Consider the following 123,184-nt stretch of genomic DNA (forward strand, 5'->3'; position numbering starts at 1 on the left):
CTGGGACATTCATGTGGGCTTGGACTGGTTGAAGGGCTCTGTCAGAGCTGTCAGGCTCAGTTCTGCCCCTCCTTGACTTGTACTGTATGTTGGTAACAGATGTGGTGTGCAGGCTGCTGCTTCCTCAGCAACCCTGGTGGGGTGAATGCATGGCAATTACACTGAAGTCCAGCTGTGTAAGAGATCCAGAGCAGCTCATAACAGATTTTCTCTGTTAAAAAAATAAGGGGGGTACTGTGACATTAGCCAGATGTGAAACCCTTTGGGGCAACTTTTGCAGACTGGTTCACAAATATGTGGTAATAGAGAAGATTCAACCTATTTTCCTTCCTTATACAAGAGCAAGGGAAAACCAGTATCCTACCAATGCCAGTGAGGAGAGCCAGATGGTTAGCTCTTCTTGGTCATGCACCTTTCACAGTGCTGTGCTGCCCTTCTTGCTTTGTTCCCATCTGTATTTGCAGCACTGCATTCCATGTTGAAGTGGTGCTGAAGCATCTAGGAAACATGGGAATGCAGCAGAAGAAAAAAAACTGCTTTGTCCAAATTATCAGACTCAGAATGAGGGCTGACGATCATTTATAACCTTGGTGATACCTTGGAGGTAAAAGTATCTGGGTGGGTTAGGGATTTCCATTATCACTGGCAGTAAGGTCCTCCTAGAGAGGCCACCAAACTTCTAGGCTTTGACAAAGGGTAATGGAATATGCAAGAAGGGTTCATCCAAACAAATTTGTTTGAGAAGAGAGGCTGACAAAAGCTTTTCAAGTAAAATCTTGGGAAGAACAACTTAGGAAGCATCTTATTCTCTCCAATTAATCTGTCTGGTCTCCAGTTCAGGTAGAGGGATGCTACATTACTGATGAGCAGGAATGTCTGATTCCACTTTCACTTCTTAGTTTCTGTGAAATAGGAAAGTAGTCAGCTCTGTTTGCAGGCTGGGAGGGCAAGCATGTTAGAGCCTTATTTGTGATCAACCCCAAACTTTCCCATCTTGACAGAATCTGAGATCAGTGACTGCACAAATAATCTATGACAGGCGACATGACTTGCAGAGTGTATGGCATGTGTGTGGGATGATGATTTTAAGTAGTAGTTTGCTCTTTACACGTCTTTTCAATCTGAGATACAGATGTGTGTGTAATTCATAACTTACCTTATTAATAATTTGCATTTCAGACTGCTAAGCACATACAGTAGCATGCATACACCCCAGATGGGGAACTCTGGTTGGTGTTTGACAAAACCACAACTCCTTTACAGTTTTTGCAGTTACTTGAGAGGATGTTTGAAGGCTGGAGTAGTGTGGCAATCCCAGCTAGGGCTGACAGTGTATGAGGAGAACTTGTGCATTTCATCTTTTTTTCCTTCCTGATGCTACTGACTCATCCCCACTTTTTACTGTCTGTTTATGCTCATTTATATGCACTAATTCCAGTGACTGCTGAAGTTCCACCATCCACTTAAAACTCCAGTGAATAATGTTTAAGGCCCAGCATCTCACAAGTGCAGGCCCCTCACACATCAATGTCATTATTGGTATTGCTTTCGCTGATAGCAGCCACGTGGCAGGTGTACAGAGAGCAGCCTGCAGAACCAGCAGCATGAAGGGCATCATTCATCAGGTTTGCTTACAAAAACTTGTCTCTTAGCATGAGAAACTTGCGGTCCCCTGCCTCCATTCTTTTCCTTCTGCTGCCTGTGATGACAATGTGTGCTTTTTATCACTGTCTTGACTTTTCACATTGTGGTTTCGAGTGAGGAGTTCAGATAGGATCAGGTTGTGTCTTAGTGTTGCATAGAAAACTTTGAAAAAGATTCAAGAAATCTCCTGTGCTTTTGGAGGATGCAGGAAGGTTCATTACTACCACATGCACCAGAGCAGTTTGATTAGTAAAATATGTACTTGTCTCAAATACTTCAAGTGAGTGGCTCAGATTAGGCCATTGCTTAAATTTAAACACATGCTTTAAACATAAGTTCTTCCTGAGCTGGATCCATGAAAGACCCTCACAGGGACAGACTGCAACAGGTTTCTGGCACCATCTCTGCAGGGCTACTTGTGGGAGGAACAGTCCTCGCCTAGTTCTTCTGGCTATTTTTGATTTATTTGAGCTTTTAAGTTAACAAAGTGTCTCTGCTTGCTTGTTATAATCACCACAATGAATTCAGTAAGCTTTCATGACCTTAAGAAGGGTAACTTAATATTGGCATTAGATTTTAAAAGGGGGGGTCGTCATGATTGTTCTTAATTGAATCTGAAAGACAAAAAAGACTGTAAAGATCTCAGCTGGCATTTGAAAGAATGCCCTCTTCTTGTTCTAGGGTGTATTTTCTCATTAAAATGCCCTCTTTCCTGTAATCACTATTTCACAGTTCAGCCATCTCCAGATACTGTGAAACAGCTGTGCAAAGGTCAAGTACAAGAGGGCAATAGGAGAAGAAAATGACACCACAGCTCCCAGGGTTTCCAACCATCCTGTTAACAAATTTACTGACACAGGGCATAATTTTCACTGACGCTGCCCATTTTTTACTGACACTGACTCTTAAGACTCCATAGGGAGCAGATGCTGACATCTCTCTTGACTTTGAAAAGCTCATTGCTGAAACAAAAGGGGTTTATGCAAAGATTTACATAAAGTGTCTAAACATTAAGTGGGGGATCAATAGTTCTTCAAGTCTGAGTGATGATCCCACATGGCAAAGCTACATTTTAATTAATAAGAATGCATCCATACTTTATCTTTGTATTTCCACACACAGAGACCCACCTCCCTCCCCTCCCTGCCCCGGCCCATCTTGGGGTTTTTTCAAGCATATGCTGTTTCTTATCACATCCTAGTTGGAGTCTCTTTGGGCTCTGATTCTATTTGAGGCTTGTGCAGACAGACCCAACACCTTTATGGCTTTTTAGTGAGGTCAACAGAGCTTGGTGCACCTGTACAACCTTGCAGATAACACTGTAAGATCAAGCCCTTGGTTGAGAGATAAAGGTAGCTGGGTAGATCTCAAAGAGCTTATTCCCTCCTGGGTAGCTTTGATTTAAACTAGACCTTGCTGTTCAGAAACAAGAGTTGTCTGCTTTAGTACCATGCTTGGGTTTTGCCTTCTTGGTCTCCCTAGCTATTTGCTGTTGACTTTTCAGTCCCACATAAACATGGTTTTGTCTAGTTCATCTCTTAAACCTGACTGCTAAACTGTGCTCTGTGTGGTGCACTTGTAGCTCCTTCTCCTTTGCTGCTGTGTTCCCTCAGTTGTTGACTGTGACTGGAAAATAGGCGTACAAAGCATTTTGCATTCTCTGAATGTACCACACAGTAATTCTGCTGTCTGAAAACTCTGTAATGTCAATAATTGATGCACTTGAGAAGTGGTAATTAAATTAGTTAATTATGCTGGTAAAATTACATGCAATTATGTGACTGCAGGGTATGTTTAGTAAATTAGGCTTTCCCATACTCACTACATATTGTGGTGCCAATTTTGTTCCTTGATGATTAGGTAGCTTTTGATACTTCTTAATTGATTTAATACCTGGATCTTCATTAGCCCTCGATTGCTATGCAATGTATGTCTGACATTTTTCTCTCTGATATTTCACAGAATATCATTCATCAAAAAAAAAAAAAAAAAGAAAAAGAAAAAAGAAAAAAAAAAATCAATCCATACATATACACACATTCCTGTCAGATGTTAAAGCACCAATACTTCAGGGAAAATGCTGTCTTCTACAAGTGTCTTGCAGTGACTTGCCCACTAGTAAGAGATGCCAATCAACTAACTGTCCCTGGGAACCCTCTAATATAGAATGACTGATTTCATTTATGTTTCTCTTGAAAGATCCAAATAAATAGGTGTCTCAGGGAAGATTGGCACGGTGACAGCTGTTTTAATGACACCTGTTATCTTTGCAGAGAGCAGTGAAAGGTTATTAAAAGGTAACATTAACTCAAATAAAAATTTCGAGAGGGTCAGATTTGATTGCGTCTGGTGCTCAGGTGGGGTTTGCCGTATTTCATTCATGCTTGCTCAGTATTTTGTGTGTTAGAATAACCTCCCAGCAGATGGTCACCTTCATGCTGGCTCTGTTTACTATTGCACACCTCTCCCAGATCTGCCTGTCTCCACAGCCTGTGTTTCCCCCCACCAGCACATACTCTATTGCTGTCAAAAAATGATGCTTCAGAGTATGATCCCTGTTTAGGGCTGCTAGTGACAAACTGCACTAAAGGCTAAGAGCCAGATATTTTATTTTTAGAGCAGAATCTCTGCAGGGGAAAGGAAAGGGTGGGGTGGAACTTGTTCTTTGATTATGGAGTCATGAAGCATATAACGTGGTCTCTACCTGAGCCCAGTCCAGCAGTGGGGTCTGAGTGACAGAGCAGTTAAATAACTGGGCTGAACTGACCTGGAAAGAAAAGGCTGAATGAACAATCTCCTGTTCATATTATATTTCCAGGGATTTGATACACATAGAGGCGGGCCAGACCCTTGGTGTGTCAGTCAACTCTTTTGTGAGACACACCTTCCTCTGATTCCGTCCCTTCATGGTGCCATTTGAGAGGTGGCTGGGGAGCATGGACTGAGCACTTGTGGAAGAGCACAAAGGATGCCCACACTCATTAAATCTTTACTCACCAGTAAACTCAGAATGTACTGCTCAGAGAAATAACCCCTGAGGAAAGACCTTTGGAGGTGTACAGGCAGCTTTGTCTGAGCTTTGCTTCTTAAAGGAAAACCCACTTTTCTGTAATTTTCTGTGGCTGCTGGAGCATCTTTATGATGGATTGAATATTAACCTGGGGGGGAGCAGTTCACGTTGCTTCTGTTTGCTTTGTGTAGGCCTTTACTGTCTTTTCCATTTCCCTACTTCTTTTTAACAATGTTTATTACCTAAATCTCTTTTCTTCCTCACCCCAGCTCAAATTTTGGCCAACTCTCTTTAAATGGCCAATACACAGCTTAGGCGTAAAACTTTCCAGAAGAGGATTTCCAGTACTTCCAGAGTGCTCAGTCATGGCTAGAGCTGGCAAACTGTCTGGCTTCTTATACCCTGCCTATTGTGGCTCTTCAGGCTTCCTGGTCTTGTGGAACTGAGGCTGTGTGGTTCACAAGCACAAAGGAATTTCCAAAGGGAGAGAGTCTTCAGTCCTCCAGACCCCTAAATTAGTGAATTTCTATGAATTTCTACCACTACTTCTATGAATACAACAATATCACAGATTCTTGTGATGTTTTTGTAATTTTCAAGCTCCCATTGAAACTGAAGCTAAAGGAGTACAACTAGATGTGAAGGCTTTCCTATATACTTACCAACAGCAAGAACTCTGGCTCTATTTGAGAGGTTAATCAGTGCTTGAAAAATCAGTTTTGTTCAATGAAAAGAGGTGCTCTTAAGATATGAAGGAGTAGAATCAATTAGAAAGAAAACAGTGAAGAAATGTGCAGATTTAGATGGGAAAGCTCTTTCCTAAGGATTTTAGTGGGGTGTTTAGATCCGGGGAGAGGACCTCCTGCAGGCATGCAATGGCCTTACCAGTGAGTCTGTTAAAATACTGCCTGCTTTGCCTGGCAATTTAACAACTCTGTTAAGGCTTCCATGTTGCTAAGGTGCTTGAATATTGAAAACAAAAGGGAGATTGAACCTAAAATAACTTTAGTTATGCTGGGGATACGTGGAAGCTTCTTGCTATTTATCTTTAGTGGGAACGTGGCTCTTGATGTCTTCTGAAAGCAGTGCATTCAACAGAACCTATCTTTATTTGGCACATTTGTGCTAGTGAGGCTGGCGTGCTACCTTGTTAGCTGGCGCCATGCCATCCCAACAGATGGACAGGAGTATAGACAGCCAGGAGACCATGTACAAGCATCAGTATGTGTGTTGAGGGCAAGATCCCCTAGCCAGAAGTGTTGAAATGCTTGTCTGTTCTGTGTTTCTGCGCTTGTGGCTAAGTAAGTTGATGTACCAGCCCTGAGTGGAAGCAGCTGCGCTGGGATAAGCCAATCCTTCACCTCCCAGGCAGGAGGTGCTCACGCAGAAGTTGGGTCGGTGTTCCTGCGGGAGGTCTGGGGCTTCCTGAAAAACACTAGTGCTTTCTATATAGCACATAGTTCAAAGTGTGGTGAGGCCAACTTTTAAAGTCATGTGTTCAGTGGGTCATACTCAAAGAACAAGCAGAGCTCCATCGAGGATGATGAAGCCAGAGGTGTAAATGACTGAGTCCAAGCCTGACCGATTTACTGAGCCAAGGATTCTGCTAAGCTTGGAGAGTGGAGAGAGCTTGTCTGTAGATTGCCACAGAAATTCGTTGTTAGACTTCTCTGGACATCTGTCATGCTGTTTGTCTTTGACTCCAGAGGCAGAATTTTTCTGGTGAGACACACAAACCCAAACCTGTTAACATTAAGTGCTTTTGTAAATTCAAGTAGTAACTTGACTGAATTTATGGAATCAAACATGAGGAAGAATGGATTCATCTAACGTGTAGTTTAAGAGGTAGAAGGAAAGCCATGCTTCCATAAGACTATGACATTAGTTGAATTCTAATCAGCTTTAAATTTGAAGTTCTGATAGCGGATGTTTACTTTGGGAATGGTCACTTTTGTATAAGTTCAAAATTGCTTCAAGGTGTTGTAGAGTACAGTGAAAAAAATCCCTGTTCATAATTGAATTAGCACTTATTTGCAATTGTCTTGCTAACAAAAATGGTTTAAATTTACTGGAGTTAAACTGTAATCAAACTCCAAATACAGACACCTTTCAGGCTTCTGCTGAGTCTACTTCATTCAAAGAACTGGAAATCATTTCAGAAGAGTTGTGGGGTATTTCTAAGACCTTTCAGAAGGCACTGATAGAATGCTATGAAGCAGCACACAAGGGGTTGAGATCTGTGGTTCAGAGGCCTGCACAATTCTGAGGAAAGGCAGGCAGCAACATTAGCAATGATTCATGAAACCGATATTGGGAAAATTATCTTTGCAACTTAAGGGCTGTATACTTATATTTTCACTTCCACTAACAAAATATTAGATTCAGCTATGAGCCGAAATATTTTCACTTGGAAATCTCCATCTTGCCATAGGTGTCTAGGTAGACATTTTGGTCCCAGGCTCAAGGCCTTTAGTATGTACTTTATCATGCAATACCTTTTCCATACCATGTACTAACAGGTTTTAGGATAACTTTGTGTGAAAGACAAGTATTTATATTTTGCTAATTTTAGGAAATGGAACTAGCTGAAGTGGCAATATTCACATTTGCACATAAGCAATCTAACAGATGAATTAGTGCCCTGTAAGAATATTTAAACATAAAACCCAGTAGCTACCTGGTCTGAATTGCAAAGAGCCTCAAAGATAAGTTGAAGTCCCCAGTATGGGTCATGGTCATGTCCATTGGACAAAATACTAAATTAATTGGTCCTGGTTTACTTCCAAATACGTATATGTGTGTAGGTAGCAGAAATGTGTGCTGGCTTACACCCAGCTTTAAGAAAGATTGTTGAGATGTCTGTTCGATCGGAAAAGGGAAGGCTTGGGGATCACAATCAAAGTATAAAAACACCTGAAGTAAGGGAGGGAAGAGGATAGAGCCAGACTGTTTTCAGTGGTGCCCAGTGACAGGATCAGAGGCAATGGGTACAAACTGCAACACCAGAGGTTCCCTCTGAACACCAGGAAACACTTTTATTACTGTGGGGGTGATTGAGCAGTCACACAGGTTGCCCTGGGGGGTCTCTCTCCTTAGAGATATTTAGAAGCAATCTGGATATGGACCTGAGCAGCTGGCTCTAGGTGACCCTGCTTGAGTAGGGGTTTGGACAAGATGATATCCAGAGCTCCCTTCCAACCTCCACATGGAAACTAATTGCTGTTGTGATTGAGTTCAGATCATATGTGCCAGACCTCTCAGCCAAAGGGAATTTGGTTCTCTTTTTTTTTTACTTTTCTCTCTCTTTTTTTTATGCCACTTGGTTATGTGCAGAGGGTAGTGAGATGTATTCATCTTATCAGCATACTTCCTCCTTTTGTCTGCAGGAAGTGCTCGGCATCAAAGCGCTGAAGAGCAGTTAAAATGGTCTCAGCAGGTCCTTGATTCTCTATTAGTGCTGTTAGCCATTTTTTGTAAAGCAGGTCCTTATGTGAAGGCACAGGAGAAAGCTGCTCCTGTGATCTCTCTGATCACTCTTTCCAAGTGTTACAGCTCCCAGTATGGGGCTAGTTGGGTGTATCCCAGTGAGAGGTTCGGATCTTTATGTGATAATGGCCTCTGTTCCAGCCTTTCACCATGGCATGCTGATGAACTAGGTAGGAATACTCTTTGCCTGCAGAATTCTCTACATCATTACTTGCAGTGATAATATCATCACTTGTATATCCTTAAACCAAAAAGAGAAACCACTTAAGTATAATCTCCTCTAGAAACCTGTGGGTAACCAATTTGATTTCACAGAGTCATTCCAGGACCACTTAGATTCATAAAGGCCCACATACAGTGTGACCAAACATGCAGTGGAGTACTAGTGCATGTCAGTTTGCACAAATATGCCTGCACTAGCTATTAAATCGTCACAGTAGACTTTGTACCAATATATCCTTGTCCTTTTCATTTTATATTTGAAATTATAATTAGTAACAACAGGTGCAGACTAGATTCTCCCTGCAGAAAAGTAAAATGCTATTGGAGAGCTAGCAAGGAGAAGGAATGCAGATTTCAGAATGGTACATGGAGCAGCTACACTACAATTGTATGCTGGATTGGCTGTGGCTCTTCTGAGCCATCACAGCTTGTCTACTATTTGTATCAAGTTCAAAGTTGTCTCCATAAGAAACATTCCATTTCCACACAAACCAAAGATGCTTGTTTACTCTTGCAGCTCTCCTTTCATCTTTGTTACTTAATGATTCTTGGCTTTTCTCTCTTTGCTGTCTTCACTGTCATGTTGATGCAGCTGATAGTGAATGCTGTCCTTATTTTAACCCCAGTCATTTTATGTTTGGCTTTTCAAGCATCCAACCCACAGTGAGTCCAGAATCTGACATTTAGCTGCATTAATTGCAATGTGGGTGCATTGCAGTAGCTTTCATACACTGGCTGGCTGTTTCATCACTTAGAGAAATTTCCTCTACTTGCCACTGCCTAATATGCACGTTTAGACTGCTGGGCAGCAGTAAATATGCTTCATTGCCCTTTTAATTTTTTTTTTATTAAGTCTGAAATCAGCTACAACTAGTTTTCTGTCACACAGATTCCTTTTGCATGTCCTGTCTACTTTATTGGTTGCTGATGGGAAATATAGGAAGGAAGTCAAGGCAGAGGGTTTAGAGAGGGTTGAGACAGTAGAGTTACTCAGTAACTCTACTGTCATAGTTTACCACTACAGTTGGATAAATGACAGGACTGTTAGTATGCACCTAGAGCCACTACATATTTGAAACTTAATCTAGTCCTGTCCCAGAGGCCCTGGAAGCTCAAATTTGGATGATACTGTTGTCCTATTATATTAGCAACATCTATACAAAATGGTGCCTCAGCTCACCAAGACCTTGGGTTCTGCTGACTTTGACAGAGGGAGAGAAGAGATGGAAATTGTGCAGGGTGAGATAGAATCATTTAATGTCTTGTCTGTGTTCTGGTATCACCAGTCTCAAATATTTAAATGGTCTTAAGGTAATTCTCCAAAGGGTTTATGTTGTGAGATGCAGGTCACTAAAGCAAATTATCAAGTGATAAAGCAGCTGTATATTTTTTTTAATAGCATTTTCTCATTTTTGAGTTCCAAGGCGCCAGTTTGGTCATGATTTGAAATGATTGTGTTGTTTTGAATGTTGTGTTGTTTGTTTGTTTGTGTTTCCTTTTGTGTTCTTTGTTTTTTGGGTGTTTTTACACCACTGTGAGTTTAATAGAGAAACTTTAGATCTCACATAACTGCTAACATTTGGGAACTGGAACTTTAACCAGAACATCAAAGACTGTAACACTTTTGATTGAAATTGTTGGAGCTGGCAAAACTCAGCTTTCTGATTGCCAGTTTATTTTATAGGCATGATCAATTGCAGTAGGTCACCTAAAATAACACCTAAAATAGCTGTAAAGAACTCAAAACCTAAAATGATGTATTCCTTCAGTCTGGTACAAAGTAATTGAGAACATCAAACTTGTCCATCCAAACCCCTAAATGTGTTATACATGTTCATCTGTACTTACAGGTTACAGTGCACATATAAAGGATATTAGATTGCATGCTTTATCTGCATATTTGCAAAGGTTTTGTATCTTTGCATAAAGAACACTTTTATTTTACAGTGCATCAAAAGTAACCCTAACTAAGCCATATAAAGGCATATCACATCCTTTGGCTTTGTGACTCACTTCATTATATGCCAAACACAAATTCCAGCTCCCTGTGTTTTACTTACAATAACATTAGTGTTTAATTCCACAAACTCAATCAAAGCTACACTTAATATAAAGAAAACAGAGTCCTTATTTTATAGCTGCATTAAATACTTTCCCCTAAAATGGTTTTAGGGGTGGCTTTTTTTTTTTTTTAAATTTATGGATTTTTTCACAAAGCTAGAGACTTTGTTTTGTTTTTAGTACTTGTATTTATAGTTGTGGAATGATCATTTTCTGGTTGATTTCACACTGAGCTCTCTCAAAACTAGTTTTAATAGTTCCATGCCCTTTAAATCTTTTTCTTTCTATCACTGCTGTTGCAATATATTATACTTTATATTCTTAAGCTATTAACTTGGTGCTCAGTTAATGATTTGTTGGTGGTTTAAGGGAGTGTATCTGGGTTGTTTGTATGGGTACTAGCTCTTTTTTTTTTTTTTTTTTTTTAAGATTGGCAAATAATAAAAATAATTCCAATAGGAAAAAATAAACCAGCAAGGAGTTTGTATCATGAGGCTTAGATAAGATGAGCCAACACATAATATATCAATCAACCTATTTTTGGCTAAAAGCTTGCATGGTGTTTGGTAGTTAATGATGATGTGCTTTTCTTGGAGAGATGCAAAGGACAAAAGGGATTTTTCTTTTCTTGATGCCTCACCTCAAATGTTTAAGGAAATTTCTGAATTACTTCTGGGCTGTTTTCATTAATCTACAGTGCCTGTTGGGTTTCTGCTGTGGGATGATCTCAAAGCAGAAGATGGAGAGGGAGTGAAACAAAGCAGAAAAGGGGAATTTAGGGAATGGAAAGAGAACTGCTTCCCCACTCTCATATTGTGCCTGTTGATGAAGCTTCACTTTGTAAGGAGCAATCTCTTTGCTTTTCCTAGACTTTCAGAATTAGATGGTTCTGTATGACAGCACCACACCTGAAATGATGCAGGACACAATGCCCTCCAAGGACCCTGGGTTTCCACTGTGTCCTAGGTTAGGGCAGTGCAGGGATGCTTCCCTGAGGCTCCCTGAAGTTTGCTGTCACTTGACTATGGATAGTAGCCAAGTGCCTCATACGGAGTTTCTTTGTCAAGTGAGGACCTGAATGTTCTCCTGTGCCCAGTGTCTCGTTTACCAGGTGCTATTTGTGTTCCTCTAAGCTCCACTTTCCCTACAGGACAAAATGCCATCTGTCTTTCTTGCTCTGGGACTGACTGCTGTTTTAATTCCTTAACTAAGTGCTGGCCTTCCTTGTCTTTTGACAGGGCTGCTGCTTCCTAATGTCCAGTTTCTTCTTTCTCTTTAGTAGCTGCATGTGCACAGAGTAGTGTCATAGCTTTGGAATGACAAAAAAGATATTTTGGACAGACCAAACTCATGGCAGAGCTGTGCTTGACCACAGACTTATTTTTTCCCTCTTAAGAAGTTGGACAGATATGGAAGATCCTTTTCAGGCTTGTGATAATTGGTACTTGATCAATATGTGTTTCCATGCAACAAAATAACCCTTATGATTATATTTATTGGCTATTTGTATTTTATTATGCTTACTCTGAAAAGGTTTGCATATAAGTCATATATACATATACATATATATACATATAAATCATATAATAGCACAGATGACCAAATGAAAGGTTTTACTCCTTGAGGCTGAGAATATATTTTGAGAAGTGTGGTCTGAAGGACAGGACCTCTGAGTTGTGGCACAAACTGGAGAAGGTTTTACAGTGAAACGTCAGAAAAGCACACCATGAAAAGGTGAAGTGAGAGGGGAGAATGGGCCACTGAAAGGTCTGATTTTTCAGCTGTTGTATTTACAATCAAGCAGAGAAAATGAGTAAAAATGCACAGAGCAAGAAAAAGTAGTCAGTGCAACCTGTGTTTTGGCACTCTTTGTCTTCATTACATGAATAATAATTCCATGAAATGCAGTTTTTCTGCTGAATTTCTTTAGGGTCTGGATCTAAGTGCATATGGGTAGGATTCTTATCACTGCCTATCATGTCCTGCATCTTTTGAAGAAATGTTCTTCCTCTCCATCTGATTCAAATATCTGATACGTGGTGAACATGCACCTGGAGTTACTCTCTATTGGCTTCCCACTGTAAGCAGCCCAAGGAAAGGCTGCAGCTTTTTACCTATATGGTGGTTTTTCCATCCTCCAGGTAGCTACAGAGATGATGCTGTTGCAGGTCTTCCTTTGAGTCAAAATCTGACAACCCACATCTAAATGTAAATCATTCCCCTAGTGCTGTCATAAATGTACCTTTGCATGGAACGTTTTAAATTGAGAAATATGTGAAATACCTGGCCTTGTCTTCCAAAATCAATAAAGTTTATAAGTAATTTGCAAGTTATGTATGTGTAGATATGCATCTAGTCCTTGTTGTGCTGTTCCAGGGCTGTGTTAAACTGCTAAACATAAATGTGCTCAGGGAGGATTTAAAGTCTAATGCTCTTTCTGAAGCAGAGTCACCAAGGGTTTACTGTTCTCGCACAGAAATGTTGCTGTAGGTGATGTTTTGTCAATGGGAGAAGATATTACCATGCTGTTTCTGGGAAGCACTAAAATCTATCTATTTTATAACTGTACTTTTTCCTACCTTAGCAGTCTCTAGTCTGAGCATTGTGCTTTTTTGGACTTTTTTGTGGGTTTTGGTGTTTGGTTTTTGTTTTGGTTTTTTGTTTTTTTTTCCCAATCCTAATATTAAACCCGGATGATACATTTTCACATAGTATCCACCATCACTCCAGGGATAAATAGGATGGCTTATGCCATCTGGTAGGGGTATAAAGGTGATTATATTGAGTAAGGTAAGGAATGTGGAAGTGAGGTGCCTCAACTTTCTTTGTCTGAGAGAAGCCTTTTGCAGTCAGGACATCAGCAGAGGTACCAAAGGAAATGGTGAACTGTAGTGGAAGGGGAGAGAAACCAAGGGGAAAATAAGGTGGCAAAAAAAGTCTTTGTGGGAGTAGGAGCTTGCTTTTTTGCTGCTGCTGCTGAGTTTTGTGTTGGGTAGATTGGTGAATCACAAAGCAGATGCAGGGAGTTAGGGGAGAGAAAGGCAAGCATGAGTGAAAGGACAGAAAGAAAGCCAGTACTTGTTGAATACAGGGGGCACAGTTCACTGGTTGGCCAGATTAAACCTGTGAAGGATTTTGGCAACAAGGAGATTGATTTTGATCTGAATCCCATAATGATGTGAAAACCAGTGGAATTGTCCATGGCAGCCAAATCCAAGTATTAAAAGCTTGTGAGTTTTCTCTCTGTGTTCTCTCAAGTTATCTTGAAATTGGTCAAAATGTCACACGACTTTAAAAGATGATCCAAAGTGGTTTTATTTATTTTTTAAAAAACTTCATTCTTTTCATCCAGATTTATCAATTTTCAGCCTTTTTTGAGACCTTGCAGAGCACCAAAACACCAGAAATATTTATGCTGGCATAGTCTAAGGTGTCTTAATTCTGTCTGGGAGATTCACCTCAGATATTACACTGATGACTTTCTAAATACGTCATGTCACAAAATATTTGCTAAATGTATTACTTTTGTTTCTCTCTTCAATTCATGTAGAATGTCTCCTTCATAAAGGGAAGTTTTTTGCTTTGTTGAGGGTTTGTTGTTGTTTTGGTTTGTTTTTTAAATATATTGAGAGAATAATCTACAACATGAATTTGCTCATGGACTACTTTTAATAGTCAGCCTCTGCAGATTCCAAGTGAGATCCTGGCATTGTGCAGAAGGCTGACAAGTTCCTAGGCTATCATAAGTAATATTGATCTATGCTTAGTTTACTTTTGAAAATAATTTTAAAGCAGCCATCTTACTGCCAGAATACAGAACCTCTCACAAGCTACCCAGGTAGTGAGTCTTTTTATAAGTGGTAGTGGCATATGGTTGTAGGGTTCTGTAGTAGTCCACCTGGGGAGATTCAAATGCAAAGCAATTCTGACTTTTTTTCCAACAGAGGTGTGTCTATTCACTGCATTGGGCTCTCTGCAGCAAGTTTTTAACTGGCACATCAAAGCTAACTTGCTGCTTTTAATTGTCCCTGAACAGTGGACAGTAGTGATAGCAAATCATAATAAGGATGAACCTTTGTGCGTGTCACATCGTGTCTGCAGTCCCTAGTTTGCAATTTTCACCTCCTATTTTGATAGAAAGCATCCCAAGGACCATGCACAAATTCCTGGCTGTAGTTGTACTTCTTTGGGGCAAGCTGTGTGCACCTTTCACTGGTCCTGCAGTGACTACAGGAAGGACTGCATGAATTCCAAATGCAGGTTTGGCACAGGTGCAAAACTTTGGATTTTGAAAAGAAGTTAAAATCTTAACTCCATTTGAAATACAGGGATATGGAAAAAAAAGATTAAATTTTCTATGGCAAGTCAAAAGTGAAGTACCTTTCTCTTGGTCTGTTTTGATTTGACTTTGAAATAAAGCCTTAGAGCCCAACCTGTAAGCTTACTGCTTCAGCAGTAGCTCTGTTTCTCAAGTACAGGCTGCTTGCCAGCCATCCTAACTAAGGAGGAGTTTGGAACCCAGAAGTCGTGGGTCATCCGTGAGTGTTGGGAGATGTCACAGAGCTTTGGGTTCTGCTCTAGGTGCCAGGAATGGGGACAGGACTATACTGAAATAGACACCTCAGGCAGACAGCAAAATTGCTCTGAGGTAATTTGGGGGCCAGAAGACAACCTCTGCCTTGGTTTTTGCACCTTGCTTCCCAGCAGGAATGGAATGGCATTGCTCTAGGTATTTCATTGTGTCCTGTAGGCAGAGTCCCAGTGAGTGCTGAGCCTCCTCAGGCCTGCAGGAAGGCTGTGTTAACCAACTCCATGGCAGCAAGCCTGCAAGCTCTGGAGTCCCTGACCATGGATGTGATTTCGCTGTGGAAATGGTTGCCATAAGGCACTGCTGAGGCCAGAGGATTTAGCAGGATTGAGCAAGGGATCGAACAGTTTTTTATAAATAACCAGAATACCCAGAATTATAGCTGTTAATGTTAACAAACTTTTCAGGTGTAAATACTACCTCAAGCTTTAGAGTTTAAAATCTAGTGATCATCACAAAAAAACCCCAGAACAAACAAACAAACAAACCACCAAAACAAACACAGCAAAAAACCTTCCAAGGAGTGGCATGTCTGAAACCTTACCTCTAACAGATTTTCTTGTTTCTTTTTCTAAGACACTCAGTGCACGGCTCAGGCCAGAGGCAGGATGTTAGAATAGAAGGGTGACAAGTAAGATTCCATGTGCTGGTGTTTATGTCTCCAGTGGCTTCCTCTGGTCTTATTCACCATGAAGACTCAGTGGTTTTGGTACATTTATTTATTTACAAAGCATTTTCCAGCATTACTAAGGAGAAGTGCCTGTAAGTAAAGTGTATGTTGGCATGAGCTCCTCTCGATAGTTGGACAGCAACAGCAGATGCTCCCTGGCTGTACTTGTTCCAATAACTGGGCATCTTCACAGAAACATGTCAAAGGGTGGCAAGGAAAAAGAATCTCACTTTTCATTAGGTTTGCTTTTGTGGGCTGAAGCTATGACTCATTTTTCAGGCATGAAAAACACCCACAGTACCACACCTCCCTGGCAAAGCCAGGTGCGTGTATGCTCCAGAGGCTAATTCTTGAGGGAAACCCTGGAAAGGTACTTGTTCTCCATGCCTGAATAACATCTACTGTTGTTTCCTCGGGCATTTTTCTGTCCAGCCCTGTTAGTAAAAGAGCATCATACAAAATGTTGCTTTGCTTGGAATAGCCTTGCAGTACAATAAAATAAAGGTCAGTAGCTGTGACCCAAAGAGCTTAACAAGAGAATGCATGGATTTTGAAAGCAAATGGGCTTTAGTCAGTGGTGCCTGGTTCTAATATCTTTGGTCCAACTGAAAAATTTCCATCTTTCCTTTTCCACTTTATAGGTGGAAAACTGAACAAGCACAGGAAGAGAAAATGCTGGAGACCAGCACTAAATTCTGAGTAGTCTCAAAGTGGAGCTGCTAGCAGGGCTGTGCCTGTAATGACCTGCTGCCCTTAAAAGAAACAAACCATGTTCTTCAGGATTTCATACATGCACATGAACTCCAAGTCTTATTTCTTAATGTCTTGTTTGTTTCTGATTATCTTCTTCTGAGCTAGTGTTCATTGTGGAAGTACTAAAAATATCACAAACACATAGGCTTACCAGATTTTGTGCTTTTAATCAGTTAAATATTTAGTTCTTTGGGAGGTTGTTCTCTAGCTCCTGTACTGTGAACATGGGCCAAATGTCCTCAAACTAGATAGAAAAAGACTCATAAAAGGCAGAACTAATGAGATTCTGAGCAAGGCTAGTTGACTTGCCAGATCCTATATAACTAATGATTTAAGCAGCATGAGTTACAGAGGCATTATCAGTGTAGGTTACAACTTTATTCTGCCTATAAGTTGCTGCATTTCTCCATTTAATGAAGGATGCTTTGGGGTTGGAAAGTGCTCAGCATGTGAAATGCTATGATTCCTGCTAAGAAGCAGACTTTGGACAAAGCTTCTTCTGTAAAAAGAGAAGTCAGACTTTTTTTTTCTTTTTCATCTTTTTTCTTCCTCTTCTGTCCTTGTGAACGAGTAAGTAAGGATGTTGCAGTGTTTAAATGCACATGCAAGAGTTCTACCTGCCTGTAAGATCAGGAAGATGAGTTAGGCTGCAGATTGTTCTGCTGCACCACAACTGCAGATGTCATGTTCCTTTCTTTTCCTTTTGTCCTCTGAGATGTGTGGCTAGGTGTCCACAACAGTCACACAGTTAAGCGACACTCAGATAAAAAACTTCAAAGCAAAACCTTCTTTTATTGTAATTCCTTAATCTATTCTGGCTCACAGCAAAGGCTTGGGGAACTTGAGCAAGGTTTTTATTTTTTCCTTTCTTTATTTTGCCACAGTGTGTGCTACCATACATTAAAATATATCTTCAGTGCCAAAAGGGACATCCATTGAGATCTAAGCATATTTCCTTTAAAGTGGCTCTTTGTAAGCATACCTACTTATGCAGAGAGAGCAGATAAAGATGACAGGAATGAGAAGGGAATCCAGACTTCCCTCCTTTTACAGGTCAGGAATTTTAAACCCTGTGGGACAGCACACAAATGTACCCTCTGGGATAGCTAATGACTTTGTTCTGTTCCTCACATGAAAAGCTATTTTGCCTTGATTTCAGCCTTTTTTTCTCAAAGATGCTTCTTCTAGTAAAAATGGCAAATAATGGAAATATTTTTCTTTTGTGCACATGCATTAATGGATCCAGGCCTCCCAGCTAACAGCATTGCTGGAAGTAAGGGGAGTATCCCACTTGCAAAATGATGCTGGAATTAGTCGTGTAAAGATTACTCCCAAGTGGGCAGTTTCTTCAGTCCAGTTCTACTACTGAAATAGGAAATCAAGAGTTGAACTACTTCTGAAGTAGGAAATCAAGAGTTGATTTTTTTTTCATATGCAAACAAGGCTAGGAGGATTCTAGCTGGAGCACATTTTGTGCACATTTTCTAGTTTTCTGTGTAGTTGGTGGAGGGATGTTAGCCAATAGAAGGGTACAAATAGTTTCCTAATTGGACAGTTGGACTCTATTGCATGAGTCATCTTTTGTCCTTACTGCTATTGTCCAGTGCCATCCCCACTTTCACATTCACTTCAGATTTCACAGGCTGTAGCTTTCTGAAAACCTCTTTCATCCTCATCCAGAAGTGTCTATGAGAACTCTGCCAATGCCTTCATTTGCTGGATCCAGGTCACACTGATGTGACATGACGTCCAGGAGAAGACCTCCGGTGAGGTGATGCAGTCAGCTAAAAGTGAGAGCAGCAGCTCCTTAGGCCTTTCTCTTGCATGAATTGGCCTGTCTAGTGCAGGTGTGTTTCAGTGAGACCTGGCTGTGACTATTCCAGTTTCAGAACTCATTTATCCACAAGGATTTCTTTCCTGTGCAGTGTAGCCAAAAGGCCAACATCTCTTTTATGATAGAAAATTATATAAGGTACAGTGGGTAATTTTATGCATTTACAACCACAATTCAGATTATATAATAAGTAAAAAAGTTCCTGCTCAATTGAATACATAAGCAGGTACGTTCTCTGGTAGTTTATGATACTAAAATTGCCAGCCAGTTTCATGAGCCTGGTGTTACAGCATTGGAGTTCTCTGGATATCGCTGTAGTTCAGACAGAACACTGTAACTGGTAAGTATGTTATTTCAAGGTGTAAGAGCTGGTACCAATTGTTTTCTTTTCTCTGATGAAATTCTGAAAATATATGCACAGCTATGATGTATTTGAGCACTCTTGCTAAGTGAGACTCCCTCACATACTTGTGTGGGATACTGCCAGCAGTAGAGCAGGAACTCTGAAAGCTGGACCCATGGTTGTGGTGGTGTGTTCCAATTCAAAATATCTTAAATTATGTTGGGACTAAGGCAGATAAAAACTGAACTGAGTCTTTGAAAGATTGGAAGCAGTAATTATAACCAGACAAATATTTAATTATTTGAAACAAAACAATGCATGCGTATTTCTTTAGTTTGTGATATATTAAATTTTCTGCTATGTTAAGCCAGTTCAGAATAGACATTTTTGTTTAAGGTTTCCAAAAACCTCCTTTTCATGATCTGTCCTGTGAAGTTTATGAGGATAAATAGAACTTTGTAATTGATTCTTCTTCCGTTAATATGCAAATTCATGGGACTATAGGCAGGGAAACTGGGAACTTGCTGCTGTCATGCTTCCTTGAGAACCTGCTAGGGGCATGATGTGCTTTCCAACATCCCTATGTTACCATGATTTCTAATCTAGAGAGTGAAAAAGGAATAGGAGGAAGGATGTGTTTAGCCAGAAAGTCATCAGAACTCATTGCTTGAGGTGGATAAGAAAGCTGACAAAGTAACTGCTGTGAGAACTTCTCTTCTGAGCTTCTTGGCCAAGGCAGACTTGTTGGCTGGGCTGAGGTCAGTACACTGTGTTAACTAGGTACAGGAAAAAAGGTTAAAAACCTGACCCCTGACTGCCAGGCAAGACAGGCAGGGCAGGATGGGGGCAAACTGGGCATGTTAGGAAGTGGAGAGGGATCCCAGGAAGAGCATAGCCACAGACAGGGTAAACTCGCCATTGCGAAATCCAAGGGAATGGCAGCGTTCATCCCCAGTGGCTGCTGCTTTGGCTCCTCTCTTGCCTGGGCTCCCAGTGCTAGAGGAAGGGAATGAAGAGGAAGAGTGTAGCTGTCACCTTCCATTTGTTGGTGTGCCTAAAGGTTGTAGAGGTGAGTGCCTGGAGGCTGGACAGCTGGGGATTCAAGAAGAGACAATTTTGGCATTGCTGCTGCCCTTGGGGCATGTCTCCTTGTGCAGGTCTGTGTCTCAGACACAGGCTTTATTTTTTTGCTGTACCTGCCTTACAGAAGTCTGCAACAGAGACATGCCACTTTATAGCATGTCTTAATTGATAGCTTGGTGAGCCAGGACAAGTTGGAGGCTGAAAATTTGTTCTTTCTTTTGGGGCCCTACACTCTGAGGGATACCTTGTGTTTTGGCTCTTGCTTGTGTTTGCCATAAATATTCCTCTTCAATATTCTTCTTCATTTCTCAGGATCATTTTCCAGATGTGGTCCTGAAACACTGCTCTCCAAGTATTTCTTTGTATCAATACCTTATTTATTACTTTTTAGTTCCCAAGGAACGTATCTAAGTGGGGGATTTAGCTCTGGTCCCTCCTATTTGTACCATCCATCCATTAGTCATGATGCTGAAAAATATGAGGAGCTTTGCAGAAATGATAGGTTTAAATACTAAGGGTTTGTCCTGATATATTTTTTTAATGTTTCAGCCATATACCCAGAAGATATTATAATTTAACTAAGAACTGAGTATCTGAAGTTTGTCTAAAACTCATACTTGTAAAAAGATGGAAAAGGGTGAATGCTTCCAATGAAGAATTAGAGGTCTGATAAGACATAGAGATGGTAATATAGGAGGTGAATTTGCATATTGGAACATTGTTTTTATTGACTATGTTTCTCATGCTCACATCTTTCAAGTATTTTGTAGAAATTTTTAGTATTTTTAACATGAGTGTTTTCTTCAAAGGTGGTTTAAAATATAGTATATTTGATACTTTTAAGCCTAATTTTCATGTGTTTAAATGATATCTGAACAGTGTAGGGTTTTCATGATTTTTCATCACCGAAATTGTCTTGATCTGTAGATTGTTCTCAAGCAACTTGTTGTGACTACATGGGATAAAAAAAATGTGTTGATTACTTTGATTGCATTATTCAATCAGGATTTGGGTGCAGATACTTAAAATTTTAAGTCCCAGATTTGATTTCCACAAACATTTCCTACCATTCAGATTGTTCCTGCTTAATGGCTTTGCTTGGTTAACTCCTCACAGAAGCAGCTGAAAGCATTAGCTAGTTGTAACTGCTGTAGTTATTTTGGATATGTTGCACTGTTTCATTTAATCACAGTCCTATTTTTACATGAATAATTAGAAAAAAAGGAAGCAGGAATTATACCTGATCCAGTGTCTGTGAAGCACATTGAGAATCTTCCTCCCAAAGAAGGAAAATTAAACAGCAAGTGGAAAACAGCACTTTTGTAGTGACATTGCAGCAAACATTCATTTCTATGAGCAGGGATTTCTAGAAAAAATAATCTTATACATAAGGTGATTAAGACAAGTAAACCCAGCATTGCTTCTTTGTTGTTAAACAAAGATGTTATTCTCGCTCTTGTAAGATTTAGTAAGACATTAAGCATGTGTGCATGATGTCAAGATATTGGCTCTAGCATGTGTTCTTACAGCCTTTATAGTTTGTGATGACATAATTAGGTACATTTTGTGAAAGTAACTTAAAATTTTACTGTCTGTTCCAGTGAATTGAATGTGTTTGGTCCGGGATATCTTGCTGGAACATTTGCAGGGCCTTTTTTCTGGAGGCTTGAGGAGTTCAGAAGTGAAACCATCTTTCTTTTGTTCAGTGCAGTCATGTGCCTGCAGGTTTCCATGTGTTTCCAGTGCCCAGAGATGCTGTCACCACTCAGTGCCTCATAAAACCCCAAGATCCCTGGCGAGAATCCTCCTTTGGATTTCTTGGCCTGATGAACAGCTGTACCTCATTGCAGTTTGCAGGCAATGGTGTTCAGCCTGGAACTGAAACTGCTGGCTTAGATGTTCAGAGGTACAGATCACCAAGCAGCGCTGAGCTTGGTAAGCCCAAGCTGTCTTTTTGTATTTCCTGCTTGTCCTCTCTCTCTCTCTCCCCATCCTCCAAAAAAAAAAAAAAAAAAAAAAAAAAAAATCTGTGCAACATTGCAACTGGTTTGCCCTTCTGTTTCTGGTTCTCAGTTATTAAATACTTTATACTTGGAATGTTGCCATCCTTTGCAGGATCTCAAAGCAGTTGGAGACCTTGTTCACAACATCCTCTGAAACAGGTACCTAGTGCATCTATTATAGAAGTAGCTCAGCTGAGGGCAGCAGGTTACCTCACCCAAGCATGTCTGCACACATCCAAGAACAGGCTGCAAGTGTCCAGGCTCCAACTTCTGCTATGTACTCATTGTTTTTGTAGTAATATATACAACAAATGTATTGTAACTTAAACAAAAAAATAGTAAAAAAATAGTAAGCATACAGTCAATGGGCTGTTGTTAAATTTCTGGTGTTCACTGCAGGAAAAAAAAGGTAACTTGTTGGGATATGTTTTGAAAACCAACTCTTATGTCTGTTAAATCACACTAAGAATATATATAAGAACAAGAAATGCTGTTGCCCTAACCCAAGCTGTCTCTACAAGAGCTACATTTTTGGAAACTAGCAGCTTTTAAGACAGAGTGGACAAAACAGTAGTAATTTGCAGCTGAGGTCCTTCATCAGTGTGGAATTATTCTAGCTGCACCAACTCCTTGGTTTCTGTAAATCAGGTCTCTGTGGTTGAGCTCCAAATGAGCAAGACTAGTTGTAAATGTTCTTTTTTTAAAATTTCAGACTTGGGACTCAGCAGGATCTTGACACTGCAGTATTTTATAAAAGAGTAATTGTGGTTAGATTTCGTAATATAAGAGCTTGTGCTGGGAGGGGACCCAAAAGGAGCTATGTGTGTGTGGTGCTCCCTGGATCCCCGAACAACGTCTGGTTCGAGCTGCTTTTTCAAGTATGTTGCCATTCTGCTGTGAATGGAAAAAAACCCAAAACATGCTCCAGTCTGCACTTGGCCATGGTGTTTCTCTCCCTCAGGAACTCAGCTGGCCTTGCACGTGTCCCGAGGGTGGAGACTAACAGCCTCGGGTGGACTCTCCAAAAAGCTGCACAGGTTGCACTTGTGGATTTTTAAAAGCTGTGGTTGTTGTACCAAAACAGCTGGGCCCTGCACAGAGAATTTTCCATTTTAAGTCCTCAGCTGGTCTGTTCAGAGCTCTGTGGGTGAACCACTCGCTGCTGGGTAGGGGATGGACTTAGAGTGTTGAACCTGAGTCATCCAAGATGGGTGATCACACCTGGGGGAGTTTCTCTATAGGTTGTGGTGAGAAGCCGTAAATCAGGCTTTGACATCAAATCATCTCTCGGAGAAAATGCCCTCTCTCTCGAGAACCTAAAGTATCTTATATTCCTTGAGAATATCTGATGTGGAGTTCCCAGGGTTGCAGGTCTAGACAACACAGTCCTGAACGCAGACCTCTGCATCAACAGCCTGGTTGTGCTACTGTGGATTGTTTTGGGAATGGTTTTCCCGACTGCTTCATGGTTACTTGCATGTGGAATGTCGTTTGCACATAAAGGAAAGCTGTGGAATGCTATGATTTTGATGCCATGCTATTTCAAAATAGCATGGCATCAAATTCTGGTTTTCTAAAAGTCAGGTAGAGAGAAGAGATAAAGGGTAGGTGTGGCATCGTGGAAGCAATGACATGCATGCAGGTGGTGTGTTTGTATTTCTGCAAGCAGCTATTCCCTGAGGTGCCTGCCTTGTCTGACTGTATGTCTAATATAATTCCCTAAAGGCTGACATCCACTTGCAGCACAGAACATTGCAGGATTACTACTGCAGCTGAAATATTCCTTGCATCTAAGTGTCCTGCTTGCAGAGAAATTTGCTAAGTCTGTTCTCACTGTGGGAACGTTCCCAACTCTTTCAATTATTAAAAAGATATATTGCTTTCCTCATCCTTAGATCATCCTTTGGCCCATGTTGGACTGCTATTACTTGACTTTCTAAATTTAGCAATACTATGCACCTCAAAAATTACTTTAGTGCCCTACAAAACTGACATTCAAAAGGAGAAAATATTATTTTTCTCTTCTTCATAATAGTTTATGTTCAAAGTGCTTCCATTTGATGAAAAATGTTTTCTTTTAAACCATTAAAAGGAATGGAAAATATGCCAGACAGCCTCACTAAAACACGTTGGCACAGAAAACGACATGAAGAGAGAGGAGGGGGGGAAAAACCCAAATACGTGGAGCATTGCTACTACTGGACTGAGAAACAGCACCAGTTCACACCAAGAAATTTACTGGACCTTGACAAAGGGCACAGAAAATTGGCAGCATTTTAGGTCTTAATGCAGTACTGGTGCTTTAATGATGGCTGAAGGAAAACTGAGCATTGGTGTAGAGGGGATATATGAGCAGGGCTTTTTTGGGTCTACTTTTAATTTTGAAATAACATGGCTTTAAATCCAAACCCAAGTACAAAACACAATGGAAATTGGGTATATATATTTAAGCTGACATCTTCTGCTTTGTAACTGGCAGGTGGTGTGATAAGTGAGATCCTTTTAATCTGTGTATATGTAAACAAACTTAATGTATTTTTGGTTAATAAATATTGCACGTGTGTGTTGCAATGACATTGCTTCATGGGCTCTCACGTCTATTCTTTGGTTTATGAATTTACAGCACAATATCCCCACAGGATAAATATGGGGTTATCTCTTTTTCTACTCTGGTACCCACCTGTGTTGTGTCTGCTAGGCCCTTGGAATGCCCTGGAAACCTTCTGTCATGAAAAATCTAGTAGGATAAACATGAATCACTTCCTCTTTGCTGGTTTCCTGGTACTTTGTTGTTAGTCCCCAGGCACTAGTTTTGAAACCTTCCTGGAAGATATTGTTATTTCTGAATCAGTTTTGGTCTGGCTGTACTCTTTGTCCTGGGAGACAGCCCCAGACTTTTTTCTTGATCTGCTGGTTAACCACACAGTGCATGAGCTGGTAGGTGCCAGGGCTGCCATTTGAAGCACGGGTTCTGCCTCCACCTGAAATCCTGGGCATTGAGGGCAGGGGACCTGCATGTGCTGGCCACACTCTTCCCTGCATTTTGGGTGAACAGTTGTTGCTGGCAGGTCTGTCCTCTGTATAACATAAATGTAGCTGGATCATGCCCTCAGGCTTGGGAACTGATGTGTGTTGTGAGCTCATCCCTGTGCCAAAAAATTCTTCTCTCCTGGAAAGATAGCCACTTTTTCTGAACATGTACCTTTTTCCCCTCTAATTACCCTCAGCCCTTACAACAATACTGCTGGGAGTCTTTCCTTGCCTTTGGACCTGCACTTAGTAGGGAAGCAATTTAAACCATCCAAGCATGAGATGTAGCATAATCAGCATCTGCTCTCTCCCAATTTGACACCTGCAGTGTATCTGCAGTAGCCCAAGGGGCTGTGTTCACACTGTCATGCTGTGGGAGGGGAAGACCAGCTCTTCCAGGCTCAAGGACTGGGTTCTTGTCCACATGCTCCTCATGTTCTTGTCCCAGTGGTGATGTTCCACTGCAACTTGAAGCTACCCTCTCCCCTCTTTCTGCATAGTTCCTCGGAATTTATTTGGCTCCTTTACCCCGTTTCCAGTCATGGAATTGAGTCTTCAAATGATGGTATTTCAGTTTCCTGTGTGGCCTGGAATTTCCTCCTACTTTTCCCAAGTTTGCCTACTAGGGCTTTGCAATTAGCGTCAAAATAAGGTGGCTTTTACAATGCTTTCCATGTTTTGGGGTCCAAGCATGTTAGGGAAGATGGTAACACTTTGGTAGCACACTGAGTGTGAGCTGCTAGGAATAGCTAATAAATAGGTCCATAATGCTTAGCTGTGGTTAAATAACCAGCTTGCAGGTGATCCCTCAAAAGATCAAGTGATGAATGCTGGAGTTTAGGAGGCACCCTGAGATGGTGGAGTCCAAGGCAGCTCTTTAATGTCTCTGTGGAGAAGCAAATGGTTAATTCCTCAATGCCAGTAGATGGCTCCCAAGAGCATTGTCTATAGGCTATTTCCCAACACACACGAAGCAGAATTTTGGCGCACAGATAGCCAGCCTCCTGCGCTCCATGACACAGCAGCTGAAATTTGCACAGCGCCAGGACATCTGTCTCCAGGCTGGTGGCATTGTCCTGTGGCCACAAGGCAACACAGAGGCCTCATGCTTCATGGGGAAATGTCAGATTTCCTGGTGACTTGGGGATGGTGGTGAGGAAGAACGGCCCACAAGTGAGGCAATAGGTTGAGATCCTGCAATAACAGTTGTGCTGTGGAATAACTCAGCTGGTTATACGTCAATGATGCTGGCTGAGTGGAGGTGATCAGAGCAGGTGGAAATCCTTCAGAGTCTTCCTGTGCTGGCCAGCAGGACCTGACTTCTTGTTACTTTTGTTGAATGCCTCCCAAAATGAGGCCCCTGATTTCTCTTCCAAAAAGAGATAAATAATTGTTATAACTGCCTCCTTTTTATAATTACCTCCAAATGGATTTTTTTTTTCACAGAGATTCTAATTAAGTTTTACATTAATTCTGATCATGCAGAATCCTTTTACCAGCAGAAGAGCCTTCTGGGAATTTCTGCTCTGTTGCAGCTTTGAAGGCCTGGTTCTAGTCCATTTTCTGAGACCGGTACACCTTGGGACTGCTATTCTGTTTGACTCCCCCATTAAATGTCATGAGAACTCTTTCACTTTCCAGTACTTGAAATCCTTAATAAGATTTGTGTTTTTGAAGGCAAATGTGGTTCCCAGGGAAATCTGGGGAGACAGTCTCTTTTGGCACTAGGGGAATTCTCCATCAGCTGAAGTCAATCAGGAATACTGTCACAAAGGGCTTCCTTTGTGCATGGGAAATCTGAGGGCAGAGCTATGCTGATATTCATGAACTGGATAGCAGTTTCCTAATGGGTGGCTGTCTTTCAGTCTAGCTCCTGTGTCCAAAACTGCTCAGGAGATGCCAGCTCAGAGCACAGGACTTCTTGGTCAGAATGAACAAGGGAACAAGGGACAGAGTTCAGGCTGAAGCACAGGGAGTTAAAGGGAAGAGGGCTGTGTCTGCCAGGTCTGTAGAGAAGGATTTTTCTGTTTTTCTCTGAAAATGATGGGAAGATTGGTGTGGATAAACTTCCTGGGGCAGTTTTAGTTCTGAGGCTGTACAGTGCTTGAAACACAAGGCTCCTTCTCTTTACCTGTGTTTCCTAAACATTATTGTAATATCCTGTAAACCTGAAAAGAGTATGGAGAAGAGGAAGAGTGCCAGAAGCAAACTGTTCTTGGAGGAAAACTCCAGGCACTTATTAGAACAATTCTCTCTTAGGAGGTGTCATAGCTGTGCTGATGTCCCCGTATTGCTGATTTTTTTTTCTGCAGCATCATTGTCATGGCTGATGATAGGTTGCCAGCAAGGAGCACCATGAAGCCATGCCACATTGCACATACATCTTTGGTATGGTGTCAAAAGACACACACCTTTCTCTGGCACTTGGGCAATGCTGGATTAGCTGAGCAAACATCTGGAATGGATTGGTGCCATATAACTGTGTACAACTAAAGTCGGAGTATGATGCGCATGGGTGAAAATCAGTCAGCACTGTGTGTTATGGAGGCTGTGAGGTTAGAAACGCTCAGATGGTGCTCTGGCCTTCCAAGTGAGGAATTTCCCAAGCCTTCATGTGTACTTGGAGGGCATGTTTACATCTTTTTGTTCTTATATATGCATTTGTATGTACATATGTTTTGGGTGTTTAACACAGACAGTGTACCCAGAATGAAGAGGCATGATCTCCTGTTACAATGCAGATAGTGCATTGAATAAAAGGCATTATTTACCTTTGTTTAGTGGTAACTAATGGCTGGAAATCTGACAAGTTTATGTGATGGTTTAATGAGTTTTTTTGTGTAATGTGTTAGCCTTCAGCAGAAGTTTGGCTGCTGCTGCCTGACAGGACTGCAGCTCAACGTATGGTTTAGGTACATTATTTCTGAAACAAACCAGCCACCTGAGGGCAATTATCTTGTGTGCAGTGTCTTTTATACATAAAGGTTTTTTAACTGCAGTGTGGGGACTGAAACTGAAGATAGGAGTTAAAGGGAAACACAAAGCACTAGGTAAACCAGCACCTAATTAGCCTTCCTCGTGTAGGTTTACTTGCTTTTCAGTATGTCTGCATGACCTTCTGGTGGTTGTAACTTCCCTTTGCTAAGTAGTGTGGTCCCAAGGAGTGAAATAGTCCTGAGGTTTTCTGTCACTTCTATCACTGCCACATTTTGTGGGGTAGAGCCCATGAACTCTGCTGTTCTGGGATCCACAGGAAGGCTGAGAAACTCACTGTCCAGCAATTTCTCTCTCTCTTGCTACCTAATACATCTTCCTTCAGGAAATACAGGATCAAGGGAGCTAGCTGGATTGCTCTGGGTGCTTTGCAGTCAGCTTTATTATTTCATTCTCAGTTTTGATGGTGGCCTGTCAAAAAAGAGTCCTGTTTCTCAAACAGTATTAAAGTGGTGAGAGCATAACTGAAGTTCTTGCCACAATCCTCAGATGCCTGCAGTAGAGCGTGGTGCATGGAAACTCAGCCAGTTCTGTGCTGAAAGCCCTTCCTGTTTGGAGGCAGTATACAGTAGCTGAGAACACTGCCAAAAGTGACCAAAGATTTTTGGAAGAAAACAAATAGAATAAGTTGGCAGGGGAACAGGGGCATTTGTTTGGGTTTTTTTTTTGCGTTTGTTTTACTTACACATTTAAGTATGTCATTGATACCTCTGCTCGTGTAAATAAATAACCCCACCCCATGCTATACTCACTTGTTAATAGAACATCTCATCACAAAAATCTGACCTGCAATGGCAGGGATTTACAGTAATACATAAGTTCAGTGGCCGTCTTGGAGATGTGTGCAAGTAAGTTGGTTGTGATCATTGTGGTTCATTGGTTTAGTAAGCACAGTGTGTTCAGCCATGCTGTGTTCAGTTCTTTTGGCCTTGGTGTAAGCTGCTTTTAAATTTCTTCTTTACAGATAGGGAGGTGGCACACAAGAAATGAATATTTCAATTATTTATCTGCCATGAAGACAAACTGTAAATGTTGCTTATATCTGCCTTACCATATCTGAAATCAACTCTAAACAAAAATAGAACAAGTCTAGATCTCTGAGAAACTGTCTTGATGAATAGCTCAATACAATCATAAACCCATCAGACTTGATGTACTACTCTTGGTTATATAAATCTTCTAGTTGCTATAGTGAAAATGTTACAGATGATTGCTAGCTCTTGCAGATCAGTGGATTAATAACTTACATCCAAGTCCACCTTACAAGTTGAGATCTAAGATTATAAAAATGCAGTTCAGCCCTATATTTGTTACCATATATGAATCTGGTGCATTAATGACAGATCAAGCCTACTGAGTAGAAGTCAGTGCTAATTTAGCCAAGGTGAGAACTTCAAACCTAGTGATGGTGTTCTTGCTACAGTAAAAGAATAAATGCCTAATTTTGAAGTATTTGTATATGTTGAACTGCTTTGATTAAACTATTTGGTTGAAGTCTTGCATAGGAACAGATATGTATGTGCGTACGAAATTCCTGACCTATTGTGTGTCTCAAAAGGATAATTCCTCCTGTTTTGTGGTTCTGCAAGTCTGGGATTTGTTGTCAGAGGAAATTGTTGCAGGGGGAGGCACCACCCAGTGTAGGGCTGGGCCAAGGATAGATCTGAAGAGCAGGCAGTGAGCTGGAACAAGTTACCCTTCATTTGGGATGCATGAATTTCTGAGAATGACCCTGACTGGGAAGAGTAACCTGCCAGTCTATGCACACGTGCACAACTCCCAGAGGAGATGGTAGCAGTGACAGGAGACCCTGTTAGAGGAAAATGATCATAAGCCTTTTCCACACAGCATTGATGCAAGTTATCAGTGGCATATTAATGAATAAGCACTCTGAACTTGGTTACAGGCATTATTTTTATAGAGCTGATATTTTCCCTCAGTTGTGTTTGCTTGGGTATCCCCATTAGGTGAAGTGACAAACTAAGCAGAAAATAACTCGCAAAACACATTGTTCTGATGCTATGCTTTCTGTAGGTTATGGGATTCAGTAATCTCTGAAGATTGCTAGGATGAACTAGGGCTGTTAAGCATTTTTAAATTTGTAGATCTCCATTGTTTTAGCAGAAATTATTTTTGTAATGCAGGAATAAAAAACTAAGTTATCATAATTACCCTGAGTGACCTTAGGACAGAAAAGATCTTCCTAAATCTGATTCTTATTCATTAATACCAAGTCACTAAGCAGCACAAATACGATCTGGATCAAGTGTCAAATTAAGCAGAACAGAGTGGAATTTATGTTGGGATTGTGCCAGCTGTGGGAGGAAAGACAATGCCTAATCTGGTGTAAGTATGTTAGAAATGAGACCCCCTTCAGTTTTTAAGTTTTTCTTTTTTTTTTTTTTTTTTCTTTTAGAATGTGCTTGCATGGAATGAGTTTTCCATAGCTCAGCACTTTGCTTATGGATTTGATCCAATAGAAATTGCCTTAAAACCAAATGCTCTGCTATACAGAAGAGTGGCCTTGGTCAGAAGCTCTGATCAAGATTTTTTAGTCATAGGAATGTCCTTGTGAGAAGAGCTGTGCTGTCTTCAGCTTTCAGAGCAATTTTCAGCTTCTCTTGCCAGTTGTGGAAGTGCAGGAAGTCAGGGGGTTTGCCAGAAGGGTTGCACCACTTGTATTCTTTAACTGGGTTTCTCACAATTAGTGATGACAGGTTCCTCTCCCTGCCTAAGGCTGTTGGGCAGGCATTGCCCATGGCTTATTTTGCTTACAGTGGTAGTTCTAGCCTGTGGTCTTGTGGGCACATCAAAGTGCTTGCAGGAGCTGTGGATACAGTTTGGTTGTTTCTCCCTCAAATGTATGTAGCTAAACTTAATTAATGCAATTAAATGTTAGCCTTCCAAACTCGGAATTGGAGAGCAGGGTGGGCTGAAAGAGAGCAAAGTGGTTTTGGGAGTACTTGGCACCACCAGGAGCTCTGAGCTTCTGTGTGAACATAAAGCTGAAAGCCACTGCTCCATACTGCTGGCCTTATCCTAATGAGTTGTGCTGCTGGAGTAGATCCTGAACTGCTCTTGCTGCTTGTACAGAAAACATGGAATCACATGGCTAAGCCTGCCTCTTCCCTTGCAATGGCAAGCTTGCCACTCAGGGACAAAAGTCCTCTCAAATCAACGATTTCTTCAGAAAGTGGATTGAGCACCCTGGTGAGTTTGTGCTGTCACATCCCCCAATTCCCAAAACCTTCCCTGGTGTTATAGAAAAGTATTTTTGATATGCCAGAGGCATGGATCAACTTCTCCAAGATACAAACACTATGAAAGCAAGCTGCTCTCATTTGTCTGTGAGGTGTATTTATAAAGTAGGTATGAGAAGTTGAATTTGCTTTTTTTTGGGGTGACAAAAAAACGCCTCTATGACAAGTCATTTATATGGGGGACAGCTTCTGCATCCTAATGTCTGCAAGGTTAAAATTATTGCTCTTTTTAGTTGTGAAGGAAAACTGTAAAACTAATGATTCAAGGGCATTTTATGTTGGTTTCGTTTCTCAAAAAATCTTGTCCTTTTCCAAATAGCGCAAATACATATATTGCAGAAGTTCAGTTTCCAAAATAGGCTCTTGTCTTAGATTGGAGAGATGAGGTTGGGCTGGGAGCAGGGAGAAAGAGCATCTATATGTTGTTTCTGTGGGATGTATTTATAGCTGTTTGTGAATTCAACTGCATTCCAATAGTTTAAAAAAGGCATGCAGAACAGGATATACAGTGTATCTCCTTATTTGAACGAGCTTTGAAAAAACTACTGCCATACTCCTTTTTTTAGCTGGTTTTCGTCAGGAAACATGGCTTAAGAGATTATGCTCTATGCTTGTCTGCACATCTGCACACATCTCCTTTTACTCTTCTCAGTGCTTTCACTGTTTTAAACCAAATTTGACAGAAGTTCTAAAGATAATTAGTTCTTCTGAGCCTATAAAACTGCATGACTCATGGAAGTAAGTAGAGGGGATATATTGTTCACGTCCACATTGACATACAGGCAGCAACTTAACTGTGTTACTGGGCAGAGGAGAGTGATGTTATGAATGTCCTGAAAGCAGAGGGAAATCTGTGCCTTGAGCATAGACAGCGTCAGACAGAGTGTCTGTGGAATCCTGATTGATAGGAAACCAACCAGTTTTCATTAGTTTTGCTTCTCAAGGAACTTCTGTGCTGCTGAGAGTTAGTAGTAACAATATGTCAACAGATCCCATAACCATCTATTCAGCAAATTAATGTTTTTATGTCTGCATAGATCTGGAAAAATTAGCACTGTATCTAAAATAAATTTAAATCTTTACCTCATGTTTTCTGATGAAGTTTCTTGTGTTTGTCCTCAAAAGAGCTATATAGTGCCCTACGTGAAGACACAGTATATATGAATTTCCAGACTAATTGCACCCTAAAGAAATTCAGTTTAGCTAAAAAAAAAAAAAAAACAACCAGATAATTTTTATGAAAAGTATAATTTATTTTTCCTCTGGAAAATGAGTTTAATGAAAAAAAATCTGGATTGGTTTTAATCATCACAGTGTAATTCCATATTGAGAAGAGATACATATGGAACTTCACAGTAGGTTTCCATGACCCAGGGACTTGCTTCTTCCCTTGCCTGAGAAGAGTCAACTGCAACTCCTCAAATAAAACCAAGCATCACCTCCAAGAAGTAGATCTAAAGAGCAGGTTTTTGAATACCAACAGATACCCTAACAGAGACCAGGGATAAGATTGCAAGAACTGGTGAGGCTGTATGGCAAACAATCCAGTCTCTACTCCCCTCCTGTGATTTGGCATAGCCAGCACAGAGATTTAAAAATATGGATTGTTCTCCCAGTATTCCTTCCAGTGCTGTAACTGAAATTGCAGTTACCTACTGCTAATTTGAGCAATACGGAGTTTAATCGCTTTTTGTTGCCTGACCAAAAAAATCTAGGAAGATGAATTTCACTACTTTTGAAGATTTACTGGGACACCAATGAGCTGCTCATAGTTTCTCATTTTGAAAGCAAAAAGGTAAAAACTTGTTCCAGAAATAGAAACCTGACAGTGCCCAAATCTACCTCCAACTGAACTCCCCAGCCCCTTCTGTTTTCATTTCCTGAAATTCCTTTGATATGAAAGTGTTTGCCTTCTTTGCACAAAGAAAGGCATCCCATTTTCATCTTGCTGGGTGCTGACACTGCATTCCTGTCTGTCTGCTGAATTATTGTCTGGATTAATATTCATTAATTATGTTGCCTCAATGAGGCTGTGCTTGGTAAACAGCTTCTTGAGGACATGACACATTTTCCTGTGGATGGTGCTTAGCATCCAGAAGATTAAAATGTTAGACTATGGGTATAATCCAGATCCAACAAATGCTAACTTTCTTAGATGTTTTAGAGGCTGGAGAGGAGGAAGGGAAGAGGAAGGAACTATAGAATTGCTCTCACATCTATAGCAGGGTCTGCCCTGTTGTGCTGAATGGCCAGTGCAGAGCAGCCCACGGCATCTGGTACTGATTGGCTGTGGATAAAGGGAAGCACACCAAAACAACCTGCTCCTACTACAACTCAAAATACCAAGATATGTTTTTTAATGCTATTCATGTTCATTTGCATAATCAGTTTTTCTGAAAATGATTCAGGCATTAAGATGCATCTGAACAGGCCTCTTTCCTCCCTGCAAAGGTAAATCCCTCTGGTGAACTGAGCATTATAAATTTAAATCCAGGATGTGGGCTTGGTTGACGCATTGTACTTAGCAAGACAGGTACAAATAGATTGAGAAGAAAAACTTGCTCTGAATCTCTCTATGTTCCTATACCCAAAGGGGTTTGCTTTAAAGAAGATTATGAATGTTTTAAGATTATCTTAAGGTAATATGTAAGCAATTAAGAAACCATGAGCAGAGGAAAGTTGGAGGGTTTTTTTTTTAGCAAAAATGGTGATTGACAGTAATCTTTTAAAAGAATAAAAGGTCTTGAGGATGATGAAAGTTCAAGCCAAACTTTCCTTCTCAAGTGAAAGATAACTCAGTAGCACCTGTTCGTATGACTTCTTGCATGACAGTAAAAGTTTACTTTGTAGCACGTGGAATCCAGGGATTTTAATGTCTACATATAATTTAATGACTGTTAAAGGTACAGTATTTACATTTTTTTGTGGAGAGAAAATGCTGCCTAGATCTTGCCTGGTTAAATTAGCTTTGTCCATTCAGCAGGCAGAGCTGGTTTTGTTCCATTTTTTTTTTATTTTGCAAAATATATTTCTCTATAAGTTTAAAACAAAGCCCAGATATAAGCTTATAGTTGTACTTCTAAGTCTTCTTTTAAAGTGTTCAAAACTGCTAACAGTAGTAAAAAATAGCAGTACTTGTAAAGGTACTTTTATTTTCCTCTTCTTCAAATGTATCTCTTAAAAGATAGCTACTGCTGGGAGGTTGCAACCAAACTCTTGGAAAAGTTAATTCCTTGCTCCATATTTGAAATTGTTGGTGCATTGCTTGATCCTGTGCCAGCTAGCCTCCTTCCAAATAGTAGTCATAACTGTGTAAAATTCACTGTAAAATTCACTCAAAATCAGGCAAGCACTTCGAGCTGTGCTCAAGGATTCTGTATTGTCATTAGCTGCATTTGACTTTTCACGTGTACTAAAAGCAGGACTACTCACAGAACAAACCTTTTGGCAGTAGCTGGCCTGGGAAAATGAGTTTCTGTAAGAAAAAGGACCTGAACAGGCCACCTCCCATTTCTTCATGCACCTCCATTCTTTCGTTCTTTCAGCTCTGAGTAAGAAAAGATTGATGTCAAGAAAGCTCTCTGCTTACCCTGAAGAAGAAAGGGCAGCAGCTAACTACTGACAATCTTCATTTTCATACAGTATATACATACAATATTATTTATATCCAGCATGCATACGATGCAGCATCTTATTTGAGCTCTGTCCCATGGAGTGGTGTATGTTGTGTTGTGTAACCTTCCTTTGTGCTCTGGTTTTAGGAAAAGGCAGCAACTTCTTCCACTTCAACCATGAAAGAGATGCTCAGCAGAATGCTGGATAGCCTGGATTTACAGTCAATGTGTTTGTGTTAGTAAGGGTTTGAGAAAACAAGGTTAGACAGGCAGGAGGGTGAGTGTTTCTTGCTCTGGAGAGGCAGCTTGTGGGGCAGGCAAGCATCGATTCTGAGCGGCTGCAACTGGGCAAAGCCTGCTCTGGTGAATTAGCCTGTATGTGTAAGAAATTAGGTTTTTCATTGGACTTGGTTTCACTGTACATTTTTCTATGGTTGCTGAAATTGCTTCACCAGTCTGGCATCACTTCAGTTTTTAAAAAAAAAGAGGTGACCTTGCTGTTCCATAGCTTTAGTCAGCCATCATGCTGCTTAAATGAGAAAGTGATATCTTATGTTGTTATTTACTATTCCCTAAATATTTTCTTTTACTTCAGTTCAAAAACCCTTCCATATTTGTAATATCTCTTGTGAACCTTAATGACTGAGGAAGAGTAAATGGGGAAAAAGCCCAGAAAGTTTCACATTTGCATTTTTTGGGCCTGGAAGTGAGCAGTGTTTCAGGTGTAACTTTGCAGGTGGAGGTAACTTGACAAGGGACTTACTCAATTCACCCACTTAAGAGACCACAGGACTTGGCCTGTAGAACTTAGCATGTTTATTGCTATTGATGTCAGGAGTATGCTTCACAGATATTTTAAAGCCTAGCAGAAATGTTCAATCTAAGCTTTCCTTAAGGACAGGGTAAACTTAATGTTCATTTTATGTTAACAATTAAATTTCTTAGGTAATTGTGTCAATTGTTGACCTTTTTTTAATGTCCTTTTTTTCATTAGCAGCAAAAGAGCGAATTTTTCAATTATTTCTTGATCAAACTGAAATGAATGGAAATACATAAACAGAGTAAAAATATATCAGAGACCTATGATGGATTACTGTTCTGAGAAGCCAGTTGGGAAATAGCAGCAGGAACCTAAGGTACAGTTAGTTCTGCTGAAACTAGTGCTCTGATGCCCTTTTAAAAAAAAAAGACCAAAAAACAAAAACCCAAACCAAAATAAACCTCTAAACAAAACAACAACAAAAACCCAAAAGAAAACAAACAAAAAAGGATAATAAGAGCACAAAAAACCCCAAAACAAAAACCAAAACCCCCCAGGAAAACAAAACCAAAACTCTGCTCCATTTATGAGCTCATTAGGACAAGGACTTGTTATCCATGTGTTAATCTCCTTCAGAAGTAGTTTACATAGCTAAGATGCTTCCTAGTTTAGGCCCACTATGCCAAGGACCTTTTGTGGCTACAGTTTAGGATATAACAACTCTTCAGTTTGTGTTTGAAGTGGCTGAAGCTATTTAGCTTTTGTGGGCAGATCCATTCACCCACACACCATTTTTCCCAAGTAACAATAACTGAAAATTTAACTTTCTTCTGACAATGAAGATCTTTTGTCTAATGCAAACAAAACAAACCTTTTTATGGATAAACTGAGTGGAACCCAAGTTGTGTGTATTCTGTACAGTAGTGCATACACTTGAGCATAAACCCTACAGAAAATTAACAAACATTCTACCAATGCCATTTGGTTGCAAACAAAATTGTGCTGGCAACCCAGTTTGCTGTTTTTCAGAAAGCTAGATCTCAGTTCAGTTAGACTATCAGGATAAGAGTCTATCTGCATGATCTCATCTTCTCAAAATAATACGAAGGAAAAACTTAAGTAATGGTGAGGGTGGGGATATGTATCCGCTGGGATCCTTTCCAGAATAAAATATTAGTTACTTTTTGCTTTGAACAGAGTTTCAGAAATGAACAGCAGTCTTCAGTAATAGGGTGAGTGCCTGCATAGATTAAGCATCATAGATAACTGATTCTGTGGCTGGAGCAGATGGAACCTTTTATAGCAGCAGCTGAGACAAGGTGGGAGCTGAGGGTAACACTGCTTTTGCAAGCCTGCAAAGAAGGAAAGCACTCTTCTTTTGCTTCTGTAGAAGAGGCACTATTGTGTTCTCTATCATGTCCCTCTCAGGCTCCACTTGAACTCCCAAAGGACTGTTTGGCAGTGCAGAAGCTTTGGTTTTTTTAATACAGAAGGACCTTTCTTCTTCACCAATAATGTTTTGATCTTAGCTGGGATTGAGAAGTGCTTGATTCATTACGACTGCTTGGCAGTGACATAAAGACATCCAGTGTTTGCAGGTCTTCTGAATGTACATTGCTGGGAAAGAAAGCTGTGCTTCTTCATGTATAAACATCTCTCAGTCCTGTGATGCCTGGATGGCTGTGTGTGTTCAAGCTTCATCCCTTAATGTGCCTCTTCACAAAACTCAAATTGTACCACTTAGGAAGGGTGGAATTGCTTTTCTTTGACCATGCCACTTGGATCTTGCACTCAGTTTTGTTCCATTGTTTATTTTTTTGATGATGTTGGGAGCTGTAAACAGCACTAAGAATGGGTGAGGAACATGTCTACTGTGGATCCTATTTTTATGTCTGAGCTCAAGGGAGCAGGCTATTCTTGATAGATCCATAAAATATTTAGTCTATTTGTGTCACTGTCAGAAGTTGATTAAAAAAAAAAGTAATAAAGTGTTTGTACATGTTTTGTTTTCATGTGGAGAGAGACAGATCTATAAGAGGTACTGTTTGCTCTTGCCAGTCCAGGCAGTTACTTTGTGCACTGTGCCATGGTCACTTAGAAGTCATCTCTAGAAACAGATATTAAATAGCCCAAATGTAATTAGTATGGTTCCATTTTTGGAAAGCTTTTTCTAATCCTCGTTCAAGGCTTGCTGGAGGTGAAAGTTATTGTCTCGGCAAGTGACATTAAGTGGCTGTGTCACCTTTTGAGAAGCTGCAGTTGGTCATTGCAGTCAAGAGGTGCATCGTATCAACATGTGTCCTCCTCCTTCCTTCTTCTTGTTCTACTGGCAGCTCTCAAATGTCCTAAACATCAGGGATTCATTTGAGCCTACTACCTTGAGGGGATTACAAAAAAGAGAGTATTGTCCATGTCCTCCCTGCACTTAGGGGCACCTCTCTATGTATCATACCAGCCATTTGTGATTTATAAATGAGGGAAAATACATAATTTGTCATTTCTTCATACTTTTTCCAAGGCTGCATTTAATTCTGTATAGAATTGCAGATCTGTCTTGAGGGAGGGAATAGGATACAGTGTCTTTTCTGAGACAATTACATGGAATTACCTGGAGGCTGCCTGCACAAGTACCTGCATGCAGCACTGCTGTCTGTTTCCTGGCAAGGGCATGCAATTCTGAGGCACGGTGCTCCACTTGCCATGTGCCTGATCCATAAAGGATCCACTCCTGCTGGACTGGACTTCTCAAACATTTTAGGGATCATTTCTAGACCATGTTGGCAATTGTGAGCACCTGAGGCAGAGGGTACTGAAAACCTGTGTGATTTTTGACAGGTGCCGTGCTTCATGGAGCAGTGCTTGTTTGTGGGTGCTAAAAAATGACATGAGTATCATGTATGCCAAGGGTCTGTTGACTTCTGGATTTTGGCTAAATGTTCTCTGCAATTTTGCAGCTTTTCAGACCATACTAATGCCAACTCTGAAGAATGCTCCAAAGTTTCTCTCTTCCTGCCTCTCACCCTTGGTGTGAGATTTTATTTTGGAACAATTTTGGATTAAGTGACATTTCCTTGTAAATTCTGAAATAATAGTCATTTCCTTTGAAGGAATGATGTCAGGATGTTTGACAGAAATTGGTAAATCTAATGACCTTAGATTGAAGCCTGCAGCTGTATGATAATACAGGCAAAGACAACTTTGAAGATGGACTCAGAAGCCAGGCATTTAGAAACCATTTTCAACATTTCAGCCTACACAGATTACTAAATAGAGGATTTCAACAAGTGAGACAATGTTTTTGTTTGTAAAAGTGGGCGCTTAGTACAGTGGGGTGATGAATTAAGGACAGCCGGAATACATCAGAGTAGACTTTCCCACACATCCAGTACGGTTGAGCATTAATACATTTCCATCCCTTTGTAATTATTTTCTCTTTGCAGCTATTTCTAGATTGTTACCATCTGCAACTGTGACACTTTTACAAGAAAATAAATTTAGTCAATTCAGTTTCTCTGATTTTTATTCTTGTTGTCATTGCTTCAAATCCAGAACCTTCTAACTTGGCTTGAATTAGATTGTGCAACCAATAAACAACTTTTTTTTTTCCAGAAACCTGAATTTTTGTTTGTTTGCTCTTGTGACTTTAGATAGATAGGCTCACTAACAGACAATGGTCAAGTCCTCTGGTGATATTCCAACAAAGAGATGAGCAGTTTTGCAAATTAAAGAGATTGGGGACCAAGGAGGCAGCCATTTCATAGCTGTTTTTGAAAGTTGTGCGCTGGACAATGGGAGAAACAGCTGGATTGTAAACATGTATTGTATGACTGAGACAGGCTTCGGGGCTGACTAAATTGAATTCTTTCAAGACAAAGGTAGTTTGAGAAACTGTCCTTTGAAAATCCAGTCATGTTGTTGTAGCTGCCTCCTTATGAGATGCTAAAGTGTGTCACTTCCATTGAATTCAAGGGAATTGGAATCCATTAGCACATTCAGGGCTCTTGATAGAAATTATCTAGACAACCAGGAAGTACAGATTTTTTTAAAAAACAATATAATACACACCATTTGAAATGGGTCTATTTCCAATGAATTTTTCTATGCTGTGTTACACTAAAAACTAGACTCCAAATAATTTTTGAATAATTGTAAAAGCAACTTTTGAAAATGCCAATTCACAGAAAACAGTAGGGGTTACATTCTTTTTTAGTGAAGGCTAAGAAAAGACTGCTTCTAATGAAATAAAAATGTCAGTGATTTTGAAAATTGCTTCAAAATGATGTGAACATTTAAAATAAAATAATGGGGAAACATTTCTTGTGAAAGATGAAAAAAGAATTAGTGACAATTTTCCAGTAATGCTGTTTCGGTGACAAAAATAGTGTGGGGACTATTTAAAAGACAAATGTGTATTGGGTGTGTGGGGAGGGAAAACCTTCTCTGTGATGCAGAGTTGAGTTGTGTGATGGCCCTGCTTGCTGGTGCATGTAGCATAATGCCTTCAGAGATGTATTATTAAATATCTGAGTTAAACTGATCTAGCTGCCTGCTGTACAGTTGTTTTCTAAGCCTGTCTAAGCCACTATGCTGAAGGAGGAGCTCACGTGCAAGATCTGGATTGCAAAGAATCCCAGATTTCTGTGAACTTCCATGTTTGGGCTGGATGCACATCCTTGCAGATTTGCTATTTCCCACAAGAGCTCTCCTGTACGTGCTGGTTTCTGTTGGGGAGGTAAAAATGGGTTGACACTTATTCCTGAAGTACAGTATGAAGGTTTTCAGCCACTGCAATCAGTAGTCTGATGGGTAAAGCAAAACAAGACATTGTCTCACATAAAGATATGACATAGCAGATGTCATCTGCTCTGACTTTATGTATTGCGTACGATGCACCATCCTCCTGCCAAGCAGCCTTCCTGCTAGGAGTGTGTGTTGGTTTTGCCCCATGGTGGTATTCAAAGTAATGGTTTCAGTGGCAGGTGAGCATTATTCAGGTCATAAATATTCAGGTGTTATATTGGTAGTGGCTGTACATGTCAAAGTAAAACACAAGAGCAGAGAGTGAAGTGATTTACAGAGAGGGCCTCGTGATGTTCTCAGCAGCTTCAGTGATGAAGTCATCATGGTAGGTTAAAACAGTTGCTACAATTAAGGGCGTCATCAGATGTCATCCTGAAGAAGAATTAAGACAAAAGAAGTGCCTAGGAGGCATTCTATTAGGAAAAGGAAGAAAGACAAGCAGGTGACTCTTTGGCTGCCATGAAGGGGAAAAAGGGGAAAAATGCATGCTTGTAAAAGTCAGTGAAAGTTGTCTTGTTGATTTCAGTGGGAAGGAAGATCATCCCCGAGATCAGGCAATTAACATTGGCACCAAAAATGGTTTGAATAATGAGCTTTCCTGTCAGTGGTGAATGTAGAATGGCTGGCTGGCTAATGATTAATGCATATTTCATATTAATAAATCATATTAATTGTTCTCTTCTTCTCTCCCTTTGTGTTTTATTTCTCCCTGTATGTAAAAAGCACTCTATATGGGTCTGAAACCAAAACAATATCTGAGAAGAGGCTATTATGCTTACGTCCAAAAAGCATTACAGGAGATTTAGACAAAAATTTCATATTCCTTGTAAAACTACTAATCTGAATTAGGTAGATATTTGAGATTATTGAGAGTGTTGGACTACAAGCTGGAAGTTCACCAGTCTGGTTTTGTAAGGTGTGGCTTTCATATTTCATATTGTTACGTGACATTGAGTTATTTATGGCTATTAATTGCTATGGATATGACTCATGTATTCCAAGGGGACATAAAATGGAGGTAAATATGAAAAATATGAATCCTAAATAAGTAAAATAAATAAAAACATGAGGATATTTTCCACAATTCTTCTGAAACTGTAAAAAAAATTAACAGAAAAAGCGAGGACGAAAGTAGAAGAGGTATTTACAAACAGATAATATGAAGTTGAACAGAGTTATAAGATACCTGATTATAGTCTCAAGATTTGTCTATTCATCCAGTCTCTGAATCAGGGACATGCTTTGGCATGTCCTTGTCCCTTAAACTGTGAGAGTGGAATTTGTGCAAACCCTTCATATAATCCTTTGTTTTGGAAGTTCAGCATCTGCTGAGTACTCCAAAACTCATAAAAGCACGAGGGATACCTTTTGGGAGAAAGGATGGTGAGGTAATTGCCATGTTAGCCTGCTGTGAATTCAGATTTGTTCCTGTTTGTCCTCAGCCTCCTAAGGGAAACAGTGCAAAGTGATTACACTCTTTCCTGCTTGCACCAACAGTGGGTAAATAGCCCTGTCTTTGTCCCTCAAGTATTTTGAAGATGATTGTTGGGCATCGGGCAGTTGACTTTTATGCTTTTGAAAATTATTTCCTTATATCAACCAGCATTGTGACACTCAAAAGATAACTTGAAAAAAAAAACTGGTTTTCATCAGAAAACATTCCAGAGTACTGCAAAATGTTCACAAAGTCTCCAAGCTGGTCCTTGTGTCCAATTTTACACAAAGTTCAGATGCTCACATTATTAAGACTCACTTACCTGAGTAGGATGTTGCAGGATTAAGTCTTTAGTCCACTCCTAACATTTGCAGCTGCTTTTTTTAAAAGTTTTGTACAGCTCCCTTTAGTGGTTATCTCCAACTGCCTTTGAGGTTCAGGCATGAAGTCTAGAAAAATTTGTAAACTGAGATACTATTAAACAAGAAAGAGGCAGATTAGAGTGTCTGATGTAGAATATATTTTCACCACATTTTCCCACTCCTTTATTAAGGAGAAGTGTTGCTGTGGAACCTGAAGCCTGGGACACATTATAGGTTTTAAAGTGGGTCTCTCTGGTTTTGGTGGGGTTTTTTTGTTTTGTTTTTGTTTGTTTGTTTTTGTTTTGCTGTTTCTGTGATGGAAAATCTGGAGATTCTCTCTCCAGCAATCCTATGAATTCTAATTCTATAAAAAATTAGGAAAGCTTTTTTAGAAGGTACTTAATGATAAAAGTGATGAAAATAAGCAAACTGTGGCCATTTCCTAGACATCTGATTCATTAAAGGAATATCCAGATTTGGAAGTTCAAGAGGAAAATGTCAAAGGGTAATAAGAATTCCATGGAAAAAATAATGTGTAATGTCTGAATAGTTTTCCTTGTGTCCTTTAGGCTCTCTTCTCACAAGGAGTCTCCCATTCAAGGCCAAATAACACTTCATTCTTATTAATCTTTGGCCTTTGGGAAGATTACAACTGGAGGCAGCAAAATGATGTCTTTAAAACAGTGAAGACCTATTTAATTCATAGTGGTGAAGCATTATTAGATGAAGTAATTTAGATTTTTCACTACTGACTTTTCCCTGATACTGCCTCTTGATAATACGTTGACTGCTGAAATGAACTTCCTGAGGGTGGTACTGAGGTGGTCTAGTGCATGTAGCAAAGTGCCACCTTCAGTGGTGCACAATCATGTCTTGAGGCTGATAGAGAGTGGTGGGATACTTTTTCTAGCAATGGTGCTGGTGATCTCAGCAAATTTTTGAGTTTACTGACACTGTAAATATCACTTCTATATCATCCAGAAGAAGGAGCACTACATAATCAATAAGTAGACTTTTCTTTTTGTTCATCTTACTCTTTTTACTTGTTGGCTCTAAAGTCAACCTTCAAGTTCTTAGAATCAATTAATCTAATTCATTTGTGTTATTTACCTTTATAGGGTTATACTACTTTCAAAATAGATGTTATTGTAAATGTGTTCTGGGAAAGAAATCAGCACCCTGAATTATTTGTTGCAAATGAATTATACAATAAACAACCTACTTTCTATTGTTTGCAGACCATGTCTGTCATCTCTGTGTTGGTTCTAAGCAATAGGTGCATCTGTTTTGGTCCATGGATTATTCATGACTGGTTCACTTCAGCAAGACAATGCTTGTGATACATAATAGATTATCCAGTTCATATTCATTCTTTCCCTGTTTCCTCGTTGGGTGACTGAAACTTTTCTTTAAGAAATTAATATTTGTGAAATAATCATGAGCCAGAAATATTTTGCAAATGACCTGGCAATTGGCTGTACGCAATGAATAATGCAACTTGGTGAATAATATCAGAGCTAACTTGTTTAATGACCTAGTTCTGAATTAGTTCACTGTTTGACCAGATCTACTTTATCCTACTAGTAAGGAATGCAGATTGGTACTCTTTTCTCCCTCATGGACGCTGCTGGTGCTGACAGAAGTCTAATTGCCTGATCAGAGATGTAAATGATGAGAAGCATGTTCTCTGCATGCGACTGACAAGCGAGTGTGACCACACTCCATAATGGATATTGCATCTTTGCTCCTCTAGTGCAGCAATGACAGGTGAGACTGGCTCAAATCTTGCCCTAATACCCCAGTGCTATCCCAGAGGTCAGTTATGTAGACTAGTTTGCATGCAATGGTAATTTAAAAGGACATGAACAAACATCCCAAAGGGTTTTGGTCTGTTAGGTATTAGTTCTTATTGACTAAAGTGCTGACATGGCACACGGATGACCCACCAGATTCTATCTGACCCACCAGTTAACACTTGAGAGTTGAAGAATTTGAAGTTGTCTACTTTCTTGGCAGTTACCCCACAAGACTGAGATTTTAGAAAGCTTCTTGGTGAGAAAAACGTAAGCAATGGTTATATGAGAAGTGCCTGTCATGAAAAGTCTTCAAGATTTTGGCTCGGTGGTCAGAAAACAAACCCGTTTCCTGTGAGTTTAGCAACTCTGTCATGAATTATCTCAGTTTGTTTAACACAGTTTTCAAAGGTGTGTTTTTTGTTAATACTGTGTATGATAAGTGCTACAATGTTCCTGACAGCTTGGATAAGAAGTGATGAACACAGTGAATGAGCTCCATCAAGTAAGGCCAGGAATTATATCTGTTCTAGTAATGTCAGCTTGTTTTAATGCTACATTACTTGGCACTATACCTATATCACATTTCATAGCTTTCTTTGCCTCTTCAATCCCTGCCCCCAGTTAGATTGTCTTCTGACACCTACATTTCTGTCACATTTCTGTATTTCTCTCAGTAGAATCCAAGGGAATAGCAGACCTGTTGAGGTATGAGATAGATGATCAAGTTACAGCATTTCTCAAGTTTGTTCCTTGTCAAAGCTTCATCTTTTGGAGATTTGCAATAGATCTGCTTCTCTTTATGCTCTCCTTTTTTTTTATTTTATTCATCATTTCTTGGCAAGTCACTTGTTTTCCAGTGAAAGCTGTTGCCTTTACTGTAAATGACCATTCAGAACTTTGAGCACTGCAAGAATAATGTGTCTGTTTGGCTAGAAGACATGAGCTTGGGGATAATCTTCTACCTCTTCTTGTACAAAAAGATCTGTTAATGAGCCAGCACATTACTCAAGTGCTGGCAGCAGACAGCCTGCATTTTAGAATGAGATCTAACTTTAAAAATATCCATCAACTCAACAGTGTGTCAGGTAACTGTGCCTAATGGCAAATGAAAGTCCAATTTGCTAGGTCATGAAGAATTAATTCTTTTAACACGGATTGTTCTTTAATTTCTATAGAGCTTTTTTAAACACAAAATAAAATCTCTTGCAGCTTTCCTGCATTACTCTTCAAAATACTATTGGTAGAAAGGAAAAATTTAGTTTTGTTCTATCTTTTGTGAACTATGATAGAATTTTTTTATCTCCCAAATGGACTAGTTCTGAATATTAGCAGAATCAAATATGGTCTCAGCCTGATCTCACTGCTTATTTTTTTCATGTGTGTATGGCAGGAACACAGGCTGTGATATAAAACTGCAGAAACTTTCCACAATTTATGTGCTCCCCTGGCTGTGAGCTAATTTCACTTTCTAGATCTTAGCTGCTGATACTGGGCTGTTTTAAGGTCCTTGTCAGTGCAGGGAGCTATTTAAATCAATGCATCTCTTGGTTTAGGCAAATCACAGGACAGAAGCAGCCTGTAGAGTTTGGTATATATTTCAGAAGTAGTGTGTTCATTTGATTCATATCCACAGAAGCACATGACCATCTCTATATGATTGTCCCTACTGACTGGGACAAGGACAGTAGAAAATCCACTAGAACTACAGTAGTTGTCTTTTGGAATTTGGGGAATCTTTTAATTAATTTAAGTAAACTGTCTTGATTTTTGCTATTTTTAATAATGGGTGTCATATTTCAGATAAATTGACTAGCTCAGCTCCATGCACATTCTACATCAAAAAGGCAAGAACACTTTCCTTTTGTAAAGAGCCGCATGAGGGGCAGAAGTCATGGAGGAATCCTCATGGAATTACTCTAAATTTTCCAAATTTCTAAATTACACCACATTTTCATTTTCAGATACAACTGAATGAGGCAGTGCTCCCATTCAGGTACCAAATGAGATGGTGATTCAAACAAGGCTGAGAGATGCAGTCCCAGAAATCAGGAGGACATTTTAATGGCATGTTAAGCCGCTTTTCCTTCACAGTTTAGCCCATCTCCTTCTGCTATGAAGGTAAAGCCAGAGGTGCTCCTGTAACTGAAATGGAGATCCTCTTCCCCTATGACTGAGCTATGTCATTCATACACAGCCATGTAGCACAGGTTCTGCCACCCCAGAAAGATTAAACAATTGTGTTAGCAGCCAGAAAGAGTCCAGGCTTCCACTGACAATTCAAATGGATCTTCTAGTTGGAGAACCTCCCAACGCAGCTGAAAGAGTTATCTTTTATCTGAGCTGAAATCCTCTTCTCTTTGAATACAACTGTTCTCTGACTGTTGCAAAGTCCTTGCTGTTTTGGCATTTTTCCTGGTGTTTTTATGATACTTGTTTTAACATACTGCCCATTTTTCATTCTGGGACAGTGCTCAAAAATTTTCCCATAAATGCCACTTTAACTGAGTGAATGCTGCTTTTTATCACTGAATTGCTAAAGGCATTTCTGGTGTTTTTCCAGACCATTGCTTTAGTTTGTTGATGTTGAAACCAATTTGAGCACAGGCACAATGGGTTAACATTTTCCTGCTTGTTTGTGTAGTGATTGATTGTTTGTCCAGGTTGTGAGACCAACCTGTAGCAGGCAACAGAATACAGACATTTTATAAGAGAAACACATAAAGATTTGCTCATGTTTATGAGAGGAGAATTCTAGGGGACAGAGAGAGGAAAGAGACAGGAAAACAGAAAAACTATGGATGTTATCTGATGAAATACAATGGAGCAGGATTAACATTCATTCTCCCATTTCATGCCCTCCACAATTTTTCACTGTGCAGCTTCTTGTTATATGGGAAAGGCCTCTGTTTCAACGTGCCTTGATAAGGGGTGCCCAACTTTCAGTGCCCTCAGCTGGCATACAGAGCTCAGGAGCCTTGAGAAGGGGGCAGTAGGAAAGGAGGCAGTGCACACCCATGTTGTGCCATGAACAGAGTAGCACTGAACCATTGAATGACTCACTGCTATTCCTGCTTTTAAAAATGAGAACTAAATGGCAACAGTCTTCTCTTTGGTCCCTATAATTTCATCTCCTTTCCAGATTAGCTGGACTGAACAGCTATAGAGTCACAGAATGGTTCGGGTTGGAAGAAATCTTAAAGATCACCCAGTTCCAACCCCCTGCCATGACAGTGACAGGCAGTGACACCTTCTATCAGACTAGGTGGACAAAATGATGCAACATTCTCTCCTCTGACCCTCCATTAGAGGTGCCTGGGTAGCACAGGAGACTCAATCCCCTTGCTTCACAGTGGGAGCCTGTCAGTGAGATTAGTCCAGTGAGATTAGGAACAGCAAGACTGGTCCCTGACAGCTGTAGCTCACGCCCGGGTTGCTTTCAACCCCAGGGGCTGCTGAGATTTTCTTTACAATCTACTGCATGGAAAGCCTCATCACAAAAATCCCTCTTTGTTTTTCAACCAGATCAAGCAGATATTTTAATTAAAAACTACCAGTGGCAGTACTGGTATAGCAGGGCACTAGGAACACTTTCTCTGTGGCAGTTTCTCAGCACAAATGATTCTGTGTGGTTGTGGTCACATATTTGATTGACTTGGTTCCCAAGCTGATGTTCACAGTGCTGTATTCATCTTGTTCAGATGGCTGTGACATGCTGCCTGAATGCACTGATGCTGACAGTGAATGTGAGGAGGACCAGACAGTTGACAGCATCTCCATTTTTCAGAGCTGATGTAGGATGATCTGTCACATGATGCTAGGCCACAGCCTGTCACTTATACAGCTACAGCTGTAATGTGGGCAAAATGAACACAAATGAGAGAGAAGTGACAAGAGGGGATTAAAAAAAAAAAAAAGAGGGGAGGTGTTGACACTTTTGCACGAACATATCTTATTTAAATGAAGACTATATTTATCCGAGATCTCAGGTCTACCTGCTATTTCTATGGGTTGGAACAGCATTGACGGCCCATCCTTGTCTGCTGTTTGGGGAAATGTGTCTGCCCAGGGGCAGGCATTGGAGATCTTTTGGGCTGGTCACATGCCCCATCCATCATGGCTGTTAGGAAAGCCTTTCTCACTCTTGCTTGGAATGCACAAGAATCAGCCAGAAATGCAGGGGATTAAAAAAAATTCTCTTGAGCTAAATAACTGCATGCTCAAGCTGGGACCTGTAACAACCTTGTATATAAGAGGTGTAGATGAGGGAGAACCCTAAGGATGCATTCAATGCTGCTGTTGAGCACCTAAGATGGATATGGGGACCTCTTCTGGAAGGAGATTAACAGGTGACTCAAGTCTCCCTTTGAGGTCAAGCATATAATCTCTGTGCACAGTTATTGGGGAGATCAGCATAACTGTGTGTTCACAGTTCTTTACCTGGATTTCTTCTTGTGCATCAGCTAATGCTGTTCCTTGTTTTCCTGGCCTTCCCTGTAATTTGGGAAGAATAGTTCTTGTAGCTCTGGACTCTCTGGAGCTGTCTAAGGGAAATGCTGCATTGTAAGGGCAGTATTCAGGAATGTCTTCCACTTGGTGTCTGCCTGTTTGCCCACCTGTTTCATACAGGAGGTTGAAACCTGTTGTCAAGTGGTGTGGCATGAGCTGTGCATGACAGTCCACAAAGCTGGACTGTCCCAGGCTTTGTGCTAAGAGCTGTGAGGCTGAATGGTATCTTGGGAGCCCCAGCTGACTCTCTAGTTCACTTTTTCTCTAGGATGTGTTATGAATTGCTGGTGGCCTAAATGTGCAGGGAAGGTGAGGTGCACTGGCTGCCACGCTGGGGGCTTGGGAGAGAAAGAGAACAAAGCTCCTGCCCATTCCTCTCATTCTCTGATCACCTTCTCACACGTGAATGGAAAGTCAGTGGCACTCAGCTTGCTTGTCTCTGGTTATGGGGGTCACACAACTTGCACAGGCAGGTGTGTGTGTGTGTGTAAGGAAGGTTGTTCCTGTGTATCTCTAAAGCCTTGCTTGGCTCTGTCAATCATATTCTTGTGCCTAACTTGGGTTAAAAAGCAAGCCCCATGATGTCTGTGGTACTTCAGTGACAAATGTTACATTTTTCTTAGTATCACATACTTCTGTTGAGATGACTGGAGCACCACCCTTGACAATGATGAATTATTTACAGCAGACCGACAGCCATTTATCCTGTGGTACCATCTGCCATAAAGATCACATTTTTGTCTTAGCAGTTTTCTCCCTTTGTTATTCTTTGAAAGAGTATCTGAAGATGTGGAGATGTGGAGGCAGTGAGGAATGGATAACCACCTCTGGGCCATGGTTTCAGCGGTGTGTTCAGATGCTTCTGGACAACAGTGTTAAAGGTTAAATGCTCTTGGCATTTGATTGGGAAAACTCTAGCAAAGGTGAAGTGAATGATACAAGCCTAGCATGAGCTTTAACTGTTTAGGATGTTTCCCATGTGCATCCTTTGCTGGTCTCCTTGGTATAAGGGTCATGGTGTGGGCAAGGAGGAGGTGTGACTGGAGCAGAACTGGCAGATGGTCCCTTGAAGGTCGTTTCTTGTTGCTATCTCCTGTAGTGCTGCCATATGCTGTGCAGGGGGATGTTTCCTTCCTCTTCATGGAGTGTAAACTCATCAAAACAGCAAGTGCAGCATGCCATCAACCCTCAGCTCTTGAAGTTTCTGAATAGGTCTGTGGCTTTAAGACATTTTTAGTTTGTTGTCAAAGAGTAAATAGAGCAAGAATTTTTGAAAAGAAATTTTTTAAATCTGTCCATTGTAAAGGTGGAGGCTTTCTTTTAATGATTTAACACTTTTCTCCTGAAATTGTCTTTCTGCTTATGAGAATTTTTATTTTTATTTTTTTCCCCTAAGATCTTTCTTGTAATCTGTGAACAACCAGAACATGGACAGTACTATGTAAGAATTTTGGAAGGATTAAATGTTACCACTGCCTCTGGAATCATAGTCACTCCTCTCAGCTGCTGGTAACAGCACAAATTTCCAACAGAAAATATCTGAAAAAAACAGCCACACCAGCTGGGGGTTAAAAAGTGCATCAAACATTGTTGGTTATGTCTTGAATTAAGTTAGTATTTCTGAGCTGCTTGTGCAAATTTAAGTCCATTTCATAGAGGAGTCTTTCTAAAACTGGGAATGAAAGCACATGCAAACCGTTGTTGCTCCATATAGAACATGATCTTTAGATAATCTGTTCCCCTCTTCTTTTTCTTTTGTTAGTTGTGATTAATAACATCAAGAGTTGTTTATCCTGAAAGAATAGACAAAGGTATAAATGAGTTTGTAGAGGTACAAATCCTGGTATAATCTTTCAAGGAAATTTATTATGAAACCAAAAGGCAGCAAGTCTAAATAAAGCAGAAGAATCAGGATGTCTTTGCCCATTCAAATGATTTGAAACCTTTTAGAAAGGGCTTGACTATCTTAGTGTTAGGCCACCTTATGCCACTGGAATTAGTGTTTAATATTACTCAGTTATCAGAGCTGCCTATGAGTGGGTTGGCCCAGACAATAACTATAATCCTGAACTTTACAGCTCTGAAGTGACTCAATCAGCTGACCTAGAACTAAGGTAAAGACCCAAGAGTTTCTTGTAGCCAGGCCACCAAGGCTCAGAGTGATATTACTTTGCTTTACTTTGCTCTTCTCTTTAGCTCCTTAGGCTTCATGGACATATGTGTGTCCGTCTGTTTACAGTTTGCTGTTAAAGCTGTTTTTGAACACAGTACTTAATGAGGTGAATAGCAAGAGGTGGGTTTAGGATTGTAGGGACTGCACATGAAGTTAAAAAATCAGTTGGCAAAGAGTGATATTTGATATTTAAAGCTGCAATATTTATTTGTGGGTTGTAATTAAAAACTAAAGAATTACAGAATCAGTTACATTGGAAAAGACCTCTGAGATTATCGATAGAGTCCAACCTATGACCGAACACCACCATGTTAACTAGACCCTGGCACTGAGTACCACGGCCAGCCTTTCCTAAAACACCTCCAGGGATAGTGACTGCCCCCTCCCTGAGCAGAGCATTCCAAACTCTAATCACCTTGTCTGTGAAGAAATTCTTCCTAATGTCCAACCTAAACCTCCCCTGGCACACCTTAATCCTGTGTCCTCTTGTCCTGTCACTGATTGCCTGGTAGAAGAGACTGATCCCCACCCGGCTACAGCCTCCTTTCAGGCAGTTGTAGAGGGTGACAAAGTCCCCCCTGAGCCCCCTTTTCTCCAGACTAAACACCCCCAGCTCTCTCTGACACTCCCCATCTGACTTGTGCCCCTCAGCCCTCCCCATCTTTGTTGCCCTTCTCTGGACACACTCCAGCCCCTCAATGTCTTTGTTGTGGTGAGGGGCTCAGAACTGAACACACCACTGGAGGTGTGGCCTCACCAGAGCCGAGCACAGGTGAAGAATGACTTCCCTGGCCCTGCTGGCCACACAATTGCTGACACAGGCCAGGATGCTGCTGGCCTTTTGGCCCCCTGAGCACACTTTAGCCCATTGTTTAGCCCATGTTCGGCCGCTTTCAACCAGCACCCTCAGGTCCTTTTCCGCCAGGCGGCTTTCCAGCCACTTTGTCTCCTACAGTGTTGCATGAGGCTCTTGTGGCCAACTGTACAACCTGCTACTTGGTTTGGTGACCCTCATGCTTTTGGTCCCAGCCCATCCATCCAGCCTATCCAGATCCCCCCTTCAGGGCCCTCCTACCTTACAACAGATCAACACTCCCACCCGTCTTGGTGATACCTGCAAATCTGCTAAAAGTACAATCAATCCCCTCATCCAGATTATCAATAAAGACATTAAGCAGGACATATATAAGCAGAAATCCTGACAGTGTATGCAGTTATGCAATTTCTCTTAACATCAAATGCTTAGAATTAATTTACTGTATGTGTAAATGTTGATCCAGTAACGGATATCATCCCATTGTACCCAATTACTAACTTTGTTAAATACCTGCATTTTCTGAGGGAGTAGTGGTGGTGGTGTATTTAACAAGCTACATAATTTATGTTGCTGAACTGACCCTTTATCTGTCTTAGTAGTCCAAATAGCATATCCAAAGTTCATCCAGCTTCCTTGATCACCTCTGCCTCTGCAGCAAGGCAATACTTTTGTACCCTGGTAAGTTCAGACATGTGGAAACTGCAATGCTTAAAGGAAAAGAATGATCATAATAAATTTTGCTTTCTTTATCCTTTGACGTTGAAAGATGACTACCACACTGACTTGAAGGTATGGAAATTTAAAAATCATGGTCTGACTTGTGTTTGTTTCATTCTCTTCTCTAGAATGGAAATTTGAAACACCAGTGTGTTTTCATTCCTGACCACTGAAAATACAACTTTTGCTACTCCTTCTGACATGGCTTATTGTAGTGTTCTTGTTGAGAAGAAAAGTGATCTTCTTATGAAGAAAATATGGTATGATATGGCCTGGCCTTCCTCTCTTTAGGGAAGAGGATTGTAGCCAATAGTCTCAGATGTGTTGCTGGGCTTTCCATAGGTCTCAGAAATTTTGTTATTTGGTGGAAGCAAGTCTTGTGTTTAATTCGGTTGAGGTTGTTTTAGTAGTATAATTGGCATAGTGCTGGGGAAGGATTTTGGAAATATTCAGGACAGCCAGGTACAAAGTGATGTGCAGGAAGCTAGGGAGATGCAATTCATCTTCAGGAGAAACACAGCTTCTCTGGCTGAGTGCATTGATGGAGCATCTCAGTGTGAAAAGGGCACCTGTAGCACCTGCTCCCCATGCCCATCTTCCACAGCAGCCAATTACTTCACTAAGAGTAAGTCTTTGTGTTAATGGGAGTGTATGACAATGTAATGTGACTTTTGGAAGCATTACAGCAAGTTCTGAATGATAGATGAAATGAAAAATCCCTGTCTGGTGAAGAGAAAGCATGTACTGCTCTGGATGATACACTGCCAACAGTTCTAACAAGAGGCTCCTTCACAGATTTTCCACCTCAATCAGCAATGCAGTTGCTGTCCCCTGAGCAAAATCTCTCCTCTACTCTTTTTTTTCTCTGTTCTGTGCAAGCAAAAAAATATTCTTCAGCTTTATAGCTTACCTACTGCCTAAAATATTTGATAATCTTTCTCTCCTTCCAGTTGTGACAGTCTCTGTGGGAAGCATCCTCTCCCCCAAATTCATTCAGCTTGTTCAAGTACTTTTACAGGAGTTTTACTCCATACACTGGGGAAGTGGGCCAGGCAAACCTGAATCAGTCATACAGTCAGTAATATAAGGCATCTGCTGATGTATAACATCAAGTTTGAGGAAAAGGTTAGCAAGAAAATAAACAATAAGGCCAAGTAAAGAGTAATCTCCTTTAAGATTTCTCACCTTTCAAGATCTTAAGATTTCTTAAGATTTTAGGTTAAGTTTAAAATTTCTGTTGCAACAAAAGGGTGTTTTTAATACATTCAAGCCCGGGCTGGTATATTTTGGCTTGGAGAACAGAGTAAGTCACATTTTGGAAAATAGTGATTTATGGATGGGCTTAGGTGGCATCACAGATAATTTCTTTAATTTTAATTTTTCCTCCTCTCTTGTGGCAAAAAAGGGATGGCCTGATCCATGAAAAAGAGAAACATTTAGTGCTGTTTGTAGGCTTCTTCATCAGGTGATGTGTCCTGTTCTGTCTAAGCTGGGCTATAATGTGAGTTAAGGACTAGAAAACAAACATCAGGATGAGGGGTGTCAAGAATTCAGAGCATTCAGGTAATTTGAGAGCAGGGCGAGAGGTCAGCCTGAAGAAGACACCTGACAGCAGAGGCTTTTCCACCTGGCTGACAGAAGCTGAAGTTCAGCTAATAGTCTTGAAATAAGAAGCTGCTTTCTGGCTGCAAGGTCTCTAGATAATGAGAGCTCAAGGCTGGCCTGGACAGCTTGCCTTTCTCATCCTTTTCCTTAATGGGAAAGCATTCAACTCAAAAGCTCATAGACAGCAACTCCACATTAAGACAATTAACAGACCCGAATTTCTCTGAAGATGATCAGGGCAGATTTCTTTTCATCTCCTCCCTTGCGCAAGGAACGAAGGTTTCTGTAGGCAGCTTCTTTTCTTTGTTATGAACTGCTTTCCCCTGCAACACAAGAGATTGGCCAGAGCAGGAGATCTCTTTGTAGGTGGCACAGAGAGTGATTATGGATTGCCTTAAGTTGGTTTGAGAGGGAATTTTCTCTGGGTCAGGTTGGCAGGCTCTGTGGATCTTTCACCTCATATAGCATGAGGTGTGGGTTGTCTGCTAGGATCATTTGTGTACATCTCAGATGATTAATTCCTTGCCATTGCATGGCTTCCTCAGGTCTTGCCAACCCTGTGCCTGTAGCAGATAATTTTCTAAGCAGAGAAATGCTTTTCCCTCACTAAAGTCTTTGAGCGTCAACTAGATGTTTTGGTTAAAATTGATGGTCTGTGAATACACAGTAGGTGCATCCAGTATCCTTTTTGGCCTTAACTTTTAGGAAATGATATCTATATATGCTGTCTGATTGGTTAAGGCTGGGGTGGTTATTTAAGAAAGACCTCTTTTCTGTTCTGAAAAATGGCCTGACTCCCTTAGAGATCTTGTTCTGACAGCCTGAGAAAATCTTACTCCCCTAAAGAGCAGAAGTCCAGCTTGCTTTAATTTAATTTCAAACAACAGTGAACATAGACAGCTAAATGGTGCATTTCCATGTGTAAAAAACATGCAATTCTATAGACTGAGCCCAACTGAATGTCTGTACTGCCTGAAAGAACATCCTCTTCAATGAGATTTCTGACTCTGTGTAGAAACCACCAGTGCAAAAGTAAAGGTAAGTCATGTTAAGTGATGTTCTGATAGTTAAAGCAGCTCAACAGCCATCCTACAGTGACTTTTTCCATTTCAGTGAAGTCAAACTCAGGTATTCCTGACTTTGAATTCTTTTTTCAGAAAGCATTTAGCCCTTAAGTCTGTCTACTTCAGCAAAATAACAAATCCTGCCTTCAAAACACCGACTTTACAGCCTCAGGGGCCCTGTGATATACGTGACACAGAACCTGACCTTCTCTATGTTCAAGCAAGTATTTGTAAATGTTTATGTGCCTAGGATTGTGTAATGTAATATAATATAATGTGTATATTAAGAAATGTGTATTTTAAGAAAACTTTTGCTTCACTGGAGCTAGAATTTCACCATACAGGTATATACAGGTGTGCAAAAGCAATGCATGCATGAAATGTTAAGTCGAAGTTCCGCGATTTGTGAAATATGCAGCAGCACAACAGAAACAGACATCATATAAGCAGTGGTTTTGATAGTTGTCTTTCACATTATGACCAAAACCAGAGATATTTCAGAGGGTTTTTTTTTGTGGAGGGGCCTTTGCAGAAACACCGTAAGTAATCGAGATTCGCTCTGTGCATATCAGGAGAAACGGCACCACTTGCTCGTGTCTGGCTTCATCCTGCAAAGTGGAAAACAGCAGCAATTGTGTGACTCTATTCAAGTGCTGTCTGTTGTTCTACATCTTTCTTCTCTGCACCCCAAATTAAAAACTTTCAAATAAAAATAACTGCAAACCAGAATACTGTATTTCTAAGCTGAGCTGTCCTTAAAAATTTGAATGAGTCATTTCGATAACATTCACAATACCAGCAGCTCCAGGGCACTTTAGAGAATATGTTTCAGCACAGAGACATTTGAAACAAAAATTGTAATGTTCTAAATGGAATTAGATGAGCAAAACCGTGTCATACAGAGATGAAATATAAATAAGTGCTTTAGGCCCACTCCATGAAAAATGTATGTGCTTTTTTAAAAAGAATTTTTATTCTGCAATGGTTTAATTTCTGTAGAAAACAGTGGTTGGTTGTGCGTTGTTTTTGTTGTGTTTTCTTTTTTTCTTCCAAGAGCATTCTCCCAGAATGTGCTTTTGCCACTCCATAAAGCCTTCTTTCTACTAAATGTCTGTCTCTCTATTAAGCCCCCAAGGAACTGTGCAAGCCAAAGGCAGATGGAAACAATAGGCATTCCATGTTCAAATGTACAACCTACAGAAAGTTCATTTGTCAGTAGTCTGAGGAACACTTCCAAGGAGGCTGCTTCATAAACAACATCCACATGGGGCAGATCTGACTTGTGCTACCACTTTTCATGCACACATTCCATAAGAATTTAATAGGATGTTTATTCTTCAATTAATAGTTAAAGCAACATTTACAGAAGCATGTTCCAAATCCCAGTCTTATTTCTCCTTTCCTTCCCCTCACACCCTACATTTTAAATCTCTTCATCTTTTACATGCACTGACTACTTTACTTCTTTTTACTGAAGACTTATCCTAGCCCCTCCATTAAGAGCAAATCGGTCTCAGACTTCTTGAACTCTTTATTCTCTTAAGATTTTTGAACTCTATTTTTGTACCTGTTGGAGTTGAGCTCCACCTTTACTGGTGAGTATGCAAATCCCAACACAGTATCAGTCTTTTAGATATCAATAACTAATGCCAGTATTGTAGTGTTGAAAGTTATTCTAACCTTCTGACTCATGCCTGGAAGAGAGAAGTTACTCTGGTTGGTGCTGACTAGCAGACAGCATACCTGCTTTTTAAAGCTCTAATTACCTATGGTAAAGATTTGCCTTCTTTCCTTAGCTTTGTATTAATTAAGTATTTTTAATGTGATAAAGCTGCTGATTCTCTAAAGCTATGAAATCACTTTGGCTCCCATGGACTTCAACAGCTTCCCTGATCAAACCCCAGATTAGGGGCAAGGAAAACAGGGAAGACTTTGTTGATACCTGGATATAGGGACCCTGCTTTGAGTACCATCAATACCTGAACTTGTTCAGAAGTCATCCAGAGCTGAGACCAGCAGAGCTGAAAAGGCATCAGCCAGCTATTCTACCCAAGTACCTTCTGCCAAAATAGGCAGCTGATTCAGAGGGCTCTCATCATACAAATGGCAGTAACCACCTTCTATATTAGGCCAATTTGAATTTACCTAGGATACCCAAATCCTGTATCTGGTGCTTAAAAGAGTATGTAGTAGTTTCTGGTGCCAAAGCAAGATGATTAAATTGTGATATTAGAAAATTAGTCACCCACCAAATGCAAGAATCAGTTTTGATTCTGTGCCTAATCAATGGCCATGTATTGTTCTGTAAAATAACAAAGTGTTGGAAGGTGACTTGAAACCAGAGGTACATTACATATATTTCTATACATAATCGAGCACTAAAAAATGCATAACCAGTTCTTAGTCTCTGGACTTCAAAAATAGCATTTGCAAATAATAGATCTGAAAAAGTGAAAACCACCCCTGAAGAGCGGAAGCTACTCATTGGCAGCTTGCCATGTGCCAAAGAACATTGGAATTTCTGCCCAAGAGACATCCAATTCATCTGAATGAGACTTTGGATTTCCCCCTTTCCTGAGCTGCACAGAGGTGCAGTGGTGTGAATGAGCATGAAACCAATGGCATGTTAACAGCTTTGGGTAAGGTTTCTCCATGGAAGTACTTGCCTCAGACACCAAGGTCTCCAGTAAATTTTTGTCTGTTAGGACTATGGAAGTTGTTGGTTTTCCAGGGCATGACCAGTACGAGAAGAGAAGTTGCAGTCTGAGCCTTGTGTTGGGTGGAAGTGCAGAGTGGATGTGGTTTTTAAATGGATCCAGATCTCCTCACTGGAGCTGCTAAGTGTGTTTATGGCTGTCACAGGAGCTTTCACCTGCCCGGCCTGGTGCCAAAAGTCTCCATCTGCAAGGTGCTGGCAGTGTATGTGTTTCATTGCCCTCTGGTGGCGTGTCCACCGGAGCAGGAGGCTGCTGCTGGGCCCAGTTGCAGGAGTCTGTGCTACTGGTGCAAGAGAAGCAGGTGCTACAGGAAATGAAGAAAAATCCGGCAGGTATTGGTCAAGGCCTTATTTTTTAGGAATTGTTGTCTGCTGTTGCTTTAGTTTACTGCAAGAGTTGTAAAAGAAGAATAGTGGCCTAAAATCTGCTACCAGTTATCCCTGTGCAAATCCAGACTTCTGCTAGAGCCAGACTCAGCAGTCTAGATTTATACCTGTGCAAAAAAATTGGAAAGTGGCTTCAAAAGACAGGGAAACTTTTAAACTGTTTGACTTTTACAATTGCAAAGTTAGGAGTTTGCCCTTGCAGCACATAGAAATTTGCCTCTTAGAGCACAAGAAAGAAAAGAAAATTCTCAGTGATTATCCAAGTGTATTTAGTACTGTATGGTCTCTGAAGCCAATATTCAAGTAGGCTGAATCCAGAACCTCTTGGGTAATAGTCATCATCTGGACTCTGAGACCAGGCACCTCACCACCAAAGTGCCACAGCCTTAAATCACCTGCAGCCCTGGACACCTTACACTGGATTCCAGCAGATGAGGTCATCGGCTTCCTTCAGTTGTGCTGGTGCTAGTACAGGTAACCTACATTTACAGCTGTGGATCTGCTGTCTGAGGTGTGGGAGAATAAGAGCATTAGACTGTAAAACATTCCTTTTTCATTCTTGGTAGAAGTGGTTCTGAGGAGAAAAATCTTCTGAAAAGAAGTGACAGTCCAGGAATCAGATACTGCAGTTTCTGTTTAGGTCGGGTCGTTGACTTCAGTGGCTGCCTGCATAATGTATACATTATGGATCATTTGCATGTCTGTGGTATTTTTATAGGTGGGGAAGAAGTCAAATCTATTCAAGTGTGCTTCCAGGAATAGTTCTTTGCAACCCATGGCAAAAGCATGGTAGGAAGTAATCCAGAGAAACCACGGTTTTTCCATTTATGCTGCAAGATTTTTGTCTCCCCAAGGTTATCTGTTAGCAGAAAGAAGTCCAGACCAGGAGAGGCAATGGAGAATTTTCTCTGTGGATTGTTTGTATCTCAGCTGCTTTTACTTGCATTTGTCATGGAATATATTAAAGTAGTCATATTGCAGAGTCCACACAGCATGTCAGCTTTGAGACAAGCGCTCTGAAATGTGCTCACAGATGATACATTGCACACTATGTCAATTGCATCTTTGTCATGAGATTCTGTTTTCTATTTATAGTTGAAATGAAACACTTGAGAAAATTTGAAACCAGAGCAATTTCACAGAAATCTCGCAAATTTTTCCTTATGTGTATATCAGTGAAAAGGCCCTCCTGTGCTATCTCTTAGCTCTGTGGGATTCCAACAATCAGCTTCTGAGATCAAAGTAGAATGCTCTCAAGATTGTGAAACTTATAATGTGCCCATGTAATCTAGCTGGTGTGCCTTTGGAGTATGTTCCCTTTTAAACATGAAGGAGAAAGAGCATGCAACCAGAGCAGAGTGCAAATGCATAAAAAAATTGACAGTTTTTGGGAATCAAAACCCATTATCTCCATAAGAGAAGAGATTATTTAGTCACTTTTTAGGCTTGTCATGCCAGTTTTGTTTGAAGCTGCCTGTGCAGTACTTTGCTTTTGTTTCAGCCTCTTTCTAGGATGATTCTTTTTCACTTGTCCATCTTAAACACATAATCTGCTGCAACGGAGTAGTGGGTAGCAAAAATTGAAAAAAGGTACTAGGTATGCTTTGCAGCTAGAAATGCTGATTTGCTCTCATTTGTTGTGATTTGTTTTTCTTTTTTCTCTGATTCCAGCAGCCTACTTTAGGAAAAGCATGTCTGGATAGCAGTAATGGTGCACTTTGATGGGACAAAAGCTCACACTGGCCTAGACAGGGCAGGATATCCTGTAATCTGCTGAATGAATATTTAAGTTAAGTAGGCCTTGTGATGGTTTCCTTCTACCTCGGGAACTCATATCTTCATGGACAGAAAGCACAAGGAAAGTTTCTCAGACAGAATCATCCAGGCAAGAATAGGTAAAATGTATGCAAGAGAGAGGAACAGGTCAAAATCCAATGTAAGGGATTCAAACAACAGCTTGCTTGAGAAAGAACTTGTATCTCTGCATGGTGAACAGAGCATTTGCCCAGGAGGATCCAGGATCCAGATCTCTGAACCCCACATCCTGGGGAAGCCTGGAGCAAAAGCAATTTACAGCTTCCTTACAGTTGTGGAAGTGGCTTTGTGTGTGATACCAGTGGAAGTGTTTTCATTTCTGTGGCCTTTGTGGCTTTCCCTTACTACTTCTGGGCTTCTCAAAGTATGCCTTCTACCCAGCTGTGCTTTGTTAAATCTAAGAGGAGATTTGACAGTTCCTGATTTGTGTGTGTGTGTGTACACATATCTCTATCTGATTTGAAAAGCAGGTCTAACTTGAACACTAGAATGGCCTGTGGACCTGAAGATATCAATACTTGTTCAAAACATGTGCTCCTACTTCTGACTCAGCTCTAAAACTGTAGGTTTAGAAGAGAGAGACCTTGGATTTGACTTCCCTTCAGCTCTCCAACCCCAGTCATCCATTGATCAGAGTGCCCTGATCTAGTTTAGAAGTGCAAATGTGGGGCAGTTACTGACAAAGAAACCATTGCAACATCAGTGTACCAATCTGGAAAGGTTAAGACACTCACTGAAACTCAGTTTGCCTAGAAAGGTGACTGACGGTATTTAGCAACATTTTTACAACTAGTGAGCCAATACCTTGTGCTCTGTCTTGCAAAATGGTGCAATAAGTGTCTTTAAAAATTGTCTTATGTGGGAAGACTTCTTTAAAAGCTACATAAAAAAAAAAATCCTGATGTTAATAAGATCACCAAGGAACACATAAAATCCCTTTTCCTTGGCGTCAGTACCATAAAAATAGTTTGGCCTTTTTTTATCATTTCTTTTCTCTCTTCCATCTCTCCTTACTCATTTCTGACTCTTTCCTTTTGTTCCTGTTCAATACACTTGCTCTATGCATTCTTTCATATTTTGGATGACCTTAGAAAGTGAACCTCCCACCTTGGCTCACTGGGCTTGCTCATGCTGCCAGTTTTCTGACAGCATTATGTTGAATCAGGCAGCTTCCTCCTCTGCAACAGGTCTGTCCTGTTTAACTAAATCTTTTCACCCAGAGCAGCAATAGTGTTTTGCTTAACTGGTGTGTTGGCAGAGATTACTGAAGGCATCTGTCTGGATGCTGATGTGATGTGCACTTGGGTCAGCATCTTTAACTTTTACTACATGGCTTTGTTGTTAGCTTGTTTCTTTAAGATACTTGATTGTTAAATTTGCAATCATGAAAAATAAGCTAACTAGCATCGGGCTCCAAAACTGTTGTGGGGGGAGGGTTACCCACTTGAAAACAAGCAAGAAGTCTTACAAATATTTGGACTGATTAATTCACCAGCTTTTCTTTTCAGAACTCCATTGTGCTAGAAAGCTATTCATTGACCAAGAGAGTACATTGTCCATTTAGTTACTGTTTTGTATCTTGTGTCAAACAAAAGACACTGCCTCCTACAACAGTAACAGCTGAATATTTTCACTGCTCATGCAGTTTCCTCTTCTAGCTGCTGGATCATCAAAAATTCTAATCAACTCTGATCTAACGCAACGTACTACATGGCATTCATCATCTGTTTTAGCCTTTAATGCACCATGCAGGTTTTAATCAAAGGTATGCAACCATTAGCAAAAAGAAAGACAAGAATTATGATGGTGTCCTCAGCAGAGCTCTTAAGCCAACATCACAGGCAGCAGATAACTTCACCTCCCCCTGCTGAGTGCAAACACAGGAGAATAAGATGGGTCTTTTTTTGAAATAATTACAGGAGAGCGCCGCTGAGGTTTCAGGGCCATGACTTCTGTTGTTTTCTCTCGCTATAACTGCTGAGACTTATTTGCTTGGCTTTCCTGAATATTGAAAACAAATGTTGGCACTTTAGCCTTAGTGTGGGGAGGCTGCTGGATCATCTCCTCAGTTCAGCCTATGCCTGTGTCTTCTGCTGTTGGCAGAGGGAGCCAAGGGCATTGGCAGTGACTGGCAGAAGAGCCCAGAGCCTTCCTTGTGGCAGACAGGCTTTGGGTCTCTCACCTCCTCCTAAGCAAACTCCATTAGTCACCTTTCCTCTTCTCCTTAAATGCAGGAGTGGCGATGTCACTGTTGGATCCTGGGTAGAATTAGATCCACGTGCAAGCAGCAAACTTATCCCACTTCTCCTGCTTTTGGCCTCTATTCCAGCCCCCCTTGCTTCCCTGCTTGTTTAACCAGAGACATCCATCCCTAACAGGGTTGCAAGCAGCCCCCTCCTGCTTTTGCCTGACTCATACTCACTAAACACCAGGGTTTCATTTGACTGTAAGGATACACATTCTGTATCATGTCAAGCAGTTTCTCCTCTTGCTTCCCCACCCACGCCAGCCCAGTAAATCAAAGCCAAGCAGCAGCCAGCCACTAGCATGGTGTCAGGTTTTGAATCCAGATTGGCATGGGGAACAGGCTCTGGTCCATACTGCAAAACTGTTTAATTTCTGCCTAACCGAGGAAAGGGTGAAAGTAGTCTTTTTTGGGAGGGGAGCAGGCTGTGGACACAGTAGTATGATCTTTCTCCTGCCATGTGAACTCATGAATGCCACCATGCTGGATGTGGCCCAGGTGAGGGTGGCAGACCTGACACTCCTTCACACGTCCTGAGCAATCCTATTGGATTTGAGGGTTCACTCCCCTAAGAAAACTGCTGCTTTCTCAGCCCTCCCCATTGCCCACTTCTTCCTTGGTTCGGGTATTGGCAGTGTGGTTTCAGGTCCTGGTTTAAGAATGTGTGACCTGTTCCAGCTTGTAGTGATGGCAACAGGGAACGAAGCTACGTATTATCCTTTGGCTGTGCCCCACCTAGCTGGTATGGGCAGAGTGGGGAGCTGGAATTTACCTGGGGAGCCACAATTTAACTGAGTGATCTGGAGGCTTTGGGCTTGTGAATCCATGCAAATGGTGTGTGGGTGAGATTCCTCCTCAGGCCAGCTGATGCAGGGTATGAACTTTGTACCTTGTGTTGACTTTGGGGCATGCAGGAGAATTTCCCCATGCTGTGGCAAATGCAGAGTACTTTCCGTGGGCTCAACTCCCCCTTATAAATCATTACCACTAGCTGGAGCTGGCTCTGGTCAGACATTAAAAATCAGATTTCTAATGTGTTGTCTGGGAGCCGATTCTGCTCGTGTGCTTTGTTCGTTGCGCAGCTGCCGGTGGGGGACAGGGCTCAGTAGGACTCAGTGTGTGCTTGCCTGCATCAGCTCCTGCGTTCAGCCTCCTGCCAGATGGAGGTCCCAGGCGTGCCTGGGCTTTCACACGAGCAGAAACCCAATGTAAATTGCTGGCTTTGATTTCCACATGGCCTTTAATGTGCAACATGTGCGTCTTTTAATGACCACCTCTGGCAAAAGCTTAATTTGGTTGGGGGTGAGAGAAATGGATGCTTTAAATCTACCTGTGCTTCCTGTGTCTGGCCTGTGCCCAGCTACGCATGGAGACAGAGATTTTCCACAGCAACAAACAGTGGGATTATATATATTATATATCCAATTTCCTACTTAACTAGGAAAAAAATAAACAAGTTTCTATTGTTTTAACCCAGACAGGTCATTAGCTTTACTCAATTTCCAAGTATTGGTTCATCATTGCAGTGTATTTTTACGAGTTCCAGAAGTGGATAATCAGCAGCACAGTGTTGTGAGGATCTGGTTCCAGGTCACAGACAAGTAATGAAAAAACAGCAGTCACTGAGGATTTGATTTACACACTGCAATGACTATGTGATAGCCCCTTTTGCAAGGAAGAAAGTGTCCCTCTGGAGACCTCATTCTAACCAGCAGCAAACATTTGAGCTCCCTGGTGCTTCAGATGTCAATTATACCAAAGCCTCTTATTGTATAATGCAGGTCTGTCATAATAATACTGTCTGAGGCAGCAATAATAATGCTGAATGAATTTTCAAACAGTGGAGATGGGAGGGGGAGGTTGATCAATACAGTACTAATGATGGCCTTGTCTTTCACTGAAATAATTGTGATAGGGTTTATAGCACTTCCTTCCCATACCATGCTGTGCAGCAGTGCTAGTTTACTACCTGCTGTTATTGCTTTTGTATAAAAAGGTGTTAAAAAGAAATGCCTGTCAAGTTTTAAGGCTGCGAGTCTTAATGCAGCAGGGTTGTTCTACCCAAGATGGTCTGAGGATATGAGAGGTGCAGCACTCACAGGGAGAAGTGAAATCTTTTATTAGACATCCTGACACAGTGAAGAATAAGGAAGCTTTTGGGCTCAGAAACCTGTAGTAAGGTCCCAATTTTTATAGGGGATTACTCATATTTTATTATAAAGGTGCCATTGGAAGGACAGATTTTTTTTTTTTTTTCAAGCGGACTAATTCTGCTTGCTTGGATATACAAAGATATCTGCTTTGAGAGGAAATGTGAATTCTTGAACACATAAGGGTACAAAAGAAAAGCTCTCTGGCACTCTAGGAATCTTTTCTATTTATATGATCCTATTTCTCACCTGATAATTATGGGGTTTTCTCTGTTACTCCACCATGTGCATAGCATGCATACTAAGACCTGCAGGACCTGTGGCAAGTCATATCCTCATGTGTTCCTGAATGTTGGGGGAGAAAGCAGAGAAAATCCTGTGAAGGAGGAGGAGGATAACAGTATATTGGAAATTTAATGTTGCAGGGGGGATGATGTTGTGTTGTTTTGTTTTGTTGTGTTTGATTTTGGTTTTTGTGGGTTATTAGGTTTTTTTTGGTTATACAATAAGTTCTAACATTTTCTGCAGCATTCCAGAGTTACTTCATTCCTCAATATGCTGGAATGATGAATTCCATACTTTTTTTGGTGAAGTGAGAGAAATTGAAAGAAAATATAGCCAGTCTAATGATAAAAATCCTCTCTGCTGAAGCTCTTCATTACAGTACTTTTCAGAACAGAAAAGACAAACTGCTTTTGCAGTGGCACAAGTCCAATCTCAAACTAGAATCAATTGCTTTGCCAACGCTGAACACAAAGGATGTTCATTGTTTGCAAACTGAATTTTTCTTAGTGTGTGTGCACAAAACCAATGATCATATTATTATTTTTTTCCTTTAGAGAAACCCCTGCAGTGAAAAAACTGCAGCTGATTCTGTGCTCCTCATCCTGGTTTGCAGGAAAGCTTCTTGCTTCACAGTGGGATTTCTTCATAATAGCTGCATGACAACAATATGCCAATATTTTGAAAAAAACAACATCCAAAGTTATAACGCGGCTGCTTATGTTAGCTACTCACTGTTGGGTTTTGGTTTTTTTTTTTCCTTGAGGAAATAAATTTGCTTTTGTTCATATTGTTTTGGTGCTCACCTTGCTATGTACAACCAACCTTTTTCTATGTCTGTCTCTCCTTCTCTATATATAAATTTTGATAGGAGTAGAGGGACCATCCCAGGCCTGTCCCTTCCTGCAACAACTAACTGCATTGTATTATGCTTAGCAACAACCATCTTAAAAATGAGGAAAGGATTTCTTCCCTTGTTATATTTATGCAATATCTGCCCCAGGGTCACTTTTTTCCCTGAAGCTTATGATCTTTTTTCTAATATCTAAACATATTTCTGGCTGACTTTTCCCTATTGCTGTGCCAACATTGTTTTTACATTCCTCTTTCCTCCTATCATACCCTTTGTCCTTGGTATGTTTGCAGAGAGTAATCACATCCCTTTCCATGTCTTTTGACACTGAGCCAGCATCTGAAAATTTAAGGTCATTATGGGGTGGCAAAAACTCACCCAGACATTCAAGTTTAATCCACACAGTGGATATGGCATCTGCCTGGAGTCATCCTGACGCTGATTGCATCAGTTTGTCCCTTAGGGACCGAATCCCGACGGAACACCAGCGATGCTAATTTTGTGAAGATCCATTTATTTATTGGTCATATCCCTCCTGCATGGCATTGCCTGGGATTCCCTGGTACAGAAAGCAGCTCAGTGTAAGAGCACAGGCTCTACATGATCCTCAAAAAACAGTCCCACTTGCTGACAGGAGAGTGAAAGTAACGTAGATGCTGCACTGACTCATGTAAGTATTAAAGCTGCCTCATTTGCTTATTTGAATCTCGCCTCTTTACGCAGCAGCTCCCAGTTGGCTGCCGTTTCCTCAGAAGTTTTTGCAGCTGACTGATATGTTGTAAATTATTCTGTGGTTTGTGGAGGTGTTCAATATTGGTAATTTAAGCTGTGCAGCCTGTTTTTTATTGGTCATGTGGCACAGTTTTTCTTCCCTGAATGAATGAGCTTAGCAGGTCAAAATTTTCTGTTGAATCCTCACAGGAAGTTATTTGAAAACTTTTTGCAGAATATGCAGAGTTGAAGATTTGCTGGCTCTTGCACATTTGCACTGTTATAACATGACCACAGAAATGCTGGTGGAAAGCTTAACGGGGGGCTGTGTATATAGTAGCACTAATTTGTTTTAGGGCATCCTACAGAAAATTACTTGCAGTGTTCCTGAACAATTATGTCAATACATCAGCATAAAAGCTTCCCTTGACATTTGCTGATATGTATCTCGAGCTGACATGCGTCTCTTCTGAGAATATTTGCTAAATATTTAACCCAGGGCTGTAATGAGAATTTCTTTCCTACGTGTTACATATTTTCATGTATTTTCTGATATCTAGCGTTACAGGATATTCCCTGGTTCTCTTGGTAAGATGTTTCACAGTATCAGTTATGACATTTTTCAAGTAAAAGAAGCAGCATACATTTTGTGAAGCATTCTGCTTTGCCTGTATTTGCAGATTTTTTTTGCCCTGCTTGTTCACTAATTGGCAGTGCTGAGTAATTTGTAATCTGTCTTCCCACTGAACCAGTGAGTGTTCTGTGTGTGTATGCATATGTTTACAAAGTCTTAGGATTCATCTATGTGGTAACAAGAACCAAAGGAAATAACTGCATTCTAATTAATAATATTTTGATTAAGGTCTATTTGGAAACCTAGTTTTGATGTAATTTAAGCTGAAAAAAGAAATCACATTTAGCTGTACTAAAATGGCCCTGAAATCTCTGTCTCATGCTAACTACTGATGAAATGTTAAGAGTGTGATTTACAGCTAATTTAATTGGATTGGTTTCATTTACCATCTAAACAAGCCCTTAAATGTTGCAGTGTTTACCACCTGTTGTGACTCGTACCTTACAGAGATTTTTTGTTCACAGGCAGGAGAGTGTGCCCTGTAATGAGAGAGCAAAAGGAGGGCTATAAATGTTCATCTCAGTTTGTGCATGCTAGTAAACTTTACCCTGGAAAATTGTGAAGATTTTTCTAGAATTTATGATAAGTTTTAATATGTTGGTGGTGATTTCTTCTAGTTTCTGACAAGTAGTGCATTTACTTCTCATCAGCTGGGATAATTTATGTGGAAAAAGGTTTCTTTGTTGTAGTTTTGTTATATAATGCTAGCTGTTCTTCTGCTTTTTCTGTACAGATCTAGGTCTTGTAACAGGTTGTGAACAACTCTGATAAACAATCCTGAAAAATATGAAGGATTTTTTTGAAATTTACTTGGGAGTTGGATTTTTGGTGTTGACTCTGCCATAGTCCAAGAGAGAAAGATATGTGGTAGAAAGGTCCATACCAGAGAAACCCCATGAGATATTTTGGTGTAACCAGGTTGGACTGTTGACACAAGCAATCACCCTGCTTTTCTCATAATCTTCTCTGCAAAATGTAATAAATTGAGTCTTCCTTTGCTAATCCCCTGCAAGAGTTCTGTCTTATTTGCCATCCTGCAGAACAGATGGGTCAAAGGAGATGATCCTTCCCTTCCCTCTCCTCAATCCGGGTTCCTCCAGAACCTGGAGTTTTGGATCTTGTTCTGGGCTTCCCAGCGTCCAGCAGAGGGTCCTGAAGATGATTAAAGTACTGGAGTATCTGCCATTGGGAGAGGATGAGAGAGCTGGAACTATTTACCCTAGACAAGTGAGAGTCTCATGGGGCAGGTCTTTTCAATGTGCAAAAATATGTGATGAGGCAGTGGTAAAGAAGACAAAACCAAACTCTTCTTGATAATGCCCAGTGGGAGAACAAGGGGTAATGAGCACAAACTGAAACACAGGGAACTCTGTGTTAACTTGAAAGACAACTTTTGCGGTATAAAACTGGTTGAATACTGGAACAAGTTGCCTAGAGAGATTGAGGAGCCTTCATCCTTCTAGTTACTCAAAACCTTACTGGATCAACCTCTCAAGTAGTCCCTCCTTTGGACATAGATGTTGTATTAGACAATCTCCAGAGGCCCCTTCAGACCTCAGCAGTTCCATGAATCCATCATTTTTGCACTGCTGTCCACTTAAGGTAAATTTGATTGTAGACTCTGGTAGATACATACTTTTATGGAGAAACTAAACTGAAGCAACAGCAATGAAAAAATCAGCCTGAACTTAAACTGAGATAGCCGAGGTCACAACACCACAAGCAGGCTTGGGGAAATATATGTAAAGAAATGCAGCAATCCAAAAGTAGAAAGTTATCCTCCTTTTTCCAACGCATGTTTTCCCTGCTTCTACCATCTGCTTCCTTCCTCTTTGACTCCAGGTAACTTTTCACTTTGTTGCTTCTCTTTTTTGATGTTCCACCTTTCACTGCATATTCTCTCTCTGCAATGTTATATATAACCAGCCCAGCAGGCTCACCATTTTCTGCTGGGCCAGCAACCACAATTAAAATGTCCTACATTAGAGTCTGATTCAAGCAGACTGGGACATGAGCTCAGTGGCAAAAGCAGTCATCAAGGTTTCAACAGGATTTTCTCTCGACCTTGTTGCATTCCTGAGGTGCTGAGGAATTGGGTATCTTTGGGCACCAAATTCTGTCATCTTATTCAGACTTCAACTTCCTTCTTTGCTCCTTCCATTTACCCCACTACTTAGCCCCAAATCTCCTGTGTTCTCTAGGATGCCATAATTTAATTACCACTTCCTTTATTATTTCCCAGAGTTCTTCAGAATTATGGATCTTTCTGTCTGCATACCACTGCTCAGCTCTTAACCACCTCCTTATTCCATCCAGACTCAAGATGTAAAAATGGAACATATTATTTGGGTGGAGGTCTCTGTGGCTCATATGCTGTCATCAGTGAGCATCTCAAATTGCTTCATACGTTGGTTTTCACAGCATTCTTCTTTAATGGCTTCCAGCACCCCCATTTTCAGGCTTTAGTGGATCCAAGATGCCAGATTAAATCAATGAATGGGTTTCCAAGACCCATGTATTTATTGACTTTCATGCACTCCTGCTCATTAAGGTTGTTTGTCATCTTCTTGTACTCAGAATTGTTATGATTCATCTATAAGCTGAAGAGTAACCTAGATCATATCTGCCTACCTTGGACATTCTCTCTGTTCTCCCAGTCTATCACTCCTCTCCTCTTCCATTCTTTCTAACTCTGGATGCCTCTAGCATATATTTTCATTTACAATTTATATATATATATATATATATATATTTTTATTTATATATAGCTGCATAGTTTAGATTTTGTAGTCTCTTTAAAATGCCTTATAATTTGTTTTATTCCTCCAGAATGGACCCTCAGAATTCCAAAAAGCCAGACACAGCTTTTAAGATGCCAAATGGAGTCTTTAATTGGGTGACCCATTTGTGCCTGCAAATAATCATGCTGATTCTCTGTACAAACAGATATAGAGGTACAAACTCTTCTCATACATAGAGACTGACAAGCCATTAGTAGCATTACTTGGCATTTTTGTGGTTTTTTGGTGGCATAGAGGCCATTAAGAAAGAAACCAATTCAATTTATAAATAGATTATGACTTCTACTGAAAAATAACCTGTCCATGTCCTCCTAATTCTCAGAACATGAAGTTCTGTGCTGTTTGTTGTATATTAAAATAATACCAATTAAAAAAAGAAAGCTCAAGTTTTTGGGGAGAAAGGCCTCATCGTGTTTGTAAAAGTGTGTGTATACTGTTGGCTTTAAGGCATATCTTTCTCTAAGAGAATATGTTTACATTTTCATGCTTTTAAAGATTTTATTAGTATTTATTAGTATTAGACAGGGCATTGTGCCTGGCAGTGTTGTCTCTATTTTATGAGCCTACTGAATCCTAGAATTATTAGAATGTTCTCCAAGCTGATGAGTAGCTTCCCTCTATAGCCAGAGCCCATCATCACAGACTCCCTTTGGGATGAATTTTCTAGAGCCATCCAGAAAAAAAACTACAATAGCTCAGTCTCTTACCTGGAGCCTAAAAGCAACTTGTTCTGTCAAAGTAATAATGTGGAAGTCTTGGATATACTTTTCAGTTGTCTTTTTTTGGCAAAGAGGAGTGGGATCTTTTTCTGATGTTTCTAGAAACAGCAACTTTTTCGTTTCATTTGGTAACAGCAAGGATTTCTGCTTCTGAAAGTTATACCATGGGGAACAGTCCCACTGACTAAACTGAAGCTAAATCTGTATTTCTTCCTCTTTGGGTTAGAGCATGCCACAGAAAATCATGGGGAGACTTGTGTTGTCTCAGAGACATGCAGGTATGAGGGCAGTGAAGGTAAAACCTGATGTGCAAACAAATCTTGGCGATAAAGCTCATTGAAAGAAATGATAAAGATTTTAGATTTACACAATGGTTTGCATCAGGATGCTGACAGCAATTAGATTTTGCATGCCAACCACTTTATTGCAGAATAATCCACTTTTTTTGGCCTTTTGAGTGGAAAGTATACGTGTAGAACTGAACTGAAATGCTATAATTCTTGGTAGGCCTGAAGATCCCAGAGAGAGAAGCACATGACTGCGATGTGGCATGGTATATGGAGTTAGGTACATTTGGCCTTTCCACAAGCTTCCTTCTGAAATCCCTTTGGTTTTAGCTCTCCTCCACAGGCAACTTGTAAACATTTCAGCAGAGATTACATTGCAGTGAATCTCTTGCAAATTAAATGTGATTTGACCAAGTTAAGTTCTGTTTCCAGTACTGTTTTAGATTTAGGACAATTAATTGCAGCAATGATAAAATCAGTGGAAGTTGCATGAAGAATGGGAACACTAGAGCAAAGGAATGAACACTGTTGCAAATAATGGAGGTAATCATTGCCTGGCAAATGCAGTCAGAATTCTTCTGGACTAGAATCTCTCCTGAACAATGCACTTAAGTTGCTTAAATCTTAGTTAAATAAACACATTTTGGAATTGCAGGGGAATCTGGCTGTTTACATAATCTTTGTAGCCAATTGATTGTAACATTCTTCTTCTGAAAAAAAATACTTTATCTGTCCGAAGGCTTCATCTTCCATCAAAACTCTTGTAATTCTATTGTTCTTAAAGCTATTTAATTTTAGCAAAATCAACATGGAAAAATGAATGAGGTCTGATAATGGAAGAATGAGTTAGAAGGAACTGATCTATGGAGAATGCTTTTCTAAGAAGTATCGTTTGTCTCATGACTGTTGTCCTCAGCTAGAAAAAGACAAACAACCTATTTAAAATTTCTTTCTAAAGTGAAACAGAAATAACAATAACAATCAATCCTCTCTCAAATGTTTCTATTTGTAAGTCTCATAATTATAGTATCATTATCTGGATTTTATAAAATGTTTTTGCAGTGCCGAAATAATCTTAAAATCATGAACACACACCTGTGTACAAGGTAAATGACATTATCCAAGGTATATCTATACTTTGTGGGTTTAAATATCAGGTTAAAGAAAATAGGCAAAATACTTCTTGTGAGCATATGCCTCTTCAGATGTCAGTGTGGTTGCTGATGAATCTTCTGTTGGTATCTTTGCTAAAAGTTGCTCCACTGCCAAGTTACATAGAAACATGAAGTCCTACACATGAGACGCAAAAAAGTGTTTAGAGCTTTTTGGGAATGTGGATTGCTTTTGTGGGTTGAGGTGATTTTTGGTGGGCTTTTTTTTTTTTTTTTTTGGTTTTCTGCAGGATAATTTCTGCTGATTCAGTAAAGTCGAGCTTTGCTCTGGGTCGATGGTGTTGAAAATCTGAAAAATCCTTCTGATGGCTCTATTTTGTACCTTTGTCCCTTCTATCTTCAAATCCATAAGTCACTCATGCTTCTGTTTTGTGAGGGGATTTATGGTAAAACAGTCTTTCAGGCTTGGAATTTGGCACATTAGACTCCTGTCCACTTGCATATGGGCAAGAGTAATGAGCTGCCTTTAATACAAGGTGGTCTTCAGACTTTTTAAGGTCTACAAAACAAACCTAAATTGCTTGTTAATTCAAGGGAAGCTGTAGCTAGCAAGGCTGTCTGCAATTTTACTGTTTCATTTAGGAGGGCTGGTTGTGGCCAGGTAAAGAAACATTGCTGCTTTAGGAACATATTTAAATCATCCACTCCTTTTTAGAAGCTGCCAGTTGCATAATCAGTCTTGTGTTTCATGTACATCTAAATGCTTCATTGACTCGTGCCAAGAGATGGAAACTAGCCTGCTTGTTTTAATACATTCCTGATGATTTTGATGGAAAATCTAAATGTGTGAAGAACACAAGATCCTGCCCACTAACAGCCAAAAGGATACCATTTCACATTTGTTACTCTTGGGAATCAGGGGAAAAACAAACAAGCCAAAAACCCCAAACAAACAAACCCCAAACCCAACAAAACAAGTAAGAACAAGCTCTTGAAATTAGAAATAAAAGAAGGAGGAAAAGCTGCAGTTAATGTGAGAGCCATGTATCATTGAGATCTGCCAATCTTATAGAATCACAGAGCAGCCCAGGCTGGAAGGGGTCTTGGAAGGTCCTCTTGTCCAGGCTTTCATGGAAGAGGGAGCCTACTGGATGAGATTATCCAGTACCCTGTTCAATCTTCTCACACAGCAAAATTTTCTGGCTCCCCATACCCTGTAAGGGGGAGAGCTGAGTGGTGCTTCCTAGCCTGCTTCATCCGATTGTTGTGCTGGTGGCTTTTGATCTGGTAGTAACTCTTTTTTTATTGCATGTTTTTATATTAGATGCTTAGCTTTTCTTTGTAATTAGACATCATGATTATAGTATCCTTTTATATTACACTGGAGTGTTCCTTTAATGCAGAAATCAAATAAACAAAACACTTAAAATACAGAAAAAAAATTACAACACTAATGCTTGGGTCTGAAGGAGCAAAGAATTGGGAGAAACCAAATTGTAGTTATTGCTTTTGGCATCAGCAACACAGTTCATATTTTTTATTATCCTCCAAATTAGGTTTATTCATTTATTACAATTCGGTCAATGAATTAAGTATAAAGCCAATCCAGATTTTTAAAGACAGACATGTGTTATAGTTAAACACAACTTCTTTGTTATTTTTCAAATGCTGAAAAACATTTTTCTTCTTAGCATCAATGTTTTCTGAGGAAAGGGTTATGTGGGGTGAGGAGAGAACACTCAGGGCAGAAGAATAAGTAGTAGAGTATTTAATAGCACAGAGCAGGGCTGTGCTGTTCCTCTGTGGCAGCATCTACACAGTGATCAGCAGTCTAAAGCTTTCCCTTTATCTAAGGAACAACACATTTATTCCACGTGGTCCCATCTGGGAGTTTGTTTCAGAACAGTATTACCTTCCTCATGATAAGAATCTCTGCTTGTGAAATTATTTTGGAAAAAGGCCATCTGCTAGGGAAAATAATAATAAAAAAATATGAATCCATGATTCAGATAATAAAACTTTGATTACTGCTCTCTTAGGAGGATGGATGAGGAAGCAACGGTCCAAGGAGCTGTCCCTGGAACATGTTTTAGAACAAGCTGTTGGGATTGACTGTAATGTCATGCAGAGGTTTGTTGTGTGAGGTACACCACTCAGCTGGCTCCCAGGAAATGAATCCGGTCTCCTTCACCAGCCTTGGCTCCAAGTGGTTCCTGAACGGGGTGTGGGTAGTGAGGAAAGAGATTCCTTCCTGATCCAAGCACAATCAGCTCTTGGTGGCATCTAGTGGGTGGGATAACAGGGTGTAATAGAGCCGCCCTGAGGAGGCAAGTCCTCAGCTGCTTGTTGTACCCAAGATGGTTCAAAGTAAAATGGTTTTGCAGTATTTCAGTAGCTAATACATCATTGCCCCAGCAGAAGCAGTAGTGCAGAGATGACATCTTATCAGTCAGATATTAATCACACCTTCTACAAAATCCCTGACCCCATTCAGCACAGAATTCTAAGTAATAGAAGATTTCAGACCAAGGAAAGATAAAAGTTGAATGAACTCTCATTTTTACATTATTTTAAAAACTGGTTCGATTCTCCCAGTTGCTTAAACAAGTATAAATCAGGAATAACTTTTGGAGTGATTGCATTCCAGAGGAAGGTTAGCAAATGAAATAAATCCTCTACTTTGTTGGAGACCTGGGTGGAGGAGGACAATCATTCTGGTAAGTGCTGTGTTTGAAAGTGCACGGGAGATGAGATACACCAGCTGTGTTAAAACAAGCCATTTTCATCTCACACATACACCCTGCAATTCTACTTTTTAATTTCTAGGCAATCACACTGCTGGAATCTTTTCCAGCCATTGAGTAAAATATATGTTTGTCTTGCAATTATGTAAATAAGGTAAGTGGTTAAGATTTAGATCTAGAATAATAATGTTAACATCATTGTCCCTTCAATAAACAGCAAGCAAGTTTTGGATGTAATGTTGTTTTTGCTCTGTATCTTCCATGCCACAAAAAAACACGGGCAAACACAGAGATGATGTGGTATTCTTATTGTATTTAAAACAATATTTAGCAGTGTAGCTCCTATTGCCTTTTACACGTGTTTGAAGGAAAGCCCTGCTCCATCAATGGGAATGTGTCAGAATTTTGTAATAAAGCATGCTGTGTAATATATTTAAACACAGTCCAAATTAATTAAAGTGTAGTGGACGTGAAAGATACATACTCAATGTGACATTTCAAATAGGGAGAAAATATGATAATGAGCTATTTCCATGTGCTGCCATCCTTCTGGTTAAATAATACTTCTGTTTTCAATGAAGCCACTGAGCAATAACATTCATTTTTGGAGTTCCACAGCGGTTAGAACTGATTGTATACAGGCTGTAATCATTATCCTAATTCTGCCCAGGAAACCCTCTCTCCCCACCATGGAGAAATTTGGAATAAAAAGTCTCGTTCCAGGAAAAAGAATTTCCAAATAATCCTGGGCACCAGATCAAAATATGAGCTCCAAATCCGTTCCTTTTTCTTAATAAGAATCAGCACTTTGAAAAATGCTGCTCTGCAAGGAAATAATTGCATTAGTCAGCCTCTTGGCACTGGTGTGGGCTGGAGCCTTCACTTAAAATGAGGCCCAGCCTCGCCCTGCAGTGCATCCAAATCCCCCAAAGATGCAAATAGCCCCAAGACCCTTGGCTTTGTTCTTAGAGGCAAAACCTAAAACATGGGACAAAAGGAGAGAAAGTGACCTGGAAACACAGCCTGTCTAATGCTGAGGCAGCCTTGGGTAAGACAGGCATCTTTTGTTTGCTGAAGAGTAGAAACCAAAACAGGAACTGGAAATGAGAGCTCACTGTTTTCTTGCTATCCTTTCCTTCTGAAGGATCTGATCACACAGATGCAGGGCCTTTAGCTAACTGTATAGACCAAAGGACTGGGGATGTGTGTTTATGTATTTGCCTCTCGACAGAATTATTGTGCTTATGATCAGGACAACTCCAATGCTCAGGCCCTGACAAGCACTAGCAAGATTACTTTGGTTGCTTTATGCTGGAGAGATCTTGCATTTAGTCCAGAGAGTAAGTCTATGTGTCTTTCACTTGAAGGATTTTTAGAATCACTCCAAATTCCTTTTTGTTAAGATTCTGATTATCTGGTTATCTGATTTTCAGTGGTGAAAAGGCTGCACATCATTGGTGAGGGATGAAAGACAAATTGGACTGTTGGAACCCTGGATGGAACCCGCGACTCTTGGAACCCTGCTTTATTGGATATCAAAAGTGCAATGCTGGAGCCTTGATCTGCAGGATCAGAAACAAGACTTGCCTGGCACTGAGACATTAACCCTCCAAAAAACCATCTAAACCATTAAACCATCTAAACAGCCTGGAATTCACCAGGAGGTAGGTGTTGAAGGGTTTTTTGCATGCCTGTTTTGTCCTTACATTGTTTGAACTTTTGAGTCATCAACATCACCACCACCAGAACTATTTCCTTCCCAGCTGCTCTTCCAACAGACCAGTTGTAAGGAATGTAGGGCAGTCTGTAATGTAAACTACTAAGATTAGCATGGTACAGAGTGGACAACTCATTCCTTTGTTCAAAGACTACCAAGAAATAGATCTGTTTCCTGCAACACAGGAAGAATACTTCATTTCCAAGATGGTTGTATGAAAAACTTTGCCTGTTAGTTCTGATGAGTTCTATTGGATATCCAGGAGCAGAGTTCCTCAGTGAGGTGGATGAACAGGGCAGGCAGGCAGTGCCCATCCCCAATGTTCCTGCTAATTGCTTTGTTGGCAGTGCAGTTCAGGTGCTCTGTATTCCTCTCTCTTTGGGCTAATATTGTACCAACTGTTTTCTCCTATTCAGCTAAAGAGCCAGAAGCAAATGCTCCTTTGTTGGCTGATATTGACCTAATGGGAAAACACTATGAAGATGCAGCTTTCAGTCATCATCTGAATGTGGTAGAGGAAGAAGATACTTTAACTTGTTCATGTTAAAACTAAAGGCAGGAATGTGCATGTGTCAGTAGGGAAAGCATGTGACCTCACCATGCCAAATCAGAGCTGCCAGGGCCCACACCACCTGGTAGAATCATGGATGGAGTCAGACTTTTTGTGCTCAATCAAGATCATCTGCTCTGTGCATTAAGTACCAGACTGTGCTGGGTTTTCCTGCATTTAGATTTAGCTCTTCTGCTGCTGGAGTGTTCTAGTATTGTGGCCTCCGGTGTTACAAGGTGTCTGAACAAAGAACCAACCTGTCTTGAAGATGGTTATTTCAGAAAGAAACACAATGGAAAAAGTTCAGACCAATAGGGTCTAAGTGAGCCTTGCTGCTCTGGTGTGCACCTGTCTGCCTGGCAGCCTGGCAATGCCCTGCAAACACCCTGGGGGAAGGAGTGCTGCTGGAAAAGGGATTGCCATGGGGTGTCTCATCCTGAAGAAGGCAGGGTTATCCTCAGATGAAATACACGTGCCATGTGTTTGGGACTAGTGTGGGATAATGAGCCAATAACAAACCTAATGTCTTCTGCCACCAAAGAAAGAGTAGCTCAGGAAGAATTTGTAAATTGGCAGAGGTATTACAGGTGTCAGTGTGAGATGTTTATGGCATTGAGGGTGTGAGAGTTTAGTACTGGTCTGAAATTTTCCACCAAGGTGTTTTTTTCGGATGGGAAGATGATACAGTACTTTTAAATGGACAGAGTTTTGTGTGAGAGAGAGAGACATCCTCACATTCAGAGCACACTCGGTGTGATAAGGGCATGTACATACCTGTCCTCCCCAGTCTTCTCTTGCTTCCCAGTACCTGGGCCATGAATCTGAGATGTAAGTGATTCATGCCCCTTTGCCTACTGCAGATCAGACACTGATAATTCACTACAGCATTTTCTGTATGTTTGTCCTCGTAAACAGGAGCTACACTGTCTCAGGCTGAATGACAGCTGGTCCTCTGGCTTTGGTAGTTCAGAGATCTCTGCTCTTTACCAAATAGAAAATACTAAAAAGAGTTTTCATGGAGTACTAGGAAAACTAGACTTGCTTCTGATCAATGCAGTTACCCTTGGCAGAGGGATGGTGGGAGTTGATTGAACAGCAAGAAGAGAAGAGATTGGGTTTCAAGGCAAACCCAAGAAAGCTGTTTGATGCAGCAAATGGGAGAGAACTGGTGGAATGATGCATGGAGGGAGTAGCATCCAAGAGCAGAAATAACACATCAGGTAGCACTGTTACTTGGAGGAAGAACAGAAGTGCCAGCTCCACAGACCAACAGCTCAGACAAATTAAAAAACTATCCCGGGAGAGGTTTAGACAGAAGCAACCCAGTTCTCTTGCATTATGCTCCCAGAGTGTGTGAGAATAGCACTGAATCAAATAAAGCCCATGGGAGCACAGAAGGCAACTGTTGATAAAAACCTGTGTGAGAGAGAGACAAGGACCCATGCAGAGCTGCTGGGTTTAGAAAAGGGAGGAGAGCTGCAAGGGCAGCTGTTGGTTTGGACCCATTCCGAACCTGGGGTAGGATCTAGAGACGTGGGGAGGGCATAAAATGAGTGAGACTGCAAGGAAATAAGTCTAGCTGGGAGGAGAATGGGAATAAATAACACAGGACCTGTGGTAAATAAGGGAGGGAGAGGACATGATATCTAGAGAGCAGGCAGAAAAGACAGAAGGAGGGGGATTGCCTTTCTAATTATGGGTATCTGTAGCTTTCCTGAGATATAATGGGCAGAGGATGACTAAAAAAGGGCTGAGTCACAGAAACCATGTGACTAAGATTCTAAATTCATCTGCTAAGGGGCTTGAATATTCACACAAAGCTTAGAAATTTTCCTCTAATACTATTCTGGTGCAGGTGATCCTAAACCTCCTATAACAAAAAAGGTTTCTGTTATTTGGAAATATCTGTCTCAGCAAATTGGTCAATATTCATGTTGGCAGGAATTTATATTACCTTATTCCTCCATTCCTGGTGGAGAAAGCCACTTGTGGCCAACTAAAAAATTGTCCATTTTTATCCATAGAACCTTCTGCAGGGAGCTTTCTATGGAAGGTTGTTTGAGCCTTCACCATAGCAATTTGGTAAATGATGTTGCTTAGAGTCAGAACAGTGTTCTGCTAGCCTTTGTAAGACAACTCCTTAACATTAACTGTCTACTACTTATAGGATTTTCAAATACTTGATGTGTCATGAAATAAGAAGAATGAGTGCCCTCTGTCTCAAGGTGCTGACTACTGGAAATCTTTTTTCATGCAACTTTAGTGCTGGCAGAAATTGGTAGAACCATCAAAAGAAGTTACTCATGCCTTCCACTCACCCTCATCTTCCCATGTGACTTAGATTCAGGAAGTGATGTAGGTTAAAATTATCTGTTGTCCTGGCCATCATCTGATTAATCAGTACAATCATCATTGTCTGAATTATTTCAGATAATATGTTTAGGAGAAAGACATAAATGTGAAATTTACCCCCCTGCCCCACTGCTGAAGAATGGGATAATTTCTATTCCTTATAGCAATTACTGAAGAAATACATTCTGATGAAAATCAGGATTAATGTCTCTCCCCAGCTGAGCTGGAGTTTCTGTGTGTGAAGTGAGGGAGATTTGGACAGCAGCGAGCTTTTGTGAGTACTGTTACATTAATGAAGTTTCTTTCCTTTTGACTTAGCAATCTCTGGTTTACTTGAGATGAGTGAGTTGCCTTACTTTTACATTTTTGTCATGGGGAAAGAGCAATAAAACAAGCAAGCTGGCTACTGAGGGCAAATCTAGAGCAAGCAGGCTTTTAGCCTGAGGTCTAGGACATTAGTCACATGCAAATCGGTGATTATAAATCAGTGCCACCTGGCTCACAAAGCTGCCTAGGAAATCACCAAATGAAAACATGATTTTTAAAAGTACACAGCTAATCCCTCTCAATATAAAGAAACAGTCCTGACTTCCATGTCTAGCAACATTTTTCAGGACAGGAGCTGGGCTTTTCCACAAGGTTGCCCTGGAAATTCCAAGGAGTTACCTGACTAGTCCTTCATTATGGCTCTTCCATCCCTTTTTCCTAAGAGCCAGAGAGTCTCAGCATCTGATGCCTTTATGAAACAGCAGAGAGGAGGTGGTTCTGATTGTGTTTCTTTGTAAAAAGTTTCGCTGCCACAATTCCCTGGATGGTACACAGTGCTCTGAGCTGCTGCCTGCACAATAACCGGTTTTAAACATTTCTGTTTAATCAAGAGTGAAGTAAATGTCAGAGATTCAATGTTCTAGATCAGCAGTTTCCAACACTGATACATCTTAATCAAGCAATTAGGTGCCTTTTTTTTTTTGTCATTGTTTGGTGTTTTCCACGCTGGAGAAGGGAACAGATTTGCTGCTTTGCTCTGATGACTGCTAGCAGCAGTGTTTGTTGTTAACAGAGACATGTACACCTAACCACCAGTTGGCAGGTGTTAACACTTTGTTACTCGCTATTCCCACATGCTGAGGATTGTGGGAAAGCTGTCAAGCTCTCTGTCTTGTGAAACACTCAGCTTTTACAATAACAACAACAACATCAACAAGCTCTGAACAAATTCAGAAGCTCTGTAGGAATGCAGCGATGCAGCGCTAGCAAGGGAAACAATAGGATGGATTCTCCTGCCTTTGATGGGAGCTAATGTGAGGCTTTGTGGAAAGTTTGAGATATTTCCTTATATTTGCTTGAAAGCAGGTAGATGGAGGCTGAGTGCTCTTTTTTTTTTTCTTCCTTTCTTTTTTAATTGGTGATATGTCTGATGTTTAGAAGAAGCCAAGAATGCATTATGTGTGCCCCAGCATTTCTAGGCTGCATCTGACATTTGTACTTGCCCATATTCAGGAAAGAAAGCCATGAATACAGCACACAAACAGAGAAAATAGCACAGAAAAGGATTGGAACATTTGTCTTTTTTTTTTTATTTTTTCTTTTGGGTGGGGGGTGTGACTATCAAACGAGAAATGAGAATTTCTTTTAGTATAGTACAACCCTTCTGGCAAGCTCAGATGTGCCAAGAAGAAAAGGTCCTCTGTGAGCCTTAAGTATTATTAAAATACTTCTTTTTCTCTGTTGCTTGCTGTCATCCAGGTGCTCAAACATAGTCTGCCTTTGCAGCTACAAAGTCATGGTTTTGTAGTTGAGTAATCCAAAGAATTGATTTATTACTGAAGAAGTGAGGTTTGATGGATTTTTGATTTACATGAAGACAGTAAAGAAGAAGGAGTGGGAGTTGCAAGGCAGCTGCAGCTGGAGTACAAGGCAGAAACTCAAAACAGCGAGTGGGCCAAACAGTGCAATGGATTAGAGGAGCATCCAGTTTATATGGATGGTTATAATAGCACTGCACTGCATAATTGTACCCCTTCCTCCCAAAGAGCATAATACAGATCACTTCTTGAACCTGCAGGATTATGCTCTGTGTGAGGAGAGATTTCATGCATTTTCTTTTTGATGAGAGTGCTTCAGATGATGGGAGCATGATCAAAGGAGTGATCATGGGTTTTCTGGCATGTAGGCTATGGCTGGGCTGCCTCTTGAGCACAGTTCCAAGTCTGGGGTCATTCTCCTGTTCACCTTGCATCCAAACTGAACACTCCTTGCACTCTGGATGGGCTGGGTTCAGGATAAGGCATTTCTTGAGATACACCCATGCTGGCTTGAGTCTGCCTATGCCTGTCCTGTGAAACATGAGGAAATGCTCCCTGAGAGGTTGGTGGGCCAAGTTCTTTCCTGAAAAGGCTCCTACTGCATGACATGGATGCTCCATGGGATATGGAGAGGTTGAGCAGCAGGTTCAATACAGTTGCACAGTCATATTTTAGTGGCCTGCCCCCAGGTCTGTGTTACACAAGGCAGTGTTGACATGGCCCTGAAGACAGTGACTTTTAAGCTAATTTTAATTCTGGAATACAGGTTTGAGGTTAGTCAAAAGTTAGGGGCTTAATGAAGTGGGATGTGCAAGACAACTGCAGAAACAAATGGATGAAATCCCCTGGGCTGTGTTTTGCATTGGGTGAGATTCCGCTGGTCTCTCCCAACTTCACAGGTCCTTGAATCACTGCAGAAAGCAGGTTTTTCTTATGGACTTAGCATTATTTTCTTGGCATGAAAATCATCCCTGTACCTGTGCACTGCTTTAAAAAGCCTTCCTGCTTGCAGGGCCACCTCCTGCAAGCTGGTTCTGAAAGATCTGTCTGCCAAACTTGGGGGTGAGAGGGAGGTACTGGCTCACATACATCTGCAGGTTGTATTTCCTAGCTTCAGATTTCTCTTAAAAATTTATTTGCTCTTGTTTGGCCACAGGAAACCAGTCAGGGGAGTCACCAACATTGGTAAGATCAATACGTAAATCAAATCTTGATAAACATCTATTTTGTGGATGCATGGTCCTGAATTTGGTCCTGCACATATTAAAGGACACTTTTGTCTTTTAAAAACCCTAGAGAGAGAAATCTTGTTGCTTAGGGAAGCCATGGGGAAAGTGAGAGGAGAGAAGACTGATCATTTCATGAATGGGATTCATAAAGTGGGTTTAATTTCCACCATGTACCCTCAGTTGATCAATTAGCTTGTGCAATGCTTGTCTTTTTTCAAGTGGGGACATGTAGTGTGATATGTAGACTTTTCAGGGCTTGTTTTTGAGGTGCTTAGGTGAAAAATAAGTGATTTGGTGCAATGGAATTGCATATTTGATTTGAGAGTATGGCTACAGGCTGAACAAAAGACCAAGTTAACGGGCAATAAGAAGGCCCTTTCTTGAGTATGGAATTCTGTCCTCCCACCTGAAGGCCAGGCATAGCTGTGAGCATAGTCCCATCCACTGGCACTGGGAAAAATCCCATTTACATGCTGGCTCGTGGCATTCCACTCTGCTGCGCAACAGGTTGGAAAAGATACTTGCAATTCCCTGCATGTTCCTCTGTGGTGGGCTGAGATCTCCCTGAAAACATGGCAGTGGCTTTGCTGTGGTCATATGCTCTTCTCTGCAGTTGCTGTTTTCTGCTTGCACTGTGGAGATGCCTGGAGGACTTGAACAGAACTGGTTTGGGCTGTAGGCATACCCGGGAGTCAGTTCCTCCTTAAGGATTAGAACTGTTGTGCTGATCCTGCAGACAGGAGACCTATCACTTAAGCTACTTGCTTTTATGAATTATCTGAAGGACTACAGCTGAGCTTCATGGTTTCTCAGCACCTTAGCTGCCCTAGTTTGAGCAAAGACATCAGCATTTTGCAGGGGGATTCATATTTAATTTGGATTTTTTGATCTCCATAAGCAAAACAAGGAAGAAAAGATTTCCTGAACTCCTGGCAGGATTTCTGCACAATTTTTTTCCCCCTTCTTTAGCAACTTCATTTGTTTCTCTTTTTCCTTCTTCTTTTTCCCACCCCACCCAGCCTTAAACAGTGCCGGGAAATTCTGTACTTACCCAGCTGTACTGTCTGAGGAAAGCCAAGCTGTTTTTTTTCCATGCATCAAAATTATAATGGTTTAAAATTACTCATTAACTCTCTGAGTTTCCCAGAGAGAAGACATCATATATTTAACTGATATGCCCCTTGTACTTAGACAAAAGGCCAAAGGTTAGGGCAAGTGGATACACATGACAACTTTATCCAAGTACTTAAGGATTTCCCATTGACTCAGTCACAGTTTCATTCTTGGGTTTTTTTTCTCCAAGTGAAAATATTTAACATGACTCGAGTACAATGAGTTAATTTATTTTCATTGCAGGTCTTTTCCTGCTGCAGACTCTGCAGTCTGTGGACAAAGAAGGTATAGTTGTTACTCAGATGGCTGTCTTGCCCCAAAACATGGAGTGATCACCTCAAACTGGGTCACTGCTTGAGAACGCATATTATGAAATAGTTTTAGAACAAGTTGATTTATATGTTAGCAAATGGATCAAATAAACATTTCCTTGTGTGCAACCACTGCTGCTGTGTTGATGACAAAAATGTGTTACGGATGTTTCTATGCCACTTCATAGCAGTGTGACTTTCTTCTTGCTACTATTACATGAAGTTCCAAAACACTGCAGTTCTGTGGATTAGTACTCTTTTGCTCAGCTAGGAAGGGAAAAACATTTGTTTGGACTGGCAGGAAACACTGTTATTTAATTTACTGTGCTTTTTGGTGGGCATATTATATGTTGTGGGCTATGGTGAGTGATTATTCCCTGTATAATCCTGCAGCAGTCACAAGCATTCCCACCCGCATCAGGATGGTGAAACCTTTATCAATAAAAACATTGTGACCTAGAACTCAGTATTATTGCGTCTGGAGTTTTCAAAATGTCTGGGGAATGCTCAAGCAACAAAAAAATGGTGCACCAAAATAGAATTCTGCATGAGAAAGCCTCCAGGCTGCAATAATATTTCCTCAGCCACCCTCACTGTTGGGCCCTTCCTGGCAGAGCTGGACCACGTCCACAGGTCATGTTGACTTTGTCTGGATTGATGGTGTTTCAGCAGCTGTCCCCTGCTGCTTTCAGGAAGCCAGGTTTGGAGCCATTAGGTGAAACAGCCCTGTAAGATTAAGAACAAGTGCCAGTGCCTGGCATGAGCAGCAGTATGATTTTATGTCTGAGAGAATAGCATCCAGGAACATGCATTGTGCCCATTCCCATGTCTGGGTGTGTCAGAGGACTCCATAGGAAGAAACATGGAATTTGGGGGCAAATCTGGGGCAAGTAGGTCTCTAGCTCCCTTGCTCTGCTGATCCCATAGAGACCTCCAGGAGATGTGGTGCATAGCTCCCAAGTCATTGCCCAGCTCTTGCCTTGTGACTGTGTGGGTTCCTTGCTGGTTTGAGATCTGTGCCCACCCTTGAGAATGCAGTGGCACAAAAGCTGTGCTGCCTAATGCACTGCTTACTGTGTTGTGTAGGTTTCAGGAAAGTATCAGAAAAGAAATGGAAAAGGGGTCTGAATTTCCCCAGAATAGGCAAATTAATGGAACCTGCTGAGCCAACAATAATGCCTCAGAAATCTCTTCCTTTCTCCTGTGTTTGTTTATATCTCACCTGTACTTCACTGCCAGACGTGGGACTTGGAGCTGTAAAACAGATTTTCAAGCAGCAAGTTTGAACTGTAGAACTTGGAGAGTCAAGGAATGGTGTTCTCTCCTCCAAAGGTCACTCCTTGAGTACAGATGTTTCACAGACCTTTGCTTTGATACCAATTAATTTTCTGGATTTTTGAATAGTTGGATCCTAAGTGGCAAATACTTGGATCCAGGTGGTAACTGGTACAGATAGCAGAAAGTGAAAAGCAACTGTGCTGCTTTTTTTTTTTTTTTTTCCTTGGGAACTTAAAAATTCCAATCTTGCTGCATTAAATTAAGTCATGCAGAAATGCTCCAGCTGTTCTTTGTACTGTGGAAGCCAAATTCAGCATTTTGATGGGTTTTTTTCCTTTGTTTTTGAGAGACCAGTTGTGAAACTGTTTGATGTCTTAGGTAACAAAATCATACCTGTACTCTCCTTCCAGTTATTTGGGTTTTCCTAGTTATTTTATTTAAGGTGGACTCCTTACAGGTCATTGTGTAAAATACCAGGTTCACCAGGAGGTAAACTGGTCAGCCTCCTTTTCAAGCTGGGATGTCCAGTAGCACTGACAGACTTTTAGTCTTTTAGATTCCCTCTTCTTTTTTTTCACTGAACACTCTGATGGCAGATGAACTCACAAGAGTTTTGGTAAAAAGCAGTAGAACACACCAGCAAATAATTCCTGTGGCACGAGTTCTGTTTCTAGTAAGAGTTTTATTTGCTACAAAGTGTGGTGAGCCCTTCTAACTCCCTACATTTGCAGGAAGAGGCAACCCTTATTTAAATACTCCTAGAATCCATTGAAGTGGTTTTTATTATTATTTTGAAAATTAGATATGTCCTATTTTTCCTAGCAATTTTCAGGAGTGAGAGTTCTCTGAAATGTAGACAATAGTCATCATGGTGTTTAAATGAAGGCTTATGTCTCTGCTTAACAGTGGGTTTCCTGCCCCTTACTTCCTTCTCAGTGCATTCAGGAACAGGAACATTGAGTTTGGGAACACTTACTCCATAGCATTGATGCCTAGAGCAATGTTTATGCTGTGGTTTCTGGATGCATGATCAGGAGAACGGTACATGCTGTCTGGAGCAGCTTGTACCTGAGCAGACACAAGGATTGAGCTAGACACCGGGTATCCCAATGCTTACATGCCACATGGGTTAGTCCCCTACTCCTCTAGTAGGCACGGACTTTCAGTGCTCAGTTCCTGCTGGTTTCAAGGAGAAGAAAGTGATCTGTGTCCATTATCAAATTATGTAGAGTCCTTTCCACAGGGCTTGTAATTTCAAAGTCATTCCTCCTGTTTCAGTGAAGCTATTTGAGGATTTCCAGGGTTAGTAGTACTTTTAATTTAAGTGTTTTTAATGTAAAAGTTAGTCAGCTCTCATAAGGCTCGAGCCAGGTGACAAGTGAAGGTCACAGCAAAGTGACATGTGCAGCAATATCTAGCCTGTTATCAGTGACTGCACCAGGCACAGTTCAGTACCTGACCATATGAGAGCACAGTAGCCTGCTTTGATCTTCATTTTCCCACTTTAATTGGGTGGCCTTTCTCATGTCTCTCCCTGCCTCTAGTCTTATTAACTCGTGAGCGTGGAACGGACTGGCTGAGATATCAAAAGACTGGGTACTTAAGATGAGCAAAACCATCCAGCAGTTTGTAGTAATTCAAAGAATATGGAAGCATTTTCACTTTGTGATACTACCTGCTTTGCGTGCCAAAGATTGTAATGGGAACAAAAAGCTTACAAGTTTTGGGATGGGAAAAAAAAAAAAGCTTTTTTGTGGGAAAAAATTAAAGGGCAACAGAAGTTGTCTTGAGATGTGAGTGAAACAGAAACATTGGTCACGAACTGGGTGAAGGAGGTGGATCTAATTACTACAGAACAAAACAAAGGAAGGTGTCTTAGCAGCCATTTAAATTGCAGATACTAAGCCCTGCTGCAGAGGTATAGATTGGACTGTTGTAGGTAAATGTGGAAAATGTCAGTCCACTCCTTTTTATGGGAATTGCCAGGATCACAGAGATACTCATAGAGAAATTCATCAAATACTATTATCTCTGGATATGTCTTAATAATATTCTTAATCTTCACTATATTTTCTCTTGGGCCTATATGCTGCATGAATATTTCTTGGCATGCCTACAGATCTCTAATTGTTTGTATATTTGGCTTGCCTCAGGCCTACTTTAAATGAGTGTATGCAAGAATCTTTGCTATGTATGGGATTATTTAAGTGCCATTACCATATCTGTGTGATATTGTTTACCATGTGTCATACCATTAAAAAAAACCCAGAAAACAAAAAACAAACCACCACCAAAAAAACCAAACCAAAGGTCCAGAAGGGTAATGCTGTCAAGTTTTTAATCAACATGATATGTTGAGCAATCCAGTCAGTGATATTCAAAGATGTTAGGGCTACATCTGCACACTTAAATTCTGTTAGTTGAACTAAACCACCACTAAACCACATTTTTGAACTAAGCCACTCAACCACCATATTTTTTTAGAGTTATCTGAGAGGGTGCAGGGCTGTGTTTGCAACTCATCTAGAAATGACCAAAGTAGCTCTAAGCTACCTTGTCCAATAGCACTGAGTTCAATGTGGACAGAAGTCTTGCCTCCAAAACTTGATAAATACACAAGGGACACTTCCTCTCAGCTGATCTTATGCCTTAGTCTGAATCATAACTGAGCTATTGTTTGGGTTTGCCTCCCTCAGCAGTCCTTCCTTTGGATGTCAACATTAAGCATGTTGCATGAAGCTGTGTTTTATGTGCACTGGAGGGCCCTAGGTGCCTCTGGGGATGGGTAGTCCGTGACTTGAATGCACCTGCAGCAGTGGAGACTTAACTGGGGAGGCAGAGGCAGACCCAGATTAGGAAATTGGGCCCTCTAGGTAGCAAAAGAAGTTCTGAAATACAGTGCCGTAAAAATTCTTCTGGGGGGTGCCTCAAAGGATTGGCATGTCTCTTTTGTGGTTTATGACATTTCTGGCATGACAGAGAATGGCAGCCCCATTTTGCAGTATTCAGGCTTATTTATTGTGTGTCGCTGTCTTTGAGTTGGCTGTTCCAGACAGGTACTTTTGTGTCATTTCCTTATTCCTGCAGTGTTGTTCTGGCTTGCTCTTTCTGTGTGGAAAAAGAAGACAGGGTGAGAAAAATGTGCTGGTGGTGCTTGCCTGAATGGCACACTACAGGAGCCAGATTTCTCAGAGAACATTTGTGCCTGTGTGGCACCAGCACCCAAAGCAGGGCAGTTGAGTGTGCATAATAGAGCCAGTAGAAATCTGGCTGATCATGTCTGACACACTGATTCAGGCAAAAGGGCAGATTATGGGCCTCAGTGCTGCACCAGTGGCACACCCAGAAATGTTTGGCAATGGTCCTGACAGTGTTAGAGTTAAGACCATGGCAAATAAAGATACTGAGCTGCATGGATTTTCCCCATAGAGTGTATGTGGCCCTTGGACCACTTGCTGATCTCCCTAAATGAAGTCATACCATGGTTAGTATCCCCGACTCAGTTCCTGTTGTGAATTCTCTCGGATGGGTCAAGCTGGAGAGAGTTCCAAACTGTTCTAAGTGGTTTGAGAGCAGTGATGTGCTGAGTGGGCTGGCTGCAGTCATGCTGAAGTGCATTCATTTTCAGTTCTTCAGCATATAGGAGTCTCCAGCCCTAAAGCAATGGGCAGACTTCCCAAAAGGCAGGGAGGCAAGCTAGAAAAATGGCTGCTTGCCATTTCTTTTTGATCCATTCAGGCTAAAAATCAGCTTTGCATGTGAAGAAAGAGAGGAGATCTCTATTGGCTGCTTTTCAAGAGACTTTCACCTTTCTTCTCCTCACTTCTGCAGCAGGCTGTTGTGACGTCTTTTCCCTTTTACATACCCTTGCTCCACCACAGACCTACCCTGTATCTAAAACTATCACAAAGAACCTGTCCTGACTCTCTGCCCTGACCCCAATATCTTAACCCACTCTCCCTGTGCTCCCTCACTTCTTGTTTTCCTCTTCTCTCTCTCCGTTTCACCTCCTGCTAGACAAAATCTGTGCTCTGTGGAATAGAGGCTGAGTGTGGGCTGAGAGGAGAGAAAGTATTTAGACACCTCTAAGCAGAGTGTGTCTTCTTGACAAATAGCCTGGTTATTCTGGATGAAGAAAGAGAAACAGATCTGATTCTGGGCCACCACCACGGAAGTCCGTGCTGCTGCCACACTTCAGGCATTGCTCAGTTCCCGTAAGAGGAGCAGGTTGATGGGAAGGTTTCTGGGGCCAGCATCCAAAGCACTCCCCAGGAGTCTCTGGGAGTGTCAGCAGATTCCTCAGTGAGCCAAGAGAAGGGCCTCTGTGCCTGGCCGGGCTGGCTGACGGCACCTCTGAACTATGCGTAGGATTAGCTGCTGTCATACGTGCAGCCTTCCTGTAAAGCCGGGGTGTTCAGCCCCGGCCACTCCCTCGGAGCCTTGCAGAGGACAGAGCTCTGGAGGTATTGGATCCAACCTGGGGTGTTCAGCCCCATCCACTCCCTCGGAGCCTTGCAGAGGATGGGGCTCTGGAGGCGTTGGATCCAACCTGGGGTGTTCAGCCCCATCCACTCCCTCGGAGCCTCGCAGAGGACGGGGCTCTGGAGACGTTGGATCCGCTGGTGCAGAGCTCTGGCTAGCACGGTATCTCTGAGTGGGGAGAGAGAAGGGCAGGAGTTGTGAAAGAGGCTTTTTAATTTCATTACTTTCTTCCCATGCCCTGTATCCTGTCTGTGGAGAGCTCTCAGCAGACTCGTGGACCTGCGCTGCCGTGTGAAGCGAAAAAAAGGGAAAAAAGTGATGGGGAGTGAGAGAAAACCAAGGGAATCCATTAAAAAATGCCTCTGCTACCTCATTAATCTTTTGCAGCAAATAATATATGCAAAACTTGGGCTAGCAAAGTCTCCAAAGAATAACATTTTTTTTGGTGAGGTTTTAACAAATTAAAGAAATAAATTAAGTCAATAGCACAGCAGGAAAGTGCTTGAGGCCTCCAGGATTTGTATGTTTTACCATTGTTCTAAAAATAAACTGGGGGAGAAAAAATTTAAAAGTCTTTCAGTTGAAAAATAATATTTGCTTTAAGTAGCCGTGTTTGGATTTTGCTCCCGCACAGTACTTCAGCACCTTCCCTGGCCCTGAGGCTGACTTTTGGAAAAAGAAGGTGGAAAATAGTAGAAGCAGAGGTCGCAGAGCCATGTGGTGAAGGGAGAGGCATGCTGGGCGTTAGCGGGAAGGATGTAAAGCAGAAATTAAAACCCTTGTGCCTCACCCCACTGCGACTGCTGAGACCAAGCATGTGTTAGAGATTAGCAATCGGCTTACTGGCACCCTTAGGCCCAAACCAGTGGGAAAATTTCTGGCAGATTTGGTCAGTTTTGGAAGAGAGGTGGCTGGCACCCTCCTCTCTAGCTGTACCGTAGGCTGGTCATTATTTTAATGATCAGAACAAGGCTTTCCAGGTTGCCAGAAATCAGAGAAGTTAAAGGCTGTCTTCTGATTTTCCTTTTCCATGCCCCTTTTTGTAATTTTCAGGAGTGACCTGAGTGTCAGCATTACAGATCTTTTCTTCTTCCCTTAAACTGACCACTTCCCCTCTCTTTCCAGCTGCTACCTACTAAGACAGTTTTCCACTGCCTCTCCTCTCCTCCTGGGCCACCTTTTCCCATCTGCTGCCTGCCGTCATTTTTTCCAGCTCCACCCAGGCCTTGCCTCATTCTCTAGCCTGTCCCAGAATTGGAACAATGGCTTTTTAATCTACCATTAAAACCAATCTCTTGATCAATGATCTGCAGGCAAACAGCATTCTGGAGAGAGGTCTGCATGGTGAGCAGGTGCCTCGCTTCCTACTTCCTTTACTAGAAGAGAGGTATCATAAAGTTCTCCTGCTCCAGCCATTGCTCATGCTGAAACTGAATGCATGCATACTAAAAAAAAAAAAGACTAATTAAAGGATGCCCTCAGAGTTGCAAAGGCTGTTGTTTTCTAGTAGGTAACCTGCAAATTGACTCTAATGGTCCTGCTACTCACACAAACTCCTCAGTAGTGGGAATTATGTATCTACATGAACAGTATAAGGAATCACGCTGTTCTTCTGCACAGCTTTTTGTTCATAGATCTCTGACACTTGTCCTTCTAGCATCAGTTCCCATCCCTCTAGCACCCTCTCTAGGGACTGGACTACTGATTTTATGTAGGTGACATGTGCATGGAGCAATCCCATGTGCATGGCCTGAGTACACATATACAGACACCCTCATACATGCACGTGCTTGACAATTCCAAGTCAGCAAGTGCCAGAACTCCAGCTACCCCTGGTATCTTCTGTTAGTCCCTGTGGGATTATTTATCTGTCATAGAATTTAATTACATATGCTTCTGCTCTTTTGCTCCCTTTCATCTCTGCCCTGTTTCGTGCCCAGCACTGTGCTGTGCTATGCTCAATTACTGAGCAGCAACTCAATATTTAGTTTTCTCCTTCCTGTTCACTGTGTGGCCCCTGACCTTATTGGTGGGACAACATTCAAGTCCTTCTCTGATGAGAAAATGGTTGATTCCCTCATGAGCTTTTCTGTGTCCCCATCACTACTTGTGTATCTGTGGCTACACCAGTGCTTTATGGTGGAACTTGTTCTGATACTTGTACCCAGCCCCCTGAAGGTGCCCACTGACTGCTTCACTCTTGGGATGATTTTAGAGTAGAAAAATATGCCCAACAAAGCTGTGTAATTTGCTGTAAAGGGAGGCAGCTATTTTGTTTTTCTGCTAGTGCATGCTCTGTTTTGTTAGGAAAGCTGTGGGTGAACAGCAAGGTGCTTTATTCTGCCTGCTTCAGTTCTGAAGAGAGGGGAAAACTACCCCTTCTCAGAAGGCTTTTGGGAGGGGAGGAGAGCTTTTACAGAGGGCAGTGTGGGACATCCTATTCTACCTGGCACATACCCCCAAAACTGGAGCAGAGCTCTTGGGAGCATGGGCCATGACAGCCCCACTTGGGTCTCATAGAGCATCTCCTGGGAGCCAGCAGGAATGGTCCAGGACTTGGAGCTGAACATTGAAAACTGCTGGCCTTAGGGAAGGTTTGGGAGCTCCTTAGCATGCGAATACATAACAGTTGGGAAGATGAAGTGGGGAAGGAGTGGTGAGGACTCTTGGGTTTTTTTCTGTTCCAAGTTTTGCGTTCTCCTTGTTTGCAGTTGTCTGAGCTCACATCTGTGCAGATCCTAACCCCTTGGCATGCTTGGGCTGCTCACATTAAGGAAAAGGTGTGAGAAGGCCACCTCAGAGTGCTGGCCAGCTCCAGATGCAGTTGCAACTGCAACCAATTTGGCAGCAGCTGGATTTCTTTGGCCACATCTGCCTGTGTTGGACACAGTTAAATCCTAGTGGCAGTCCTGGACCTGGGGCTCTGTAGAAAACTTCTGGCACTTGCTGATTACTGTACTGACTCCTGAGTATTTTGGGGAGGCAGGCTCATTGTGGTGCTGGCATTTTCACCTGAAAAGAAAGGGAATACATTTGGTTCCTCTAGGGCTGCAGCAGCAAGCACTGCCTGTAAGATCTGAGACATTGTATGGTATTGGACTCGAGTGACTTAGAAGGATGATGCTTACTCGGCTGAGGGTGACAAAGAATAATCCCACTTCTCCATTTTGCTAGTCAGCAAAGTGTTAAAGATATTGCTGGTTGGATGGGACTGAGAGCAGATCAGTATTTAACATAAGCCCCCAGCAGGCTGTGGAGAAGGTCTTTGAGACAGGAACTGATGGTTGTAAGTGTAGGCTTATGTGTGAGGATGACTGAAACCAGAGAGGAGGATGCCAGGTGCTTACTGAAGGAGAATAAGTGTTTTGGCATCTATAATGTTTTATTGAGGTTCTCCTTTCCATCCCCTTAGGAGAATGTTTTGTGTTTCAAAGGCCAGCAGGGCTATCCAGTCTACGGTATTGTTGACCTAATCCAAGTATTCCAGAGCAGGTGACTAGACAAAGATATTCACTCAGCTTCTTGAAGAGTGGGAGACACCCTTTAGCAGCCATCATTTAAAACATGGGGAAACATATTTACATGAGTGATATCTCAATTCCAACACTGTGGGAAAAAATAAATACTCATTGCCCTGGCTGCTGTGCTGTGCAGCCAAGGCTTGGCAGGAGCTGTGGTTCAGTCTCCTCTGAATTGCCAGCTCTCTAAGCAAACTCTATGTTATTGAAACAGAAGAATCTGTTTTCCACTGGGATTTAAAACAATTTGTGATGAATGCTGGGAGTTTTTGAGCTACCAGATTTTGAAATTTTCCTTGTTAAAACAGGAAAGAATGGGATCCTAGGGCACAGAGATTTTGAGTCAGTGATTTGGATTTGCTCATCATGTGAGTAGAGGGGAGACCTGCAAGTGGTTTCAATAATCAGGCAGCAATATTTGTCAAGGTAGGGAGAGAGATGCTGGCAGACTCCCCTGTAGCATTCACCATGTGAGCAGAGAGCAGTTGTGTTGTTGCGTGTTCCACTCATCACTCTGATGCCTGATTCCAGCCTTGAGTATCAAAAATCTGTAGCAACAGGTTTCTGGCCTTAGAGGGAGAAGGGCAAGGAGGAGGGCAAGGAGGGAGAAGGGCAAGGGCTTGCAAGAGGTTTATAAGGTTATGTCACACTAGACAACTAATATTTGCCTTTGTTTCCTGAACGGTGTATACCATCTTAGGGTAGGTTCTCTAGAAGTGACCCTAGGACACATGTGGGAAATCAAGCTATTTTGAAACTGAGAAATGCTTTATGGCCAGAAAACTTAGAAAAATATTAAATTTTTGTTAAAAGAGGGCAGTTGGAAATGTGTCTGGTTTCGAACCAGAGCTTAAGCCCTGTAAAGGGCAGACATGGGGTTAAAAAGGGTTGGTCTAGGTAAAGTATATTCCACATAGAACCTTGGATTTGAGGGTGATTTCGGTGATAAGAACCATCTTTAATGTAAAGCTGAAAAGATATTATAAAGATGAAACAATTGGAAATAAAAGAAGCCTGGCCAAGTTTTTTATTTACATGGACCATGTAAATCTGTCTCTTGAGCTGTAGTTATTGATCTGTTTTTACTTTCTTTGCTTCCCAGAGGCAAAAAAACAGCTCTATGCCAAACAGCCAGTTTTCCCAGCACTTACCAAAACCAGCATGAGTTCCTCAATGGCCAATGTCACAGAAGTTGCCTGTGTAAAATTTTAGAGGGTTTTTTGTAAGCATCAATGTTGTGGACAGAAAGGGGCCAGCTAAACCCCAGGCCCTAGATAAGTTTGGATCGTTATCTACACTTGATATCATGTTTTTGTGATCTAGGTTTCTCTCTGCTTGATGTCTTTCCAAGATTCCCCTGTATTCATTTTATCCTTGACAGGCTAGTGAACATCTACAGGCACTGGATCAAATGGTTTGCAAAGGCAACAGCTGAACATAATCTTCAGATAAACACAACATACCATGGCCACATAAAAATGGTCTTTCTCATGAACAGAAAAGTGAGGCCTATAGCTCTGAAAAGCTTTTGACTTAGTTTTCTCCCTAGAGTGTAGTGAAGATCAAGTTATCCCAGCTGTGATCCTGTAACGTGGTGAGCTGGGCTGTGGAAACCCTCAGGTATATACCTGCAGCTTGGCTACTCAGAGGATTTTGAGGTGTATGTTGGGAATGCCCTGATGGGTGGTATGCTGCCAGGGTTTCATGACTTGAGCCTTCCCCAGCTTAGACAAAGGAGAAGAAATGAGCTGCATATTCCACCCCTGATGCAGTATAAGCATACAAATAAATGTATCCACCTCTGCAGGGCCACATTCAGATGCACATGTTGGTTCCTCAGTGCCAGATCCTGCTATGAACTCTAGCTCTGCACGCTGTTAGAAATGGCAGAAGGAGACAGATATCTGTATCACTACACATGCACAGGGTTTTATTTTTCTTTTTTGACCTGCTGCATATAGTGATGTTTGCTTAATCCATAGAAAACTCACATACCTGTACATGATGTAACAGGTATTTTCCTCACAGCATGCAACAAACCATGGTTTTGAACTGGGCTGTATTTGTTCCCAGATCCTCTCCATTTCTGCTGCATAGACATGCAGGTATGCTTGGTATTTTGATTCTTTTTTTTTTCTTTTTTTTTCCTTCTTTTTTATTTTTTTTAAACTCCCCTAGAAAACACATAAATAATTCAGAACACATGCTTTATGTCAACTGTTTCAATTATTTTATCTCTATAAAGAGGGCAGAGGCAAGTCCCATTTAAGCAAGCACGGGGAGGAAGATGCACTGTAAAATGATGGCTGGGGTCATGCACTGATATACTTTTGACTGGAAAGCCCAGCTCAGAAATGTGATACCTGTGTTTTAATGCTTGGGCACTGTGAGTTGCTGAGTGCACATAAAGAATGTTGAGAGCCCTCTGACTGCATCTGTGCAGTCACTATTTGTCCGTGACTGTGGGTCAGGACGGGCTTCCAGATGTTCAGAAATCCCACACAAGTATGCTGTAACAAGAAACTCCATTGGAGGGTGCTAAATTTCTTGGCATTCCCTAGGAATTCAGCCCCTTATAAAATATGAAGTTTGGGTCACTTTTCGTAAGGTGAAGCCAAGTCCAAGCTCCTGAAGTCAGATGGAAGTGCTCTGTTGAATTGAAAAAGGGGTTGGACCCATAAGATCTCATCTTCCATGCAGATGTGGCTGTTTCTTTTGCTTTTCCATCTCATAGATTCTTGACTGACCAGCTACTGAGAGAATTCCTAAAGGTTACTTTATTTTTCAGCACACCTTACATACTCCCCAAAGTTCATGTCAGAGCCCTAGTCTCTTTATAAGGAGGTGTTCCCTCTTTCCCCACTGACCGTGCCTCAGCATTGCTGAGACACCCTGTCTTTAGCCCTTTGTAGCTTCTTGGTTTATTCTAATAACTTCATGAGCTATATAATTTTGTATATCTTGTGACACAGTAGACTTAAACCCATTTCTCCTTTAGCATGGTGATAATAAATGTCACCACTACTTGTCTACCACTCCAGTCCTGATATGCACTGCAAAGCTAAACACAGCAAAACAAACTAGATAATACCCTAGGCTGTCGTGTCCGCAGCATAGAACACAGCAGGGCAATTTCATCTTTCAAAAGACCCATTCCTGAGGATTATTTATCAGCCCTTTTGGAAAAACCTATTTGAAGGACAAGTCACCAGTGTTGCTGTGAATATCCTGTCCCTGTATCTCATTTCTCCGCAGTTAGAAGATTCCCCTCATGTCCAACACAGCTGTGATGTAAATCATGCTCCCTCCACAGTGGCCACAGAAGCAATCAGTAACAGCCTTTGATGTACCAGACAGATGGGGGACCCTGTAACATAGATGCTTCTGCTGTGGTTGTGTGGAACCAGAATTCTGGGGCCTTTCTCTGACACATATTTTACATCTGTCCTCAGAGAAGTCTGTCATTCTCTATATTTTGGTACCCCAAAAGAGTTGTGTGAGGGTACATTCTTTGGTGGTTCCCAGGGCATTCAGATACTGCACTGAGAGAGCCTACGTAGGTGAACAGAGAGTGAGAGAAAGAGATCAGGCATACATATATTAATCTGGTAAAGGACTGATATTTAACTCAGCAATGCCCCCAAACAGATGTCAAAGACTATATTATCAGCATGTCTCTTATCTCTGGAATTTTGTTTTGTGCTGTCCTGCTTTACTGATTGCTTTGTGGTTTGTTTTGCAGCTTCCTGGAAAGGAGAACTTTAAGAACAAGAACGGAAAAAAAGCCGGGTAAAAGCTGTAACTGGCTCTGCCTGTCTGTGCTATGACAGCCAACAATATCACCTGCTGATGATTTACAGATTCCTGGGAGATGTGTTGTTGAGTCTCAAAGAACTGGAACAAGAACAACTCGCTCAAATTACTTCCCGTGAAACAGCATAACGTATCCACCCGCTTCATGCTCTCCTAATTTAGGACACGTGTAGTCTGTAATGATGAACTGGCCAACTGATTATGTTACTGTAAATCTCGTTCCCCACCTTACAAAACACCCCTCACTGACCCCTTTTTCATGATAGTTCAGTGCAGCATTTCCAGTCCACTTCTTGAGAGGGAGAAAAATAGCACTTGCAAAAGCACTTCTCCAGAGAGGAAAATGCAACATTTTGTTGTTTTTATTCGCTGGGCAGCCTTTTCAAGTTCTGTGACCCACTTTTGCTTCCCTTTAAATTGTGACCAGTATTTATTTATCCCTCTTTGAACACAATAACTTAATTAAGAAACTAATCAGCAGTGCTGAACTGATCTTTCAACTCACCCCTATCACTGAAGGAAATTTATGAATGCATAATACAAGACAGATCCTATTATCTAAAAAGGTTTCTACTAAAAGCATTTGGCATCTAAAAAGTAAGACTTGAAATTCCATGCTAAATTTATAATGTAAATATGTGAACATTATTTATAGAGTCTGAAATGTACCCCAACTGAATCTAACAATTTTTTCTGGATTATTTATTAAAAATGAAATTGTCACAGGTTTAAAGAATTGAATTGTATATTTTGGAGTCTGAAGGACAGATTGTAAAGGTACCTGTGTAAGAGAGAGAAGTTTAATGGTTTAGGTTGCCTCTTCCATCAGTGGAGAGATGTTGGCATGTTCCATTTTCTTAGGCACTTATCTTTGCATGGAAATTTATTGGCTGATCAACTCAGCAGGGCATTAACAGGATGTCTGTGGTTAGTCATCATCATCATCTGTTATTCCCAGCTCCCTTGGCTTCAGACTGAGAGAATAATTCTGAACACTACCTGGGATGGAGGCACCTGGGGCAGAGAGTGACCAGATCCCAAAAGGAGAGCTCTCACTGTGCACTCTTTCTTACCCTGGGAGCAGAGCTCCTGCTGGCTGTCTAACAAGACAGATTCAATAAGACATTCTCCTCTCCACAGCCATGTGCTGAGTGAATGTCAGCACTAGAGGACCTAGTTCATAAGTCCCAAATGCTTTCTTGGGTAGGATGGCTCCAAGATGTTTGGCTCAATGTAGCCAAAACATTTCTATTTCTGGACATGCTCAGCTGATGAATTAAAGGTGCCTGAGTAACTGCTCTGGAGGAGAACTGAGTGGTTAGAGAAGGGACAGAAGATCCCTTGCTATCAGGCCTCTCCACCTGTCCAAGTGGCACTGTGGACACCTGGCTGCAGGTTTAGATCCAGTCCTTTTTCCTCCACGGACTTGAACAGACAGGTAGAGATAACAATTTGTTCTATCCAAAAGCGGGCCTCAAATTAGGGTCTGATTGCTAGAATTAATGAGTGGCCCATGAGAAGCCTGTTTTTCTAGGGCTTTGGACCTTGTGGCTGGATTAACCTGTATCTAAGAAGGTATGAGCTCTATTCCAAGGTTTGTCTGCAGCTGGGAATCTCCTCAAAGTTCTTTCCTCTGTGGATTCTCTGGTGACTGAAAATACGGTGAAAGAGCTCTTAGAGGTCTCTTTTGTTTAACGAACTGCAATTATTTTCTCCCTTCTTATTTTTACATGACTTATGGGATTTCATCTTTTACCTTCTAGTCCTCTAGTAGCTGGCTTGATATGTACCAACAGGCTCAAAAGCTGGGATGGGGGAGAGAAGATAGATAGATAGATAGATAGATAGATAGATAGATAGATAGATAGATAGATAGATAGATAGATAGATAGATAGATAGATAGATAGATAGATAGATAGATAGACAGATAGACAGATAGACAGATAGATAGAAAGAAGATAGCTACAGGCCAGCATGTAGTGCTTTCCTGAGAAGAGTAAAATTAAAAAGGTATAGTGTCTGTCCTATGAAACTCCCTGTATCCCTAAGGGATGGGGTAAAGACATGAGAATGGACTGAGGGAGGCATGACATATCAAGGACTCATGCTGGAAAGAGCAGGTAATTCTTTTAGCAACTTGAGGATCCCCCCAGTTCAGTTTGCCACTGCCTACACTGCTGGGGTGGGTTGAGCTTGCACAAAGGTGTGATGCAGGAATTAATGTCCTCATGTTTTATTTTGCCCCATTTGCTTGGTGATGTATTATATACTCCATATGAGATCTGTAGCAAAAAGAGAAATAAAGATAAAAAGAGAGGACTGCCATTTTTCCCAGAAAGAGCAGATTGCAAGACTGTGGCATTTTTCCCACACATCTTGAATAGTTTTGTGCTTGGGCTTTTTGAGGAGTTTTTAATTAATTTATTGTTTAAATAACTGTAATGAGAAGAGCCCCTGCCACACTGATTCTAATGAGGACTGCATTTGCTCTGTATCTTTCTCGTTGTGGACTGTATAATTTAAATATCTTAGCCAACATGTGCCATGGCAGATTTCACTTATATCTGCTTAAATTAAAGCTTGTCAGTTTAGGAGCTAAGAAGCATGCAAATATTTGAGAGATATTTGACACTCACTGCTGAAATCGTTTCACTAAATATCTGGCATCAATGACATTACTTGAGAAGGGTTAAAAATTCTTGCTGTGCAGTACAGGCTGGACATTCTGGACTTAATGAAGGAAAATGCACTTATCCTTATGTGCTCATAATTAAGGTCTCCACCAAAATTTCAGCTTGTTTGTCTTCTATATTTTCTCTGAGCAATATGTGACTATTTGAGTATCTCAAAGTTACTGCTAGGAGAACAAACAGTACCAATCTCTCAAAAGTAGTTGGAGTAATAGCACGATTTAGCTGTAAAAGGAATGGCATTTCCTTATGTTCTCATCCCCTAGAAATGCAAAGGAAGATGGCGCTAAGCTGGAAGAGTCTGATGGAACCTTGGACGTTTGAACAGCTCCAGGAGATGAAGATTAATTTCCTGTGAGTGTGTATTTTTTTCCTATTTTGGGTCACTATATCAAAACACCATACTATATGTAGTACGTACAGCATGCAAATGTTCTGTGCTGCAAAGTACTGGCTTGTTGACACGCTGAAGTCAAAACTGGATATTAAAACAGAGGTGTTAGACATCTAGGTGTAATCTCAATTATAATGTAACTGTTGTGGTACTTAATTGGCTATTACAAAAGGCAGAAGAGCCCAAATATTCTAACACTGAGTCCTTGCTACCAATTATAGAGCTGCTTTCTTTTCTGATACAGGATCAGTTAACACGCAAACACTATCAGAGAAAGTATGATCACAGGATAATTAGGGTGGAAAATATCTCAGGAGATCTCCAGTCCAACACCCTGCACTAGACAGGATTGCCATAAGATGAGACCATGCTGCTCAAAGCTTTATCTAAGTGGGCCTTTAAAACCTCCAAGGAGGCTGCACAACCTCTAGGTTGTCCTCAGGGGAAATATAAATATCCTTATAATCAGTCTGAACTGCTTTCCACTTATGCCTTGCCTTCCCACCACACACTGCTGTGGAGAGCTTGAATCTTGTCTTGTTGGTGACTTCTTTGCTCAGCAACAGGGTGCTCTGCTGACCCCCCACTTATGGTGACCGAGACACAAAGAGGAAGCCCCGATGTTCTGACATCTTACATGGTATAAAGGCAAGTAATGGCTGTTAAATACATTTAACATTTTCTCTTCCAAATTTTATGTACTGATCTACTCCCTCACTCTAATCACTCCTTTCATTTTTTTGCTTAGCCTTAGACTGATGGGTCTCCTACTGTTCAAAGGTTTTGAGAGCTAGGGAAAAGGAACATTTTCTTTGATCTCAGTTGATTTATGTTGTTTGCAGTTAAGCACAGGACAAAACACCACTTCCCCCAGAGAATTTTAGTGTTCCATTTTCCACAGTTAATTCCCCGTTTCCTTCAGGATCTGACTTTTAGCCATGAGCATCTGCCTTATTCATTGTGAAACTTTGTGTAAGTGGTGGCACAAGCCCTGAGCACGTCCTGCTCTGCAGTCTCATCAGAGCCAAGCACAAGCAGAAGAGCCATGAACTCAGCTCTTGGCTCTGCTACCTGTTCCTCTAACATGCCTCAGCTCTGATTATTGTCCCTCACACATGTAGCACACTGCCATGTCCAGGCTACCAGCTCTGAATGAGCATCAAGCTGCCCCTATACCTACTAAAGTCAGCCTTGGTGAAGGTCAGATCTGTCATGCTGATCTATTTATAGTTTGAGAGACCCTGGAAAGAACTTGGTGGGCAGAACACTGGTGGGGAAGATGGAGTTAGCAGAACTGAGCCATCTTCTGTAGTACTTGAATTTTCTTGTAAGGGAATTTTGTTTTGTGTTTGAGTTCAGGGCAGGTCCAAGTGGAGGTGTTACCCAATCCAGCAGAAACCATGTGGAAGACTGGGTTCCTTCACCCTAAAACACTGTGCAACTCTGACACTTTGACTACATTTCTTCATGCCATGGACTCACCTCTGTGATCCTCTCCCTTTCCTCCTGCTTGCTCAGTTTCAGGTCTGGAACAATTCCTGTTGGCAGCCTCCTTTACCCCAGAATGCTGAATGTTTCAGGCTGGCTGGTAAATCTTCACTTTTTGGATAAGAAAACTTGTATGTAGAAAAATGAAATTTCATGGCACTGCCCCATGTGCTTTACAGAACTGCTGTTTACTGCTGCCTGAGCCCCTGTTAGCTGAAAAGCTTAGGTGGGGTTCAGGAACTTCACACACCCAGGGTGCCTCTGCACTTTCTTCTCACTGATGGCATTCAATTAATTTGTTTCCTCTGAAGAATTGGACAGGCTTTCTCCAGATTTGGTGCTGCACATTAATGCTTATGCATAATGTGGCTTAAAGAAAAGATGAATTGGTGAGCAGTCTGGAAACCTGAGGCACATTGCCCTTTTGAGTAATGATTCTGCATATGGAAAGCAGAGAAAAACATTGCCATAGGGCCTCTATGACCTGTTCATGGGTAAATAATTATTTAGAAAACATTGATTTGGAATGAAAAGTCAGCTCAAAGGCCTGATGGTTACACAGCAGTCCACAGGGTTAATCTGGGAAGGTTGTGAAATCAGTCAAAAATCAAATTAATCCCTGAACAAAACTGGCCTGGTGAAGTTTTTATTTTGAGAAATAGAAAGAAAAACAAAGCACTGTTGATTGCTATGGGTGGAGAAAAGCATCCTTCAGGCTTTTGACATTTTTAAGATGCAATGTTGTACATCAGATTAATTAAGCCCAATGCTCTATATATGCACAGGGGCAACATTCTTGTGAGTGGTGAGTGGGTAAGCTCTCTGAGCATTTCCAGGACATGGAAGACTTTAAAATGGACTCATCTAAATTTTTATGGCATTCCATATGAGTCAGCCAAGTTGGAGAATTGGTCAAGGCACCTAGGAAGTCAGTGGCCCCACACTAATCTTTATTATCTTAGATGCTTCCTTTTCCGGGCTCCTGTTTCCCAACTGAAAAATTAGGATAATGCCAAGGTTAACTGACAGTGTCTGTTTTACTTATCCTCAGTTTAGAGTTTAGATTTCGTTGTAATAAGACACAGTGGACTCAACTGCAGCCCTTGTGAGAAGAAGATGGTTCCTTCTACCCTTTTCATCCGTGAAGTGTCAAGGAAAAGGTGACTTCATAGAAGAGGAAGGGTATGGCAGGCAGGAAAGAGCAACCACTTACTTCCAGTGGGCAGGCTGGGACATAATGGATAAAAGCAAGAAGTAGATTCATAATGAAGTGTCTTTGGATGGGAATAAGCAGCTTCATGGACTGGTTATGCATGGCCTGCTCTGGTCCAAAGATTGACTGAGTTGAGTGAAACCAGGATGGAAGGCATCCCTGCAAGGATGCAGTGGGCAGGGGAAAATAGATTTATGTCATCCATTTTATGCTGGTCATGTTTGACCTTGTCAGTCCAATTTGTGGAAAAACTGGCTAGATGATCTGGCCCAGAGAGTGGTGCTGGGTGGAACTAAATCCATTTGGCAGCAGGTTGCCAGTGGTGCTCTGCAGGACTCATCTTCTGGTCCTCACCTTATTGACGCTTTGGACAAGGGGGCTGAGTACATCCCTGGTTAGTTCACAGACACATCAAGTTAGGTGGGACTGTTGGTTTGCTGGAGGGATGGAAGGCTGTACAGAGAGGTCTCCATGGCCTGGATCAATGGGCTGGGGCCACTTGTGTGACCTTCAATAAGGCAAAGTGCCGGGTTGTCACCGACATGTTTTATGAAAAATCCTTTCCTTAGGATTTCTCCCCTCCTGAGAAACTGAGAGGCCTCAGGAACAAACTGTAAACAATTCTTATCTGCTGCTGTGGAATGCAACAGGGGAAATCTCTGATTGGCCTCGTCAGGCTGTTTCCAATTAAGAGCCAATCACAGATCACCTGTCCGGCCGGTCTCGGTCTGAGACAAGACTTTGTTATTTCATTCCTTTTCTATTCTTAGCTTAGCATTGTAGTGAAATCCTTTCCTCTGTTCTTTTAGTATAGTTTTAATATATTATCTATCATATAATAATAAATCAAGCCTTCTGAAACATGGAGTCAACTTTCTCGTCTCTTCCCTCATCCTGGAACCCCTGTGAAAGAGACAACACCGGGTCCTGCACCTGGCTCACAAGAACCCAAATCAGCACTACAGGCTTTGGGCAGAGTGGCTTGAGAGCTGTCACTCTGAGAGAGCAGAGAGGGACTTGGGGGTGCTGGCTGACAGCCACCAAAAATGAACCAGGCTGTGCCCAGGTGGCCAAGAAGGCCAGTGGCACCCTGGCCTCTAGCAGCAATAGTGTGGCCAGCAGGACCTGGGCAGGGATTTTCCCCTGGACTCAGCACTGGTGATGTCTCAAAATCTGTGTTCAGTTCTGGGCACCTCACTTCAAAAAGGCCATTGAGGGTCTGGAGCGTGTACAAAGCAGGGCAAGGAAGCTGGTGAAGGGTCTAGAAAACCTGTCTTTTGAGGACTGGGTGAGGGAGTCTGGAGCAAAGGAGGCTCAGGGGGGACCTCATTGCTCTCTACCACTGCCTGAAAGGTGGCTGCATGAGGTGGGGATCATCTCTTCTGCCATGTATCAAGTGAAGAGACAAGAGGAGACAGCCTTAAGTTGCACCAGGGGAGGTTCCAACCAGATATTAGAAATTAAAAAATTATTGAAAGAGTGACTAAGCCTTGGATAAAGTTGCCCAGGGACATGGTGGAGTTACATCTCTGGAAGTGTTGGAGAGACTTGTGGCAGGTGGGAATCAGGTTTAGGGGTAACTGTGGCAGTGCTGGGGTGATAGTTGGACTAAATGACATTCAAGGTCTCTTCCAGCCCTGATAATTCTGTGAGAAATTAGGAATTCTCATTTATATTTAGCAAAATCCAGTTGGTTTTTGTTCAAAAGCCTTTCTTTTGAGGGGCCCTGAATAAGGGAAGTTTACCTGCTGAATTGGGATCTCATGACACAAGAAAGATCTTTCATTGCAAGATGATTTGAGGTTATTGGAATGAAAACTACCACAGAAGTCTTACATAGTAGTTATTGAAGTGCTGAGTACTCCCTCAGGTCTAGAAGCCCGTTTCCTGTGCTCATATGGTGCTCCTCCCAGGTGATGAGAGCCTTGCTGAATTCTGCAGAGATTATAGGAAGTTAATCCTTGAAGGTATTCTCTTCTCTATTTAAGTGAAGTACAAGCAAAAGCAGTGAAGATCCTGCTTGTCTTGACTGCAATGGAAATATCTTCAGTCAATTACACCAATAAAATTATCTTCTGTCCTTTGATCCCTATTTGTACCCACCTGTCCCTTTGTTATATCTTTTCTAGTGCTGAAGAGAAGGCTCATTTGCTGCTCCTGATTCTCTGGAGGTGGGCAGCTCACTACATGGTGCTGCTATGGAATGGTTTCCATCAACTCCAGGTCCCAGTGGGGTGTATCATTCTTCAGAAATGGAAAGGCAAACTTCCAGGCTTTGCCCCAAAGAAACACACAAAGGAAAATGTGCAATATACAGTTCCTTTTCTTTTGATCCCTTTTTCTTTAGATAATGCACATCAAATTTAAGCTGAATAGTCCCAGTGAGACCCACTTTATCAGCACTAATAATTTATATGTTTTACAGACATAAACTTCTCTTCCTGCTCATTACTGAAGAAGTCAGTACACTAAATTCCCAAAATATAGTCTGAGCCTACACAAATATCAAGATCCTAGTAACTGGAACATATTGTTTTAGTCAGTGGGAATTCTGGAAGTCTTTTCACACCCAAAATCACTCATTGATGGTAAGTAATAATATTCATTATTATTAATTATGGCTATAGAATTATATTGGACCCTTTCCATTTTTTAATGCTTTAGGCAATGCTCCATGACACTTTGACCAACATTTACGAAAAAGAAAGGCCCGTATGTCTTTTTCTCAGAGCAAATAAATTAATTTTTATGGAATGGTAAGTGCAGGGTAGAACTGAATAAGCTAGTTGCAATGGAAATAATCTTTCAAAACATTGGAAAAGTTAGACACTTGCAATAGCATGTGGTCTAATTTCCTGAACCTGCGAGAAAGGACATGAATTATTATATAGCTTACTGCTGAACATATGCCTGATTCCTTATGTATGTAGAAAGCAAGGGTGGAATACGTGCCTGAGTCAGGTCCAGCCTTTCCCATTCTGTCTCTTACAAGTTTAAAACCAAAGCAGACATTGTGATTGACAGGAAGGCACGCCAAGATGTGAGCCAGAGCAACTTAGAATAGTCTAGATGCTTCTAAACTGGACTGGATGAGAAGATAAATTTTGCTCTCTAATTTATAAATAGTTTTTATTGTATTTTGATTAAAAAAAAATTGTCAAAAGTTTTGGAATAATATTTTTTCAGTGTGTATCAAAATGGCCAGTGTGGTAATTTTACATATGAACCATACTCATCCACTGTTCATCTGGAATGGCAGTCTTTCTCTAATATTCCTGCACGGTTTTCACAGCATTTACAGATAAGTTTACTGAACCTTGTCATAGGGGTGGGGTCAAAGATGATGCAATGAGGTTTTTTGGAAGTTTTTTTTTTTCTGGTTGGTGGGTTTGTTCGTTTGGGGTATTTTTAAGAAAGAAAATATACCTGAGTTTAAAATTCAGGTAGAATCTTGGCTCCTTTAAGGTCACATCAAGGTGGGATCCTGCAAACACAGGTTCGGTTGCCACCTAGGGAATGTAGGATGCTCACAATTCACATTCAATTTACTGCTTTTACGTGAAAGGTTTCTGGATTTCAGAGCTGGATAGTGGGGTGACATTCAATACAAGATTGTGTAGCATTTTATAGAACTTTTCTTTTATTACCAGCTCGATAATCACATTAAGTTAGACTGAAAATTTGAACTAATTCTTTCCCTTGAGGCCTGGGCTCTAATAATGGTAAAAATCTGTGAAATAAGATGAATACAATTCAATAATTATATTGATAAATAAAATGAAAATCAACTAATTGTGTCATTCAGTCAGTTGCCTGCCTCCGTTGTTGCTGCCTTTCTGCATCAGCGACTGCTAAACTTTTTCTGTCACACTTCAATAAATTTAATTGTGCAGAATAAATGAGCTAATTTTTGAAGTCACAGGCACTGTTTGCAAGATAAGGATGATGATTTATTGACCTCCTTCTAACTCTGCAAGAATGTCACCCTCCTTTTTCCTGACAACCATAAAAAGGGGTTTTGTCCCTCTTCACCCAGCATCTTGCTAAATCCTACTTGGCGTATTTACCTTCCCATCTCATTTTCTTGAAGTCACGTAATGCAGCACAATAGATCAAAGATCCCTGCTTGAGTTTGGTGGCCATATAGAATATTCCAAATGATTATAAAAACCATGGGGATTTTTTCCTTTCATTTTATGCTACTTTCTTCTGATGATCTTTTCATTTTCTGTATTTTGGGAGGGTGTGGGCTAACAGGAAGTATGAGAAAAAAGGCACAAATTAATGCCTGTTTTTTTCTGGATGCTGTGTTCTAATCTCAGTCATGGTTCTGTGAGTTCTTATACCCTGCCAGGATGGACACACACTCCAGTGCTCATTCACATTGATAGTTTGACCAAGGGAAAACAGGTTAAAAGGCTGATATTAAGCATTGGACATGCTTCAGGGGAAAAAAAAAAAAAAAAAGCCATCTTTTAAAAATTTGTTTCTGTTTCTTGGGCTTAGATGATGAGAAGATGACACTGACTAACTTGTCTGTTGATACTGCTGCAATTTCAGAGCACTGGGTGTGTTAAACTCACAAGAAATGGTAGGAGTGAATAGGCTGCACCCATTCTTTCCCACCTCTCTGATTTTCTTTGTGAGTTAGGATTTTTTTCAGCAAAACATCTGTATGACAGCCACAACTACCCTATTTCATAAGGCTGGATATTTTGTTCTGTTCTTTAAATTAAGGCCTCCAAGTAACCTATATGTGTATGAAAAAGGTTGATTAGATGTTGTGGAACAGTTGTGGTACAACTGTGTCTCTCTTACAGCAGACAAATCGGTTGTCATGCTGTAGCAATGTGATCCCTGAATCTAAAATCTTGGTAATCTATGGAGTCGATAAAACTCTTTAGAGAAAAAATAAGATCAGCATCAACACCATCAGCTGTGTCAAAAAATGCTCTCAAAGTTCTCCCTCCCTGCCTCTGTCAAATAAATCCAATAAATGACAAGGATGGGGACACCTTCTTTGTGTATAAAATGGTTGCCTCCCGAGGTGCACTGGGCTGTGCAAACCACCTCACTGTGTACTGTGTTTCTTCTTCACACTGCTAGATTGAATCAGCTATTCTTTGACTATGATGCTAGGCAACACAGTAGGTCAAATTTATAGGAAAGCTAGCTGGATGTAAACAAACCTGGCATCCTGGAAGTGCACAGTAAAAAGACTCTTTATGGAGCCAGGATTTCAGCCAGGCACCTAGAACACAAACTGTGAGAAAGCTTTTTTTCATGTTTTAGTTGTTATATTGGACCTCTTCCTGCTGTAATTTTCTTCTAAAGAAGACTTATAACCTCCTAAATATTTCCTGTCAGGTGTTGGCTAGGTGAAATGCATCCTAGGGAATTGCAGCTGGAGGAATCACAACATCCCACATACAGAGCAGTCCAAATTTCTGCCAAACTCTTCACTGTGTCTTAAACCACTTGCACTCTCTGTGACTGATGCTTGTAGCAAAAAGGCAGAAAAGTCTAACCTAACCCAGAAAAGTCTTCTGCATCTTAGCTCTGCCTTCCTTCAAACAAAAACTTATGCCTGTTTTAGCAGCCTGCCTGGGAGCTCCACACAAACCTAACACAGACAGCCTTTGCAGATTTTGCTTTTCTGCTGGTAACTGCTGTCCCTCCACATTTTCGCTGTGTAGTTGGTGTTTGTGCCTTGGTTGCTGTGGGTCACTTAATTTACACTATCTCAGGAACCTGTCAAACTGCACTGGAGTGATTATATTGATTCTGGGAGGAGCACTAAAAGCAAATTAAACCTGAACAAAACTTACTCTTTGGCAGAGAAAGCATTGCCAACTTTAAAAAGACAAAATTCCACCAGCATGTAATGTTTTATTGGGCTGTAGTGAAATACTTCAGAGAAAGATTTCCAGTTCATAAAGCAATTCCAAAATGTTGATTGACCTTCTGTTTCGTGGACCACTATAATTTTTCTTTTTTCAAACCAAGTTCCAACTGTCCCGCAGATTTCTTGCACCAAGAACAAGAAAATAAAGTTTGTAATAAACCTTGGACATTGTGGGAGGTACAGGAGAATTCTGAACAGGCTAAGTCTGATTCAGATCAACATTTCTAAAGCCATGGCTTCCACTGAAGAAGTTCTGTGTGTTTGCTTTGAAAGAAAGAGGAAAGTCAGTAGTCTTGCAATTAAAGTAGTGCTAATTTTCCAGTTCAGAATCCTTTTTTCTTCTGTGCCATTCGTCAGATCTTAAATTGCAAGTAGATGAAGAGAACATATTTTATAATTAATCCAAATTGAACATATTCATCATGCTCTGTAAATTGTAACACAGTTCTGCCCTTCTTTATCCTTTTTTGTTTGTTTTCTGATTATGTGGGTATGACTGAGCATTGCTGGTCTGCTCTGGAAGTGACTTGGCAAAGTGCCACTCGCTTGTCACTCCAAGTCTGATTTACAGACTAGCTGAAGGGTACAAGCTTTGGTGAAGTAATTCGTCCATGGGTGAAACCTAAGTTAGGCAAATAAGGGCTTCTCATGAAAGAAAACCTATCTTCCTCGTTGCTGAATGTAGAAGTGGAGCTTTTCAGGTGTGGGGATAAATCAGAGCCAAGTACAGAGATAAGACTGGTGAAATTTTGTTGTCTTTCTAATATACCAGGCTTTTGTTTCATTCTGATGAAGATGTAGAAGCCGGCTCCATTACCAAGACAATGCATGGACAAGACCAGGTTTAGGTTTGGTATCTTCCTAAAAATACTGGGCTTTTTGTTCATTCTGCTGAATAAATGGAAGCCAGGAAGCCAGCCCCGTTATTCAGGCAATGCATGGATTTGAGATGATTTTGTGTTCTTTGATGTTTGAAAACTAAGTTGGCAATAACAGAACCATCCAATTATGTAAAAATCAGGAGCTTGAGGGTGTATTGAAGACCAAGTGAAACAAACAGAAAAGAATGTCTAGAGATAGGAGCCATTCAGTGTCCATGACTGGCTTGGGTTCCTCTATTGCCAGACCATTTCCAGTCCTCAGGACAGACCTAATATGATTAGATCACAGCATCCCCTGTTTCACAATATATACTTACTGAAAGACACTTGTTTCCAGTTGAGATTTTTTCCTAATATGTTGTGGTTTTGAGACTGCCTTGGAATATTTTATATAACATCAGCCACTGTGCAGATTTGTCTATTGTACAGTAATTACTTAAATAGGGGATTTTGTGTGCTACAGCCAGTGATTCAGGAACTGCAGGGTATCTGCAAAAGCAGGCTTTCATTGGGATTATGGGATGCAAAAAGCCTGAAGGTTTTTGCCTTTGATAGCAGACCTGCCATGACATCCACATAGGGTTTGTCTAATAAATTGTATTAGTGCTGATAACTTCCCTCCCCCAACTCCTTACTATTCTGAAGTGTTTGAAAGAAAACTGTTTCTGTGTGAATTACTGCAGTGGCTATCATTAAAGAATGTGTTCAGCATGCATGCTGTTGACCATGAAGTATAACAGAGAAGTTGAAAAAGTCCTTCAGAAATTACTTAACAATGTGAAATTTGCAATTATGTGATTTCTAACTAGAAATAAGGGAGCTGTGGAAAGTGTGGGGGAAAGAGCACAGTTCGATGTTCAAAATGTCTTCAAGGGGATGTGGTCTCTTATTGTCCATCAGTTTAGGGTTAGGGAGCTAAATCTCCTACCTGCTTTTGGAAAAATCTCAGCCAGTGGCAAAAGTGGAGCTACTGACTGATAAAGGGCATTGTCTAATTTAGCATATTGAATTATTTCAAGCCCACAAGAAGGAGGAGGATATGCTGATGACAGCACGTTCAGGCCTGTGTATTCAACCAATGTGTTAGACTAGGGATCCGTGCCAGACAGAGGTAAGCCTAAAGCTTTTTCCTTCTGTGAGATCCAGCAGGAACTGGGCAAGGGGAGTCATAAATATTATGATAATGGCTTGCTGCCTGATAAAAACACCTAATTTTTCCAGGGGATAGAAGGTTTCTGGTGAAATTTCCTTGCTGAATTTTCTGTCAGTCCATTTCTAAATCTCTGCATGTTTCATGTCATAAAGACAGAAACAGTTGTGTCGTAGTTGCTCGTGAGTTTTAATTATAGCCGGCAGAAAATTTCAGACATGCTGATGCTTGTTTTTATGTTGGGATCCAAATGGCTGCATTTTGTTTCCAGGGGTTGGGAAAGATCATTTTCTTAGTCATATTTCTCTGAGATCTAGAGCTGTGCAGATAAAAACAAAACTGAAAAAGAACCCTTAGTGCTATTAACTCCCTTCCTTCCAAAGTCATCCCAGTTCAGGTAAAGCAGTTCAGTAGAAAGTAAATGCAAGCTGGGGTATGTAAAAGCAGAGTGCATGTTTGGTACCTGAGATTGTTCACTGACTTTTATTGCCGGACAAAAGGGTCACATCAGACATTAGCAGCAAGAAAATTCTAGATGTCCCACTATCTATCTACCCTTGCTCATTTTTGGCTTTGCCTGGTTCAGGCTGCCTGGTGTGCAGCGGGTTGCTTGCTATTTTAAAAACTCAATGAAAATAGGAGGACAGCAAGCAGTGAGTGTATAGTTCTGTTTGTATTTTGTATGTACAGACAGAGCTGTATATCCTCAGCTGAAATCCTCTGTTCAGCAGGGGTTCTGTGGGTGAGGTGCTTTGTAAAGGTTTGGTTTAAAAGTCCTGTCTGATTTTACTCTCACTATTCTCAGCTCTATTTTGCAGCACTTGGCCATGCAAAGTGATGCTCCCAAACAGGGCATTGGAGGAGACTCAGCTCAGCAAAGCTGCAGGTAGAGCAGAACTCGTTGCCACTGTTTTCCATATGTTCCCCTCTATGGGGGCCTGACTAGACCTCGACCTGAGGAAGATGCGGAATGGAAACTTAATGGAGAAACAAGTCCCACCCCCAGGTATATGAGCCAGCCAAACTCTTTTATTCTCATTCTCTTTGGTTTAGGATGTTTCTGTCCTGGGGGGAGGAGCCTCTCTCTGTGTGTGGGTGTGGATGTGTGTGTGTGTGTACTACAGGAAGCACATTCATCCCTTGCTCTGCTAATTCCATGAACACATTTAATGCTCAGCCTTAATCTGCAGCCCTCAAAAAAACCCCTTCCCCTATTTCCTTTTTTTTTTTTCCTCTTTAATTTTTTTTTTTATTATTTTTTCTGTTTTGTTTTAAGTTAGTTCACATTGGTTAATCACTTTAGAAAGGTTTAGGGCTGGGATTGTGAAACCTTTGCTGGCAAGAGTTTTTCCCCTGGAGTCAAGGAGACTACTCATTAGCATGACTACTTGCCAGCATGAAGGAGGGATTCACAATCTGGACGTTTGTAGTTTTAAAAATATGTCTCTATTTAGCTGATTTGAGCAGCTGAACAGGGCTAGTTATGGAAATCAGGCTGTCACACTCTGGTGTTTTACTTCAAAATGCATCTTTGGTGAAGAAATGCATTTTTGCATAATACATGCACACACGTTTAAACAGTATTTTAGTTATCTGATTGGTGCTTTCCCTTTCATGTACAAGCATTGTGTGATGCCCAGCAAAAACCAAGTCATTTGTTGATAAATCTCTGCTCTATACCCCTCTTAGCTTGCATGCAGTGCAAAAATGTATGTGGGTCAGCACTGACAGAAAAGCCATTATGGGCAAATTATGCCAACCTCTTGGATGTGGGTAGTGCTTGCAGGACGTCTGTTTTTGAGCCCAGTGGGTGGAGGGGGTAGAAGGTGAGGAGCTGAGTATGGTTGAATCTGCAGGACAGGAAGGTGGCATGGCTGTACCTCTTGCTCCTGCTTGCAAGAAGCAGAACTCAGAGGAAGGAAGTCTGGCTCTGTGACAGAAAACCCTGTGCTTTATATTACACCAGTTCCCTACTGTGAGTCAGTCATTCTCCCTTTCTTTTTCTGAGGCACGGCTAACAGCAGCAGTGACCTTCAGGCTTGCCACTTAAAGCTGGTGTGGGATCATCCCAGGGAAATTTCAAAACAACGGTATCTTTCCTTTTCCTTGCTGCTCCTCCACCCCACTCTGCTCCGTGCCTCCTCTGCAGCCATCAAGTCTGGGTACTGGGCTGCTGGAGCACCGAGTTCCCTCTTCTGTCTGCCTCTCCCTCCACCTTCCACAAAGCTGACAGGGGGATTTTTCACCTCCTCACTTTCCTTTTTCCTCTTTGATTAACTTTGGACCAGATGGCCAGTCCCCAATCTCTCAGCATGCATTTGACTGACAGGAGCCTTTGATAAACCTCATAAGAATGAAGTCATCTTCAGGTCACCTCCTCTGCCTGGCCTTTAGCATCCCACACATACCACCATTATCTGCTGAATAGGAGACAAAGGAAATTAGCTCCAATTCCCTATCATCCCCATTATTTTCACACTGATTTAAACAATGAGGCAATGAGATGCCCTTCACTTTCCTTAGAAAGGTACAAATGTCAGCTGTTAAGAAATGCAAACAAGAGGGTTCCCATGTTAATGGATGGGCTTCTTTGTAAAGCCATGAAGTGGTAAAGTGGATTTATTCACCGCCTGCCTGGAAAATGCTTAATACACTTCTAAACAAATTCTTTAATGACTTTTATTTTATACACAGTGTGGAGTGCTTGAGAGATCTCATTGTTTTGGTCTGGATATATACAATGAGGTGATATATTGCTCTGTTGTTTTTCCATAAGCAGTTACCAACTGAAATCTTGGAATGTGAATTCCCTGATATACGGAAACATTTAGCTGTGTATGAATCCAAGTACTGCAATGTAGGAAACTACCTCCAAGTGAGGAAAAAAACTAGTATACTCTGGACAGAGGACCAAAGTGCATAAATCAGAACATCAATTATACAGAGATTTGTAAATAGGAACCTTATATTCACTTGGCTATTAACATTTTATCTGAGAAGAAAAATAACAGTACACCTTAGGAATTATTGCCTATGGGGCATTTTAGGGCAGGCATGCTAGAAAATATCTGCAAAAATATTTATTTTGATGCAAGTTCTTTCCCAAGATTGTAGTCTTCCACTTGAATTGATTTGACTGTCAGTTAATCCTGGTTTTTTTAGCAACTGAAAGTGTCTGGATGATTGGGCACTTGCATGAAAACATTCTCCAGATCACTGGCACACCCAAATACATGGCAGGAGATTAAATCATCGGTGGTCTCCAAATTAACACTTGGGAAAACTGGTCCATAACTTGGACAACATTAAGTGGTCTAACATTAAATTATAATTTGTTTTTTCTTCTTTGCTTACTCTCTCTAGCAAAGCAGTCAGCATCTTGCCTCCAAAGTAGGAGTTCCTACAAATCCATCTCCTGATGTACAGTTGAAAAATCCCACACAGGATTGCATTTATATATTCCACACAGCAGCAATGACACCGGGAGCTAGAAACTGGGAGCTGTATTCCTGTTGCCCAGTGTGAAACATGAGCAAGGACAGTGTGTCAGGTCAAGAGACTGGTGAGCAATTCTGCACACCTTGCCAAGTTGTTAGACCTTGGCTTCCTGTGCAGCCAGCGGAAAGAAAAGTCATCTTGGTACCCCAGTCAGGCATGTGGAGAAGTCAGTCCTGCCTGCTTGATGCATCTAGTGGTCCCTGCTCACTGGGAGTCTGAATCCCTCTTTGCTTATTGACCTTGGATCGCACTGTAGTGGGGGTTTCTACATTGGCCTCTTACATTGAGCAGCCTGAATGTGGTGGCTCTGAAAGCAATGGTCTGTGAAGGCCTTGCTGTTGTTTTAAAGTCCTGGGTGGTGTTTGCCACATACCTTTGGCCACTGGTGAAGTCTGGTCTTTTTCTTCACAGTGTTATTGCAAGTACTTCATTTCACCAGTGGCAGAGAAAACTCAGATGATGAATTGTCTAGGCTGATTTATGCTTCTGGGCACCCCTGGCTACCCATCACCGTAGGGGGATACAGTATGGGTAAATGAAGGTGGTGTAGAAGGCAATCTTATCCCCCAATGAGTTGCAGCTGGACCAATTACTAATGATTAGAAGCAGGCCTGATCTTAACAGGCCACACCTGTAGCCAATTAGAACAAGAGTATAAAAGAGTGGATTGGTGGGATCTGGATTCAGATGACTGCTTCAAGGACTGGGAACAATCAGTGCTTAGAGGAGCTGCCTAGGAGAAACATTGAGGAGGTAAGAAGCTCTGGTGGTAGGAAATCCTTGCACTATAATAATGTTAGAACTTGTGCTAGCTAAGATGACAAATGGTGATCCTGATGGGATTTGGGGTTGAACTATATTACCCTGTGGATTTGGGATGACCCATGGATGTAGGACTAAACCATATAACCCTGTGGATTCAAGGGAACAGGATTTGACCACATAACCCTGTGGATTCTGGGGGAAGAGGATTTGAATACTAAACTATTGGCAGAATGTATCAATTAGAGCTATTGGTGTTTGATAAATATGAGTGTAAAAGACCTTGAAGTTAATTGCTCTGTAAACTGGGAAAAGCTATAGAACTGAACTAACACTTAGAAATATATATATCTGTGCTGTAACACGCTGTTTGAACACTTGTATAACTCTTAGTTCTAAATGAAATGTACAAATATGTCATAATGTTAATTTATTTGAATATGTACTTCTGGAAATGCTCTGACTCTGTGGTTAAAAGAAAAAGGAGGAATTGTAGGGGGTTACAGTATGGGTAAATGAAGGTGGTGTAGAAGGTAATCTCATCCCCCAATGAGTTGCAGCTGGACTAATTACTAAAGATTAGAAGCAGGCCTGATCCTAACAGGCCACACCTGTAGCCAATAAGAACAAGTGGTATAAAAGAGTGGATTGGTGGGATCTGGAGTCAGATGACGCTGCAAGCACCAGGAAAGGTCAGGGTTTAGAGGAGCTGCCTGTGAGAAACATTGAGGAGGTAAGAAGCTCTGGTGATATGAAGTCCTTGCACTATAATGGTGTTAGAACTCGTGCTAGCTAAGACAACACGTCACCATGAACTCTGTGTCTAGAGAATGGTTGCAGAATTGGAGCGTGAGAGGACATCTAGCTTTTAAATAAAGATCCTCTCCATGTGAATTCAAACATACTCTTGCTTCTGATGGAGGATGATAATATGGAAGTCAGGCAGAACCTATATTGTTTTGCTTTGTGAGTCTTTTTTTTTCTATGACTTCTATAACTGGTATAAGAAGATCCATTCTGTGGTACTGCAGTAAATGATTCCCATTCCAAGCTGGGCATATGAACCCAACAGTATTCACTAGTTGAGAGAAGTCTTCAGAAAAGTGAGTTAAGCTTAATTAAAGTATTAATTCAATCATTCCTGCAAAAAAAAAAAAAATCAAAAGAAATATTTGCTTCTTTTTTCCTTCCAGCTAAAAAGCTTCCAGTGTGGCCTGTACCATCAAAGTATTTCAATTGCTTAGCAATTATGCCTTGTTCCTCTTTCCTCTATAGTCCATCTTATGGGGTGAACCTTAAATCACCACAATTTTATGGGTGCTGACAATAAAAGGATAGTCTCTCAAGAACCTTAAATTCATGTTCCTTTTTGAAGCATTTGAATAGCCAACACCAAAGGCCAGATGCTTGCTTCCATTTATCAAGTCTTGCCTCCTTCATGTTGTGGTGTTTCTATCTTGATCTGACTTTGCACCAAGTAGTCTTTTTTCTGACCCCTTGACAGTCAGTCCCCAGCCAGTCAAGTGGCTGAAGATGGGCACCAGGCTTAGCTAGCTAGAACATGGCACAGGAACAGATGGCTTCTGCCCCAGCAGCCTCGCCAGCATTTTAACACTTCTGAAGGCACCTTTGCACTGGTAGGGTGGGAAGCTTAACACATTTCCGTGCATCCTGCTGCACGCTTTCTGATCAGAATCTGGAGGAGGAATTGAACTTCTGTCAGCAGTTCCGAACTTGGCAGCCCATCAGTTTCTTTTAAGGACCCTGCTGTGTCAGGGTGCAGATCAAGGTGCAAAACCAGCCCTCTGAAAAGCTTATTTTCCTTAGACAGGGAAGAATGAATTGCATGCAGCTAACCTGTGGCAGGGATTGAAAACTGTCTGCAGCACAAAATAAGTTTTTTTTAAGCACCATTCTCTCCCCCAGTTTGTTTTTCTCATGCAGCCTGTCACTACTTGGTGTATTTGTCTGTCCATCTCTGCACAGGCATGGACACACCAAGAAGATGGACTGATGTACTGGCACCAACAGAGTGTGACTTAGGTTGCATTACAATAGAAACTCAAACCAATCTGAAGAAGCAAGGACATGGCAAAGCTTCTAACCTCAAGGTTTTGACTTTTGGGGATTTTTAAGCAGCAGTATTAGCAATCTGCAATTCAAAGTGAGGGGTTGAGGGTGGGGGGCTTATGCTTCCCATTTTGATTTTAAGAAGGTCACAGTGAAAGCTTGTGATTGAATATTTTGCATGGAACTGCCTATGACAAAGAGAAAGACAAGGGGTTTGTCAGAGTACTGTGAAAAGAGAGAAAGATCTGTGTTAGATTTTTAAGGTATATTTGAAAGAATGAAATAAAAAAATGCTTTCAAATCCTCAGGGACTTTGCAATTTATCAAGAAAGACACATTCTTCCTAATGAAAGGTTACTGACCTTCATGAATGTGACAGTTCAATTACAGCCCATTCATATGCAGAGCAGTCTTTGATAAAGGATTTAGGAAATGTGACTAGCATAGCAAAAAAAAAGGGGGGGGAATGTCTAGAAAATTATTTTTTATTGTGGAGCAAGAAATATAAATAAGATTCAGTCAGGTAGTAGAACCTTTTCTTCTCTGGCCCAGCAACCCATTAGATTTGCTTCAGTGAATACATTGACTTTTTCCTCTTCTTTTTCTACTAATATTTCTGTCTTTTTAATCCTCTGAACTACTAAACCTAACAAATCATAAAGCCCTCGGGGTGCTGAGATGCAGGGTTTCAAACATTTTTTCCCTCTGACTGGCAGAGAAAGCTGGAATGTGTCCTAATGTTTTTTTAAGTGCTTGAGTAGTATTTAAACTCTTAAATGGATGGAAAGTTAAAGCAGCAGCAAATGCACATGCACATACATGTAACCCCCCTTCCTTTTCCTTCCACCTTTTCCTCCCCCCGCTTCCCCACACACACTGAGCTTGGCCTCTCCAAGGCTGTTAATAGCCAAAGCAGATATTGGCTAGACTCTCTGGAGCCAGCCTTCAGCCAATGGAGTGTGACACCTGTGAGCTGATGTTTGTTGAACTCCTCCAGGTGTGGGAAAGATGCTTAAACTGACATAAGGCAGGAGCTGTGAAAACAGGCAAGTGTGTCACTCATATATACACACAGCTCCCTGGAAGATCCCAAGGCCAAGTTGTTGCAAAACAGCTAGAAAGAAAGAAAGACAAAAGGAAAGAAAATGTTTCCCTTGCTGTGAAACAGTTCCAGATTATCTGTTTATCTATCTGCATGCACACACACTCATGGATTTGGACTGATGAGCACATGTGCACAGAAGTAACTTGAGGTACACATGTACAAACCCATCTTGTGTCTTAAGGTGAAAGCAAGCTGGGCACTTGTGGAGTTAGATGAGGACAATCCTTCAAGTAAACCCTCTTCCCGGGTGGTCCTGGATGGAGAGGTTGTGGTGCAGGTTGAGCTCTCAGTACCTTACATCTACACTGGGTCAGGGTTATATGGAAGGTATAGGGGAATCTGTTTGCTGTCTTCCAGAGAGCAGCAAACAGATTTCCCTATTTAACCAAGAGCTTGAATTCAAGAGCAGTCAGGTGGGTGTGAAGAAGTGCCAAACCTGCCTTTGGAAGTAAGAGCCAAAAGGTATTTCCTTGACCCTCTACTCAGTATCTGTGAAATGGCACTGCCCAGGCACAAGGCTGAGATTTTCTGCACTGCCCAGGCAGGGAAGAGCTGCAGGGATGGACACTGTGAGATCTCTTATTCTCAGAGGAGCAGCTGCAGGGAGCAGAAGTCAGTGCACAATACCTTCTCCTTTTGTTACGGTCAATGATGTTTTTTGGGAAACCAAAACCACTCTGAGTTCTTCATGTTGCTGCACAGTCTGTCTCCCCTGCCTAGTTACCTTCTCTGGGTAAATTTCAAGCCCTATCCCTAAGGAATATTTTGAGCGCTTTGCTGACTGGGTGCTGAAATTTGTGTATGTTGCCAAGAAAGTTCCAAGGGGCCTGTTTGGAGTTCCTGTGGTTTTTCATCAGCAAACACCCATTGGTACCGACTGCTTTATGGTCTCTCAGCCTCTGTTGGCTCATTTGGGTTCAGGTGATCATTGTAGAGGAAAGAACACTTCCTTGTCCTTATTCTAATTTTAGATCAAGGGCTGGCAGGGAACTGGCTTTGGCAGCATCGAAAGATAATGTCTCATAGCAATGTATACAAATAAAGTAATCAATCTGTCTTTATTGGTACTTTCAGATGACTTTGAAATGCGTAATGGTAAGGTATTGAATTATGGAAATCATGGTAGAAATTACAGGCATCCCTTTGGAATGGTCATATTCCTACTTTTAAGCTGAAGTTGATCTGATCTCTTTTGAAGGGCTTTTAAAAGCAGAATTCTTTGTTCTCCCTTTTGTTTGGCACCTACCTGAGACCTTCGTGAGGGTGTTAGTAGGCCTCAAGAGAAATGAATCCAATATATTCCCACAAGGTCTGTTGCCAAAAAATCCACTGATGCAGTGCAGCAGACAACCAAGTATCTGTCTGGGACATTCTGAAATTTTTTATGACCACCTTGCTTTCCCTGGTGCCCAGACTGCATTAGAAGCTCTGGGCAAGCTCTGACAGTCAGATGACCATCTCCCCTGCCATAGCTTTTAGCTGTCTCACAGGGTAGCAAGGCTACAATCAAGATCCTTCGAGCACTGGAGTTTTCTTATTGTATGTACACCACTTGCTTCTAGTGTTGAAAGGGAAAAGAAGATAAAGGGATTGAAAATGTTGTCATTTTTAAGTTTAGACCTCTTTGGAGACTGTCTGTGCTGAAACAATTATACTTAAATGGAGAAAGTACAAGAACTAATCCAAGTATATTCTATTAAATTCTGTATGTCATTCCTCAAATATGTTTTCTGCAACCTGCTGTAGTCTATTTGGATTTGGACTATGAAATGATATAAAGGGTTTACTGGAATTCATCTGGGCTAACCTTTCTGCAATGTTTTGTCTTTGCCTGTTGTAGATAATACATGCCATCTAAGCTTTTTTTTTTTTTTTTGTCCCCCAAAACAAGACTGTAAAACATTTGTTACAGAAGGGCTCACTTTTCACCAGTGGTAAAATATATTTAGTCCATTTACCAATGACAATATTTCTGATCAACACTCTTTTTTAATACCTTCATTTTCATGACAGAATTTACTATTCAAATTGAGTTAAAAGCCATCGTTACTGAATGCAAAATAATAATTATCAGTAGCAGCAGCATGGGAACACTTCTGACCACATTAGCTTTGCTGAAAAATGAAGACTTTGTTTTCTGCTTACATTTAATTGGCAGGGTTCCTTCAAAGTTTACTCTTGGCCCTGAGACTTGAGAGTGCAGTCAGGCATGTGGCTGAGAGCAGTCCTAATAGGCAAGGCTGCATAACCTCACCAGCTAAAGCTCAGGGGCTAGGAGGGGGTTGCTCACCAGGGGAAAAACACAGTGAGCTGCCGCTCAAGCTAGCATGAACTTTACATACTGCATGCCTTGCTGATTGATTAAAAATGTAGTCATCCTTAAAGGCAAACCTCCTAAGGACTTAGAGTAAGTCACAAATACAAAGATGGTTTTATGTTGAGCACTTTCATGTAACAGACTCTTTGGGGATGAAGACTTTGTTTGCAGTCAGTGCCAGTTGGTTGGTGGCTCCTGTCAGCTCGCTGGTTCAGGCAGGTTCTCCTCAATCAGTCCACGTGGAAACCAAGCTGCACCTGAGCAAACATTGGAAGGTGGAGAAAGAATTGCTTTCAGTTCACAGCCACAAAAGTTGGAGTGACTTATGCATGTTCCAGTAGGGAAAACTTTCTCTCGTGGCTGATTGTTTGATAAGATATGGCAGGAATTAATTTTAGTGGGGCTAGTAATCATGAATTATTGTATGGCTGGCCCCCTTCTAGCCAGATTTCAAGGTGTATCTGGAGGAGAAATATTGATCAGACGTGGTCTCTCAGTTCTCTGGTACCCTCAGTCAACTGGTATGAGATAACACACAGGAAAGTATTTGCATCCATACTCTCTAAATAGAAAAAAGAGGGATGTGTGTGACAGGCCATGAGCATCTTAGGGTAGGGTTAATGTCTTGTAGCCACAGTTTCAACTCAGTCTGGAAAGCATCAGGACCTGAATGGCAGGTCAACATGCAAAAGCACATTGTGGCCAGGGTAGGAAAATGGCCTCTGAGGGAATGGTCATACTGCTGATAGTCACTGGATCAAAGTATTGATAGATTTCCTAGTGTGAAGTAAGGCTGAGGGGAAGAAAAGGCTCCTTTTCCAAGCAGATGTGATATGCAAGCACTGTGTCCTGGAACTCCAATTTCAACATGGGCATAAATTCTTTCAGGTGCTGTTCATTAAAACTGTGGTGAAGAAGGTGAAGGCACAGAAAGTTGAGTGTTTTACTGTTATTTGTCTGGCCTAGTGCATATTCAGCATGTTAGGGTAGACACTGCTCTGTCTAGTGTCTTACAACATATTGATAGGAAGGACTGGATCCAGAGAAGGCAACGTTGGCTCCTATTCACCAAATGTTATAACTACATGTGTATATATGTCAAATTTGAAGTATTTAAACAGACCCCAATTCTGGTGTATCAAAGTGTCTAGAAAACACATTTCTTCAAAAGAACCTTTTCTACTTTGGAAGAAGCAAGAAAAATAGTAACAGGCAAGATATATTACAAAATCTGGGCCTCAATCCAGGAAAAGCACAAGTTTCCAAGCTCCTCACATTTCTACATTATGGCCTATATTGAGGTCAAACCTTTTTAAGGTGCAGTTTTTTCTTCTGGGTACTTCAAGAGGAAACAATGTGGGTTCATTTCCGTTTTTTTGGTTTTTTTTTTTTTTTTTTTGTCTGTATGGTGAGTAATAGGATTCTGGTATCCCACTTGCTTTTTAAAAGGTTGTGACTTCTTTTTTTATTGCTAGGTTCTATTCATGTCTTCTGGTTTGCAATGAGTCTTGATGGTGCTCTTAAGGATTAAGAATTGTGGATTTCCCTCGAAGAGGAAGGATGCTGAAACTTTAACAGATTTTCTCCAACATGCTTTTTTAGCAATCAAAGAAAACCTATGAGAGCTGGAAATTTCTGAGTTTGCTCATCTAAACCACGGTTTTCTTCCCTTGGAGTTCATAATCCTACCGGTTTTCCTACAGTCTTACTATGCCAATGAGATAATTAAAGCATGAATTGCTATTGTCAGACAAGGAAATAGCTGGAATACACTGGAAAAATATCCCTAAAATCATTTTAATGAATGTAAAAATGTTGAGAAAAATACCCTATCCTTTTATCTATGACAGGGATGGCCCTTAAAGACTTTTGTAGGACGAAGAAAAATCTCCTCAGTGTTTTCAGCAGTTCATCTCTGCTGATCACAGGAAGGGAGGGTACAGCTGAGAGATCGCTCTGCTCCAGCTACCATCCCCTTAAGAGAGCAAACTGGCACCAGCACAGGGTGGTATCCAGGGTTACTTTCCAGTCTGCCTCTTGATTTCCTTGAGGGCAGTGCTGGGGTGACTCCAGATCAGGCCTGTGTTCAGCCTGCCAGGGCAGTCAGTCCTGCCCTACTGTGCCAGGTAAGAGCAGTTGTATGATCTACTCCCGTGTGCCCTTGACCTTGCTGTGTAGACAGCCATGAAAACCCTTCCCACTCATCCCCCTGCCTGCCACAGCTGATCCTATGTGTTCACCCCTTTTAATACTGCATGTGGACACATGCAAATGCCATTACTGAGGTGCCTTATTGCCTGTGAGTGCAAAGGGGCCCAAGGGACTTCATACAGGGGCACAGAGTGACCATCCAGTGGTGCTATTAAAAAAGCAGAGGTAAGATATAATCGAGATGAGTGTCTTTCCAGCCAGCCAGCTACGTTGTCTAGCACTGGTGGTACTTTCATGTTTTGCATGAATTGCTGACTAGGAGTTTCATGTGGCTGCTCTATTATACATTAGTAACATATACATTCCATGCAAAAGCAGGCTTTGTCTGTGCCCAGGCACTGTTCGAACACTTACAGCTGTGGACAGTCTGTGGGACAGCCAGCAACCCTTATTTTCAACCAGATTTCTGGACAGATAAAAGAGGATATATTTGGTGGAATCAGCCCCTAGAGCAGCCGCAGTTTTTGGCTCCTGTCTCCCATTTTAAGGACAGGAGGCCAAGACTCCACTGTGTCTCGGTGTCTTCTCTGCAGTTCTGGAGTGCCTTTGTTCCATGCATCTCCTCTCCTGTAAGGAAGGCCAGCAGAAGCAAAAAGGTTAATAGGGAATGGGTTGTCTCATGATCCCCAGTGACTGGAATAGCCCTGCAACCTTGCTAGGGACACCGTAATTTATAGCGAAAGTTGAAGTGGTGCAGAAGATTCGGTCTTCAGGTTTTAATTCTGGGCGCTTTCCAGAGCACTCTCTGTGTTTTCACAGAGATCTTGTCATTCCCATCATTTTTTTCCTGGCTTTTTCTTGAATTAAGTGACAGCAACTACTCTGTGTCTCATACTGAGTAAAGTGGGAAGTCCATGCTTTCTACTCCTGCTTCATATCAAAGTTTGTTGCCCATAGAATAAAAGATAAGGGGGCTTTTTTTATTATGGCTTTTTTTGGATTTGTTGGTTTTGGTTTTTTTTTTTCTGACAGAGAATGTGTGGGTAGGAAAACATCTAATCTGTCAAACTCTTCATGACTAATAAATATTAACTGCTTCAAGTATTCTAATTATCTCAATTTTTAAAAATCTGTGGCCAACTACTTAAATATTTAACCATCTGCCAAAAAGCACTCTTGGAGCTTTATTCTATAACATAAAGGCAGTGTTGTTGAAAATGGAAACTTTTAATATAGTGTTTAGATTATTGTGACATTAATTTCTTTTTTTTATTTTTTTTTGCTGGTGAAGACAGTGCCTTAAAT

General features: G+C 41.1%; 1 long non-coding RNA gene across 2 annotated transcripts; it reads left to right on the forward strand.

Moving 5' to 3' along the window:
* Positions 1–58,136: 58,136 nt before the first annotated feature.
* LOC115485251 (uncharacterized) lies at positions 58,137–96,707 on the forward strand. Of its 2 annotated transcripts, none has more exons than XR_007776952.1 (3): positions 58,137–58,207; positions 75,520–75,750; positions 96,184–96,707. It is a non-coding gene; the product is annotated as an uncharacterized LOC115485251 (long non-coding RNA). The 2 variants fall into 2 exon arrangements; XR_003946000.2 differs by lacking the exon at positions 58,137–58,207 and adding an exon at positions 65,584–65,748.
* Positions 96,708–123,184: the final 26,477 nt, after the last annotated feature.

Source organism: Serinus canaria, chromosome 2 (genome assembly GCF_022539315.1).
Source record: "Serinus canaria isolate serCan28SL12 chromosome 2, serCan2020, whole genome shotgun sequence".
Classification (NCBI taxonomy): Eukaryota; Metazoa; Chordata; class Aves; order Passeriformes; family Fringillidae; genus Serinus; species Serinus canaria.